The 131454-nt window shown below is 46.3% G+C and overlaps 2 protein-coding genes across 9 annotated transcripts; one reads left to right on the top strand and one right to left on the bottom strand.

Annotated features, from left to right (window-relative positions):
- Positions 1 to 21813: 21813 nt before the first annotated feature.
- LOC110258919 (USP6 N-terminal-like protein) lies at positions 21814 to 42050 on the top strand. 6 transcript variants are annotated; one of them, XM_021082200.1, is made up of 19 exons: positions 24644 to 24836; positions 25704 to 25852; positions 26791 to 26940; positions 27841 to 27989; positions 29465 to 29611; positions 30672 to 30791; positions 33288 to 33358; positions 33812 to 33888; positions 34694 to 34760; positions 34963 to 35043; positions 35256 to 35363; positions 36480 to 36589; positions 37070 to 37118; positions 37823 to 37943; positions 38628 to 38722; positions 38898 to 38963; positions 39386 to 39485; positions 39720 to 39872; positions 40157 to 42050. In XM_021082200.1, exons 7-19 carry the CDS (start codon positions 33296 to 33298, stop codon positions 40600 to 40602), a joined length of 1536 nt encoding a protein of 511 aa, XP_020937859.1. In that variant the 5' UTR covers positions 24644 to 24836; positions 25704 to 25852; positions 26791 to 26940; positions 27841 to 27989; positions 29465 to 29611; positions 30672 to 30791; positions 33288 to 33295; the 3' UTR covers positions 40603 to 42050. The 6 variants fall into 6 exon arrangements, with proteins under 6 accessions (XP_020937860.1, XP_020937859.1, XP_020937857.1 ...); XM_021082198.1 differs by having other exon boundaries at positions 30668 to 30791; XM_021082199.1 differs by lacking the exon at positions 27841 to 27989 and having other exon boundaries at positions 30668 to 30791.
- On the bottom strand, positions 28632 to 102240 carry LOC110258920 (leucine-rich repeat extensin-like protein 5). 3 transcript variants are annotated; one of them, XR_002341282.1, is made up of 4 exons: positions 101477 to 102236; positions 56037 to 56111; positions 50641 to 50716; positions 28632 to 28767 (listed from the first exon to the last, which is right to left on the bottom strand). XR_002341282.1 is itself a non-coding variant. In XM_021082205.1 (3 exons), exons 1-3 carry the CDS (start codon positions 101901 to 101903, stop codon positions 53807 to 53809), a joined length of 543 nt encoding a protein of 180 aa, XP_020937864.1. In that variant the 5' UTR covers positions 101904 to 102237; the 3' UTR covers positions 53064 to 53806. The 3 variants fall into 3 exon arrangements, 2 of the variants coding, with proteins under 2 accessions (XP_020937864.1, XP_020937865.1); XM_021082205.1 differs by lacking the exons at positions 28632 to 28767; positions 50641 to 50716 and adding an exon at positions 53064 to 53847 and having other exon boundaries at positions 101477 to 102237; XM_021082206.1 differs by lacking the exons at positions 28632 to 28767; positions 50641 to 50716 and adding an exon at positions 53854 to 54162 and having other exon boundaries at positions 101477 to 102240.
- Between the last annotated feature and the right edge of the window lie 29214 nt (positions 102241 to 131454).

Genomic DNA, 131454 nt, shown 5'->3' with positions numbered 1-131454 from the left:
TGGTGAATTTCTCTTTTCTAAGGGTCTAGATGGCCATCAGAATGGGTGAGGAAAGGTAGGTACACCAAGTAACCTAGATTGGCTAGTTTGAATAATTTGGTGTGATTTAGGCTATAAGGATGATCCCTAGTTGTCTAATATCCTTCCTTGGGGTGATTTAGGGAAGAGGGAATATTGGCTTTGTGTCTATTTTTTAAAGGAGACAGTTGGGAATGTTGTCTATGGATTTGTTGGGTTTTATATCAAAGGTACACTTGAAGGGTATTGTTTTCTATCTCTAGGAATTAGTTAGCCCCTTGTGGGGTATCTCTCCAGATCAAGGCCTTAAATGCCATAGAATCAAAAAAGAGAGAGAGAGAAATTATATAGCCAATACAGGAGTTCATATGGTGGCACAGCAGAAACAGTTCCGAGTAGGAACCATGAGGTTGCAGGTTCGATCCCTGGCCTTGCTCAGTGGGTTAAGGATCCAGCATTGCCATGAGTTGTGGTGTAGGTCACAGATGTGGCTCAGATCCTGCATTGCTGTGGCTGTGGCACGGGCCAGCGGCTACAGCTTTGATTACACCCCTAGCCTAGGAATTTCCATATGCCACAAGTGTGGCCTTAAGAAAGCGAAAAAAGAAAAAGGAAAATAAATTATAGCCAATACAGCAGAAATAACAGCTAGTGGATCCTCCTGAATAACATTTCTGTATTCTCTGTTGCCTGCATTGTCATGCCAGCTGTGCCCAAGTGATCAGATGTCTATCCTGTATGCCTATTTTGGCTGTGGCCTTGGCATTGTTGGTGACTGAACTCTCAGAGAACCCTGGCACTGGAGATTCTAGATAAATTGTTACTGGGCAGAGTGGCTCTGGGACCCTCCTGTTTTCTCATGAGAACATCACCCTTTTATTTCCAGTTCTTCCAGCCTTCTCTTGATAGCTGTATATTCCCAGGCTCAGAACCCTTGAGCTAACTTCCTATTCTTAGCCATTGAACTCTACTGAAGATGTCATCAGGAGGCAGCTGGGGGCAGAGGAGTCTAGCATCTCTAGTTAAGCCACTGCCTCTGTGCTTGTGATCTAAGGGAACTTTCATATGTGTTCATGTGAAAAGACAAGATTCATCTCTTTCCTCAAATCCTCAAATGTTCTAAAATTTACTGAGAACAATACTGATAATATTAACACCTAGCATTTATTGAATATTTAATGTATTCCAAGTGTTATCTTAAATGCTAAATATTAACTCTTTTAACCTTCACACAACCTTCTGAGGAAGAGAGACACTAGACAACTTGCTTGTGATCACACAAATCACTAGGGCTCAGCAGCTCTGGCTTTCAGGTCAAATCTGGCTGACTGATTGCCTCTTTCAAATCTTATTTATGTATCCATTTATCTATTTATTTATTTTGTTGTAAATATAACTAACATGAAACTCATTATTTTATTAATTTAATTTAAAAAAATTTTGTGGCATTCCCATCGTGGCTCAGTGGTTAACAAATCTGACTAGGAACCATGAGGTCACGGGTTTGATCCCTGGCCTTGCTCCATGGGTCAGGATCCGGCGTTGCCATGAGCTGTGGTGTAGGTCGCAGACGCAGCTCAGATCTGGTGTTGCTGTGGCTGTGGTGTAGGCCAGTGACTACAGCTCTGATTAGACCCCTAGCATGGGAACCTCCATATGCTGCGGGTGTGGCCCTAGAAAAGACAAAAAGACAAAATAAATAAATAAAAAATGAAAAACTTTTGCAACATTTTAACATTTGAGATATATTTGATTTATAATAGTATATGAGTTTCAGGTGTACAACATAGTGATTCAATTACTTTTATAGATTAGATTCCATTTAAAGTTATAAAATACTAGCTATATTCCCTGTGCTATACAATATATACTTATAGCTTATTTATTTTATATGTTGCAGTTTGTACCTTTTGATACTCTACCCCATCTAGCTCCTCCTCTCTTCCCTCTCCCCAGTGGTAACCATTAGGATGTTCTTTATAACTGTGAATATGTTTCTGTTTTGTTATATTCATGACTGTTTTATTTTTTCAACTCCATGTATCAATGATATACAGCGTTTGTCTTTTTCTGCATAACTTATTTCACCAGGCATAATATGTTCCAAGTCCACCAGTATTTTTGCAAACGTCATTCTTTTTTGTGGATGACTAGTATTCTCTTGTATATACATATCATATCTTTATCCATTCATCTGTTGGACATTTAGGTTGCTTCCATATCTTGGCTATAGTACGTAATGTTCCTATGAACATTGGGGTGCATTTATCCTTCCTAATATGTGTTTTCATTTTCTTTGGATATATACCCAGCAATGAAGTTGCTGGATTATACATTATCTCCTTTTTTAATTATTTGAGGAATCTTCATACTGCTTTCCATAGTGGCTTTACAAATTTACACTCCTACCAACAGTGTACAAAATGTTCCTTTTTCATTTTCACCAACATTTTTTTATTTGTGGTCTTTTTGGGGATAGCCATTTTGACAGATGTGAAGCGGTATATTGTGTTTTAGATTTGCATTTCTTTGGTAATTAGTGAAGTTGAGCTTCACTAGTCACAATTAGTAAGAAATTAATCACAAATTTTTAAAGAATTTGGACTTTTTCCTAATGAGCTGGCTAAAAGCTTATTCATTTTTTTAAGAAAATAGGTTTTTTTTTCCATTTTGGGGGGACTGTATTTCATTAATTTCCTCTTTATTATTATTTGTTTCTTTCTTATCTGACTTTGGGCTTGTTTGAGGTTTTTTTTGTTGTTTTTTTTTTCTAATTCCTTTATATGGTAGGTATGATTCAGATTTTTCTTGTTTCTTGGGTTAGGCCTGTATTGCTATAAACTTCCCTCTTAGAACTGCTTTTGCTGTGTCCCAAAGATTTTGGAATGTTGTGTTTTAATTTTTACTTTTCCTGAGGTATTTCAGACCCCTCTCTGTGATTTTTTCATTGGCACATTGGTTTTTTTAGCAGCATGTTGTTTACTTCTCATGTGTTTTGCCCATTTTTCTTCCTGTGATTGACCTCTATTTTCATGTTATTGGGGTCAGAAAAAAAAAAAACTTGATATAGTATTTATCTTCTTAAATTTGTTGACATTTGTTTTGTGTCTTAGGATGTGATCCATCCTGGAGAATGGTCTGTGTGCACTTGAAAAGAATGTGCTTTCTTGTTTTTAGATGGAATATCCTGTAGATATTTGTTAAGATCAACTGGTCTAAGGTGTCATTTAAGACAAGTGTTTCCTTATTGGTTTTGTCTTGATAAATGAACACATTGATGTAAGTGGGATGTTGAAATCCTCTGCTATTATTGTATTATCAGATTTTCCCTTTCTGTCTGTTAATATTTGCTTTGAATATTTAGGTGCTCCTACATTAGGTGCATATATGTTAACGAATGTTATATATTCCCCTCTTGTATTAATGCTTTCATTATTAAATAATGCCCATTCTTTGTCTTTTGTTATGGAGTTGATTTAAAAGTCTAATTTGTCTGAAATGAGTTTTGTTACTCAGCTTTATTTTCATTTCCATTTGCATGAAATATTTTTTCATACCCTTTCAGTCTGTCTTTTGCTCTGAAGTGAGTCTCTTGAAAGCAGCATATAGATGGGTCACATTTTTATTCAACCATCCACCCTATGTCTTTTTATTGGAGCATTTAGTCCATTAACATTTAAAGTAATTATTGATAGGTGTGTACTTACTGCCATTTTATTACTTGTTACCTGGTTGTTTTTGTAGTTCTTCTCTATTCTTTTCTCATACTTTTAATTTCTTTGTTCTGACAATTTTCTTTAGTGATATATTTGTGTTCCTTCCTCTCTTGTGGTTGCTATGGTATTCATATATGTTGACCCATGACTGTATCTGTTTATTTGATACAGGTGGTCCTTTAAATCCAAGCACATTCTAAAAGATCAACATTTTTCACTCTTTCCCCATACTCTGTGTTTTTTGATGTCATATTTGACAATTTCATGTTCATCCCTTTATTATTTTAATTATTATTGATTTTACAATTTTTTGACTTTTAATATTTGTAGCATCTTATTTAACTGGCTGATCCTTCAGCCTTTACTATATACTTGGCTACTAGTGGATCTTTTTCCTTCCTTATAGATAGTTGCTTCTTGTTGTATACTTTTATTTTTCATGAAGAGAAGACTCTTTAGCATTTCCTTAAATATTGGCTTAGTATTGATGAACTGGATTAGTTTTTGCTTGTCTGAGACTTTTTTTATCTCTCTTTTTACTCTAAGTATCATCTTTCTGTATAGGGTACCTTACATTGCAGGTTTTTCCCTTTCAGCTCTTTGAACATATCATGCCACTCCTGACCCACCAAATTTCTGTAGAAAAATCAGCTGACATCCTTATGGGGGTTCCCTTGTATGGGGTTGTTTTCTTATTGCTTTTACAATTCTCTCTTTATCTTTACTTGTGCCATTTTATTTTTTTATTATATTTTTTTGTGTTTTTTTGGGTCTTTTTCTAGGGCCGCACTGGCAGCATATGGAGGTTCCCAGACTAGGGGTCTAATCAGAGCTGTAGCCGCTGCTGGCCTACGCCAGAGCCACAACAACACAGGATCTGAGCCACATCTGCGACCTACACCATACTCACAGCAACACTGGATCCTTAACCCACTGGGCAAGGCCAGGGATTGAACCTGCAACCTCATGTTCCTAGTCGGATTCATTACCCACTGAGCCATGACGGGAACTGCCCACTTTAATTATGGTATGTCTTGGTATGGATTTGTTTGGGTTCATATTGTTGGGATCCTCTGTGCTTGCTGTACCTGGATATCTGTTTCCTTCTTTACATTTGGGAATTTTTCAGCTGTAATTTGATTGAATACATTTTTGACCTTGTTGTCTGTCTTCCCTTTCTGGGACCCCTATAAAGGGAATGTTGATAGGCTTGATGTTGTCATTGAGATCCATTAAAATGTTCATTTCAAATTTTTTTTCTCTTTTGATTGGGTGTTTTCTATTATTCTATCCTCCAGATCATTTATTAATTCTTCTCTATCATCTAGTCTGCTGTTAGTTTTTTCTAACATTTTTTATTTTGGTTATTGTATTCTTCAATTCTGACTGGTTCTTTTTTATATTTTCTAGTTTTACTAAAATTCTCCCCATGCTCATTTAATTTTTTCTCTAATTCAGTTAGCATTCTTACTACTAAAGCTTTAAACTCTTTGATAGGCTCCCAGGAGGATGGTGACAGATTCCCCCCCTCTGCCGAATGTGGCTCTTCACCTTGGAGACCTGCTGTGGACATGGGTATGGCCTGGTGCACCTTTTCCCCAGAAAGTGGATGCCCAAGTTGGGCAGCAAGAAACAATGGCCTGTGAAAAACAACTGTAGATTAACACTTACAGGGATTAAATGCCTTGGGACTTGACCCCCTCCCTCTCCCTGACCCTCCACTCCTCCTTCTTCTTTGTTCCCACCATAAACTCCTGACACAAATCATTTATAAGCCTAGCATCTTCCCATAGTTACTGATGGTATCATATTGAGCTCAGCCCATCTGCTTTGGATGTCTTAATAAGTCTTTCTTGCTTTATCAACTTGGCCTAACACATTCCTCCCTCAGCAAACCTAACACTCTTCATTTTGATAATTGTTTAATCTATTTAATTATTTATCTCTAATTATTTAATTAGATATTTAATGAAATCTATTTAATTAATTGATTTTCAGGGGTTTACCCTTGCTCTTTTCATTGAAAGACATTCCTCTGCCTTATCAATTTCCTTAATTTTCTGTCTCTATGAAAGTAGGTGCAAGTTACCTATTGTGAGCTTGAAGTGGTGTTCTTTGGTGGGAGTGTCCCTATACAATCTGTATGTGCCTAGTTTTTTTTTTTTTTTTTGTCTTTTTAGGGTCACACCTGCAGCATATGGAGGTTCCCAGGCTAGGAGTCTAGTCAGAGCTGTAGCCACTGGCCTATGCCATAGCCACAGCAATGCTAGATCTGAGCCACGTCTGTGACCTACACCATGGCTCAGGGCAATGCTGATCCTTAACCTACTGAGCGACGCCAGGGATTGAACCCACAACCTCATGGTTCCTAGTTGGATTTGTTAACCACTGAGCCATGACAGGAACTCCTATGCCTAGTAGTTTTGGTGGGATAGATGGATTTGTCTGTCTTGCACTTAATTCATGTCTTTCCCTAGTGAATGTAGCCAGCCATCAACTTGATAGGTAGTGTAGCTAAAAATGTAGGATCTAGGTCCAGAGCCCAAATGTGAGCCAGGGTGTTCCCTCTGCTTGGTGGCTGTCACAACCTTTTACGGGGTAGAGTTTGGGTCCTAATGTCAAGTTCAAGCTAGCTCCCTTATCTTTTAAGTGTATTCTCTCTTCCCACCTAACACTGGTACTCTCACTCCAGAGATGCGCAGTGTTGGAGCAGGAGGGGCTGGTTCAGGTGCTTGGCATGGGTCAAGGCTCTGGCTATGGTGGTCCAGCTGCACTCAGACACCAATATTATTTCTGATGTGGTACCTGTGTAAGCACTAATAATGGCTGCCCCTGCCCTACTCAGATGGTGCTGCAGTTCTGAGCCACATGTTTCCCTGACAGCTGAGCTCTCTCTTCAGCTGAGGTAGCCCTTCCCCTGGAGTGGTGATAAATTGTGAAGCAAGGGGGACAGAGTGGTTGCTGGTTCAGGTGCATGTGTGCTGGAGAGGTCATGGACAACTGGACAGTGACTGGTACAGTTTCAATCCACATTTTTTGCCTTGTTTCTGGGGTAAGCAAGCATGCGTGCATTCCTCACAACTGAGTCCAAACTTCCCACAGTCCTTCTGTTAATCCAACCAGGCAGATTTATCTTCCCGGTGTTTGATCCCCTGGATCACCCAATATGTAGCTCAAACCACTCACTCCCCAGGAAGGATCTCTGCCTGTGTAATCTCTCTTCGCTTCCTCCTCTCAGGGGCACAAGTCTCACCCTTATTACTTCCCTTCTATTCTTATCCAATTCCAAGTGGATTTTTTTTTTAATGCATTGATGGTACAGCAGTCTTTCTGATAGTTTCCAATTAGTTTTTAGTGAGAATTGTCCCATGTGTAGATATATTTTGATGTGTTCATGATGGGAGGTTAAGTTCTATGTCCTCCTACTTTATCATCTTTATCTACCTTTTCTTCATTTTATTTTCTTTCTATCCCTCAGAATAAATAATTCCAATTGTCCTATCTTCAAGTTGGCCAATTCTTTAAACTTCTGCCTGCTGAAATCTGCTAGGCTTTTAAAAAAGATATTTATCTTGATTTTTTTTGTCAGTTCAGTTACTGTACTTTTCAGAATTTCATTCTTTTAAAAAACAATTTCTATCTTTTTTGTTGATATTCTCATTTATATTGTTTTCTTGATTTCCTTTTTCTTTTTTCTTGTTGTCCTTTAGTCTTTTAAATATATGTAAAACAATGGTTTTAAAATAGTTGCCTTGGAGTTCCCATTCACGGCACAGTGGAAACAAATCCAACTAGGAACCATGAGGTTGTAGGTTTGATCCCTGGCCTCACTCAGTGGGTTAAAGATCTGGCATTGCCATGAGCTGTGGTTGCAGATGTGACTTGGATCCTGCGTTGCTGAGGCTGTGGTATAGGCTGGCAGTTATAGCTCTGATTTGACACCTAGACTGGGAACCTCCATATGCCACAGGTGTGGTGCTAAAAAAAGCAATAAATAAATAACCTAAAATATCTGACTTGTAAATCTGATGTTTGGGCTTCATCAAAGTTGGTTACTGTCAATTATTCACTTCCTCCTAAGAGATATGTTTTTCTGTTAATTTGCATGCCTCCGATTCTTTTGCTTAAAATTGGGCATTTGGCTATTATAATGTCATAGCTAAGGAAATCAGATTCACCCCATTCCCCAAAGTTTGTTTTTTTTTTTTTTTATTGTTGAAGGCTGTATTTGTCTGTTTTGAGAATTTTCAAAACTATTTTTTCAAAAGACATTACCTTTGTTTATTACTGAATTCTCTCTTCCTTTAGCTTGTGTTCAGGTAATATTGGAACAGATTTATTTGAATACTAAGGGCCTTCCTAATATTTACAGGTTGGCTCTGCTGAGCACTCCTTCATCACTTATCTAGCCTAGCTCTGAACCTAAAAATCAGCCCAAGGTGAAACCTTAAATCCTTCTTGGGTCTTTTCTGAGTACATATCTTGCCTGAGCTTGTGCATACTTTCTAAATTCTCCAGGACACACCACAAATTTTGAATGTCCTAATTTCCCAAATAGTCCCACCCTAGTTTCTCCTCCACTCCTTACATGGTATTTTGTATGTCTTCACCTTGAATCTCTTGCCATAGGCATCTTTGGGTCTGTTTGTAGTCATTGTGTAGCTTTTATAAGTAGTGCCCATCATTTTTGTACTTGAGTCCTCAGTTAACCAAGACAGAGATAAACATCTTGCATCAGCAATTGGGTATCCCCTAGATAGGTTAGAATAGATACACACAATAATTTGCAAATAAAATCTGCTTCCTTCAGTTCACAGGGAAGAATTGGGAACCATTTAGAGACAGGGACTGACACTACGCTGGAAAGCTATTGTCATGAGGGTGTGTACAAATGCCATATAATTTTCCTTCTATTTTGAAGATGATTTTTCTTGTTGGGCCTTTTGTTTTTTGCTGTAAAATCTTACCGTTTTCCAGAATTCTCACAAAGTTGTTTCAGTTTCTGATTTTAAAAAGAAGTTTCTGTGAAAAAAAATGAAAGCTTAGAGCTTTTGAGTCTGCCATTTTTCTGCCATCCTCTTTGATAATGAAGTTTTGAACAGAACTTATATTACAGGAGGGATCAGGGCAAGAATGTAGGGAAACAATGTGGAATCTGAATCTTACTAAAATGTGATTCGATACTTTTTTTTTTAGGTATTGGGGAAAATGGAGAATAAAATGGACATGTTAAGTTCTTTGTTTAAAAGACTAAAATAGAAACTGTTTGCTTTCACCTTTGAAATCGTAATTTTCTCTCAGCCATCTCACAAGTGTTTTTGAGTCATTACACTACTGAAGCCAATCAAATGTCCTTCTCTGAGAAAAGAAATTGATAAGACCCTCATCATCCTTACAGAAGCTGCTGACAGCCCTCATCAGTCTTGTTGGTATTCATCTTACAGTAATCAAAATTAAATACCTTGCTGCTGGCACAGCAAAAAAATTAAATAAGTTGACCTGACAGAGATAGGCTAGTTACATATATGCTATAAATGGTAGGTAGATATAAACAATCTAGATTTTGGAAGAAGACTAATTTAAATAAAGATGAGGTGGGAAAACACAGGTTTATTTTTCTTTTATATTTTTTGCTTTTTTTTTTTTTTAGGGCCACACCCATGGCATATGGAGGTTCCCAGGCTAGGGTTCCAATCAGAGCTGTAACTGCCTGCCCATGCCACAGCCACAGCAATACCAGATCCAAGCTGTGTCTTGGACATACACCACAGCTCATGGCGAGGCCAGATCCTTAACCCACTGAGCAAGGTCAGGGATCGAATCTGCAACCTCATGGTTTCTAGTTGGATTCATTTCCACTGCACCACAATGGGAACTTCAAGTTGTACTCTCTTTTTAGTAAACAGGAGCCTTACTGATGGGGTAGTAAGTTGTAAGAGGGAAGGGAAGTGGTCTCTAGGCTTTTGCTTAAGTTTTTTAGTGATCCTGTGACCCTGGGCAGTGGACCTTCACAAGTTGATCTTAGCTTTTTCCACCTTTAGGTGGGACAGGTAGACTAGAGGGCCTGGAGTTGGGTATTTTCCTTCTTCCAGGTGGAAGACTCAATGAAGGTGGAGTTGGCTATTTTCCGTCCCCTGTTCAATTAGTCCCCATTGGTTATGGTTTGGCAAAATATTTTCTCTGGATGGAAGACCTTATTGAGAACAGAATGCTGTATGTGCTTTTCAGAATGGCTCCTTTCCCTCTCTTTCTGGAAGCATGAGGGGAATTTTCTCAGATATTCACTCTGAGAGCCTGGTAGGACTCCCAGAGATAAAAAAGTTTTGGGGTCTCCCTTGAGACTGATCTGCCCTGCTGTTTTTAACTCTCAAACTTGTCCACAGTGAGCCTCCAGCAAATTTGACAATTACATTTTAATTTTTTATACCCTGATACTGGTGTCCACAGAGGTTTCTGTTTCCTGGGCATCTATGGTTAGTTGTGTTTCTCTTTTCTCCTCTCTATATCTCAATTTTGGGAGAAATGCTTTGTCTTGTGATGGATTTAAGAAGAGAAGTTTTTTTAAGTTTGTTCAGCTCTTTTTTTTTTTTTTTTTTTTGGTTTGAGTATGGGAATTACAGTTTCCAAATTTTGTGCTGAAATGTCATTGATTGATTTTGGTATGCTAAGTCAACCTTGCATTTTTGGGCTAAATTCTTCCCATGATATATGTTGATGGATTGTTTGCTAATACCTTGTTGAGGATTTTATCTGTAGGTTCATGAAGGATATTCCTTTCTTGTGATTTTTTTGTCTGACTTTTATATCTAGATGATATTGATCTCATTGAGTGAATTGGTAGATTTGCTCTTCCTCTATATTCTGAAAGAGTTTATGAAGAATGGGTGTTATTTGTTCTTTAAATATTTGATAGGATTCAATAAGAAAGTCATCTGGACCTGAGCTTTTCATTATGAGAAAATTTTAAATTACTAATAAAATTTATTTACCTGTCATGGGATTACTCAGATTTTTAATATCTTCTTGTGTCATTTCTGATATTTTGGGTCTTTCTCAGAATTTGTCCACTTGATATAAGATATCTAATATATTGGCCTAAGGTTACTCATAGTATTCTTTTTAATACTTTTAATTTATGTATTGTTGGTAGTGGTGTTACCTCTTTTATATCTGATGCTAATAGGTTTTATCTTTTCTCTTTCTTTTCATAGTCAGTTTAGCTAAAGATTTGGCAATTTATTAATTTATTTATTTATTTTTGTCTTTTTGCCATTTCTTGTGCCGTTCCTGCGTTATATGGAGGTTCAGAGGCTAGGGGTTTAATCAGAGACATAGCTGCCAGCCTATGCAACGCGGGATCCGAGTGGCATCTATGACCTAAACCACAGCTCACGGCAATGCCAGATCGTTAACCCACTGAGCAAGGGCAGGGATCAAACCCACAACCTCATGGTTTGTAGTCAGATTCATTAACCACTGCACCAACGACGGGAACTCCAGATTTGGACATTTAATTTATCTCTTCAAACAGCCACCTTTTGGATTGATTGACTTTTGCACTGTTTCTCTGTTTTCTCATTTACATATTTTCACTCTAATCTTCATTATTTCCTTATTTCTGCTGGCATTTGTTTTGTTTTTCTCTTCTAGGTTTGTGGGGGTATTGTTTGTTTGTTTTTTAGGGCTACATCTGCAGCATTTAGAAGTTTGCAGGCTAGAGGCCCAATTGGAGCTGTAGCTGCCAGCCTAAACCACATACACAGCAAAAACAGGTCTGAGCCACATCTGCTACATACATCACAGCTCATGGCAACACTGGACTCTTAACCCACTGAGTGAGGCCAGGGATCAAACCTGCATCCTCATGCTACTAGTCAGATTCACAACCCACTGAGCCACAACTGGAAATCCTCTCTTCTAGCGTTTTTTAAAATACAAATTTAAGTTATTCACTTGAAACTTTTCTTCCTTTTAAACATGAGCTTTAAAGATATAAATGTCTCTTCAAGCACTACTTTAGTACATCTTGTCAATTTTAATGCATTGTGACTTTATAATCTTTCATTTCAAAATATAGTCTAATATCCCTTGTGATTTGTTCTTGATGTATAGTTTTAAAGTATGGATTTTAATATTTAAATATTTGGGTATGTATATGTTTGTGTTTATTTCTAGTTTAATGATTTTGTGGTCAGATGTCATACTAATATGATTTAAACTTTTTAAATTATTTAAGATTTAGTTTATGCACTAGAACTGTTATGTTTAGCATCGGCCTAGCTGTGCTTTTAGTGATGTGTACTCTGAACGAGAAGAGTTCTATACAAGCTATTTTAAGACAGGATTGTTAATAGTGTTACTAAAACTTAAATGATTTCTAACATTTTGTCTAGTTGTTCTATTAATTACTATGATTTCGGCTGCTCCCTCCCCAATGCCTAACTCCCCAACCCAACCCCTACTCCACCAGCCCTGCTGAGTGGGGGGAAACTGAGAAAACACTGTACCTAGGGCCACAGAGGTTGGCATGGGGCCTCTGGCCCAGCCCCAGATGCAAACCGTCCCCACCCCTCTGTTCTCAACCCCTTGCCTTGTTTGTGGGGGAAGGACATTGGAAAAAAAGCTCTCGGGAATATTCATAAATGTGCCTTTCTCTGGTGGTGGCCGTTTTGGGAAAATCTGGCCCCATTCTTCAGTCAGTGCTGAGAAGCCCCAGGGCAAACAACAATCCAGGTGGGATCACAGCCCCACCCCTCAGTAAACAGGCTATGTAAAGACCCCCAGGCACACAGCCACCCCTAATCCCATCCAGAGACAAAGCCCCACCCATGAGAGGGATAAGAATCAGCTCCACCTACCAGTGGGCAGGCATCAGCCCCTCCCATCAGGAAGCCAACAGCAAGCCTCCATACCAACTTCAGCCACAAGAGGGGCAGACACCAGAAGTAAGAGAGGCTACAACTCTAATCTGTAAAAAGGTCACCACACCAAAAATCTATAAAACTGAAAAGACAGAGAACTATACCTCAGATGAGTGAGAAAGAAAAACTCCCAGAAAATCAGCTAAGTGATGAGGAGATTCTCAGCCTCCAGGAAAAAGACTTTAGACTGTTGATGATGAAGATGATGCATGACACTGGAAATAAACTAGAGGCAAAGATGGATAACTTACAGGAAACATTCACCAAAGAGATACAAGATATAAAACTTAAACAAGGAGATGCAAAATACAGTAACTAAAATAAAAAATTCATTAGAAGCAGCTAACAGCAGAATACCGGAGGCAGAAGAATGAATAAGCGAGGTGGAGGACAGATTAGTAGAAATTACAGATGCAGAACAGAAAAAAGAGATTGAAAACAAATGAAGAGAGTCTCAGAGAACTCTGGGACAATGTTAAATGCACCAATATCCACATTATAGGGGTGTCAGAGAGAGAAGGGGACAGAAAAAAAATTCCAAGAGATAATAGCCAAAAACTTCCCTGACATGGAAGAGGAACCACTCACTCAAATTCAGGAAGCACAATGAGTACCATATAAAATAAACCCAAGGAGGACTATGCCAAGACACATATTAATCAGGCTGACCAAAATTAAAGTCAAAAAAAAATCTTGAAAGCAGCTAGGGAAAAGACACAAATAACATACAAGGGAACCCTGATAAGGTTATCAGCAGATTTTTCAGCAGAAACTCTGCAGGCCAGAAGGGAGTGGCATGATATACTCAAGTGATGAAAGGAAAAAACCTCCAACCAAGATTACTCCACCCAGCAAGGCTCTCATTCAGATTTGAAGGAGAAATCAAAACCTTCACAGAGGAGTTCCCGTCGTGGCGCAGTGGTTAACGAATCCGACTAGGAACCATGAGGTTGCGGGTTCGGTCCCTGCCCGTGCTCAGTGGGTTAACGATCCAGTGTTGCCGTGAGCTGTGGTGTAGGTCGCAGACACGGCTCGGATCCCGCGTTGCTGTGGCTCTGGCATAGGCTGGCAGCTACAGCTCCGATTAGACCCCTAGCCTGGGAACCTCCATATGCCGCGGGAGCGGCCCAAGAAATAGCAAAAAGACAAAAAAAAAAAAAAAAAACCTTCACAGATAAGCAAAAGCTAAGAGAATTCAGCACCACTAAACCAGCTTTACAACAAATACTAATGGAACTTCTCTAGGCAGAAGAGAAAAGACAGCAACAGGAAACAAAAATACCGCAAATGACAAGGCTCACCAGTAAAGGTATATATACCTTTATATAAGTATATAAGAAATATACTGTATATATACAGTAAAGATAAGAAGAAATTAGAAAATACCTAGAAGCAAATGACAACATAGATATGACAATCCAGAATCTATGGGATGCAGCAAAAGCAGTTCTGAGAGGAAAGTTTATAGCAATACAAGCCCACCTCAGGAAACAAGAAAAAGCTCAAGTAAACAAGCTAACTTTACATCTGAAGATGCTCCAGAGAGAAGAAGAGACAAGACCTAAAGGTAGTAGAAGGAAAGAAATCATAAAGATCAGAGCAGAAATCAATGAAATAGAAACAAAGAAAACCATGAAAAGATCAATGAAATGAAAAGCTGGTTCTTTGAAAAGATCACCAAAATTGATAAACCCCTAGGCAGACATATCAAGCAAAAAAGAGAGAGGACTCAAGTCAATAAAATTAGAAATGAAAAAGGAGAAGTAACAATGGACATCACAGAAATACAAAGGATCATAAGAGACTACTATATGCAACTATATGCCAGGAAAATGGAAAACCTAGAAGAAATGGACAAATTCTTGGAAAAGTACAATCTTCCAAGACTAAACCAAGATGAAATAGAAAAGATGAATGGCCCCATCATAAGAACTGAAATTGAAACTGTGATTAAAAAACTTCCAACAAACAAAAGTCCAGGACCAGATGGCTTCATAGGCAAATTCTATCAAACATTTAGAGAAGAGCTGTACCTATCCTTCTGAAACTATTTCAAAAAGTTGCAGAGGAAGGGATACTCCCAAACTCATTCTATGAGGCCACCATCACCCTCATACCAAAACCAGACAGAGATACCACAAAAAAAAGAAAAGTACAGGCCAATTTCACTGATGAACATTGATGCAAAATCCTCAACAAAATACTAGCAAACCACGTCCAACAATACATTAAAAGGATTGTACATCATGATCAAGTGGGATTTATCCCAGGGATGCAAGGGTTCTTCAATATCCGCAAATCAATCAGTGTGATACACCATATTAACAAACTGAAGAATAAAAACCATATGATCCTCTCTCAGACGTAGAAAAAGCCTTTGACAAAATCCAACACCCATTTCTGATAAAAACCCTTCAGAAAGTGGGCATAACGGGAACCTACCTCAAAATAATACAGGCCATATATGACAAACCCACAGCAAACATCATTCTCAATGGTGAAAAGCTGAAAGAATTCCCAACAAGATCAGGGACAAGACAAGGATGTCCACTCTCACCACTGCTATTCAACATAGCTTTGGAAGTCCTAGCTACAGCAATCAGAGAAGGAAAAGGGATAAAAGGAATCCAAATTGGAAAGGAAGAAATAAAACTATCCCTATTTGCAGATGACATGATACTATACCTAGAGAGTCCTAAAGACTCTACCAGAAAACTGTTAGAACTCATCCATGAATTTGGCAAAGTCACAGGATACAAAATTAATCCACAGAAATTTATGGCATTTCTATACACTAACAATGAAAGAGCAGAAAGGCAAATTAGGGAAACAATCCCATTTACCATTGCATCCAAAAGAATAAAATACCTAGGAGTAAACCTACCTAAAGAGACAAAAGACCTGTACTCTGAAAACTATAAGACACTGATGAAGGACATCAAAGATGACACAAATAGATGGAAAGACATACCATGTTCTTGGATTGGAAGAGTTAATATTATCAAAATGACTATACTACCTAAGGCAACCTACAGATTCAATGCAATCCCTATCAAATTACCAAGGACATTTTTCACAGAGTTCAAACAAAATATTTTAAAGTTTGTTTGGAAGCACAAAAGACCCAGAATAGCCAAAGACATCCTTAAAAAGAAAAATGGAGCTGGAGGAATCCGGCTCCCAGACCTCAGACTATACTACAAAGCAACAATCATTAAAACCATATATGGTACTGGAACAAAGACAGAAATATAGATCAGTGGAACAGGATAGAAAGCCCAGAACTCAACCCACACACCTTCAGCCAACTAATCTATGACAAAGGAGGCAAGAATATACAATGGAGAACAGACAGCCTGTTCAATGAATGGTGCTGGGAAAACTAGACAGCCACATGGAAAAGAATGAAATTAAAACACGCCCTAACACCATACACAAAAATAAACTCAAAATGGATTAGAGACCTAGATATAAGACCAGACACTACAAAACTCTTAGAGGAAAACATAGGCCAAACCCTCTCTGACATAAACGACAGCAACATCTTCTCAGATCCACCTCTGAGTAATGACAGTAAAAACAAAAATAATCAAATGGGACCTATTCAAACTTCAACATTTCTGCACAGCAAAGAAAACCCTAAACAAAACGAAAAGACAACCCACAGAATGGGAGAAAATCTTTGCAAGTGAATCAACTGACAAGGCATTAATCTCCAAAATTTATAGACACCTTCTGCAGCTCCATACAAAAAACACCAAACCACCCCATCAAAAAATGGGCAGAAGTTCTAAACAGACATTTCTCCAAAGAAGACATACAGATGGCCAAAAAACACATGAAAAGATGTTCAACATCACTCATTATTAGAGCAATGCAAATCAAAACAACTGTGAGGTACCATCTTACACCAGCCAGAATGGCCATCATCAAAAAGTCTACAGACAATAAGTGCTGGAGAGGGTGTGGAGAAAAAGGAACACTAGTACACTGTTGGTGGGATTGTAAATTGGCGCAACCACTGTGGAAAGCAGTACGGAGATTCCTCAAAAACTAAACAGAGAACTACCATTTGATCCAGCAATCCCACTCCTGGGCATCTATCCAGAGAAAACCATGACTCGCAAAGACACATGTACTCTGATGTTCACTGCAGCACTATTTGCAACAGCCAAGACATGGAAACAACCTAAATGTCCATCAACGGAGGAGTGGATAAAGAAGACATGATACATATACATAAGGGAATATTACTCACCCATTAAAAGGAATGAAATACTGGCATTTTAGCAACATGGATGGACCTAGAAATTATCATGCTAAGTGAAGTCAGTCATACAATGAAACACCAACCTCAAATGCTTTCACTGACTATGGAATCTGAAAAAAGGAAACAATGAACTTCTTTGCAGAACAGATACTGACTCACAGACTTTGAAAAACTTATGGTTTCCAAAGGAGACACTTCGGGGCGTGGGGGGATGCACTGAGGTTGTGGGATGGAAATCCTATAAAATTGGATTGTGATGATCATTGTACAACTATAAATGTAATAAATTCACTGAGTAATAAAAATTAAAAAACATTTAAACTATATATATCTCTATCATCTATCTATCCATCTATCTATATATCATCTATTTATCTATAAAACATGTAAAGAAAACAATTAAAGGAGAAAACATCTAAATGGCCAAGAAACATAATAGGATGCTGAAATTCAGGTGTGAACAACAACAGCAAAAAAGTATGGAAGTAGCAGCCTCCTTACTACAGAATTAAAAAGTCACTCAGTTAAGTGCTATAGATGCCACATCACCTTCTGGAGTTTATCAGATTAACCAGCACTGCTTAGAGAACATATCAATTGAACCTATCATGAGATTTAGAAATATCTGCCAAAAATATCCCCCCCAAATTTAGAAATATCTGCCAAAAATAATTTTAAAAAATCCCCAAATTGTTACACTTGAAATTAGTTTCTAAGTATACCTGATGTTAGAGAAGGTAAGTTTACTCCAGATCTTTAAATATGAAAGTATTCAAAAAGAGTATTACATCATAGAGTTGATCTCCACATATCTTGGGGCCATCACAAACTAACTTGGCTGATCATGAGAGTCAGATGGAAGAACATTTAGAAAACTAACTTTTCACACCACCAATTAACTCCTGCAAAATGAAAAGCCTAGTTCAGAATCTTATGTATAAATACAGTTCCTGGGTTACCTACATAAGGAGACAGTTATCCAAGCCATATTCTGGGTGGTGATGGCTTCTCCCTTGTTCTTCATGCACGGATGTCATCTCAAAGTCACGAAAGGGCCAGATACATGCGCCCTCATTGGACCAGGAACTGTTTCCATACTCACAGAAAATTTTATTTATGTCATTCTTTCAGAAGAATATGACTTTTCAATTTTTTGAGAATTTTCCAGTTGAGTATGGATGTCCTTTTATCCGAAGAAATTTGAATCTTGATTGTGAACAGAGATTAAGAATATTCATGGCAGGCAGAATTTCTCCTACGAACAAACAAATGTTTAATCAACATTTTGATTGAAGGGAAAGTTGTAAATTTTGGATGAATTGTTTAGATTAAAAAAATGCTATTTGAGTTTTACCAATCAAATTGAAATAGTGAAACAGCCTTTGCCACGTTTTGATTCTCAACTAGTTATAATATCTGGTTTTCATTCCATATTGTTGAACTTTGGGTTTCTTGGAGGATGAAGAATAATTTGGTATACATACTCTATTGTTTTGATTAAATCATTTTAATTTGTGAAAAAGCCAGTCAAGTCATTACTGGTACAGGCAAATACTCTCTGAGGTAAGGGCAAAGGTCTGGAAACACTTTATCTACGTTTAACTGCAGCACATATTATTGAGTCATTCATTTGGGGCATCTACAAGGGTGATCATTATCTAATTAAATTCTTAGGGACCTTAGTCATAATTTTGAAGGTAGACTCTTTATCTCCAGATAATCACCTTATATAATAGGACTTACAAAAAATTATAAAAGAATAAATAGAGGTCAGATCACCAAAAGGGAAAAAGCCCAGCCTGGGTAGAAATGAAATATGTACAAATTTTCTTATTTAAATCATTATCCCCAAAATAGGCAAAACTGTTTAAAAATTGTCTTTGCAGATGACATCTGACCTCATTTCCAGAAGATTATGAACGCAAACTTCAGAACAAATCATTTAAAACTTGTTTCTAATGCAGATAAAGTCTGTCACAAAATTTGCCCCAGATTTTCAGGTGGCATGTTGATAAAATTTGTGTTCATGTAAGAGTGGAGATAGAGAAACATTTGTGGGACTAATTGTATTTATCTCAATGTGCTTCTTATGAAGGATTCACCAAAAAAACCTATATATATATATATATATATATATATACACACACATACACACATATATATGCCACAAAATGTTGCAATACATTTCAAAGGACTTAAATCATACAGACTATCTATCTATAGAGACAGATGTATAGATATGTAATAAAGAAAATGTAATTCAACTAGAAATTGCTAACAAAAATATAATATTTTCCAAATATATGCAAATTAAGCAACACAAGTCTAATTTAACCATGAACATTTTGAAAAATAAAATTTCAAGAGAAATATAATGGTATACATATATAAAAGATATATTAAAGATATTGATAAATTATATGTATAAACTACATACAATTTGTGCTACATATTATGTATGTAATATTAACTAGGTGCAGCTAAAGGAGTGGCTAGAGAGACATTTACAGCTTTAAAATCAAGTATTAGAAAACAAGAAATATTACAAGAAATGACCTAAGCTTCTATGTCAAAAAGCTAGAAAAGGAAAATAAAATAAGTATAGAAAACATTATAGCATAGAAATAGGATATAGGAGAAATAAATCATTGAAATAAATATTGATTGAGGAGTTCCTGTGGTGCCTCAGCAGCAATGAACCCACCTAGTATCCATGAGGACATGGGTTCAATCCCTGGCCTCACTCAGTGGGTTAAGGATTCAGCATTGCTGTGGGCTGTAGTGTAGGTCACAGACGTGGCTCAGATCTGGCATTGCTATAGCTGTGGCAACTACAACTTCGATTTGTTCCCTAGGCCAGGAACTTCCATATGCCACAGGCATGGCCTTAAAAAGACTCTCTCTCTATATATATATATAAAACATATGAAGATATATGTAAAACATATGAATATGTTTATATCCCTATATAAACACACACATGCACACACATATATATAATATGTTTATATCTATAAAACATATGAATCCAGGAATTGGTTCAATGAAAGTTTGATAAAATTGATAAGCTTCTAGCAAAGTGGATTTAGAAGAATACAGAAAAAATAAATTATCAATCAAGAATCAAGAAAATGTCATCACTGCAGATCATACAGAACTTAAAAAGATACTAAAGCATATGATAAATGAATTTATGATAAAATACTTCTCAACTAAGTAAATTGTCACTGCTTTGAAACACACAACCTTCTAAATAAACACACTAATAAAATGATGTAAAGCTAAAATAATCTACTACCCAATACAATCAATTATTTGGAATCCTTCCTTTCCCTAAACAGAATTCTATCCCCATAGAGCTTTACTAATGAATTCTATACAAAAATTAAACAAGAAATAGTACCAATCCTACCTAAATAATTTTAGAAATGGGAGGAAATTATTATATACCCCAACTCATCTTATGCACCCAGCATAACCTTTATACTAGAATGAAACAAGGGATCAAAACAAAAACAATCAAATTGATATCCCACATCAATATAAACACAAAATTCTAAACATAATGAGTTTTTTGGATGTTTTATTTTGGGATATTTTTTTTCTTGTAATGGTTTATGAGGCAGGTCTGGAGCAGTGCTTGGTCAGGGGCTAATTATGTACCACTACTGATCCAAAATCTTTCTAATATTCAGCCCATTGCAATGGCCCTGTGAACCACACATTTTTCTAGCTGGTGAGAATAGGCACCATTCCTGGTCCAATGTGAGCATCAGGGACCCTTCTCTCTAATCCAACTCAGTAAAACTTTCATCAGCCTCTAGCAGTTTCCTCAAATCCATGAATTGATGGGGATCCTCTCCAGATCTCCAACATCCGCTCCCTCAATCTCTCTTAATCTCTCTTTCAACCCTCCAAGTATAGCCTATGTAATATTCTATCATCAGAATTCTATCTGCCTTGGTTCATTGGTTTCCTCAGACACTCAACACCATCTCAACTCAGAAAGTCTACCAGGATCTTCTGAGGTATCTCTCACTGTATCAAAACTTAGAAACATTTTAAAGGTAATAAAGTGGAAAAATCCTAGAGCCCTACCTGTTTGTTTCCCATTGCTCAAAGTTCACTGGAAATTGCTTCTGGCATCCAGTGTTTTGAAAATAATGATTTCATATTATTTGTTTCCTTGGTTTTATAAAAACCTATACATGAATATTTATAGCAGCTTTATTCACAATCTCAAATAGCTAGAAACTATCTCTTAATAGAGAAAAGTATAAACAGTGATACAGGGGATACAGTTTAGACTACTACTCAACAATGAAATTAACTACTGGTAAATATAATAATATGTATAAATTTCAAATGCAGGATACTAGGAACAAGAAGCCAGATTTAAAAGACAAAATACTGGGCACGACCTTACATACAGAAAATGCAAAAAAAAAAAAAAAAAGAAAAAGAAAAAAAGAAAAAAAACCTCACCAAAAATTGTTAGAACTAATAACCAAATTCAACAAAGCTACAAGATACAAAAATCAACAAAAAATAATTTCATTTATATACTTCTATATGAATCATTTGAAAAGCAATTTCGTTTTAATTTTGTAAATAGCCCCATTTACGATAGAAGCAAAAAAAATAAAATGATTAGGTAATCACATGAGTTGAGGGATATATAAGTTAATTTGACTGTGGTAATCATTTCACAGTATGTGTGTGTGTGTGTGTATATATATATATATATATATATATATATATATATATATATGTAAAGTCATGACATCATACACCTTAAATACATACAATTATTTTAATGGCCACAACCATGGCATACGGAGATTCCCCAGGCAGGTATTGAATCCAAGCCCTAGCTGAGAACTATGCCACAGCTATGGCAAGGCCAGTTTCTTTAACCCACTGTGCCAGGCCTGGAATGGAACCTGTGCCTCTACAGCAACCCAAGTCACTGCAGTTGATTTGTAACCAATCACAACACAGAAGGAACTCCAAATATATGTAATTTTAATTTCTCAATTATACTTCAATAAAGCTGGAAGACAAAAAGACAAAACTGTTAGAATGGAAATGAGTCAGTGTTTTCCAAGACAAGTGTTTTCCAAGGTACAGGCAGGAGGTGACACAAAGAGGCATGGGAAGATACTTGCGGTGATAAAATATTTTGCATATTGATTAATATGGTGAGTACACTACTATATGTATTTGTCAATACTTGCAGAACTTTCACTAAAAATGATGAATGGTATTCTGTGATGATTGTGACTTAATACACATGTTACACAGCCACTGACACTGGCCCCAAGTTAATGATGGTCCCTAGCGTTGGTATAAGTGCAAAAGCTCTGCAGTGTCCTGGGGGCAGGAACAGAGCACGACTGTGATACACACCCTTCCAAGGGGTGCTGGACACCTGGGGAGGTGGGCCAAGGGACAGTGGGACAAGGCCAGGCCTCCTGGGGGAGATCAGTTTGGTCACAGGACCCTCCCCCGAAGGCAAGAGCTTCCAGGTAAGGGGCTCAGGGCTGATGCCGACCAATGAGATGGGCCCTCATGGATGGAATGGCAGTGACATCATAGTTCCGATGCTGCCTGGCACCCACTCTGCTTCGTGTCCGAAGGCAGTTGGGAGCTCTTGTGGTCTCTGACCTGCTCTGGAGCTTGCTTGTCTGTCCTGTTCTGACCCACCATCCCCCTCATCCACCTTGTCACTGTTTCTAGAGGAGAGGCGCACCTCCAACAGTGAGAGCTCAGAAAGGTAAGCAAGAGAGGCACCCTCATCCCTAATGGGCACCTTGGGCACAGAGGCCACTTGGCAGGTGACCCCCTTCCCCATGAGCTGTGGCTGAGCTGACACCAACACTGGAGCACAGAAGGTGAGCCAGAGGGATGTAGCCCCTCAGGGAACCAAGGGGTGCCAGCTGCAGCCACAGCGCCCAGGCTCATGAAGGTGGCCAAGGTCAGAGCTAAGATTTTTGGAGTGGGGAAGGGGGGTAGGTGAAAGGAAAATGAGGATGAAGAGAAATGGAAGTGGGAGGATGGGGGCAGGAGGAGGTGATGCAGGGGAGAAGGAGGAAAGATGAACAGTGAAGGAACAGGGCAAGAAGGATGAGCAGGAGGAGGACCAGCACAGAAAAGAGGAGCAGGAGGACAGGAGGCCAAGACCAGCCCAAGCCAGCTCCTTGATGGTTATGTTGGGGTCCCTGCAAATGTTTTACTTGAGTGATCCCTTGGTTTGATGCTCAGACGTGGGGAACCTCAAGGTACTGATTGAGGCCTGAGGGGAAATCACTGGCCTGATTCAAGACTAACCACAAGAGCTTCCTCTTCACATCAGTACCCTCCTGACACTGCTAACAAGCAGTGGGAGAGGAGGAGTGAGGGAAGATCAGGGTTCAGGGACAGCTGCTTGTGAGAGTCCAGGTACCCAGGTCCATCCCATCCCAGTCACCTTGCCTGCATGGAGAGATGACCCTCCCCCTAAGGAAAGTCAAATTTCAGGCCAACGGTTCAGGGCTGCTCCTGGCCAATGGGTGGGCTCCACTGTGGGTGGAATGGCAGTGACCCCAGAGTTCTGTCTGTTGCCTGGCACCCACTCTGCTTCCTGTGCCCAGGCAGTTGGAGGCCCTTGTGGTTGCTGACCTGCTCTGACGCTCGCTCGCCTGCCCGCCCTGCTCTGACACACCTGATTCCCACACCTTCCTGATTGACTTGTTATCATTTTGAGAGGAGAGGCCCACATCCAACCGCGAGAGTCAGAAAGGTGAGCATAAGCTGCACCCTTGACCCTACCAACACCTCAAGGAAGGAGAGGCGACTGGTTGGTGTGTGGACCACTCAGGTCTGGGCCTGAGGTGACAGGGACCTCCAGCACCAAGCCCCTGAGCATGTAGCCCACTCAGGGCTCTGTGGGGTATGGGCTGCTGCCAGAGATGCCTGAGTCCCTGTGAAGAGCCTGAGGTGAGAGCTCAGAACCCAGGCCCAGTAAAGGAAGAGAGGGAGAAGGAAGGAGGAGAGATGATGCAGGAAGAGGAAGAGGAGGATGTGGAGGAAGAGAGGTCTAGCCAAGGAGAGATGAAAGTAGGAGGAAGGGTGGATACAGGAGGTGAATTAGGAGGAGTTAAAAAGACAGGAGTGAGAGCAAGAAGAGTAAGGATGAAGGAATTAGAGCAGGTAGATGGAAGAGGAGTAGATGAAGGAGTGGGAGAACTAAGCAGGAGAAGATGGGTGGATGGAAGTGATGGATAGAAGAGGAAGAAGGAGAGATGGAGGAGGGGGAGGAGGAGAAATAGGGGACCCAGGCCAGCCCAGAGCAGGTGGTACTGCAATCCAGATGGGGTTGCTTCAGTGGTGTAGTGAGCCCCAGGTTTGATGCTTGGACCCTGGGTACCACAGGGAGCTGTGTGAGGCCTGGGTGGAAAGTCTCTGGCCTGATTTAAGTCCATTGGCAAGGGATTAGCGTCCACATCACTACTGTCCTGGAACCCCTAATAGGGAGGGGGAGAGGAGGAGTGAAAAAAGGTCATGGTCGGGGGACCAAGTGTTTCTGAGGGGCCCTGTGCCCGGGTTCATTGCCTGCCACTACAGCTGGCCCAGTCACCTTCCACTGCCAGCTGACTGTCCTGTCCCTGGAGGAGATGACCTCCTTGGTTATAGATTCAGTGCTAACACTGACCTCTGACCTTGGTCCTATTTTGGGTGGATTGGCAGCAACCTCCCAAGTTCAACCCTCTGCATAGCACCCTCTCTGCTTTGTGTCCCCAGGCAGTTGGAGGCCCTTGTGGTCTCTGATCTGCTCTGACACTCGCCTGCCCTCCCTGTTCTGACCCACCGACCTGAACTTGGGTCCATTTATACAGCAGAGACCAGCTCTAACAGCAAGAGGCCAGAAAGGTAAGAAAAACCTGCACTGCATACTAACTCTTGGGGACAGGGGCAAGCAGGTCGGTGACTCAGTCCTCCCTGGTCTCGGCCAAGATGATGCCAAACCCAGCCCTGACCATGAGCCAGCTGCGTGCAGTCCCTTGTGTCTCCAAGGGGTGAAGGCTGCTGCCCACAGTGCCTGATTCCATGTGAGGGGCCCAAGGTCAGAGTTCAGAAAACTGACTCCAGGTGGGGGGCACGGTGGGAAGAAGATTAGACAGAGAGGTTTCAGGAGGAGACGAAGTGGAGGAAAGAGGGAGGGGAAGGGCAGGAAGGAACAAAGGAGCAGGAGGAAAAGTGTAGCAGGAGGAGGACAAAGGAGCATGAGGAGATGGATGGATGGAGGCGCAGCAGGGGGTCCAGGCCAGCCCGAGCCAGCTCTATGGGTTCCAGGAAGGGTCCCTGCAAAAGCCATGCCTGAATGAGCCCCTGGTTTGATGGTTGGACCTCAGGAACCTCAGGGAGCTGGGTGAGGATGAGGTGGGAAATCATTGGCCTGATGCCAGTCCAACTGCAAGGGCTTAGTGTCCACATCCGTATCCACCTGGCACTGCTGACAAGCAGCAGGAGAGGAGGAGTTAAAGAAGGTCAGGGTTGGAGGACCAGCTGGTCATGAGAGTCCAGGTGCCCATTTCCAGCTCAGCCAGGCTCCACCTGCTCCTGGTCCCACTCCCCTGTGTGGAGAGAGGATCTCATACCAAAGGAAAGTCATTTCATAGGTCAAGAGTTCAGTGCTGCTCCTGGCCAAGGGGATGGCTCATTTCCACTGTGGGTGGAAAGGCAGGGGTCCCAGAGTTCTGCACCCTGCCTTATACCCACTCTGCTTCATGTCACCAGGCTACTGGAGTCCCTCAGAGTTGCTGATCTGCTCTGACACTCACTCGCCTGCCCACCCTGCTCTGACCCACCTGATCCTCACACCCGCCTGGTTACCTTTTCACCATTTTGAGAGGAGAGGCCCAAGTCCAACAGTGAGAGTCAGAAAGGTGAGCTTGAACTTCTCCCTCACCCACTACCAACACCTCAAGGACAGAGGCCACTGGTGGGTGCCTGCACCACTCAGGTCTGGGGCTGAGGTGACAAGGACTGCCGGCACCAACCACTGAGCATGCAGCACCCCTCAGGGCCAGAATGCCCAAGTCCCTTTGAGGAGCCTGAGGTGACAGCTCAGACTCCTGGCCCAGAAGGGAAGAGGGGGAGGAGGAAGGAGGGGAGAGAATCCAAGTCCTGGAGGAGGAAGAGGGGAAGGATGGGGAGGAAGGAAGGTCTAGCTGGACCAGAATTGGATGGAGAAAGGAGGAAGGACGAGATGATTGAAGAGGAGTATAAAATACAGGAGGGTGAGGTAGTAAAAGACAGATGGTTGGGGAATAGCAGGAGGAAGGAAGCGGAGGAGAAGTGGGGAGATGGAGGTGGATGGAAGAGAATGCAGGTGAGATGGAGAGGGGAGTGAAAGAGAAGCAGGGTGTCCAGACCAGCCCACGGTCTGCTGTATTGAGTTCCAAATGGTGTTTCTTAAAAGTTGTACCTGAGGGAGCACCTTGTTTGATGCTGTGACCCAGGGAACCTCAGGCAGCTGGGTGAGGCCTGGGTGGGAAATCTCTGTCCTGATTCAAATCCAAAGGCAAAAACTGAGGGTCCACATCACTATCCTCCCAGAAACCTCTAAGATGGAGGAGTGAAGGAAGGTCAGGGATAGGAGACCAAGTGTTCCTGAGGGTTGATATGCCCAAGTCCATTGCCTGCCAGGCTACAGCTGCCCCAGTCACCTTCTCCTGACAGCCTTGTCCCTGGAGAGGATGACCTCCCTGGTTATGCACTCAATGTTGACCCTGATCTCTGACATCAACTCCACTGTGGGGGAATGACAGTGAACTCACAATTCTGCCTGCTGTCTGACAGCCACTCTGCTTTGTGTCCCCAGGCAGTTGGAGGCCCTCGTGGTCACTGACCTGCTCTGACGCCTGCTCATCTGTCTGCCCAACATTCTCTGGCCCACCTGATCCCCCACCCGACTGGATACCTTGTTACAATTTTGAAAGGAGAGGCCCACATCTAACAGTAAGTGAGAAAGGTGAGCAGGAGCTGCACCCTCACCCCATACCAACACCTCAAGAACAGAGGTCAATGGGTGGGTACCCGGATGATTCAGGGCTGGGGAGGAGGTGATAAGAACCTCCAGCACCAAGCACAGAGCTTGCATCTCAGACACCTGGCCCAGAAAAGAAAGGTTCAGAGTAGGAGGGAGGGGAACAGATGCAGGAGAGGAGAAGGATGGGAGGAAAGAAAGTCCAGCTACACCAGAGTTGGATGTAGGATGAGGGAGGGAGGAGTGGTGAGTGAGGACGAGAAATGAAGACAGGAGTGAGAGAAAGAAGAAAAAAGATGGAAGGAGTGTTAGGCAACTGATGGAGGAGGAAGAGTTAAAAGAGGGGGAGGACTGAGCAGGAGGAGATGGATGGTGCAAGAAGTGGATGGAAGAGGATGTGGAGGAGAAGCAGGGGGTCCAGGCCATCCCTGAGAGTTGGTCTTGGGTTCCAGTTTGAGTTGCTAGAGAGTATACTTGATTTACATCCTAATTTAATGCTGCAAACTCGCTAACCATAGGGAGCTAGGGAAGGACTGGGTGGGAAATTGCTGGTCTAATTCTAGTCCAATGGCAATGACTTAGGGTCCACCAGGGAACCCCAAGATGGAGGGGAGAGGAGGGGGGAGGAGGAGTGAAGAAAGTGCAGGGTTAGGGACCAGGTGTTCCTGAGTTTTCATGTGCCCAAGTCTATCACCTGCCAGGCTACACCTGTCTGTTGTCATCCTCCCCTGCTAGGTTACAGCCCTGTTCCTGAAAAGGATGACCTCCTTCATTTTGGGCTCAGTACTGACCCTTACTTATGATCTTAGCCCAATATTGTGAGGAATTAGAATGAACTTGCAGTTATGCCAGCTGCCTGGAACCCACTCTGCTTCATGTCCCCAGGCAGGTGGAGGCTCTTGTGGTCACTGACCTGCTCTGAAGCCTGCACATCTTCTGGCCCTGATCGAACCCACCTGATCTCCACACCCACCTGCTTACCTTCTTACCATCTTGAGAGGAGAGGCCCACATCCAACAGGGAGTGTCAGAAAGGTGGGCTTGAGCTGCACCCTCACCCTCTACCAATATCTCAAGGGAAGAGGACTGTGGTGGGTGCCTGGAGCACATGGGTCTGAGGTCAAGGTGACAAGGACCTCTAGCACCAATCCCTGAGCATGAAGCCCCTTCTGGGTTCCATGAACTACGGGCTGCTGCCAGAGGTGCCCGACACCCTGCAAGGAGCCCAAGGTTAGAGATCAGGCTTTTGTCCAGAAAAGGAAGAGAAGGAGAAGGATGGACAGGTGAGGCTGAAGGAGGTGCAGGAGGATGCAGGAGGAGGCGGAGGATGGGAAGGTCTAGCAAGAGGAGAGATGGATTCAGGAGAAAAGGTGGATGCAGCAGGATGGAGGGAGAAGGTGAATGAGGGGGAGAAGTAGGCACAAGAGGGAGAGGAAGAGGAGAAAACATGAGTGGAGGAGAGGTGGAGGATGCAAGGAAGATGGATCAGGAAGAGCATGAAGAGCAGGAGGATGAAGAGGAATAGATAGAGGAGAGGGAGGAAAGGACAGAGGAGGAGGACATGGATGGATGGAAGAGGTTGAAGGAAAGATGGAGGAGGAGGGAGGGGAAGCAGGGGTCAAGGCCATCCCAGAGCAGGTGGTATGGCGAGCTGTGTGGGGTCTCTTAAAGGGTGTACCTGAGTGAGCTTCTGGTTTGATGCTTGGACCTGGTGAAATCCAGCAGCGTGGTGCGGCCTGGGTGGCAAATTTCCAGCCTGAGTCAAATCAAACTTCAAGGGCTTAGAGTCCACTTGAGTACTTTCTTGGAAACCCTAAGTGAGAGGGGAGAGGAGGAATGAATGAAGGTCAGAGTTGGGGTCCAAATGTTAGTGAAGACCTATTTGCCCAGGTCCCTCACCTGCCAGGTGACACCTGCTCCTGTCAACTTCTCCTGCCATGTTACAGCCCTGTCCCTGGAGAGGATAACCTCCTTGGTTATGTGCTTAATACTGACCCAGACATCTGACCTTTGTCCCAGATGGATGGATGGAGCGGGGAGCAGGGGGTCCATGCCAGCCCAGAACCAGCTCTATTGGTGGCCACCTGGATGGGGTCCCTGCAATGCTTGTACCCTACTGAGACCCTGGGTTGATGCTAAGTCCCAGGGACCTCAGGAAGCTGGGTGAGGACAAGGTGGTATGAAATAGCTGGCCTGATTCAAGTCCAATGGCAAGGGCTTAGGGTCCACATCAGAATTCTCCTGGCACTACTATCAGGCAGGGGAGAGGAGGAGTGCAAGAAGGGTTGGTGGACCAGCTGGTTGCAAGTTTCCAGAACAGCCAGTCTCCATCTCCCCCTGCTGATGCTCCCCTGTGTGGACAGAGGACCCTCCCAGAAAAGAAAGTCACTTTTCAGGTCAAGAAGTCAGTGATGCTCCCGGCCAATGGGATGGGCACCATATTGGTTGGAATGGCAGAGACCCCAGAGTTGTATCTGCTGCTCTGAACCCATTCTGCTTCGTGTCCCCAGGCAGTTGGAGGCCCTCGTGGTCACTGACCTGCTTTGACGCTCACTCACCTGCCTGCCCTGCTCTGACCCACCTGATCCCCACACCCGCCTGGTTACCTCGTTACCATCTTGAGGAGAGGCCCACATCCAAAAGTGAAAATCAGAAAGGTGAGCAAGAGCTGTACCCTCAGCCCCTACTGACACTTCAAGTAAAGAAGCCCATGGTGGGTGCCTGGACCACTCTGGTCTGAGGTTGAGGTGACAAGGACACCCAGCACCAACCACCATATGCACAGTCCCCTTAGGCCTCTGTGAAATGTGGGCTGCTGACAGAGGTGCCTCAGTCCCTGTCAGGAGCCTGAGGTCAGAGCTCAGAATCCTGGACCAGAAGTGGAAGAGGGGGAGTAGGAGGGAGGGGAGAGATTGTAGGAGGAGGGGGGGAGAGGATGCAGGCACAGGAGGAGAAAGAGGATGGGGAGGAAGGAAGGTCAAGTCAGAGGAGAGATGGATGTAGGAGAAAAGGTGGATGCAGGAGGATGGAGAAAGCAGGTGAGTGATGAGGAGCATTAAAGACAGGACTGTGAGGAAGAAAATAAAATTTTGATGGATGGGGAGGGGGATGATGGAGGAAATGTAGATGGAGGAGGGAGAGTGGGAGGACCATGCACGAGGAGATGGAGGAGTGGGAGGTGGATGGAAGAGAAGGAATGTGAGATGGAGAAGGGGCTGAAGTAGATTTTCAGGTCCAGGCCAGCCAACAGCCTGATCTACTGGGATCCACGTGGTGTCACTTAAAAATGTACCCATGTGAGCCACTGGTTTGATGCTCAGACCCAGAGAAATCTGGGAGCTGCTCTTACCTGGGTGGTCCATCGCTGGCCTGAGTCATGTCAAACCCAGGAACTTAGGAGTCCACATCATTATGTTCCCTGAACTCCTAAGAGGGATAGAGAGAGGAAGAGTGAGCAAGGTGAGGGTTGGGGGACCAAGCCTTCCTGAGTTTCCAAATGCCCGAGTCCATCACCTGACAGGTTAGAGCTTCCCCTGTCATCTTCCCCTGCCATCCTGTCCTGCTGGGTTACAGCCCTGCCCCTGGAGATAATGAGTCTCTAGATACAGGCTCAACATGAACTGTGACCTCTGCCTTCAGCCCTATTGTTGTTGGAATAACAGTGACCAACAGTTCTGTCTTCTGCCTGGCACTCACTTTTTTCTTGTCCCCAGGCAGTTGGAGGCCCTGTGGTCTCCGACCTGCTCTGACGCTCGCCCGTTTCTCCACCTCTCCCACCCCATCCCTGGGTGCATTTCCACCAAAGAGGCACAGCTCCAGCAGCGAGAGGTCACAAAAGTAAGTGTGACTTGCACTCTCACCACATACTGACACTAGGGGACAGGGGCCTCTGGTGGGAGCCTGGAGTGCTCTGGTCTGTAGCCTAAGTGACAAGGACCTTCAGCACCAACCAACTGAAGATGCAGCCCACTCAGGGATCTGTGGTGTGTGGGATGCTTTCAGAGGTGCCTGAATACCTGTGAGGAGCCTGAGGTCTGAGCTCAGACCACTGGCCCAGAAAAGGAAGGTGGGGAGGAGTAGTGAGGAGAGAGGATGCAGGAGGAGGAGGAAGAGGTCGACGTGCAAGGAAGCTGGATCAGGTGGAGAGATGGATGTAGGAGGTGGAAGGATGAATAGCTGGTGGAGGAGCCATGGATGGGGAGGAGGAACGTGGAGGACTGTTGCGGAGGTGGATGAAGGAGACACGGGCCCTGGGAAATGGGCAGAATGTAGCATTGAGACCATTGTGGATGAGTGTGGATGTTGGAGGAATGTGGAAAAGTGGTGTTGGGAGGCGGACATTAGGGAGACAGAGGAGGAGGAGGTCAAGAGGGGTGAATGGAGGGACGAGGAGCAGCACCGGGCAACTGCAGAGGAGGAGGTCTGAGTTCAGGCAACTCTCCAGGGCCCACTTGTTCCTCAAAGCCCCTTCTTTGGCCTAAATCCTAGAGGTTGCTCATCCATCTTGCCTGAGATCAGAGACCCCAGCTAGGTGAGCACATGTGGTCTGTGAGCTGGGGTGGGGACACAGAGCCTCACCCAGTTCAGCATGCTGTCCCCCATCGTTCCATGTGTCATCTGATCCACAGAACCCAGCTGTGTTCCCCATTGGCTAGACCCTCTTTGTGTTGTCCCACAACAGATGTGTCCCACCACATCAACAGGGAAAATGAGCCACTTCCCCCTGTGACTTGTTCACAAGTGTGAACCTAGGGATGGTCTCATAGCACAGTGGCCACCTGTGGTCAAATGTGTCATCCTGTCCCCAATCCTGCCCTCCTCCTGATAGGCTAGCACTCTACTCTGATTCACCAGCCAGAATCAGCTGAGAGTTAAGAAGAATGGAGCAGATGGGAGCCTCCTGTCCTAGAGACCTCTGGTCCCCACATCCCAATCTGCCTCCCCAGTGGGCACATCTGGGGTAGGGGCATGGTTAGGGAAGAGCTTAGTGGGCAGGAGCAAAGGGCTGTTCTTGGCTGGGTGAGCACCTGATATTATTTAAACCTGTGCAACTTCCACTCCCACCTTCAGAGCCTCTTGGGGCCCAGAAAGTGGGGAATCTGACTCAGAGCTTTTTTCTTAAAATTCACACATCAAATGCAATTGCTAAAGTATACGACTGAGAGGTTTTTAGTGTATTAGCAGATCCATGCCACAACCACCACTATTTCCACCTTCCACTACCTCATCACGTAAAATCTCTTAGTATCAGATACTCCCACTCAGCCCTCCTGCAGCCCTGGGGACTGCTGACCTCTTCCTGTATCTCTGGGCATGGCTCTGCTGGATCGGGCTCCTCCTTGGAAACTCAAAACAGGCAGTCTCTGTGCCTTCTTTCTTTCCTGAGCATCATCTCTGTCCATGTTGCAGCATGTGGCAGTGTTTCACTCCCTCTCTGGTTGAATGATGTTCCTCCACATTCTGGTCATCAGGCCATCTGTCCAAGGAAACTTAGATGGGGCCCACCTTTTTGTTCTTGTGAGTTGCTCTGCTATGAACATACATGTTTAGACGTCTGCATCCCTGTCTTCCTCTCTCTTGGGTTTATATCTGGGAGTAGAACTGTTGGGTCATGCAGCGGCTCTTCATTTAACTTTTGGAGAAAGGATTTGTTTTCCATAGACATTGCACCACTTTACAATCCTGTCAGCCATATAAGAAGTTTCCAGCTTCTCACATCTTCATTTAATCAGTAACATTCACTCCAGTGGGGAGACGTTCAGCCCTCTGGTGGCTTTGATTTGCATACCCCTGATGCTAATATTGAGCCACGTCTCCTGTGCCTGCTGGGCTTGTTCTCTAAAGTTGGGTTGACTTTGGAGAAATATCTATCCGGGCCCTCTGCCCATTGTCTACTTGGTCCGTTTCTATAGTGGAGTTAGGAGTTTGGCCATATTCTGTACACCGGGCCCTTATAGGTCAGGTCATTCTCATATTTTTATGAATTGTGTGGGTTGTCTGAGCCAGCAGGAGCCTCCCCACCTGGCAGCTGCCCTCCCCTTGGCATACCTGAGCCAGGAGTGCACCCCCATGTGCTGCAGGACAGCCATTTCCATGGACCTCTGGGCCCCCTTCTTGATCTCCATCATCTCATTGTGATAGGATCTCCCAGGCTGCTGGGAGGGGTCTATTAAGTGGAAGTGTTAGGATGTTTGGGTTGTCACCTACCTAGGCAGCACGGTTTTCTCCCCTCTGATCAGATAGATGGGGAGCCTCCAACAGGGAGCCCACTTTAACCTGTTGGTGCTCTGGAGCTCTTCCATGAAGTGGAATATTATGATTTTTGTCTTGCAGCATCAAACATGGTGAAGATGGAGACTCTGCTGGCCCTGGAACGAGCAGAAATAGTGGCCAAGTATGAGCAGGTGAGGCCCCAGAGGGAGTGATGTCACTAGGAGCAGGTGCAGCTGTGGCAGGGGTCAGAGACAAGAACAGACAGGGAGGCCTGGTGGGGACCAGAGCCAGGTAACAGGTGAGGCCCAAAGGGGCATCATCATCAGCAGGAGCAGGTACATCACCCAAGTGGGAATTATAGCAGCCCAGGTGCAGACCACAGCCTGAAGGGGCAGGTGAGGCCCAGGAATGGAGTCACAGCCCATGGGGGCAGGTATGTTCCTGGTAGGATCGGATCCAAGGTTGAGCAGGTGAGGCCCATGTGGGGGCCAGAGGCAGCAGGAGCAAATGTGTCCCAGGCAGGATCAGAACAGGTAGGAGCAGGTAAGGGGCAGGGTCTTATGCTGGGCCTGTTGTCAGATGTTCCTTGGCGCCCAAGGACACCCTGCATGTAACTTCATCTCATTGCACCATCTGGGTTTCAGGGGCACCAGTCAGGGTCTCCAGCGGACCCGGACCCATGGGATGATTCTGACCTCTCGTGCTACAAGGTCACCTACAGGTTAGTATTTTCACTATGAGTCATCTGGACACCCCCTCCCTCTCTCCTTGGGGAGGGTTGCATTTGGGGAATCAACTCTGGAGGCAGGACCCTTCAGCCTAGCTCAGGGCCTCTAGCCCTGGTGGCCACTGGGGACCAAGGTCCACACTAGACTTTGGACAAGAGTGCACAGGGGAGGTAGTACAGGCAGAACTGGGGGCTGGGCCAACATGGGCCTCAGCTCTGTGGCCTCCACATCCATACTGGGGAGAGCCCAGGGCATCCATCCAGCAGGGTCAGGGCCAGGCTGGTCTGCAGCGGCTCTACAGAGCGTGGCCACAGGGAGGGGGCACCTGGCCAACAAGTCTCCGAGGGCAGTGGGCCCAGACAGGGGGCCATGTGGGGACAGCACAAAGGGCAGTGAGATATTGCTTTAGAGAGATGGTCAGGGGACAGTCATGCAGAACCTGGAAGCTCATGGGTAGGTGACAGAGGCAGGTGGAGTTTCATCCCTTGTCTGGTGCCAGGAGACACAGGGTAGGAGGCATGGCCCAGCCATGATGGGTGAGGGGAGACTGGGCCAAAGTTGCTGGGTCAGCTCTGGGAGAGGCTGCTCACCTGTCAGGTCAGGAGTGGGGGTGCACAGTGCAGAGGGGGTGACCAGCCCCATTGGAAGTAGGGGCTCCACCTGGGGTGCTGCAGTCTGCTCCAGAGCTGGCATCCTCCTTGGGTCCTCCTCTGTTTCTGGGTGTCTCTGGTTAAGATGGGGGGTGGCAGGGGTTTCCAGGCACCTGGTTCCCACAGCTCTACTTCTCCTGCCTTGCAGATGGGAACAGCCTGGCCTCAGCACCCAGGGCCTCAGCATCCATGGCCTCAGCACCCACAAGGCGAGGGTGAGAAACCATCTGTGCTATGCTGGTGGGAGGTAGCCAAGGGGTGTGGCTGTGGTTCCCTGCCTGACCCCAGAGCAGCCAAAGGGTCCTTGGGCTGTGAGGGGTCTGTGCCTTCTTGCCTCCTCTAAGATCATGGCCCTGAGTCAGGGCCACTCTAGGGAAGCTAGCAGCTTGGCTGACACCACCATGTCCCCTTTTCCAGCAAAGAGCCCAGGACATTAGGCGAGCCACTAAGTGGGTGAAGATGCTGAGGAACTGGAGTAAATACCAGGGCAGTCGAAAGGTAGAAACCTGAACATCCTGACCCTGAAGAGAGCTGCCCTGGGTCCCCTGGGGCTTCCCTGGCCACTCTGGCCCAGGACACCACAGGGTGGACCAGACATGCCCACGCCACATGTAGAGACCAGCCCAGGTCCAGGCAGAGGCAACTTCTCCTGAGCATCCATTGTGCCAGGTGTCACCTGCACCTGTTTTAGGGCCCCTTCTTTCCTGCAGATGCGCCGGCGAGTCTACAAGGGGATCCCCCCACAGGTGAGAGGACAGGCGTGGTCTCTGCTCTTGGATCTGGAGAAGGTGAAGGTGGAGAACCAAGGGAAATACCAGGTATAGCCCATCCACCTGTGCCTCAGGGACCCTTCACCCATCCCCAGATTTCCTGGCCCCTCCCAGGCTCACAGGCCCAGGGCCCACTTGTCAGGAAGTCCCTGCCCACATCCTCACTGAGTCCCCCTGGCCCAGTGCAGTCACTGAGTCCACAGATGGACAGGTACCACCTGGCTTCACACTAAGGCCTCCCAGAAACCTGAGGGGGACAGAGTCACACAGAAAGGAACAGAAGCCAGGAGGAAAGAGCAAGGAGACCCTCACACAAATCTTGGAAGGAGATGGCCAGACCAGATGAACACAGGCCTGACTAACTTGGGACAAGAAACAGGTCTCAAACCATTGACCCAGAGAGGTCCCTGCCCCCAGCCAGTTCCTGACACTCAGCCCCTGTCCCCAGTGTACCCGAGGTCCCACAGCTCAGGGTGGATGCTCTATGCACCTGGTTGAGCAGCATCATCAGGGGAAGTGAAGGGGGAGCAGGTGTGATAGTGGCCACAGATGTCCGAGTTGCTCAATGATGGGCAGTCTGAGAGGCCCAGAGCATGGTGGGCATCCACTGACACTGTGGGAAAAGAGCCAGCATCACACTCGGTCCTCATGCTCTCAAAAGGTCCTGAAAACCAGGCATGGGCTCCTTTTCTGGCCCTCTGCCTCACCCAGCCTGTATGTGGTGGGACTGGGAGGGGTCAAGGGACAGAGGCCCAGCTGCCCTCCCAGCCTCCCCACTGCCCTGGGACACCCACACCTGGGAGAAGCCTCCCAGGAGATAAGCCCAGGGCCAGGGTGGCAGCACTGTCATCCTGGACTGCCTTGTGTGGGCTGGGAGAGGAGGGAGGCTGTTGGCCTGGTCATTGTGTCACTATTGGGTGGGGGGTCTGAGCCTTGGAGAAGCCACAGGCTGATCATCCACAGGCCGACGTCCCCTGCCCAGTGATGCTGGACACAGGCTGTGACCTGGGCACCCTTGTGACCCTACCTGGCTTCAGAAACAGGCAAAAGAAGGATTTCTCCAGAAAACACTTGTGTTGAACCAGCAGCACCTGCTCTGCTGTGGCAGTTGGTTAGTTTTAGGCTTTTTACCTCGCTATCCCCTACCCTTGACTCTACCCACAGAGAATGAAGGAGCAGGCCAGGCTCTACTCTCGGGACATCAAATATATTGACATGGACGTGAGCCGCACCTTCCAAAACAATATCATGTTCCAGGAGCGGTATGGCATCAAGTGAGGATGCTGAGCCACTGGTCCCTGGGCAGAGGGGCAGGGGGTGATGGTCAGGGGTCCTGGGGGAGGGGAGACTCGAGGATGAGGCTGGAGCTGAGGTGGCAAGAGTGGGGCCTGTGCAGAGCACCTGCAGAAGTAAAAATGCACAGGGCAGGCACCCTGAGGGAGATTGGCTGTGCCTTCATAGGTCAAAAGGCCCCCGTGTGGAGGGGAGGGTCCCTGGGCAGCAGAGAGCAGGCTGCACAAGGACATAAGAGGATAGAGTGAGTGTCAGATGGGTCCAGATGTCACCTCATTTAGATCTTTGTCTACTTTTTTAGACCATCTGCATCATTTCTAAAAGTAAAGTGGGATGGAACCTGCAATGCTATCACCCCATCCTACATTAGTGATCCTTGCTCCATCCAGTGTTCCACACACACCACACACTTGACCAGTGGAAGGCTATGTTTATAGCGAGCCCCATTGTCCCCTTTCCAGGCAGCAAGCCCTCTTCAATGTGCTCACAGCTTACTCTGTCTACAACACAGTGAGTACCCACCCCTGGCCAGCCATCCCACAGTGGCCCTGCTTCTTAAGTGGCCTGTTGGCACCAGTCAGCATGCCAGCTCCAACAGCCACAGAGGTGATGCAAGGGGAGCTCTGCTCTCAAACTGACATGGATGGCTGGGGTGCAGACCCCACTTTTAGGACAGAAATGGCACATTATGCCTAGGCTGTGCCAGCCCATGAGCTTGGGAATGTTTTATAGCAAGTTCACATGGGCCTAAAAAGCATTGCTATGGTGGTGACACTTGAGTTTGAATCCTGAAGATGCCATTTCATGAACCAGAATCTTAACAGGGATGAGAGTTCCCAGCAACCCAAACTCCTGTGTGGCTCCCTGGAGGTGGCTCCGCACCCCACCTGCACTTTCCAGAATATTCCCTCAAGGAGCACCAGCTGAGATGACCACACAGGATGACCAAAGTGGGGTCTGCAGCTGCTCCACCACCACCATGGCCCTCCAAGCCTCACATATGCCTGTAAGCAACCCCCACCTGCCCTCATGGCAGGACCTCCAAACCTTGCTGGTCCTCAGCACCCGGCATGCCTCGTCTGAAAAAGGGGGCCATGGGATGGTGCCCAGGCACAAATGGGAGACCATCCAGTAAGTAGCTGAGGAGCAAGTGCCAGGGAGAGGGTGGTGGAGGCCTCCAAGGGGGTCCCTGCAGCCATATCTGACTCTTGCAGGAGGTGGGCTACTGCCATGGCATGAACCAGATTGTCGCTGTCCTGCTCATGTTTCTTAATGAGGAGAATGCTTTCTGGGCACTGGCTCAACTGATGGACAACAAAAGACATGCCATGCATGGTAGGTGACTACCCTGGAGAGCTGGATGTGACTCAGCGACAGGAGTCGCCCTGCAGAGTTCCCCCCAGCTAACAGGGACTAGCTTGGTCCATCTCCCGATCAGCAAAGGGCACCAGCTCCCCCCACAGCCCTCTGTGTCCCACAGCCATGGCCCTCAGCCCTGTCCTTGTCCAGACCACACCATCCCTGCTGGTCCCTCTGCCTCTCTTTTGCCGCCCACCAGGCCACCTCCAACCCCACCCCAAGCCCCTGATCAGAGGAGGCCCAGGTGGCAGTGTCTCCCTGCTGTACCCCCTCCCCCCGCCTAACTCTCAAGCCCAGGAAATGTTCATGCACACCCCAACCCCCATCCCATGGGCCACATAACCTGCCCCTCAGTACTGGGGTCCTCATCCCCTTCCGCAGCCACAGTGGGGAGGGGCTGTGCCAGAAACAGATACCTGCCTGATGCTCAGCACTGAGCACCTGCCAAGCTGGGCCTCTGTGAGCAGGTTCTCAACCCTGGGCCACCCCAAGCCTCAAAGGCAGTCAGTCATGTCTGGGAAGATCCATGTAGCCAGGCTGGGGTGGGCCTTGCACACTGGAGTCACTACCTGGGGAGGAGGCCTTGGGCTCCCAGGACACACAAGCCCTTGCCAGGCTCACCTCTGACTTCCAGTGGGGGCGGTCCTTGGGGCTTCTCAGGCTTCTTCATTCCGGAGTTCCCAAAACTTCAGAGATTGCAGGCCCATCATGATAAGATTCTGGAGAGGACTCTTCCCAAGCTGAAGAGGCACCTGGTGAGTAGAGGCAGCCCTCAGAGAGCCTGGCCTGCCTGCACTTTCATCTTTCTTGTCCTGGTGCAGCCAGGTCTGAGCTGGGATCCACTGGTTGAAGGGGGTTCCTGCACAGGGTCCCCAGGCGGGGAGGACTCGGGCCATTCAGGCCAGCCCTAAACATTCTTTCCTCTGTCAGGACAAGGAATACATGTACACAGAAATTTATACTAAGCTGTGGTTCCAACATTGCTTTATTGACCAGGTAAGTGTACCCAGGGAGACTAGGTCCCCAAGAGGCATCCCCCCAGGCAAGCCCAGAGCCCTGGGGAGGGGGCGTCTGGGGTCCTGAGGCTGAGCCATCTTCCCCTGGGCTCCTGTAGGGAAGGCTGGGTCAGGCTGGGGGGAGGGCAAGCATGTGCCCACACTGCAGTCAACCCCAGGCTCCTCTGAATATCTCCTGCAGAGCATGGGGCTGTCTTTTGTCCCCAGGACAGTGGAGGTACAGGCCAGGCTGGCTGGGACCTCCTCAGTCCACTCAGTTAAGAGCTGTACGGCTTTTTTGGAGGCAGCCTGTGGGACTGCAGAACCCAGAGGCAGTGGGAGCTCCTAACCTGTGCTGGGACACCCCCCCACACACCTCATGCCCTGCTCAAACCGCCCCTCCTGGGCCTGCTGTCCCCACAGACACCTTTCTCACTCACACTAAGACTATGGGATGTATACATCCTGGAGGGGGAGCGAATGCTCACAGCCATGGCCTATACAATCATCAAGCTGCACAGAAGTGAGTAAGCCCGAGCCTGGGCCACTCAGGCCACAGAGGAGGGCCAGCCAGGACTCAGGCTGGGCAGGGTCCCTGGAGAGGTGGCAGGAATGGGGCTGGCTCCTGGTTGTGGCACTGCTGTGGCTCTCCTGGGCCCAGCCGATCATGCATGCTGCCCCCAGGGAGGGGCCCCAGGGTGGGGGCTGAGCCTTCCCAGTGGGGGCCCTGTTGGCTTGATGACATCCCCATCCCCAGAACACCTCCTGAAGCTGCCCCTGCAAGGCCTGTATGAGTTTCTTCAGGACAAGATCTCCGGGCCCTGGGCCCTAGAGGATGATGCAGTGATCAAAAAGCTACAGGCATCAATGGCTGAACTGCACAGGAAGAACTGGGACCTACCTCCCCCAGGTGGGCTCAGCAGGGGTCTTCTCCTGATTCCCCCTCCAGGGCCGTGACCTGTGGAGCATCCCAGGGCCTTCCTGTTCACCCTGTCCACCTCCTGGTCTGCTCTAAGGCTTGGCTGGCAGGGGTTGGGCCCCAGGGCAGCCTAAGCAGATGCTGACCCTAACCTTACCCAGCCTGAGGGATGGTCTCAGGGTGAGGCCAGGGTGGCCATTTGGGCCACCAGGAGGCCCACCCTGCACAGACAACGCAGCCTGGGGGAGATTCTGATCCAGTGTGCTCACTTCTAGCAAAACCTGAGGAGTTCCCCACGAGGACCCTGGGCGTGGAGCGATCATCCCTGGAACCCAAGCCTTGCCCAACCATTATAAGCATTAAGGAACTCTCTGGAGAAGACGGGCCTGACCTCCCTGGCCCACCTGCTAAGCACCAGCAGCCCGGACCCTCACACAGCCAGGCCTGCCTAAAGGCTGAGGAACACCAGCAAGAGCAGACCATGGCACCACAACTCCGTTGGAGGGCCCGAGAGCCACCACGTCTGGCCTGCCCGTTTCCACCCCTGGACATACCTCAGGACCGGATGTGGCCGTGGAGATGGGCTTCTCTTCCCAACATCCCCAGGAACTATGAGTGTCCCCTCAAGTGGCCAATTGATATAGGATTCGAGCCCGAGTGTTGGGACCTTTGCCCCTCAGCACGGGCCAAGGTCGCCCTCAGGGCCACATTGCAGGCCTAGCCCTGCAGTCCCACAAAGGCCTCAGCCACAGGTCCTGCCCAGGCCCACTGAACACGCAGCCATGGGGCCCAGGACACCCCTCCTGACCCATAGCAAGTGCAGCCAATGCCCCTCCCAGGGCCGTGATCAGCACGGCCAAGATAGGATACGTGGTTTCAATTTCATTACAATTTGTAACGCTACTCCATCGTTTTGCAAATGACCCTCTGACATTATCTATGACATAAAGGGCATTTGTGATGAAGTTTTTGACAAAAATCCAGTGACTTCTAGGATTTGTCTTTCAAATGACATGCATCTAGCCACTTGTAGCATGAAATTATTGAATCCCAAATCCCAGTGTCCACCACAGGGTGGCAGAATTCATCTTCTGCCTCAGTCATCAGGCTGCAAGTATTCATGGAGCAGACACTTCCAAAAACATCTAAGCATTCCTATTAAGGAGCTCTAATGGCAGTGTACCAGTAATTTCCCACTATAAATCTCCTAGAGCTAGTTTCATTTCTTTTTTGTTACTATGATGCAAAAATGGTAGTGGTGAATTTGGTAGGGTTTGCAGCATGTCTCTAATGACCTTAGACCATGTTATTTCCAGAAACTGGCCTAATCACTTCAAACCCTTTAGTTTGGCTAAACAGAAGAGTTCTATTTGGCTAAATCTATTTACCACAGCTTGCCTAGTCTCCCAAGCTTCTCCCTCTGAGACAAAAACTATTATGAAGTTGTCAGTATAATGAATTAACTTACTTTAGGTATGGTAATACATAAGTCTTTTTTAAAAAGTATGACAGTATGCTAAATCTATATCTTTGGGGGAAAATAGTAAACCTATACTGTATTCTTTTGCATAGAAAAGTAAACTATGCCTGACGGTTCTTTGTTTCTAAAAGTTAATCTGGAAGCATAAATGTATGCAAATTGCAATTAATTTTCAAAAGAGTAATGAGTCTTTCTAGAAGGCAAAACGAATTATAATGTTAGAATCATATCCTGGCTCAGAAATACATATCGAATGCAAATCATTAACAAAACATGAATTAGCCCAATTTCACAAAGATATATTTAGAATAAGGATATTTCAATATAAAATATGGAATCCCTGCTGTGGCACAATAGGACTGGCAGCACCAAGGACACAGGTTCAATCCCCGGCCTGGCACAGTAGGTTAAATAAAAGATCCTTTGTTGCCACAGCTGTGGAGTAGGTTGCAACTGCATCTCAAATATGACTCCAGGCCTGGGCACTTCATATGCCACAAAAAAATGTTTCAATTAGGATCATTTTAGTTGTAAATGAAAGGAAGATCAAATGAAATTGTTTTTAAATGTAAGGATATTTGTTGACTTGCTTATGTAAATGCAAACTCCAAAACCTGGACAGCCTCAGAATGCACTGATAAAAATGATCAATTATACTATAATAAAATCCTTTACTTTTTGTATTCTTATCCCACTTGTCAGTATTGAATTTATCTTAAATCTTACAGCCTGAGCACTAGAAGGAGTACAATCTGTAATAATTCAGAGAAGAGCCTCTTTCTATGACACTGGCAGAGGTAATTGACCCTGAATATTAGGTGGAAAAGGAGAAGCTATAACACTGGTGTTGGGAAGAATATTTTTGAAGAAGTGATTAGACCTTGTATGGTAAGGTTCTGGACTAGACCTCCAGCTAAGTTACAGAGATCAGTTGAGCTGTGGGTGAAAAGTGAAGCCAGGAAGAACTGACACTGAAGGAAGAAGATGAGAAGTAGAAAATGCAGCTCTAAGATCAACTGCAGTAGCAAAGGAAAGAGTTCACCACTCTAACCATTTCTTTTAATTTACCCTCAGAAACAGGACCCTAGAGGTGCCATAAGGGGCATAAGGGGTGGACTATGGTGAATATGGTAATGTATTGCCCAGCTCCCCTTTCAAAAAGAATAATATATTGCTCCTATTGCTGGCAGTGCTGGTAGCAGACAACCTCTTGAAGATTTGAATATGCCTCCTCATCAGAGACCTCATGTCCTTACCCAGAGCTGTCTCTCATGGCTTTTGGATCAAGAAAGTTTCAGGCATCACTAGAGATCAAATAGGAAACAGAGTCTTGTTCAAGAAGGAAGTCGCTTGTTCAACCAACAATTGCAGAATCTAGGAACATATGTGGAAATGGACCTTTTAGCTATTGGAATGGAGAAGGGAAAATATAAGCCTTCACATGGGAAATTCCATTAGCATGGGGGTTTTCCCCCATGAGTATGGCTACCATGAAGTACAAAATGGCCAAAGCTTACTTAGCACATACTGTATACTAAACATACAGGAGGGTATTCCAAACTTTCAGTCTAGGGTGTCCCACATGGTTCTACAGCTCAGCCTTCAGCAGGAAATACCAATTTTCCACTCAGTTAATGATTCTTGGTGATGGAAGCTATAATGACACAGTGAATTCTATGATGGCAAGTGATTTGGTTTAATTTACTATATATTGTGCGAACTTTTTAGAGATGATGGTGAGTGGAGTAGTCTGGCAGTGAGTGGATCATGGATTATGTTCCTTGAATAATAAAACAGAAGAACTACAACAGAGGGAATAAATATACACCCAGAGTATATTATGACACGATGCTGTCTCCCTCAGGTTGAGATGGTTTTGGTTTTTTGTTTCTGTGTGTTCATTTGTTTGCTTGTTGGCTGTGCCAATGGCAGGTGGAAGTTCCTGAGCCAGCAGTGAAACCCACACCATATCTGTGACCTGAGCCACAGCAGTGAAAACACAGGATCTTTCATCCATTTTTCCACAAGAGAACTCTCAAATTGAGGAGTTTTAATGACCTAAGATGCCACAAATTTTTTTTTTCTCTAGAGAATTGTGCCCTATGAGGGAGTTAGTGGTGGCCTTTACTAATGGAATTTTGGACACTCAGCAGGGACAGGAGCCAGACAAGAATTGGGAACAGGTAGCTTCTATTGCTCATTGTGTCTATACAGAGCTTTCTTCTCTGCCACATTGCACAGTGACCATAAAACTGAATGAAAAGAATGACCAATATCACATTCTGATTTAAAGCACCTTTCCTTTCTACCAACTTTTGCAAAAATTGATTTTTTTAAGAGGCAAGCAGCTGAATATTATTCCATAACAATCCTTCTGTTTCCCACTTCCCAGCAATACCACTGCTTTCATATACAATCTCTATTTACCTATTTTTCTATTTTCTCAGGTTTCCATCTAGTTCAATTAGTGTATCTAATACTAGAGTGTCTAAATTACTGCACTATTTCAGACACCACTGCCTTATAAAAAAAAATCACCCCCCCAAATAGTGGCTTAAAACATCAACATTTACTATTATTTCATATGTTTCCAGTGGGTTTGGAATTTGATCAGTTCATTTGGGTACTTCAGGCTCAGCATCTCTTAGGAGGTTGCAGTTAGAAATTTGCTAAGGTCTGAGTTGCCATTGTGGAGCAGCAGAAATGAGTCCAATCCATGAGGATGTGGGTTTGATCGCTGGCCTCTCTCAGCAGGTTGGGGACCAGGTGTTGCTGTGAGCTGTGGCGTAGGACTCAGATGTGGCTTAGATCCCATGTTGCTGTGCTATAGACCATCAGTTGCAGCTCTGATTGACCCCTAACCTGGGAACTTCCATATGCCACAGGTGTGGCCTTAAAAAATGAATGAGTGAATGAATGAATAAGTAAATAAAAGAAATTGGGTGAGACTGAAGTAATCTAAAATGATTTATTCTTATACTAGATGTTTAGGCTGGAAAGCTTCGAACAGGGGAGACTGAAATAGGTGTTGCTTCCTAATAGAAGGGGTACTAATAGAATAGCACTAGTGTTTGCATGTTTTCTTGGAGGAAAGGCCATGTGAGGACAGAGTGAGAAGTTGGCCATCTACAAGCAGGGAAGAAAGGACCCACTAGAAGCCAACCCTGTTGTTGTCACCTTGATCTTGGAGGTCCAGCCTCCACAACTGTGAGAACATAACCATTGTGTTAATAAACTTTCCCAGTCAGTAGTGTTTTGTTGTGGAAACCCTAGCCAATAATCTGACAATGATGATAATGGTGGTGATGATGCAATTTAACCTGAATTGGTGAATACAGAAGGATGAATGAACTGCCAGATTTGATTCAGAACAATCTTCACTCTCAACCCATCATCAAAGGTGGATATTTTCCATATCCATAGATTTTGGAATAAATAACACATCAGATATTTTGAATAAGAAATCTGAAATATCATCCAAAAATAACTGGTGTACACCTTCAACCTAACCTTCCTCTGAGGAATCTGAGAGCATTTACCAAAGGAATTGTGCTCTGTGCAAATGGAAATACTCAAATCATTCAGGAGGTTCCATGAAGTAGGTTCTAAGCTAACACTCACTCATGGGTGGCACTATACTAGCATCCTCCATTGGTTGTTGATGTGAAACAAGAAGAATGCTAGATATTTTTGCAGAAAGACGTGTTTACTGGGGGTCAGCAAGAATTTCAATTTGAGGCCTGAAATCATGACAAACCATATGCAATCCCCATCAGGGCAAGAAAAGGTGAATGCTCTACAGAGGATAAAAGAGAGTTTGGACTGAGAACTATGTCTAGATACTTACAACGCATCATGACAGTGGGAAAAAAAATTACGTATACATGTATGTGTAACTGGGTCCCCAGGCTGTACAGTGGGGGGGGGGGCGGCGGGGAAGTGTGTTGGGGTAAATAAGAATAAAAAATAAATTTAAAAAAGGAAGAACAGAGAGTTTGGGGAGTTAAGTAAATAAATAATGAGCCCATGGCTCTTCATGGGCTGAACAACTTGCAAGGGAAGAAGTCTATCTTATTCCTGCTGGGCTCTGCTATGTTACAGGCCATAAAAGTTCTTCCTTCTGGTCACCTAATTCCATTGAATTGAGTATATGTTAATTAATTTTAACAACAAAGGCAGGGAATATTGATTCAGCACTCTCATAGTGGACCAGTTCTTCATATCTAGTAGACCATGTGTCTTCTTCAGAAGGCATAAATTTCCATCACATCCATATCCACTTGGCACTTCTGACAAGCAGCGGGAGAAGAGGAGTTAAAGAAGGTCAGGGTTGGAGGACCAGCTGGTCATGAGAGTCAAGGTGCCCATTTCCAGCTCAGCCAGGCTCCACCTGCTCCTGGTCCCACTCCCCTGTGTGGAGAGAGGATCTCATACCAAAGGAAAGTCATTTTATAGGTCAAGAGTTCAATGCTGCTCCTGGCCAAGGGGATGGCCCATTTCCACTGTGGGTGGAAAGGCAGGGATCCCAGAGTTCTGCACCCTGCCTTATACCCACTCTGCTTCATGTCACCAGGCTACTGGACTCCCTCAGAGTTGCTGATCTGCTCTGACACTCACTCGCCTGCCCACCCTGCTCTGACCCACCTGATCCTCACACCCGCCTGGTTACCTTTTTACCATTTTGAGAGGAGAGGCCCAAGTCCAACAGTGAGAGTCAGAAAGGTGAGCTTGAACTTCTCCCTCACCCACTACCAACACCTCAAGGACAGAGGCCACTGGTGGGTGCCTGCACCACTCAGGTCTGGGGCTGAGGTGACAAGGACTGCCGGCACCAACCACTGAGCATGCAGCACCCCTCAGGGCCAGAATGCCCAAGTCCCTTTGAGGAGCCTGAGGTGACAGCGCAGACTCCTGGCCCAGAAGGGAAGAGGGGGAGGAGGAAGGAGGGGAGAGAATCCAGGTGCTGGAGGAGGAATAGGGGAAGGATGGGGTGGAAGGAAGGTCTAGCTGGACCAGAATTGGATGGAGAAAGGAGGAAGGACGAGATGATTGAAGAGGAGTATAAAATACCGGAGGGTGAGGTAGTAAAAGACAGATGGTGGGGGGAGGAGAATAGCAGGAGGAAGGAAGCGGAGGAGAGGTGGGGAGATGGAGGTGGATGGAAGAGAATGCAGGTGAGATGGAGAGGGGAGTGAAAGAGAAGCAGGGTGTCCAGACCAGCCCACGGTCTGCTGTATTGAGTTCCAAATGGTGTTTCTTAAAAGTTGTACCTGAGGGAGCACCTTCTTTGATGCTGTGACCCAGGGAACCTCAGGCAGCTGGGTGAGGCCTGGGTGGGAAATCTCTGTCCTGATTCAAATCCAAAGGCAAAAACTGAGGGTCCACATCACTATCCTCCCAGAAACCTCTAAGATGGAGGAGTGAAGGAAGGTCAGGGTTAGGAGACCAAGTGTTCTTGAGGGTTGACATGCCCAAGTCCATTGCCTGCCAGGCTACAGCTGCCCCAGTCACTTTCTCCTGACAGCCTTGTCCCTGGAGAGGAGGACTTCCCTGGTTATGCGCTCAACGTTGACCCTGATCTCTGACATCAACTCCACTGTGGGGGGAATGACAGTGAACTCACAATTCTGCCTGCTGTCTGACAGCCACTCTGCTTTGTGTCCCCAGGCAGTTGGAGGCCCTCGTGGTCACTGACCTGCTCTGACGCCTGCTCATCTGTCTGCCCAACCTTCTTTGGCCCACTTGATTCCCCCACCTGACTGGTTATCTTGTTACCATTTTGTGAGGAGAGGCCCATATCCAACTGTGAGAGTGAGAAAGTTGAGCAGGAGCTGCACTCTCACCCCATACCAACACCTCAAGAACAGAGGTCACTGGTGGGTACCCAGACCACTCAGGGCTGGGGGGGGAGGTGACAATGACCTCCAGTACCAACCTCTGAGCATGCAGCCCCCTCAGGAATCCCTGCAGTGCAGGCTGCTACCAGAGGTGCCTGAGTCCCTGTCAGGAGCCTGAGGTCAGAGCAAAAGACACCTGGCCCAGAAAAGGAAGGTTCAGAGTAGGAGGGAGGGAAGCAGATGCAGGAGAGGAGAAGGATGGGAGGAAGGAAGGTCCAGCTACACCAGAGTTGGATGTAGGTGAGGGAGGAGGTGGTGCGTGTGGAGAAGAAATGAAGACAGGCGTGAGAGAAAGAAGAAAAAAGATGGATGAAGTGTTAGGCAATTGATGGAGGAGGAAGAGTTAAAAGCGGGGGAGGACTGAGCAGGAGGAGATGGATGGTGCAAGAAGTGGATGGAAAAGGATGAAGCAGAGATGGAAGAAGATGTGGAGGAGAAGCAGGGGGTCCAGGCCAGCCCTGAGAGTTGTTCTTGGGTTCCAAGTTGAGTTGCTAGAGATTATACTTGATTTACATCCTGATTTAATGCTGCAAACTCGCTAACCACAGGGACCTGGGGGAGGCCTGGGTGGGAAATTTCTGGTCTAATTCTAGTCCAATGGCAATGACTTAGGGTTCACCATGGAACCCCTAGGATGGAGGGGAGAGGAAGAGTGAAGGAAGAGCAGGGTTAGGGACCGGGTGTTCCTGAGTTTTCATGTGCCCGAGTCTATCACCTGTCAGGCTACACCTGTCTGTGGTCATCCTCCCCTGCTGGGTTACAGCCCTGTCCCTGAAAAGGATGACCTCCTTCATTTTGGGCTCAGTACTGACCCTTACTTATGATCTTAGCCCAATATTGTGTGGAATTAGAATGAACTTGCAGCTGCCTGGAACCCACTCTGCATCATGTTCCCAGGCAGGTGGAGGTTCTTGAGGTCACTGACCTGCTCTGAAGCTTGCTCATCTTCTGGCCCTGATCGAACCCACCTGATCTCCACACCCACCTGCTTACCTTCTTACCATCTTGAGAGGAGAGGCCCACATCCAACAGGGAGTGTCAGAAAGGTGGGCTTGAGCTGCACCCTCACCCTCTACCAATATCTCAAGGGAAGAGGACTGTGGTGGGTGCCTGGAGCACATGGGTCTGAGGTCAAGGTGACAAGGACATCTAGCACCAATCCCTGAGCATGAAGCCCCTTCTGGGTTCCATGAACTACGGGCTGCTGCCAGAGGTGCCCGACGACCTGGAGGAGCCCAAGGTTAGAGGTCAGACTCTTGTCCAGAAAAGGAAGAGAGGGAGAAGGATGGACATGTGAGGCTGAAGGAGGTGCAGGAGGGGAGAGGATGCAGGAGGAGGAGGAGGATGGGAAGAAAGGAAGGAAGGTCTAGCAAGAGGAAAGATGGATTCAGGAGAAAAGGTGGATGCAGCAGGATGGAGGGAGGAGGTGAATGAGGATAAGAAATAGGAACAAGAGTGAGAAGAGGAGAAAACATGAACGGAGGTGAGGAGAAGGACGCAAGGAAGATGGATCAGGAAGAGCATGAAGAGCAGGAGGATGAAGAGGAATAGATAGAGGAGGGGGAGGAAAGGACTGAGCAGGAGGAGATGGATAGATGGAAGAGGTTGAAGGACAGATGGAAGAGGGGGGAGGGGAAGAAGGGGGTCCAGGCCATCCCAGAGCAGGTAGTATGGCGAGATGTGTGGGGTCTCTTAAAGGGTGTACCTGAGTGAGCTCCTGGTTTGATGCTTGGACCTGGTGAAATCCGGCAGTGTGGTGAGGCCTGGGTGGCACATTGCTGGCCTGAGTCAAGTCAAACTTCAAGGGCTTAGAGTCCACTTGAGTACTTTCTTGGAAACCCTAAGTGGGAGGGGAGAGGAGGAATGAATGAAGGTCAGAGTTGGGGTCCAAATGTTAGTGAAGACCTATTTGCCCAGGTCCCTCACCTGCCAGGTGACACCTGCTCCTGTCAACTTCTCCTGCCATGTTACAGCCCTGTCCCTGGAGAGGATAACCTCCTTGGTTATGTGCTTAATACTGACCCAGACATCTGACCTTTGTCCCAGATGGATGGATGGAGCGGGGAGCAGGGGGTCCATGCCAGCCCAGAACCAGCTCTATTGGTGGCCACCTGGATGGGGTCCCTGCAATGCTTGTACCCTACTGAGACCCTGGGTAGATGCTAAGTCCCAGGGACCTCAGGAAGCTGGGTGAGGACAAGGTGGTATGAAATAGCTGGCCTGATTCAAATCCAATGGCAAGGGCTTAGGGTCCACATCAGAATCCTCCTGGCACTGCAATCAGGCAGGGGAGAGGAGGAGTGCAAGAAGGGTTGGTGGACCAGCTGGTTGCAAGTTTCCAGAACAGCCAGTCTCCATCTCCCCCTGCTGATGCTCCCCTGTGTGGACAGAGGACCCTCCCAGAAAAGAAAGTCACTTTTCAGGTCAAGGAGTCAGTGATGCTCCTGGCCAGTGGGATGGGCACCATATTGGTTGGAATGGCAGAGACCCCAGAGTTGTATCTGCTGCTCTGAACCCATTCTGCTTCATGTCCCCAGGCAGTTGGAGGCCCTTGTGGTCACTGACCTGCTCTGACGCTCACTCACCTGCCTGCCCTGCTCTGACCCACCTGATCCCCACACCCGCCTGGTTACCTTGTTACCATCTTGAGAGGAGAGGCCCACATCTAACAGCGAGTCAGAAAGGTGAGCAAGAGCTGTACCCTCAGCCCCTACTGACACTTCAAGTAAAGAAGCCCATGGTGGGTGCCTGGACCACTCTGGTCTGAGGTTGAGGTGACAAGGACATCCAGCACCAACCACCATGTGTGTAGCCCCCTTAGGCCTCTGTGAAATGTGGGCTGCTGACAGAGGTGCCTCAGTCCCTGTCAGGAGCCTGAGGTCAGAGCTCAGAATCCTGGACCAGAAGTGGAAGAGGCGGAGTAGGAGGGAGGGGAGAGGCTGTAGGAGGAGGAGGAGGAGGGGAGAGGATGCAGGCACAGGAGGAGAAGGAAGATGGAGAGGAAGGAAGGTCAAGTCAGAGGAGAGATGGATGTAGGAGAAAAGGTGGATGCAGGAGGATGGAGAAAGCAGGTGAGTGATGAGGAGCATTAAAGACAGGACTGTGAGGAAGAAAATAAAATTTTGATGGATGGGGAGGGGGATGATGGAGGAAATGTAGATGGAGGAGGGAGAGTGGGAGGACCATGCACAAGGAGATGGAGGAGTGGGAGGTGGATGGAAGAGAATGAAGGTGAGATGGAGAAGGGGCTGAAGTACACTTTCAGGTCCAGGCCAGCCAACAGCCTCATCTACTGGGATCCAGGTGGTGTCACTTAATAGTGTACCCATGTGAGCCACTGGTTTGATGCTCAGACCCAGAGAAATCTGGGAGCTGCTTTTACCTGGGTGGTCCATCGCTGGCCTGAGTCATGTCAAAGCCAGGAGCTTAGAGTCCACATCATTATCTTCCCTGAATTCCTAAGAGGGATGGAGAGAGGAAGAGGGAGGAAGGTGAGGGTTGGGGGACCAAGCCTTCCTGAGTTTCCAAATGCCCGGGTCCATCATCTGACAGGTTAGAGCTTCCCCTGTCATCTTCCCCTGCCATCTTGTCCTGCTGGGTTACAGCCCTGCCCCTGGAGATGATGAGTCTTTAGTTATGGGCTCAGCATGAACTGTGACCTCTGCCCTCAGCCCTATTGTTGTTGGAATAACAGTGACCAAAAGTTCTGTCTTCTGCCCGGCACTCACTTTTATCTTGTCCCCAGGCAGTTGGAGGCCCTGTGGTCTCTGACCTGCTCTGACGCTCGTCCATTTCTCCACCTCTCCCACCCCGTCCCTGGGTGCATTTCCACCAAAGAGGCACAGAATCAGCAACGAGAGGACACAAAGGTAAGTGTGACTTGCTCCCTCACCACATACTGACACTAGGGGACAGGGGCCTCTGGTGGGAGCCTGGACCACTCTGGTCTGTAGCTAATGTGACAAGGATCTACAGCACCAACCACTGAGGATGCAGCCCGCTCAGGGATCTGTGGTGTGTGGGATGCTTCCAGAGGTACCTGAATACCTGTGAGGAACCTGAGGTCTGAGCTCAGACCCCTGGCCCAGAAAAGGAAGGTGGGGAGGAGTAGTGAGGAGAGAGGATGCAGGAGGAGGAGGAAGAGGTGGACTTACAAAGAAGCTGGATCAGGTGGAGAGATGGATGTAGGAGGTAGAAGGATGAATGGCTGGTGGAGGAGCCATGGATGGGGAGGAGGAACATGGAGAACTGTTGCGGAGGTGGATGAAGGAGACACGGGCCCTGGGGAATGGGCAGAATGTAGCATTGAGACCACTGTGGATGAGTGTGGATGTTGGAGGAATGTGGAAAAGTGGTGGTGGGAGGCGGACATTAGGGAGACAGAAGAGGAAGAGGTTGAGAGGCATGAATGGAAGGACGAGGAGCAACATGGGGCAACTGCAGAGGAGGAGGTCTGAGTTCAGGCAACTCTCCAGGTCCCAATGGTCCCTCCAAGCCTCTTCTTTGGCCTGGATCCTGGAGGTTTCCCATCCAACCCACTGAGATCAGGGACACCAGCTGGGTGAGCATGTGTGGCCTGTGGGCTGGGGACATAAGAGCCTCACCCAGTTCAGCATCCTGTCCCCCATTGCTCCATGTGTCATCTGACCCACAGACTCCAGCTCTGTTCCTCATTGGCTAGACCCTCTTTGTGTTGTCCCAGAACAGATGTGTCCCACCATGTGAACAGGGAAAATGAGGCCCTTCCCCCTGTGACTTGTTCAGAACTGTGAACCTAGGGATGATCTCATAGCACAGAGGCTGCCTATGGTCAAATATATTATCCTTTTACCAATTCCACCCCCCCCCCAATGGGCTGGTGCTCTTCCCTGATTCACCAGGAAGAATCAGCTGAGAGTTAAGAGGAATGGAGCAGGAGTTTCTGTCATGGCTCACAGGTTAAGGAATCCAACTAGAAACCATGAGGTTGAGGGTTTGATCTCTGACCTTGCTCAGTGGGTTAAGGATCCAGCATTGCAGGGAGCTGTGTTGTAGGTCACAGACTTGTCTCAGATCTGGCATTGCTGTGGCTGTGGCATTGGCTGTAGCTACAGCTCCAATTGGACCCCTGGCCTGGGAACCTCCGTATGCCACAGGTGTGGCCCCAAAGACAAAATGACAAAAAAAAAAAAAAAAAAAGGAATGGAACCGATGGGAGCCTCTTGTCCTAGAGATCTCTGGTGCCCACATCCCACCCTGCCTCCCTAGTGGACACATCCAGAGTGGGCACATGGTCAGGGAAGAGCTTAGTGGGCTAGAGCAAAGGACTCTCCTTGGATGGGAGAATACTGGGCCTTATATTCACCTGTGCACCTTCCACTTCCAACTTCAGTGCCTCCTGGGGCCCAGAAGGCAGGGAATCTGGCTCAGAGCTTTTTTCTTAAAATTTACACATCAAATGTAGGTGCTAAATCATACCACTCAGTGGCATTTAGTGTATTAGCAGAGCCATGCCACCATCACCACTATTTCCACCTTCCTCTACCTCATGAAAAAAATCTATCAGTTCATACCCCCACTGGACCCTGCCCCCAGCACTGGGGGCCACTGACCTCTTTCTGTCGGGGCTTGGCTCTGCTGGACACAGCACCTCCATGGAACTTCACAGCATGTGGTCTCCGTGTCTGCTTTCTTTCCTGAGCATCATATCCATCCATGTTGCAGCACGTGGCAGTGTTTCCCTCTTTTTCTGGTTGAATGATGTACCACCACATCCTGGTCCTCCAGCCACCTGTCCAGGGCTACTTAGATGGGGCCCTCTTTTTACTCTTGGGAGTAGCTCTGCTATGAATGTGCATGTACATCTATCTGTGTCCCTGTCTTCCTCTCTCTTGGGTGTATACCTGGGAAAGGACCTGTTGTATCATGTGGCAACTCTTCATTTAACTTTTGGAGAAAGGCCTGGTTTTCCAAAGAAATTGCCCCATTTTACAATCCTGCCAGCCAAACAGGAAAGTGCCAGCTTTTCCACATCCTCATTTGATCAGTAACAGCCACTCCAGTGGGTGAAAAGTTTGGTCCTCTGCTGGCTTTGATTTGCATCCCCCTGATGCTAATGTTGAGATTGGTCTCCTGTGCCCTTTGGCCTTGATTTTGCAGGAAAGTCTATTCAGGCCCTCTGCCCAATGTCTACTTGGGCCATTTCTATAGTGGAATAAGGAGTTTGGCCATATTCTGTATACTGGTTGAATGATGTATACTGTATACTGCTCTCATCTGTCAGGTCAGTCTCACATTTTTATTCATTGTGTGGGTTGTCATTTTCTTGACAGTGTCACTTGTCACTTGAGGCACAGCTGTTTTAAATTTAATCAAGTCCACTTTATCAATGTTTATCTTTTGTTCCCTGGGCTTTTGATGCCTAAGCAAAATATGAGTCCTATGAGCCTGTGGGGCCCTCCACAGCTGGCAGCTTCCCTTCCCTCAGCTCCCCTGGCCCAGGGAGCTCACACCCCGGTGCTGCAGGACAGCTGCTGGCCTTGGCCTCCTGGCCGCCTTCTTTTTCCTCCTCATCTCATTGTGACAGGATCTCCAGGCTGCTGGTAAGGGTCTGCAAGTGGAAGTGTTAGGATGTTTGGGATGTCACCCACCCAGGCAGCACAGTTTTCTCCTGTCTATCAGATAGAAGGGGAGCTGCCAACAGGGGGCCCACTTCAACCTGTTGGTTCTCTGAAGCTCTTTCATGCACTGGAATATTTGGATTTTTTCTTTCAGCATCAGACATGGTAAAGCTGGAGACCCTGCTGGCCCTGGAATGAGCAGATATCATTGCCAGCTATGAACAGGTGAGGCACCAGAGGGAGCTTAGCCATTAGGAGCAGCTGCAGCCCTGGAAGGGGTCAGAGCCAAGGGCAGGCAGGGAGGCCTGGTGGGGACAAGACCCAAGTAGAACAAGTGAGGCCCAAAGGTCATTGTCATCAGCAGGAGCAGGTACATCCCCCAATGGGAATCAAAATATTCCAGGTGTGAACCACTCCCTGAGGGGGAAGGTGAGGCCCAAGGTGGGGAATCACAGCCCAAGGGGGCAAGTGTGTCCCTGGGGGATCAGAGCAAAGGCTGACCATGTGAAGCTCAGAGGCAGCAGGAGCAGGTGTGTCCCATGCAGGATCAGAGAAGGTAGGAGCAGATGAGGTGCAGGTGGCTCTCCTTGGGGCAGGTTCTCATGCTGGGCCACCATCAGAGGTTCCTGGGCTCCTGAGGACACTCTGCTTGTAACCCCTCACCTTGGTGCCCCATCTGGGTTTCAGGGGCGCCGGTCAGGGCCTCCAGCGGACCCATGGGATGATGCTGACCTGTTGCTCTACAAGGCCACAGACAGGCTAGGCTTTTTGCCGTGAGTCATCTTGACACCCCCTCCCCCCTCCCCAGGGAGGGTTAACATTTGCAGAAACACCTCTAGAGGCAGAACCCTTCTGTATAGCTCAGGGCCTCAAATCCTGGTGGCCACTGGGGACCAGGGTCCACACTAGGCTTGGGGTGAGAGAGCTTAAAGAATATACAGGAAAAACTGGAGGCTGAGCCAGCCTGGGCCTTAGCCCTGTGGCCTCTACACCCACACTGGGGACAGCCCAGGGCAGCCATCCAGCAGGGTCAGGGTCAGGGCTCAGCCTGATCTGCAGTGGCTCTACAGAGCCTGGCCACAGGGGGAGGGGCACCTGGCCCACAGGTCTCCAAGGGCAGTGGGCCCAGCCAGGGGGCCATGTGGGGACACTGTGAAGGGCAGTGAGATGTTGCTTCAGATACTGGACAGATGGTTAGGAGATGGTAATGTAGGACCTAAAAGCTCACAGGAAGGTGACAGAGGCAGGGGGAGTTTGACTCCTTGTGTGGTGCCAGGAGGAGATTCAGGGTAGGATGGCTGGCCTGGCCATGATGGGGGAGGGGAGACTGGGATGAAGTTTCTGGGTCTGCTCTGGGAGGGGCCACACACCTGTCAGGTCAGGAGTGGGGGTGCACAGTGCAGAGGGGGTGGCCAGCCTCAGTGGAAGTAGGGGCACTGCCTGGGGTGCTGCAGTCTGCTCCAGAGCTGGCACCCACCTTGGGTCCTCCTCCGTCAGGGTATCCCTGGTTAAGATGGGGGGTGGCAGGGGCTGGGGGCCTCCAGACACCTGGTCCTCACAGCTCTACTTCTCTTGCCTTGTAGTCAGGAGCAGCCTAGCCTCAGCACCCAGGGCCTCAGCATCCACAGCCTCAGCACCCACGAGGCAAGGGTGAGAGCCAGTCCATGCTATGCTGGTGGGAGGTGGGAGGTGGCCACGCAGTGGCTGTGGTTCCTTGCTGCCTGACCCCAGAGTTGTTGGGGGTCCTTGGGCTGTGAGGGGTCTGTGCCTTCATGCCTCCTCTAAGATCAGAGCCCTGAATCAGGGCTACTTTAGGGAAGCAGGAAGCTTGGCTAACACCACCATGTCCCCTTTTCCAGCAAAGAGCCAAGGACATCAGGCGAGCCCCTAAGTGGGTGAAGATGCTGAGGAACTGGGGCAAATACGGGGACAGTCAAAAGGTAGAAACCTGAGCATTCTGACCCTGAAGGAGGCTGGTCTGGGTCTCCTGGGGCTTTCCTGGCCACCCTAGCCCAGGACCCCACAGAGTGGACCAGCCATGCCCACACCACAGCCTATCCTTAGCTGGGGGAGACTGGGCCAGGCCCAGGCAGAGCCAGCCTCTCCTGAGCAACTTCTGCATGAGTCTTGCTTCATGTCACTGGATGTAACTTGCACCAGTCTTAGGACCCCTTCTTACCTGCAGATGCGCCGGCGGGTCTACAAGGGGATCCCCCCACAGGTGAGAGGACAGGCATGGTCTCTGCTGTTGGACCTGGAGAAGGTGAAGGCAGAGAACCAAGGGAAATACCAGGTATGGCCCCTCCACCTGTGCCTCAGGGACCCTCGCCTGTCCCCAGATTTCCTGGCACCTCCCAGGCTTATAGGCCCAGGGCCCACCTGCCAGGAAAGCCATGCCAACCATGCAGACACTGAGTCCAGGGTTGCACAGGTGCCACCTAGCATCACACTAAGGCCTCCCATACCCCTGAGGGGGACAGAGTCACAGGGCAAGGGACAGAAGCCAAGAGGAAAGAGCAAGGTGACCCCACAGAAACCATGGATAGAGACCACCCGGCCAGATGAACACAGCCCTGACTGACCTGGGTCAAGAAACAGGTCTCAATCCATTAACCAAGAGAGGTCCCTACCCATGGCCAGTTCCTGCCACTCAGCCCCCATCTGCACCGTGGGCACCCTAAGTCCCACAGCCCAGGGTGGGTGCTCTATGCACCCGGCTGAGCGCATCATCAGGAGAAGTGCAAGGGAGCGGGTGTGATAGTGGCCACAGGTGTCCAAGTTGCTCAATGATGGGTGATCTGAGAGGCCCCCGAGCATGGTGAACACCCACTGACACTGTGGGAAAAGAGCCAGCATCACACTTAGTCCTCAGGCTCTCAAAAGGCCCTGAAAACAAGGCATGGGCTCCCCTTCTGGCCCTCTGCCTCACCCAGCCTGTCTGTGGTGGGACTCAGAGGGGTCAAGGGACAGAGGCCCAGCTGCCCTCTCAGCATCCCACTGCCCTGGGACACACACACCTGGGAGCAGCCTCCCAGGGGACAAGCCCATCACCAGGGCAGAGGCACTGTCATCCTGGACTCCCTTGTGTGGGGTGGGGGAGGAGGGGATCTGGCAGCCTGGCCAGTGTGTCACCATTGGGTGGGGGTCTGGGACTGGAGAAGCCACAGGCTGATTATCCACAGGGCTTCTGGGCACAGGCTGTGACCTGGGCACCCTTGTGATCCTGCCTGGCTTCCGAAACAAGCATGTTGAGCTGGCAGTGCCTGCTCTGCTGGTTAGGGTTCCAGGCCTCTGACTTTGCCACCCCCCCACCCCCGGCTCTACCCACAGAGAATGAAAGAGCAGGCCAGGCTCTACTCTCTGGACATCAAATTTATCGACATGGATGTGAGCTACACCTTCCAAAACAATATTATGTTCAGGGAGCGTTACGGCATCAAGTGAGGATGTTGGGCCACTGGTCCTGGGGCAGGAGAGCAGGGGAGCAGGGGTGTGGTGGCCCGGGGATCCTGGGGGAGAGGAGGCATGATGGTGAGGGCTGGACCTGAGGTGGTGAGAGTGGGGCCCGTGCAGAGCACCTGCAGGAGTGGGAGCACACAGGGCTGGGGTGGCCCTGAGGGAGGATGGCTGTGCCCTCAGAAGTCAACAGGCCCCTGCAGGGATGGGAGGGGCACTGGGCAGCAGAGAGCAGGCTGGACCAGGACACAGAAGGATGGAGTGAGAGTCAGATGAGTCAAAATGACACCTCATTTTGATGTTTGTCTACTTTTTTAAACAATTCATATCATTTATAAAAGAAAAGTGGGATGGAACCCGCAATTTTATCGCTCTGTCCTACATTAGCAATCCTTGCTCCATCCAGTGTCCCACACGCACCACACACTTGACCAGTGGAAGGTGTTTATAGTGAGCCTCATTGTCCCCTTTCCAGGCAGCAAGCCCTCTTCAACGTGCTTGCAGCTTACTCTGTCTACAACACGGTGAGTACCCGCCCCTGGTCAGCCATCCCACAGTGGCCCTGCTTCTTTAGTGGCCTATTGACACCAGTCAGGATGTCAGCTCCCATGGCCACAGAGATGATGCAGGGGGACCTCTGCTCTGAAACTGACATGGATGGCTGGGGTGCAGACCCCAGTTTTAAGGACAGAAATGGCACATGATTCCTGGGCTGCATCAGCCCACGAGCTGATAGCAAGTTCACATGGCCCTAAAAAGCATTGCTGTGGTCACAACGCTTAAGTTCGAATCCTGAAATGCCATTTTATGAATCAGAATCCTAGCAGGGATGAGAGGTCCCAGCAAACCAACTCCTGTGTGGCCCATGGGAGGCAGCTCCCGGCCCCATCTGCTCTTTCTGAAACAATCCCTCAAAGAACACAACCTGAGAGGACCCCATAGGCTGCCCACAATAGGGCCTGGGGCCACCCACACACCACCGCCACACAAAAGCCAGGCCCACACAGGCCACAGTCAGCAACCCTCCACCTCCCCTCATAGCAGGACATCCAGACCTTGCTGGTTCCCAGCACCCAGCATGCCTCATCTGGGAAAGGGGGTCTGGGATGGTGCCCAGGCATGAGTGGGAGACCGCCCAGAAGCTGAGGTGAAAGTGCCAGGGAGGGGATGGTGGAGGCCTCTGAAGTGGTCCCAGCAGCCATGTCTGACTCTTGCAGGAGGTGGGCTACTGCCATGGCATGAACCAGATTGTCGCCATCCTGCTTATGTTTCTTAATGAGGAGGATGCTTTCTGGGCACTGGCCCAACTGATGGAAAACAAAAGACATGCCATGCATGGTAGGTGACTGCCACAGAGCACTGGATGTTACTCAGAGTCAGGAGTCTCCCTGCAGAGTTCTCCCAGTTGTGGGGCTGCCAGGGACTGACCTGGTTCATCTCCCCATCAGCAAAGGTCACCAGCTCCCCCCTAGCAGTCTGCGTCCTGTAACCACAGCCCTCAGCGCTGGCCTCATCCAGACCACTCCATCCCTGCTGGTCCCTCTGCCTCTCTTCTGCTGCTACCAGGCCACCTCCAACCCCACCCCAAGCCCCTGATCAGAGGAGGCCCAGGTGGCAGCATCTCCCTGCTGTGCCCCCCACCTGACTCCCAGGCCCAGGAAATGTTCATGCACACCCCACCCCCATCCCGTGGGCCACTCCCAGCCACTCAGTACTGGGACCCTTGTCCCCTGCTGTAGCCACAGTTGAGAGAGCCTGTGCCAGAGACAGATGCCTGCCTGATGCTCAGCACTGGGCACCTGCCAAGCTGGGCCTCAGTGAGCAGGTTCTCAACCCTGGGCCACCCCAAGCCTCAAAAGCAACCAGTCCTATCTGGGAAGAGCCATCCAGCCAGGCTGGAGTGGGCCCTGCACACCGGGGACACTGTGCAGGGAGGAGGCCCTGGGTTCCAAGGGCACATAAGCCCCTGCCAGGTACACCTTTGACTTTTTTGGGGTGATTCTTGCGGATTCTCAGGCTTCTTCACTCCGGGGTTCCCGAAACTGCAGAGACTGCAGGCCCATCATGGTAAGATTCTGGAAAGGACGCTCCCCAAGCTGAAGCAGCACCTGGTGAGTAGAAGCAGCCCTCACATGGCCTAGCCTGCCTGCACTTTCATGTTCTTGGCCTTGGTGAGGCCAGGCCTGAGCTGGGGTCCACTGGCCAGGGGGGTGGCTGCATGGGGCCTCTGGGGGGGAGGTTTGAGGCCAAGCAGGCCAGCCCCAATCACTTGTGCCTCTGTCAGGACAAGGAATACATGTCCACAGCAATTTACACTACGCCATGGTTTCAGCGCTGCTTTATTGACCATGTAAGTGTGCCCAGGGAGACCAGTTCCCTGAGGGGCATCCCAGGGGAAGCCCAGAACCCTGGGGAGGGGGGAACTGGGGTCCTTGGGCAAACCGTCTTTCCCTGGGCTCCTGGAGGGAAGGCTGGGTCAGCCCAGGAGGAGGGCAAGCCCGTGCCCACCCTGCAGTCAGCCCCAGGCTTCTTGGAGGTGCTCCTGTGGAGCCTGGGGCAGTCTTTTATCTCTAGGTCAGCAGATGTGCAGGCCAGGCCCTTAGGACCCCAGGTGGCCTGGTGGGGACCTCTTCAGTCCACTCAGCTAAGAGCTGTAGGGCCTGTTTGGAGGCAGCCTGTGGGACCACAGGACGCAGAGGCAGTGGGGGGCTCCTACCCTGTTCTAGGACACTCCCTCAACACACACCTTGTGCCCTGCTCAATCTGCCCCTCCTGGGCCTGCTGTCCCCACAGACACCATTCTCACTCACACTGAGACTACTGGACGCATACATCCTGGAGGGTGAGCGAATGCTCACAGCCATGGCCTATACAATCATCAAGATTCACCAAAGTGAGTAAGCCTGAGCCTGGGATGCTCAGGCCACAGAGGTGGGCCAGCTGACACACAGGCTGGGTAGGGGCCCTGGGAGAGGTGGCAAGAATGGGGCCAGCTGCTGGATGTGACACTGCCTTGGTTCTCCTGGGGCCAGCAGAGCGTGTCTGCTGCCCCCAGGGAAAGGCCCCAGGGTGGGGGCTGAACCTTCCCAGTGGGGCCCCTGTTGGCCTGATGGCATCCTTATCCTCAGAACGCCTCCTGAAGCTGCCCCTGGAGGGATTGCATGAGTTTTTCCAGTACTCGATCTCCAAGCCATGGACCCTGGATGATGACACAGTGATCAAAAGGTTACAAGCCACAATGACTGAGCTGCAAAAGAAGAAATATGGCCTACTCCCTCCAGGTGGGCTCAGCAGGGGTCCCCTCCTGATACCCCTTCCAGGGCAGTGACCCATGGATCATCCAGGGCCTTCCTGCTCCCCCCGTCCACCTGCTCATCTGCTCTAAGGCTCAGCCTGCATGGGTTGGGCCCCAGGGCAGCCTCCACAGATACTGACCATAACCTTCCCAGGCACAAAGGATGTTCTCAGGGTGGGGCCAGGGTGGCCATTTGGGCCACCAGGAGCCCCACCCTGCACAGATCACAGAGCCTGGGGGAGACACTGACCTGGTGTGCTCACTTCCAGCAGAACCTGAGGAGTTCCCCACGAGGCCCCTGGGTCTGGAGCGACCATCCCTGGAACCCAGGCCTTGCCCTATCACTACAAGCATCAAGGAACTCCCTGGAGAGGACGGGCCAGCTCTCCATGGCCCACCTGCCCAGCACCAGCAGCAAAGACCCTCACCCAGCCAGGCCTGCTTACAGGCTGAAGAGCACCATCAAGAGGGGGCCGTGGCATCAGGATGCCCCCTGAGGGCCCAAGAGTCTCTGAGTCTGTCCTGCCTATTCCCATCCCTCTGCATACCTCAGGACCGAATGTGGCCCTGGAGATGGACCTCCCTTCCCAACATCCCCAAGAACTATGAGTGTCCAGTGAAGTGGCAGGTTGACATTGGGTTTGAGCCCGAGTGTTGGGACCTTTGCCCCTCAGCACGGGCCAAGGTCGCCCTCAGGGCAACACTGCAGGCCTAGCCCTGCAGCCCCGCCAAGGCCCCAGACACAAGTCCTTCCTGGGCCCATTGAACATGCAGCCACAGGGCCCAGGACAACCCTCCTGACCCATGACAAGTGCAGCCAATGGTCCTGGGGCAGTGACCACCATGGCCAAAACAGGATATGCTATTTCAACTTCATTAAGATTTGTAATGCTACTCCATCATTTTGCAAATGACCCTTTGACATTATCCATGACACAACAGGCATTTGTGATGAAGTTAAATTTTCCTCAAAAATCCAGTGATTTCTAAGATTTGTCTTTCAAATGAGATGCATCTTGCCACTTGCAGCACTAAAGCATTGAATCCCAAATCCCGGTGTTCACCACAGGGTGGCAGAATTCATCTTCTGCCTCAGTCATCCAGCTGCAAGTATTCATAGAGCAGACACTTTGAAAAACATGTAAGCTTTTGTATTAAGGAGCTCCAATGGCAAAGCGTGAATAATTTCCCACTATAAATCTCCTAGAGCTCCTTTCATTTCTTTCTTGTTACTATGAGGCAAGAATGGTAGTGGTGAATTTGGTAGGGTTTGTAACATGTCTCTAATGATCTTGGACCATGGTATTCCCAGAAACTTGCCTGACTGCTCTAAGCCCTTTTGTTTGGCTAAACTGAACAGTTCTACTTGGCTAATTCTATTTCCCATAGCTTGCATAGTCTCTCAAGCTTCTCCCTTTGAGACAGAAACTATTATGAAGTTGTCAATATAATAAAATAACTTACTTTAGGTATGGTCATATATACATTTCTAGTCTAAAAACATGGCAGTACATTAAATCTATATCTTTGGGGGAAAATGGTACAACTATACTGTATTCCTTTCCATACAAAATGAACTATGCCTGATAGTTCTTTGTTTCTAAAAGTTCACCTAAAAGCATAAATGTATGCAAATTGCATTTAACTTTTAAAAGAGTAATGAGTCATTCCAGAAGACAACACAAATTATAATGTTACAATTAAAATCATATAGTGGCTCAGAAATAGATATAGAATGCAAAGGCTTAACAAGATGTAAATTAGCCCAATTTCACATATATATTATATAAGGCTATTTCAATACAAAATATGGAATCTCTACTGTTGAACAATAGGATTGGAAGAACCAAAGACACAGGTTTGATACCTGGCATGGCACAGTAGATTAAAGGTATTGTTGCAGCTGTGGAGTAGGTTACAACTACATCTCAGATATAATCCCAGGCCTGGACACTCCATATGCCACAAAAAAAATATGTTTCAATTAGGATAATTTTAGTTGTAAATGAAAAAAAATCAAATGAAATTGTTTTTAAATGTAAGGATATTTGTTGGTTGGCTTACCTAACTGCAAACTCCAAAATCCTGGAAAGCCTCAGAATGAGTTGACAAAAATGATCAATTATACTATAATAAAATCCTTTACTTTCTTCTTCTTGTCCCATTTGTCAGTGTTGAATTTAGCTTAAATCTTACACCCTGAGCACTAGAAGGAGTGCAATCTGTAGTAATTCAGAGAAGAGGCTCTTCGTACGACACTAGCAGAGCTAACTGCCCTGAATATTAGGTGGAAAAGGAGATGCTCTAACACAGTGGTGTCAGGAAGAGTATTTTTGAAGAAGTGACTAGACCTCCAGCTAAAGTATGGTGGAGATCAGTTGAGCTGTGGGTGAAAAGTGAAGCCAGAATAGAATTGACAGTGAAGGAAGAAGATGAGAAGTAGAAGGTGCTGCTCTAAGATCAACTGCAGTTCATTCCCCTAACGATCTCTGATAAGTTACCCTCAGAAACAGGACTCTAGGGGTGCTATGCTCACAGTGCATAAAGGAAATGGATTCAAGGGGCATAAGAGGTGGACTATGGTGACTATGGTAATGTATTATGAATCTCCCCTTTAGAAAAGAATCATTTATTGCTCTTATTTCTGGGAAAGCTGTGAGCAGACCACCTCTTAAAGATTTGCATATGGAAATCTTTAAGGTGGAAGTTCCTGAGCCAGCAATCAAACCCACACCATATCTGTGACCTGAGCCGCAGCAGTGAAAACACAGGATCCTTCGCCCAATTTTCCACAAGAGTACTCCCAGGTTGAGGAGTTTTAGTGACCTAAGATGCCACAAATTTCCGGTTGTTTTCTCTAGAGAATTGTGCCCTATGAGGGAGTTAGTGATAGAATTTACTGATGGAATTTTGGACACTCAGCAGTGACAGAGCCAGACAACAGTTGGTAACAGGTAGATCCTGCTGCTCATTGAGTCTATACAGAGCATTTTCTCTGACATAGTGCACAGTGACCATAAAAGTGGATGAAAAAAAATGACCGATATCACATTCTGATCCAAAGCAGCTCTCCTTTCTACAACTTTTGCAAGAATTGATTTTTTTAAGAGGCAAGCAGCTGAATATTATTCCATAACAATGATCTGTGCCACATGACCCAGCAATACAACTGATTGCATATACAAAGTATCTATTTCTCTATTTTTTTCCACTGTCCATCCAGTTCAATTAGTTTATCTAATAATAGAGTGTCTAAATTACTGCAGTATTTCAGACACCATTGCCTTATAAAAGAAATCACCCCCAAACTTAGTGGTTTAAAACATCAACATTTATTACTATTTCAGATGGTTCCAGTGGGTTTGGAATTTGATCAGTTCATTTGGGTACTTCAGGCTCAGCATGTCTGATGAGGCTGAAGTTAGAAATTTGTTAAGGTCTGAGTTCTCATCATGGAACAGTGGAAATGAGTCCAATTCATAAGGATGTGGGTTAGATCCTTGGCCTTGCTCAGGTGTTTCTGTAAGCTGTGGTGTAGGTCTCAGATGTGGCTCAAATCCCAAGTTGCTGTGGCTGTAGCATGGATCATCAGCTGCAGCTCCAATTGACCCCTAGTGTGGGAACTTCCGTAGGCTGCAGGTGTGGCCCAAATAAATAAATAAATAAATTGGGTGAGGCTGAAGTAATCTAAAAAATTATTTATTCATACACCAGATGTATAGGCTGGAAAGCTTTGAATAGTGGAGACTGAAAAAGCTGTTGCTTCTTAATATAAGGGTGGGGGCACTAATAGAATAGAGCTACCATTTCCATGTTTGCTTAGAGGAAAGGCCATGTGAGGGCAAAGTGAGAAGGCAGCCATCTACAAGCAGGGAAGACAGGACCCACTAGAGCCAACCCTGTTATCGCCACCTTGATCTTGGAGGTCCAGCCTCCAGAAATGTGAGAAAATAAATGTCTGTTGCTTAAGTTTCCCAGTCAGTAGTAGTTTGCTGTGGAAACCCTAGTTAATAATCTGACAATGATGATGACAATGATGATGGTGATGATGAAATGTAATCTGAGTTGGTGACAACAGAAGGATGAATGACTCACCAGATGTGATTCAGAACAATCATGGCTCTCCATCCAGTCATCAAAGGTGGATCATTTCCATATCCATAGATTTTGAAATAACAGATATTTTTGAATAAGAAATCTGGAATATCATCCAAAATAAGTGATGTAGTATTTCAACCTACCCTTCCTCTGAGAAATCTCAGAGCATTTACCAAAGGAACTGTGCTCTGTGCAAATGCAAATACTCAAATCATTCAGGAGATTCCATGAAGTATGTTCTAAGTTAACACTCACTCATAGGTGGCAGAATCCTCACTGGTTGTTGACCTGAAACAAAAAGAATGCTAGATATTTTTTTTTTTTTTTTTGCACAAAGATGAGTGTATTTGGGATCAGCAAGAATTTCAATTTGAGGCCTGAAACCATGACCAACTATATGCAATCTCCATCAAGGCAAGAAAAGGAGAATGGTTTACAAAGGATAAAAGAGAGTTTGGAGAGTTAAGTAAATAAATAAAGAGCCCATGGCTCTTCACTGGCTGAACAACTTGCAAGGAAAGAAGTGTTTCTTATTCCTACTGGGCTCTGGTATGTTACAGGGCATAAAAGTTCTTCCTTCTGGTCTCCCAATTCCACTTAACTGAGTTTATGTTAATTAATTTTTTAAGAAAGGGAGAGAACATTGATACAGCACTCTCATAGTGGACCAGTTCTTCACATCTAGTAGACTATGTGTTTTCTTCAGAGGGCATCAATTTCCATCTTGGGTCCCAGATGCTTGAGTAAATTTATTGTTGTAAAGGACTGAGTAGAAATATTTGGAACAAACCTCCTTTTCCAAAATAGGAAAAAGCAGCACCATATACTTGTGCTACCAAAGAGTAAGTCCTGTCATATCCCCGCACAATTTACTCTTATGATTTAGGAATAAAATGGAGAGACAGGCTAAATCCATGTGGAAACTGGAAGCTTAAAATCCTGTATCATTCATCTTTTCTTTGTGTGATTTTTCTTTATATGAGAAAAAGCTGGAACACAGAGTCAAAAGATGTGTTTGATTACCATCTTTTAACATCTTTTCCCTATGGGGCAGGTCTCACTTGGAAAATGAGACTCACAAAAGTAATTATATAGATCAATTGGGTGAAGAAAACAATGCCTTTTGCCTGAATTACTCTGTAACAAGTGAGTACACCAGCAATTCCAGGTAGGGGAAAATAAAAGAGGTTGGGATTTAGGAAATAGTTAACTTTATTCTGTCAGCATCAGAATGTGCAGTTATGGAAATGTTCCTTTCCTTTCCTGTGTCTCAGTTTCTTTTGACGCAAAATAAAGGGAATGAAATCCTCTCATAACCCACTCAATTCCCAATGCCAAAAATTTTATTGCTATTTGTAGATCATATACTGAGCTCCATGTAGGTGAATTCTCAGAAAGTTCATTTATAATATGTTATAAAATAAAGGATTGATATCCTTCTTGTGGTGAATTGTGGCCAGCACTTTGCAGAGATTTCTGATTTTGAAGAACTTTTAAATTAGGAGGCTAAGAGCTTGGAACTGAAACAGCCTTTACTTCCACAACTTACTGGTTACAGCATCCTGGACAAGTGAAATAAATTATTCTAAGCCTCAGCTTTCATCTCTATGTATTGGAAATAATGTATTCATGTCATAAAATTATGTTGAGATGAAATTTGAAAAGGATTGCAAATAATAAGAGATCAGTGCATGATATTTCTTTGTACTAGCAAATTTAGGGCAGATTAGAAATGGACAGGGTGAGTAATAAGTAATTAACTGAACTAACAAAGTAAAGAAAATAACCATCTTATTCCAAATTCTCCTGAGAGAAGGGATAGGGAATTCTCAGAAGGAAAAGTTCACATCTTTCAAATTCCCAAGTGTTTGTGTTTGTGTGTGTGTGGTTTTTTTTTTTTTTTTTTTTTAGGGCTGCACTAGTGGCATATGGAAATTCCCAGGCTTAGGTTCCAATTGGAGATATAGATGCCAGCCTACACCACAACCACAGCAACACAGGATCCAAGCTTCATCTGGGACCTACACCACAGCTCATGGGAACACCATATCCTTGACCCACTGATCAAGGCCAGGGATTGAAACTGCATCTTCATGTTACTAGTCAGATTCCTTTCTGCTCTGTCACAATGGGAACTCCCCCAAGTGTTGGAAGATAGGGGAGAGAGAGATCTCGGTAATCCAGGAGGCCCATCCAGAAAAATGTAGCCTCAGTTAAAGGCACTCACAGACAAACCACAACAGAGAACCAGGACAATAAACACCATGGCGATCCTTTTTCTTTCCTCCTCACCTTCCCTCTGATATTCAGCTAGTATATTCGGCCAGAAAGTAAGAGACCTTGTTGAAGAAGATCAACAAAGACAGCTGCTCAGTGTCTTGTGCAAAAAGTGAGAGATCTCAGTGGGTGAGAGGAGTATGTCTAATTAACATTCCAATGATGTATTCAATTTTCTGAAGTAAGAGAGTAAATGTACTTTTTGAAGATAGCAAGAAAAACAGAAAATGCAGGGGAAATGAGAGTCTTCCAATTGATTTGTTCGTTAAATTTCATTGAACACCCACATGCATCAGACACTGAAACAAATGCTGGCTATAAAGTAGTGAAGAAGATACAGACCTATGTCTCTTAGACGTATTAAAGTGGGTTTTAGATGGAGGAGGGGGGAGAATTCTTCTGTGTATCAACAGTGTGCTGAAGCAGAGCCAAAAGTTGTATGATTTTTTTTTAAATATTTGTGGAGGAGTTTTCAATATTTCTTATTGTCTAAGTAGCACCCAGGTTTATTACATGATGAGTTCCCATGCCTGGTTTCCCTCCCCAAAGGCACCAGAAGGTGCTGAAGAAGGATTTGAGCATTTCTTGTAAGCGGCAAAACCAGACAGCTTCAAAATTCACTCTTTTTATGAAATAGAAAAAAAAAGTTGCCTACTTCTTCTCTTCTTGTACACAGTGGATGAAAATAGCTTCTATGATTAACATGCTTTAGATTTAACCATAAAACTTAAATATGTACTACACATCACCTTGCTTTTGAAAACACTGTCTTTACAGGTTAATTCCCCACTTCTGAAGTCATCATAGGCATTGAAATGAAAGAAGACAGGATGAATGTGACTGAATTCATTCTAATAGGACTCAGGGCTCTCAGTTGCAGAAAACTCTAATTAGTTATATTGTCACTGTTATGGGCAACCTGCTTACTGGGGTTACTGTCATCGGCACCCAGACTTTGGACTTTGTGGTGTATTTCCTCTTGGCCTTTTGTCTGTGATAGATGCCTGTGATTCCTCTTCCATGATCCAAAAGAAGCTAGTTGATTGGTTCTATTATTCAAAAGCTGTCTCCTTCAGTGAAACTTTTCTTTTTACCTAGCTGTATACTATGCCTGAGTATAAAATCACTTTGTTCTCAGAAAGCTTTATCACCTACTAGTTCTAGGATAATGTGGAATATGATATAGAAAGAATATACTTGCCAGCATGCTATTGGCACATAACTGATATACTTATCCAAATGTTATGAGAATTCTTATTTTGTAGGAACAAGTTCTCAGAGTTTATAAAAATTAATTATAGGCATTCCCATGATGGCTCAGTAGTAATGAACCCAACTAGTATCCTGGCCCAGAATTTAGTGACCTGGCTTCTTTTTTCCCTTTGGCAAATTTGCAGTCCCTGTCTTATATTCCTTTGTTATAAATTATGAATGTAATTACCCATTTTTCTCTTCTATTTGGATATTGTATGATTAAAATTAAATGACTGAAATTAATGCATTTTATAATCTCTAAGCATAATTGAAGAATAGAACTATTTTCATCATTATCATGTTAAGAACACAATTGGCACAATGAAGAACTACTTTAGACAAGTACTATAGAGGGGCAGAGCAAGATGGTGGAGGAGTGAAAGGTGCACTCACCTTCTCCCACAAACACATCAAAAAAAAAAAAAAAAACACATCTGCTTGCACAGACTTCAGCTGAATGCTGGCAGAAGAGCTTAAACCTCCAAAAAGAGCAAGAAACTCTTGACATAACTGGGAGAAGAAAAGAAAAAAAAAAGAAAGAAGGAATCAGGATGGCATTAGCATTTCAGAGAGGCAGCCTTGAAGGAGAAAAGGAAACCACACCCTGGGAAGCTACCTCACTGATGGAAAGATCGGCCAAGCCAGAGGGACCTCAAAGTCACCAAGAAAAGTTCAGCAGCAGGACTGAGAATAGCAACACAGAGCAAAAGCCACACAGATCATCTGAACCACCAGCCCAGACACTACAGTCTGATATGCTCATGGTGGGGGCTGGATGTTAAGCCTTAGACTCCAGAGGTCAGTCCCCAGGAGAGGACTGGGGTTGGTGGTGTGGGGACAGCCTGAGGGGCTAAGGAGCAGTGCACCAAGGGCAGGAGAGCAGTTCACCACAGGCTTGGGAGTGGAAAGCCACAGCAGAGGGAACTGGGGAAAAGGTCAGGACATGTAGGAGAGGCAAGGCACCATTGTTGGGGAGGCAGAGAGGAAGAGGACCAGACCCCCATAGGAAATTCCTTGAGCCAGAGCCTGTGTGTGTGCCTGTGGGCTCACAGAGGGTGGGGCAGTTCTGGCACAGGCTGCAGGGGTCGAGGAGCTGCTTGCTAGTCTGCAGCAGACCAGACAGCTCTGGTTCAGGCCACCCATGGCACAAAGCCACTTGCTACTTGTGGCAGACCAGATGGCTCTGGTGTAGGAAGCCTGCATGTTGGGGCCACTTGCTAGTCTGTGGCCTACTGGGCACCTCTGGCACAGGCAGCCTTCAGCGTGAAGCCCTTCACTAGTCTTCAGGAGACCAGACAGCTCTGGCTCAGACTGTGCATGGCAAGAAGCCTCTTGCTCCTATATGAGGGATTGGGCATTTGTTCAAGCTACTGGTGGCCAGGCACCTCTACTGTGGGTTAAGGGCATCAGGGGGCAAAGTGTGACACAGTGCCCACCAAGCACCCTACACTGTTCCTCTCACTCCCCTGGGAATACATCTGCCCTGCAGCTGCCACTGTCAATCACTCTGAGTGGAACCCAGACACTTGGTCACTGTCCCTTCCCTAGACCATACAACTAGGAGCAGTGGGTGCAGCACCTCCTGTGTGGTCTAAGTGGAACAGGGGGCTCCTTGCATGGCCTGCAGGAGGTGGGGGCAAACCACCACAGTTATCCCTGACTCTAGAGGTGGGTGTGGCCCACTGCCATTGAGGATACCTGAATAAAAATCACTTGCAGCCCCAACCACCTCAGAGGGCACCACAGAGAAGGACATTACGATGGAACACCACTTGTTATTGCTCTCGCTCCCCTGGAAGCAAACCCGCCTTGGTGCTGCCACTGCCAAAGGCTCTTGGCAGTGCCCAGATGCTTGATCACTCTACCTTCCCAGCAATATGCAACTAATAGCAGATTGTGCAGCACCTCCTGTGGGGGCTAAACAGGATGAGGTGCTCCTTGCATGGTCTATAGGAGGTAGGGGCAAACCACCACAGTTATCTCTGGCTCCAGAGGTGGGAGTGGCCTGGCACCACTAGGGGTCTGAGAACAGGCACCACTTGCAGCCCCAATCACATCAAAGGCACCCAGAGGAGGGCACTGTGACCAAACACCATCTGTTGGTGCTCTCACACCCCTGGGAACACACTGGCCCTGCTGCTGCCACTGTTGAATGCTCCAAGAAGTACCCATATGCCTGATCTCTGTCACTTCCCAGGATCCTGCAACTAGGAACCAGTCTGTGCAGCACCTCCTATGTGGGCTGAGTTGGGTTGCTTCTTGCATGGTCTACAGGTGGTGGGGGCAAACCACCACAGTTATCACTGATTCTAGAGATTTTCATGGCCCACTCCAACTAGGAGTCCCTAAATAAGCACCACCTGTGGTTCCAATCACCTCAGAGGAGGGCACTGCAATTCAACACTAGCTGTTGTGGCTCTCACTCCCCTGGGAACTCATGCACCTGCTGCTGCGACTGCCAAATGCTCTGGTCACCTTGTAGATCAGCCTAGAGCTCATTATCACTTCCCAGGGCCCTGCAACTAGGAGTAGCCAGTGCCACCTTCCTGCAGGTCCTTGCTGCTGATGAGAGACCAGCAAGCAGGCACAGACTACTGGCCCTACCCATTGCCTCCTCCTCCCTGAAAACACACTGAGCATCCTGGGGAGAGCAGCCTGCTCACACTGAAGAGAGAGACAGCAAATAATCAAACTCCTACACCAAAAATAAATAGTAACCCCCCCAAATACAAAGGGGTGCACTTGCAGAAAAGTAGCCTTATGAGACTACAGTTTGGCATCCCCAAACTCACAGAAAAAGAAAAACACAAGGAAGATGAAGAAGCTCAGTAACCACTGCCCTTAGAGAGGAACTAAAAAATATAAGGATCCAAGAATAGCTAGAAAATTCATTTGCAGAGATGGAAACTGAGCTAAAGGCAATAAAAAGAAGACTGAATAATGCAGAGGAATGAATTGGAAACTTGGAAGATAGAATAATGGAAACCACCCAATCAGGACAGCACACAGAAAACCAAATGATTAAATATGAGAGCCATATAAGAGATCTGTCAGATATATAAAGCAGGACAATCTATGTATAATAGGAATTCCAGAAGGAGAAGAAAAAGAAAAGGGGATTGAAAATATATTTGAAGAAATTATGTCTGAAAACTTTCCAAATCTAAAGGAAAATGATATCAAGATACAGCAAGCACAGAGGGCCCCAAACAAGTTGAACCCAAACAGGCCCACACCAAGACATACTATAATAAAAATGTCAACAGTTAAAGAGAGGATTCTAAAGGCAGCAAGAGAAAAGCAAAGCATTAATTATAAGGGAACCCCCATAAGGCTATCAGCTGATTTCTCTAGAGAATCACTACAACCCAGAAGGGAGTGGCAAGATATATTTAAAGTGCTGAAAGGGAAAAATTTGCAACCTAGAACACTCTACCCAACAAGAATATCATTTAAAATAGAAGGGGAAATAAAGAATTTCTCCAACAAACAAAAGCCAAAAGAGTACAGCAATACTAAACCTTTCTAAAAGAAATTCTGATAGGGCTTCTCTAAATAAAAACAAAAAAAGTAAGAAATAGAATGGAGGAAACCACAAGTGGAATGCAATCACTTAAATAAGCCAGCATACAGATCTAAATATGAAGATGGTCAATAAATAGGTAAATAAATAAAAAAGACATGAAAATTTTACAATGGGGGAGGGAAAATAAGAAAATAAAATTCTTTTTTATTTTTATTAAAAAAATTTTTTTTGTCTTTTTGCCTTTTCTAGGGCCACTCCCATGTCATATGGAGGTTTCCAGGCTAGGGTTCTAATCGGAGCTGTACCCACCAGCCTACACCAGAGCCACAGCAATGCCAGATGCAAGCCATGTCTGCAACCTACACCACAGCCAGATCCTTAACCCACTGAGTGAGTCCAGGGATCAAACCTGCAACCTCATTGTTCCTATTTGGATTCATTTCCACTGAGCCATGATGGGAACTCCTCTTTTTTTTTTAATTAAAAAAATTATGTGTTTGAGACCATATAGCTATCAGGCAAAAGCAAACATATACAGGAAGGGGTAAACATACCTAAGAAACAGGGCAACCACAAATCAAAACTGAACATCATATTCAAAAAAACTGAAAAGAGAAGTACTCAATCATAAAATAAATGGAAACCATCCAACCAAAAAAAGAAAGGAAGGAAAGAGAAACACAGAGTCAACTGGAAGACATGGTCTAAAATGGCAATAAATACATATCTATCAATAATCACCTTAAATGTCAATGGATTGAATACTCCAATCAAAAGAAACAGAGTGGCAAATTGGATAAAAAAGCAAAAACCTTCAATCTGCTGCCTTCAAGAGACTCATCTTAGGGCAAAGGACACATATAGATTGAAAGTGAGTGGATGGGAAAAGATAGTTCATGCCAATGGACATGACAGGAAAGCAAGAATTATAATACTCATATCAGACAAAATGGACTTTAAAATGAAGGTCATAAAGAAAGACAAAGAAGGACACTCTTTAATGGTCAAGGGATCCATTCAAGAAGAGGATATTACAATCATCAATAGATATGCCCCTTATGTAGAAGCACCCAGATACCTACAACAAATACTAACAGACATAAAATGAGAAATAGATGAGAATACAATCATAGTAGGAGACTTCAACACCCGACTCACATCAATGGATAGATCTTCTGGACAGAAAATCTTAATAAGGCAACAGAGATTCTAAATAATGCAATAGAAAAGTTAGACCTAATCAAAATTTTCAGGACACTACATCCACCAGAACTATACATTCTTTTCAAGTGCACAGGGAACATTCTCAAGGATAGATCACATACTGGGACACGAAGCTAACCTCAACAAATTTAAGTGTATGGAAATTATTTCAAGTATCTTCTATGACCACAATGGCATGAAACTAGAAAGCAACCACAGGAAAAGAAATGGAAAAAAAAAAAACCAAACACAGGTCATGGAGACTAAAAAACATGCTACTAAAAAAAAATGGGTCAATGAGGAAGTCAAGAAGGAAATTAAAAAATACTTCAAGACAAATGATAATGATGATGCAACCATTCAAAATCTGTTGGGTGCCACAAAAGCAGTGCTCAGAGGGAAATTCATAGCGATACAGGCCTTCCTCAGAAAAGAAGAAAGATCTCAAATTGACAGCTTAACCCATGTCTATGTCTAATCACTTCTGATGAATCTATACATGTATGTGCAACCAGGTCAACACACTGTACAGTAGAAAATTGACAGAACACCATAAACCAGCTATAAATAAATATATACACACATATTAAAAAATAGAGAAGTACTATAAACTTTACCTGATGTGAAGTGCCAATATTTCAATAGGGTTTATAATTATCACTTAATTTATATTTGAAAACAATATTTAAAATATTTGATGCATGCATGTTTGACCAAATAAAAATTAATTATTATAATAACATTTAAAAATCAGGGCATTTCCCTCCTAAATGTTTAATTTCGACAACACTAGATATTCAGACTCCATAATAAGCTCATGTGTATCAAAAACCTAAATTCATAAGTGGTTAACTGGTTTTTTTTCCTTGTCATATTGTTTTTGTATTTATGAAAACTCAAGGAGACATTCAAAATTACATTTGAATGTTATAAAAGTTCTCATGTACTGTTCATTTCTCTTATATGGAATGATTGTGTTGTTGGCAAGGTCTGCTAATGCTGAAAAAATACCCCTGAGGTCCAATTAGCCTCAGTTAAGAAACTATAGCATTTTCCCTGCAAGCAGGGTATGTGGTAGAAAATTTTTTTGTCTTTTGTCTTTTTAGGGCTGCATCCACAGCATATGGAGGTTCCTACGCCAGGGGTCTAATCTGGGCAGTTGCTGCCAGCCTACACCAGAGCCACAGCAATGCCAGATTCGAGCCACCTCTGCAACCTACACCACAGCTCATGGCAATGCTGGATCCTTAACTTTTGTGTGTGTGTGTGGTAGCACTTTTAAGACTTATCCAGTGATACCACTTATAAATCAACAAAGAAACATGGAAGCTGAGTTGTAGTTGGAATTTGTAATCTTACAACCTCTTTCTTGGGGAACTAGCAGCTGCCTGGGGTCCTGGCCAAGGAGTTATGTCAGACAAGTTTGTAGGTGAGATTTTTTTTCCAGAACTTGTATAATTATAGACTCTCATCTTTAAATAAATCTTACACATCAGGAAATCACCCTTCATCCTCACCCATCTCACAGTTAAATCCCTTCTTCAGTACACAAAGTATCACAAGCTATAGACGCACGTACCATACTATCAACTTAGAGGCAAAAATAATTTTGGGATATTTTTCCTTATTGACATAAATTTAAAATAGACTATAATAAAATTATGTATAATTAAATTAGTCAGAATAATGCTATAAAATTTGCATCCAAAATTTTCCTCATTTAAGAATACTACATAAGAATGTTCTTACATTGCACAACTTTTAAAACATCTGTTAAAAACTGTACATTAATCAAAGAGAAACACTGTTTTAATTATCCATTTCTCTATTCTTGAAGAGTCAATGTTTCTAAATTTTCACCAGCTCTTAATGATTGTGTTGACATATATGTGAGTAGTAATTTTTCTCTTTTAATAATTATTTCTTTAGGGTTTATTCCTAGATGTTATATTATAGATACAAAGAAAAACAAAAAGGTAACTTATATTTCTTAGTGGTTACTTCTAAAACACTTTTCTTAATTATGTCTAACACTTACTTAAAGTTAAGTGGTAGTAAAATTACTTACTTTATGTACACAATACTCTTTTCTCATCTGTTAGGCAAGCCCACCTCAGAATAAGGGAATGCAACAGAGCCACAGCACTTCATTCCCATACATGTAGAATTTTCATTTTGGATAATTAAAAAACAAAGCTCTTGGCCATCATGGCACAGCAGAAATGAATCCAAATAGGAACCATGTGGTTGCAGGTTTGATCCCTGGCCTCGCTCAGTGGGTTAGGGATCTGGTGTTGCTGTGAGCTGTGGTGTAGGTCACAGGAATGGCTTGGATCTGGTGTTGCTATGGCTCTGGCATAGGCCAGAAGCAACAGCTCTGAGTAGACCCCTATCCTGGGAACCTCCATTTGCTGCAGGTGGGGCCCTAAAAAGACAAAGAAAAAAAATTAAAATAAAAAATAATAATAAATAAAAAATAAAGCTCTTTACCCATATATCTTTGATGGTAAATACATATTTTTGTAGAATGCATTTTATTTTATTTATGTCTCCTTTTCTCCTTTTTAGAAAATTAACATCCACAAATTTCTCATTCTATTAATAATGCATTAGCCTGTAAGCAGAAATGATGGAGGATGGATGTTATGGGAAGATGAGAGGAGAAGGCATGAGATGCATGTAGCAGAACTATAAAAGAGTTGGACTATCATTCATATGGGTGGATGTCTTGCTGATGTTTAGTAATGAAATTTCAGACATTCAGGGCATTTAATAGGCAGACTCTTCAGGACTTTGTATGAACATACACATAGTAAGCTTCCAATAATTATTTGTAGAATGAGTGAATTTTAATAGATATTTAGAGTAGGTAATACATTTTATACATGTTTGTGTTAGTCTGTGTATATATGTATAGTAACTTATCTCTCTATCTTACATAGAAGACTAAATCTATCTCCAAATTAATTTATATTTCTAAAACTTTGAAAATAGGAGTTCCCATTGTGGTGCAGCATAAATGAATCCAAGTAGGAACCATGAGGTTGCAGGTTCAATCCCTGGCCTTCCTCAGTTGGTTGCCATCAGCTCTGGTGTAGGTCGCAGATGTGGCTTGGATCTGGCATGGCTGTGGCATGGGGCAGCAGCTGTAGCTCTGATTAGACCCCTAGCCTTGGAACCTCCACATGCCATGGGTACAGTGCTAAAAAGCAAAAAATAAATACATACATACATACATATATACATACATAAGTAAACTCTGAAAATGAAGATTTATTTTGCTTGATCTTTCAGTAGTGAACGCCTATGTAAGAAGTTCTTTCTTTTTTCTTTTCTTTAATTTGTATGGCTGTGCCCGCAGCATGTGCAAGTTCCTAGGCCAGGGACTGAATCTGAGAAACAGCTATGATGCACACCACAACTGCAACAAAGTTTGATTTTTAACTCACTTCCCTAAGCCAGGGATGAACCCACACCTCCAGAGCAATCTTAGCTGCTGCAGTAAGATCTTAACCTAGTTTGACACAGCTGGAACTACAAAAAGAGTTTTTTAAAAGTTTATTTATTTATTTTTTTAACAAGTCCACAGGAGTTCCTGCTGTGGCACAGTGGAAAGCATCCAACTAGTACCCATGAGGATGCATATTTGATCCCTGACCTCTCTCAGTGGGTAGGGGATCTAGCATGGCCATGAGCTGTAGTGTGGGTCACAGATGAGGCTCTGGTCCTGCATTGCTGTGGCTGTAGCATAGGCCAGCAGCTACAGCTCCAATTTGACCCCTACCCTGGGAACTTCCATGTGCCACAGGTCCGGCCCTAAAAAGCAAACAACAACAACAAAACAAACAAAAAAGCAATCTACAGAATCTATATATTTACTGACTAGGACTATTCTGAATTGTATGTGGAACATAGTTTTGAAGAATAAAAATATCAATTAACAAAACACTAATTATCTAGAGTAAATGAGCAAGTACTTAGGTTTTCCATGTGGCAATTAAATATTTTCATAAAGAATGTCAGAAAGTATTAAAGGGTGGAGAGTTTCCTCTCAGTGTTCATTTATGCTTCTCATAATGTGGAGAGAAATGATAAACAGAACAGAAGAACTAGGGCATTTGAATTTCCCCCCAGGTTTATGGTCTGGAGAAGCAGTCTTATTCTTACCCATGGAGAATGGCAGTCCACTAAGCTTTTACTCATCACCTAATTAGGTTCAGACACTGCAGACATCATGCAGGCACTAGAGTAAGTGAGGAAAGATATCTGAATAGTTTTGTGTTCTGGTGGGTACCATGGAGCGTGTGTCGCCAATGACTTATATAGATTTCTGGAAACTCTCTGCTTGTAATAGGTAGAAATAATAATTTCTTTCCACATTTAGAGTTGAGAGCTCAAAGGTCAATTCTCATGGAAGAGAGAATAATTCTTAAGTCTGTGGGGCAACTCCTCAGTTTATAAAATATATTTGAGGATTACAATGTGTAAGCCCACAGACACAGGGGAGGTTCAGAAACACGGGACACTGAGATGGCTTGGCAAAGTCACTTGGACTTAGAAGAAGGAGGATAAACCTCATCTCCTGTAGTTAGCACAGTGTTTTCTCATTAAATCACACATAAAATAATTCCCCATAGAAATTTCTCTGGTGACAGGTACTAGGTACTCACACAAATCACATTGTGGCTTGGCTTTCACATGGATTGCTCTCATCGGACACCTCAGATGCAGACAGACATGCCCTCTCACAACCTCATCAATAGGAATGCCCAGGGCACAAGGGTCTGTGCCCCCTATGCCTGACTGGGTACCTAACAGCTGTAAAAACACTGACACCAGCCCTCCCCAACCATAAAGAAAAGCAATTATGAAAAATGCTCTGATTCTTAAATCCTATCAGTTGCCATGAAAGTTAATTTCTGAAAAAGTTACACAGCATAGATGGCATCTGCAAACAAAGCACAAACACTTTTCAAAGACATAGCAGCACTGCTAAGAACCAGAGTGACACTATTTAGTCACATTCCCATGTCCCTTCTGTGAGACCCACCAGTCACCCAGGCAGACAAACAAGAAGTGAAATCCACTTTTGACAATAACTTCTAATTCTTATCAAATTAAAACTCTATTCAACTGCAGAGCCATCAACAAGAGCTGGGTCACGGTAGAAGCATTCAGAAACTTTGAGATCTCTCTGGCTCTGAGGCCGAAATCAATTCTCTGCAGGGGGATTCTTCTTGCCCAAGGATGCCAAAGGCTCTACTCTCTTGCTGAGCCTCCACCTTGGGTGGGTGAGCTCCTCCTTGCTGGGTAAGATGATCCAGCTATTCCAAGCAATGAGCTTAGTTCAGCAGGCATCCTGGATCCCACTGCTGGGAAAGCTGACCCCAAGTGCCTGAATCTGAGTCTGTTCCTCTCCAATGGCAAAGGCTGAATTCTCGAGGAAGACTGAGAACACCTCTCAGGACATGGGGTGGGATTGGGGGCTGTCCGTGCGCTTCAGTGACTGCCAGCCACACCCCCACCCACCCTTGACTGAGTGAGAAGACCATCTGGAAACTCCAACACTGCAAACAAGCTCCGTATGTGTGACCAAGTGGGACAGTGAGTAGCTCACCAATTCATGCTCAGGGAATCACTGCCGACCTCTGGTTCCAATGACATGGACACCCAAAGTCAAGGTCCCTTACATATCAGCATCCAAAGAGGGCCGGAGGCTCCCCCTATCCCCCACCATGGCAACAGAAAGAATCCTGCCAGCAGGTGAGTCCTGAGAAGAGCACAGTCTGGGAATCACCTCCCAGGGGATCTGTGTGGCATTTGTGGATAAGCCAGAAACCAGTATTCAATGTCACATAGTGGACAGGGCTGTGGATGCTGAGTCTCTGTGGTGTATATGCCAGCCATGCACAAAGAAATATCCTGCTCCAAAAAATGCCAAGAGGCCCCTACTGAGAAACTTCTAGAAGGAGCAGAAGCTTGGAGGTCAGAAAGGCTTGGGTTTATAACCCAAATGCATGACTCCAGCCTTGTTATCCTGGGCAAACGTCCCAACCCAGCAGTCCTGTTAATGTGACAGAAACTATGGCAACTACGTAACTTGTAGAGACATTTTATAAATAAGGTAGAACATAGATAATAATACGGTTATGGATTGAACTGGGTTCCTCCAGAAGAAAAGAATTCTTGCCCCTTAAGGAGCTCTGATCTTAGTGGACTGGGATGGTCATTAAGGATCAGGAATTGCTATGAGCTGTGCTGTAAGTTGCAGATGTGGCTTGGATCCCTTGTTGCTATGGCTGTGGCCTAGGCCTGCCACTGTAACTCCCTTTCAACCCCTAACCTGGGAACTTCCATATGTCAATAAATAAATAAATAAATAAATAAATAAATAAATAAATAAATAAATAAAAAGAATTAAGGAACCCCTCTTGACATCTCAAATCCCTGTACCCTAGCCCACCTTGAGACTTGCAGACTGCTTGACCTCCTCCATCTCTCACAGGTCCAACTCCCTCTCACCTTGCCCATCACAAGAGTCTGGTCTAGGACTGCCTGCACCACCTCCTGCCATCCTGCCCACTTCCACAAAGTCACCAACAAAGGTCTGACAACTCAATCTTTCAACTCCACAGGTAAATACACTGACAACTAAGGTCCAGGTCCTTTGTTCTGTATTCCCAGTAGATGCATTTCTCCCCATTTGAGTAGTGGGTGCCAGTAACTGTCAACACCAGTCACATGGGTCCTCTTTGATGCAGACAAGAACTGGTGGGGCAGGTACTACTGTGCCATCTTGTAGACTCCAATGGAAGGAAAGGCATAGCAAGACCAAATTGCTTCCAAGGGCACACAGCTGTTGGCCACTGAGGACAGGAATCAAACCCACACTGGCTGACTTCAGAGATGATGAAGTTACATGGCAACCCTACAGCAGCCTCTCACTTACCAGGTTGTATTAAACAGACATTAGGCTTGATATAGTATAGTGGACTCACAGTGGCCACAAACTCTGCAAAGTCACTCCATCAAGACATGGAGCCTTATTTCCATCTACTTGAATCTTGGCTGGGTGAGCAGCTAGTTTTGTCCAATAGGATGTGGCAGAAATGAAGCCAGGCAACTTCTGAGGCTGAGCCTTTGGAGAGCTGTGGTTCCCATCCCCCTCTCAGAACAGCCCACTTCTTGGAAGCCAGGTCCCACATAAGGGGTCTTTCACTCCAGGCCCTAGAGGGCCATGCACAGAATCAGCAGGGACAGCCAGGACTTCTAGAGGGGGCTGAATACCACCAGTTCAGCCCACAGAGTCCCAAGACAATAAAACTTTTTTTTTTTTTACTTTTTTTCCTCCTTAAAAGGTACTTTATTTATTTATATTTATTGAACTATAGTTGATTTACAATGTTTTGTTAGTTTCTGGTGTATGGCAGCTATTCTTTTTCAGATTTTTTCCCATTATAGGTTATCAAAAGACAATGAATATAGTTCCCTGTGCTATACAGTAGGACCTTGTTTATCTATTTTAAACATGGTAATTTGCATCTGCTAATCCCAAACTCTTTAAGTTATGCCCTCCTTCCCCTTTGGTAACTATAAGTTTGTTTCTTATGTGTGCGAGTCTGTTCTTTTCTGTAAATAAGTTCATCTCTATCATTCTTTTCTACATTCCACATATAAGTGGTATCATACTTGTCTTTTTCTGTCTAACTTCACTTAGTATGTCGCTTCAAATAAAACAGTTATTGTTTTAAGTCCCTAAATTTTAGGGTTGTTTTTCTCAAGCAGGGGTTGATGACAGGAGAGCATCACAGCTCTGCTTCTCAGCTAGACTGAGGTTTGCTCCAAGGATGGGGGTGGGGTGGGGTGGGTCTGCCCCTGCTAATTGATGGGCAGCCCTGGCCACTGAGCACAGTCTTCAACTACTTTGCCCTGGGAGAACAAACAAGAATTTGATGGATGTCCCACCACCTCTGAAGCTGCAACAGGACCAATGATACACAGGTGGGGAGTTCCTCAAAGTGTCTTCAGAACAGGAGGAGAGCACCCCCACCACCACCTGTGCTTGGACCCTTCACCCCTCCCCTACCCTGAATCAGCAAAATGACCCAGAAAAGCACCCCCAGCTCTCCACTCCCCAGAACACATGATTCCACCTCAGGCTAAGGGTTTCCAACCATGACCCATGAGGGTCCTTCCAAAAACAGATTCTTTCCCTCTGGGGAGGGGGAAGTCTGTACAAGGGACAGGAAAACAGTTCATGATCAGAGGTGACATAGGAGGAAGCACAGGGATGTGAATCATTGGAAGATGGAAATAACTTCAGCCAGGTGAATCGCCTTGACAACCAGGTAGAGCAGCAGAGACAATGTGTGAAAGTCAAATGGACTGGGTGTGGGCATGGGACACACAATGCTGGTGCCCAGTGTCCTGTCTGATCCTATATCCTTGAGCAGTGCCCACTCTCACTGGCTGACCACCTGTGTGCTCTGACAGTGGGCTCACTAACGTGAACAGGACAGTGTCCAGATGGTGCTCAGGTCTACTCTGACCTTTTCTCCAGTGGGAGGGGGTCACTGCCTCAGTCCATCAGGTGATAAGAGTTAAGGCAGGTGCTGCCAACCCTGGAGTTCTTGGAGCACAGCTTCCACCTGGATGAAGCTTCCACCTGAGCATGACAGCCCATGCCAGAACCCAGTGACTCAGAGGGAAGAGGATAACAGAGTCCTCCCAGCCCCTAGACCAGATGCTTTGGTTGGGCCTGAAGCCATCAACCATACAGCTTTCCCAACATCCCTATTCCAGGTCTCTGTTTCCAAGCCTCCTCTTGGACTTGCTTTACTCAGGTGAGAACACACATCTTAGAGTTTGGAAACTGAGACCTCTTTTAGTAAAGGAAGAAATTTTAGAGAAAAAGGAAAAGTGGGATGATGAATGAGGAGATAAATCAACAAGCAAAAAGCCTGCAGGAAAAGCAATGATCTGGAAGATGAGGGCTCAGGTACAACCCACACAGCAGAACCAGCATTTGCACAGCACTGCTGAGAATCTATACACAACTTAATTGTATGCAAACAATTTGCACTTTGAGACACTCTGTTAAGTTTTATTATTCATTTCTCACATTTCATTATGTCTTTGTTAACGTCCCACTTTTATCTTTCATATTTTATCTTTTGTGGCAAAATTCCTTACAGCCAATTGGTTATGCAGAGAAAGTACAGCAAAGATGCTTACAGGGAACATATCTGGAACCACCAGTGTGAGCTCTCACCCAGACTGCTGGCTGGCCAGTCCGCCTGAATGGAACAGGACACTGCTCTGACCTCCCAAGTTGTCCCTGGACCTCCAACCTTCATGACAGTACCATAAATGAAAAGAATCTCGAGGCTTGGGTTAATGGAATAGCTCACACCAGCCTCAATTGGAAAGTCTTGCCTTGATCAGGAAAATTATTCAATCCATTTTTATACTTTCTGCTTTCAGTCCTTACTAGAATGTTTACTTAACCAATGCAAATTGCAAGAAAATCTATACTTAAGAAAATTGGAAAGAGAATTGCAAGGAAATCTTAAACTTAAGACTTTTTCTTTCCTAGGGTTTTGTTATCCAGCCATTAGGAGGTATCACTCATAAAGGTAACAGGAAAAAGCAAGCCCCAGAGAACACAATCAAGCCTGTTTAAGTAAGTGCTGTGCAGGGCATCCAGGAAATGGCTTCTCTAAAGTACTACAGCTTCACTGGGAAACAGTCTTTGTCAAAGGTTAGCATCTAGTGCAAACAAAACATAGCCACTTATTCTTCCTTAATATCTTAAAAAATCTGGAGAACTGAACCTGGCTATCTGCTAGGAACTAGGACAAGAAAAAGGGACTAAAGAAATCCTTCTAAAAGTCACCTTGTCAGGTGTACAGAGGGACTGATGTCCTCTGGGTGATGCCAAGAGGTAACCCTGGAGCCAAGGCTGTGCCTAAGCCAGGTGCCTCCATCATGTTTACTCAAGCCTCAAAAGCTGCTGGCATCGGAAATGATGGTGACCATCACAGGAGCCAGCTAGGAGGGCTTCCCATCCACAGACTCTGGGCCATCACATCCACAGCCTTGCAATAATTTCAAGTCAAAGGGAACTTTAATATTTTACCAGAAGGAGATACCCACTTCATGGTTTGCCTACTGTCTGAAGGGCTAGTCCATATCCCAAAGCAGGAGCTAGAGTGAGACTCTTCCTGATGCCAGGCAGAGGAAGCGCCAGAACCACCACCACAGCAGGGGAGAACTGAGCCTTGGTAATACCTGCCACTTCTCCAGGGTAAAAGGGCACTGCCTGGCTGCCAGGACCAGAGTCCCTATCCAGCTGGCCATCAGCATGCCCCTGCCTCCTGCCTGCCTGTGGTGAACTCTCTGCCTGGAGGTCTCTGTCCCTTTTGGGTCCTTGGTGCCTATATTAGTTAGTTTGGGCTGCTGGAACAAAGTGCCACAGGTGGGGTGACAACAGACCTTTACTGTTTCTCAGCTTGGGGCTGCAACTCCATGGTCAAAGTGTGGGGAGGGTGGTTTCTGTGGGTGATCTGCCTGCCAGGGAAGGACCCACTCAGGCGCCTCCCATGGCTGGTGGATGGCCAACTTCATGTTCACATGGCCTTCGCCCCCTGTGCAAATTCCCCTTCTGAAAGAACACAGGTCACTTTGGATCAGGGCCCACCCTAATGACCTTGTTTTACCTTAATTTACCTCTTTAAAGGCCTTCCTTCCAAATACAGCCACAGTCTTTGTGTCTGTATGTGTTTTCCCATTTTTTTCACATTTTGATGTTAAAGTACTTGAGGTTCTCTTCCTTAAAACTTTATTGGACTATAGTTTCAGGTGTACAGTGAAGTGAATCAGTTATACAGATACATATACCCATTCTGCTTTCCCATACAGGTTATTACAGCCTACTGAGTAGATTCCATGTGCTATACAGTAGGTTCTTGTGAATCATCTAACCTATGCAGTAGTGTATATATGTTAGTCCCATCCTCCCAATCCCCTCTCTCTCCTCCACAGATTCCCCTATGGTAACCAGAAGATTGGTTTTGAAATCCAAATACAATCACATTCTGAGGTACTGATGGTTAGGATACTAGCACTTGAATTTGGGGGGACATGGCTCAGCCCACAACATCACTGCTAAGAGCATCATCATTTTATTACAGGGAAATCACAGCACAAAGAGAAGCCCAAAGTCTTAAAAAAGCAAAGGGATCTGCACCAACTCCAGGGTGGGGGAACCAGAAGTGTGGTGTCCAGAGAACTGAAGGGAAAAGCTTTCTTCAGGTGGCCATCAAGGTTGCAGGTCTGTGTGCAGGTGGCTGGGCCTCAGATGTAACTAAGAGGAAGGCAGGCAGGCACCTGTTGGAGTCAGGGCCCAGTGCTGGGGTCAGTACTGAGACCTGACTCAGCCCCTTGCGGGAGTGCAGGAAAGGGGCAGCCAAGTCTGCTGCTGCCCCCACCTCTACCTTCAACTATCCCACAGTCACCTTAGCCCACATCATCTCTAACCCCAACATTACTCCCTCATTGGCCTCTGAATCTCTTCCTTTTTTAAACTCAAATTTTATTTCAAAAGAATAACCAGAATCAAGCCAGTAAACATGACTTAATTGCTGAATCCAAAGGGTGGACCTGGAGGGGCGGGAGGCAGATTTCAAGGTGAGGACCAGTGAGAGAGATACAGGACTCCTGGGCCCATAAAATTATAAGAAGTTGCAGGAAGGGGTGGAGGATCTGATGAAATGGGCATAATGTGTCCTCAGAGCCAAGCTGGAAGTAACTAAAAAGTCTAAGGAGAGCCAAAGAAATTCAAAATAGCACCAAGCAATTAAGGAAATTCACTGTAAAACTAAAATTGCAGATTTGAAGCCTTAAGAATCCCCCAGGTTTCTGTAAGGAAGCAGTGCCTTGGGCTGCTGGGCTGCAGGACCCAGCCTTGTAAATAAGGAAGGACTGGCCAGAGAAAGCACCAGGTACAGGCTAAAACACAAGTCATGGTCCCAGCCCCCTGGTGGATGGTCAACCCCAGCCTGAGACTCTGGGTCACACTGCTGTGCTGGTCTGATTCCTTCACTCCAAGAAGCCTTGACGTGACAAAGAAACCAAGGAATTCCCACTGTGGCACAGCGGGTTAACAACCAGTTGGATCTGTGTCCGATTTGATCCCAGTCTGGTGTGAATCGGGCATTGCCACAGCTAGAGCACAGGTCACAGATGCCAAAGCTGTAGCACAGGTTACTGAGGAAAGGGAGGAGCAGGATACTTAGGGGGTTTTGCAACAAGACCAGGTAGCTGGAACATGAAAAGATTACTGTTAATTAAAAAAAAAAAAACAGACATTACAAGTTATTGAACTCAGCACTTTTCTCTATATGGGAAGAGGCGAGAGTCTGGGCTGACTGAAATCACTCCCTTGATGGGCACCTCTGCTCTCTGGGGCCAGTGCCCTGCTTTTCTCCATCCTGAGTCCCCTCAGGGTGCACAGTCAGGGTGGCTGCAGTGGCTGAGGGTATGGTGGTGAGCAGCCCCTTCATTGCCATCCTGGCTTCCCTCAGGGCTCACCCTCAGGGCTGCTATAATATGATGGCTTGATGGCCACGGCATCCTTTGTTTACTGATGTGGCAGGAGATATTTTTCACTCACAGTTTCCTGAGTCTATGTTCTCCAGGACAGTGTGACATGACCCTCTGAGTCATTGCATCCTTTGGAGCAAAGAGCTGGACAAGTCCAGATCCAAAACTAAGGGCTGTGCTGCAGGCCATGACCCTCCCTTATCAGGCTGCTGGAGGCCCACATGGGAAGTGCCATGTTCATGGACCACCTTGTCCCTCCATCTGGGAAAACCCCACCTGCTCAACTGGGCAGGAAATCCGAGGCCAGGACCCTTGTCCACTTTAGACTTGGTCTCCATCCCCCAAAAGCATTTTTTTTTTGGTCTTTTTAGGGCCACACCTACAGCAGATGGAAGTTACCAGGATATGGGTGGAATCCTAGCTGCAGCTGCCATATAATTGGAATGATACCCAGGGAGTTCTGGCCAACCAGACACCAGCCCCAGCAGCAGCCATATCAGCATCACCCTGAAGCCTCCATGAGGGAGATGTGAGTGTGCATTCTGGCTTTTCTGTGCTATGAATTCTGCAGATAAGATTTGTGGAGAGGACCCTGGGGCTGCCTACACAATACCCAGGATCCTGTTAGGGTCTCACCAAGCAGAGGGAGCCAGCAACTAGCAGACACCTGCTAAGGAGTCAGAGGAGTCACAGGTCTCATTAGGAGAAGCCTCTGAGAAAGAGCACGGGAAATGGGTTCCGTCTTACTTAGGACCTTGTCTGGAACTCTCCACCCTCTCCCTATCAGCTTTTAACCCTTGCTAGCCCTGGACTGCATCCCAACCCCATCCTGATCCCATCCACAGCTTACTTTTTGTGATTCAGAAAGCTAGGACCAAGCTCTCAGTCCAGCTATCAACCATAAAAAAAAAAAAAGCTCAATCTATGGAGATCCCATTGTTGCTTAATGGGTTAAGACCAAACTAGTATTAATGAAGATGAAGATTCAATCCCTGGCCTCACTCAGTGTATTAACGGTCCAATGTTTCTGCAAGCTTAAGTGTAGGTTTCAGATGTGGTTTAGATTTCATGTTGCTGTGGCTGTGGCATAGGCCAGGAGCTGTAGCTCCAATTTAACCCATAGCCTGGGAATTTCCATATACTGAGGTGTGGCCCTAAAAAAAAAAGCACAATATAAAAGCTGAGATGTATGTTTAATTCGGGGGACTTGGGAGGCCTTAAGGCTGAGAGGCAGCCTCTCAGGCCACCCTGAGGGTGGTTATGAAGAAGTCAGGGAGGAGTCTTTGCAACAAAGACCCAGGAGCTGGAACATCACAAGATTACTGTCAATTAAATGACCTAACCAAAGGAAACCATAAACAAAGGAAAAAACAATCTATGGACTTGGATACAATATTTCTGAATGATGCAACTGACACGGGTCAATTTCTGAAATATACAAACACCTCATACAACTCAAGAACAAAACAAACAACCCAACCAAAAATGTGCAGAAGTCCAAAACAGAAACCAAAAATGTGCACAAGACCTAAAAAGACATTCCTCCAAAGACAGATGACCAAAAGGCCTCTGAAAAATTTCAACATTGCTAATTATTAGAGCAATGCAAATCAAAACTACAATGAGGTACCACCTCACAGGGGTCATTAACAAGTCTACAAATCACAAATGCTGGGGAGAGTGGGGAAAAAAATGAACCCTCCCACACTGTGGGTTGGGATGTAAGTTAGTTACTATGGAGAACAGTATGTAGGCTCCTCAAAAACCTAAAAACAGAGCTATGATTCAGCAATCCCACTCTGGCCATATATCTGGACAAAACTCTGATTCAAAAAGATGCATGCACCTCGATGGTCACTGCTGCACTATTCACAAGAGCTAAGATGTGGAAAAAACCTAAATGTCCATAGACAGAGGAATGGATAAAGAAGAGGTGGAACATACATACAGTGGAATACTACTCAGGCATGAAAAAGAATGAGTTAATGCCATTTGCAGCAACATGCATGGAACTAGAGATTATCACCCCAGGTGAAATAAATCAGAAAGAGAAAGACAAATAACGTATGATATCACTTACATGTGGAATTTAAAATATGACACAAATGAACTTACTTTCAAAACAGAAAGACTCACAGACACAGAAAACGGACTTGAGGGTGCCAAAGGAGGGATGGATGGGGAGTTTGGAATTAACAGAGGCAAACTAGTATATATAGACTGGATAACCAGCAAGGTCCTACGCCATAGCACAGAGAAGTATATTCAACATCCTATGATAAACTGTAATGGAAAAGAACATAGGAGTTCCCGTCGTGGCGCAGTGGTTAACGAATCCGACTAGGAACCATGAGGTTGCGGGTTCGATCCCTGGCCTTGCTCAGTGGGTTAACGATCCGGCGTTGCCATGAGCTGTGGTGTAGGTTGCAGATGCGGCTCGGATCCCGAGTTGCTGTGGCTCTGGCGTAGGCCGGTGGCTACAGCTCCTATTCGACCCCTAGCCTGGGAACCTCCATATGCCGTGGGAGCGGCCCAAGAAATAGCTAAAAGACAAAAAAAAAAAAAAAAAAAAAAAAAAACATAAAAAAGAATGTATACATATATATGTATATGCATTTAGTATATGTGTAACTGAATCACTTTGCTGCACAGCTGATTGTGAATCAATTATTGTTCAGTAAAACAAACTTTTAGAAAGATTATGGTTTATTACAGAAAACCAGGCATCTCAAGTCAGTATTATGCTGTTCTTGAGTGGGAAGATGCAAGAGTCTGGGCTCACAGGGATCATTCTGTTGAGAGGCACCACAGCTTTCTGGGGCCAGTATCCTGCTTTTCTCCATCCTGACTGACACCTGTCACCTCCTGGGGCACAGTTCAAAACATCCATGTGTGAAATTTGAAATTCCTCAGAGGAGACAGAGTCCTCTGGGGAAGAAGTAGTTCTGGACCTCTGATATGGCTGTGGCTTCCATGGATGAAAGCCCTATAGCAAGCTCACCCTGCTGGGCTCAGCACTGATAATTCCACACATAACCATTATTCCAAAATCCATACCACTGTTATACCCTGGCCACAGCCAGCAGGGACAGAGCTAGAATCATGTCTCCCAATTCCATGTCCAGCACAGCCCCCAGGCCAGGCTGCCCTTTCAGGTGCCTCCCTCCTGCCCCATGGAAGTGGCTTCAGGCCTGTGTGCGGGCCCTGGGGCCCTGGACATGAGAGGACAAATCTGGCCAGACCTCAGTGATGGGGAATGTCCTGCACACTAAGGTGTGAGCTCATGGGGGGGTTTACTCTTAATCCCTTTGCTGTTTAATGAGCAAGGTCACCTCTGATATTCTGCTCTGTGTCCCTATCAAGTTCACCCTGTTCTTGCCAACTGCCTCCTGGCCCTCGCAGACAGTCATCCCAGAAGTCACAGGCCCAGGTGCACTGGTCACTCCTAGTTCCAGAGCCCTCTATCTGGCAGGACAGTAGGGGCTGCAGTGTGGTGGTGGCAGCATTTCATTGCAGAAAGCAGGTCAGGAAGAGGATGAGACAGTAGGACCCTCCCCAACAAGGAGCCCAGCCCTCAGATAAGTGGCCAAAGGAAGGACATATGGCTGTGTCCCTAGTCCAGAACAACCAGACCCCACACTCATGCCCATGAACCTCTTCCTGGGGGTGGCCGGCCCCCAGGGCTCTCAGGGGAATGAATCAGTTTTATTGTGCAGCATTTTCTCCATGGTTTTTCAAAGCTGGTCCTTGTCACCTGTAGGGCTCCAGTGGGGCCCTTCTGTCTCTCTGAGTTTCTCAGGAGGAACTCAGGAACAAATGGAATGAGGACAGAGGCAACAGGACTGCCACAGGGGCACAGCGATTCCTCTTCCCACATGGCTGACACAACACAAGGAGGGAGAGGGGACACAACACATGGCAGGGTTGGGAAGGATACTCCAGCTGCTTGGGAGAGCTGACCTTCACCAAGGCCTTGGGCTGGGCCTTAGTTAATGGCTCACTCAGCTGGGCCCCTCCCAAGATCAGCCCTACTTTACCAGTAAGAAACAGAGACAAAAAGAGAGAGACAGAAACCACCTAAATCAGAGCACTGATTCATAGCAGAACCAAGAGTTGATCTTGGAGCCAGAGCCCATGCTCTGAATGTGCTGTACAGAGACAGGTGACTGCAACAGGCCTGGTTGTCCACACACTTGCCTGGTCCTAGGAGGTCAGCTCTGAGCCTTTGGAATGACCTCCCCAGGGGGGTGTTTCTATTTACCTGAGGTCTTGAGTGACACCAGACTGTATGCGTAACATCATGATTTACGGTGGGGGGGCCTGGGGCTGGGCCCCCAGTGAGGCTAGAGGCTAAGGTCAGCCATGCAGGTGGGCAGCCAGGCTTATATGACAGAATCCTGGTAAAACCCCTGGGGAGCATCCTGAACTGGCTGTAGCTCAGCTGTGCTGTCATACAGGCTTCTGGGGAACAAGGTGATGTTTGCAGGTCTCGCCTTGGACAGGGGGAGTTGGTGCCTGGTTCCTCCTAGACCCTGGCCCATTAGATTCCAGATCAGCTGATTTTCATTGGGATCCTTAACTGTAAGGAAGTGTAACCCACAGCAGCTTCTCAGACTTCTGTGAGCTCTTTGAGAGAATCCCTGAACACAAGGGTGGGTTGGGGGCCCTCAAACATCCAGTCCCATAAGTGGCTATAGTTCTAAGGTGCTGAGTTACAGGCCAGGGTGGGGAAACTGACATCTGGATTAATCTACCAGAACATGAGTTTCCTTTATAACAGTAAAAAATGTCAATCCATAAACAATAGTCAAAAACCACACAAAGGAAGTCTGGATTCCATTGCACCCACAGTAACCAAGGAACAGGGCAAGTGCCTTGGCTGTGAGCACGTGTCCTGTCCCCAGGTGGCTTTACTGCAGGGACAACCCCCAGGCAGGCAACAGGATCCCATATACTTCCCATCTGTGCTGCAGAGAACAGCTGCCAACCCCCTGGGTCAAGAGAGACAGTGATGGGCAGGGTCCTGTGTTCCCCGTGGATAAGCTCTCAAGGGACTTGTTCTGTGAGTGAGAAGCCAAGTGAGGAGCTGCCTGTGACTCCTGAGGTAGGTGTTCTTCACTCACACACACCGGGCACCTGGTTCCCACCAGCCACCCCCTACGGGGGTCTGGGCCACAGGCTCCTTCTGAGATGCCTCCAGCCCCGGCCTGATCTGAGTCACAGAAGAAAGGCCAGGGTGTCACACCAATTACTTCTCTCTCCCATTTTGCTGCTGATGGTGGCCACCAGGAAACCACACAGAGCCAGTCCTGCAGAAGGGGTGCCAGATACAGATGCCACAGAAACACCATCTCGGGCCATGGAAAGCAGACTTGACTTGTGGTTGCTTGGGTGGGGGCAGGGGGGAATGAATGGGATGGACAGGGAGTTTGGGGTTGGCAGATGAAAACTGTTACATTTAGAATGGATAAGCAGTGAGGTCCTATAGTATAGCACAATCTTGTGGGATAGAACAAGATGGAAAATAGTAAGAAAAAAAAAGAATGGGTCACTTGGCCGTACAACTGAAATTGAAGGAACACTGCAAATCAACCATACTTCAATGCAAAATTAAAAATAAAAAAGAAACACCATATCCCCATTGGCCTGTCCAGGGTGCTGACAGGGATGCCAGGATGGCTGGGCTGCCTCTCAGGTCAGAGCTAGGGGCAGGCAGGGGACAGTGGCCTGAGTGATACTGGCCTGAAGTCTGCATCACACCTGGGCTGTATCACACTTGTCTATGGGGATTCAACTTAAGGAAGCCCAAGTCACTTACCCAAAGGGTCTTGAAAGGGGGTTGGGGGGAGCCTCAGGATTATCTCTAAATTCCACAAGGAAGAAAGATCCAGAAAGGGGAGAGTCTGCCAATGCCCCCCCACCCCAACTAGACCTACCAAGCCACCACAAGGCATTTCAGATTAGCGCTGTGTGTTGTGCATTACTGTGCTGGGTGGTAGGGAGCAGCCAAATCTTCAGGGTCTCTCAGGGCAGTGGGGGTGTCCACAGGACCACATCCAGAGTCATTTCCCATGGCTGCTGCAGATATGAGGGCTGAGGGAGCTGCCACCAGGGAAGAAGGGCCCCGACAGCATGAGGGTCCAGCAAGCCTCTTGCCCCCAACCTAGGGGACCCATGTCCAACTTCTGCCCATGTCCCCCCAAGCCTGTGTGGGGACCTCAGTGTCTCCCAAAGTGATCACTCCATGAATGCATGAAGGAAACATAACAAATGACTGCAAAACAGCTGGCAGGCCACGTGCACTGTGGGGTGTCTTTGCCAGCACAGTGGGGGAAGGGCATCAATGCCAAGCTTTCTGCCTTTTCTTTCCTTAACATGCTGCTGAGTAGCTTTGCAGAACCTCCTCCCCACTGCTGGTCTCCACTTTGGAAGATGTCCCTGCAGACAACCATGCTCATGAGAAAGATCCCTCTGGCTTCAACTTCATTCCAGCCTCACAGTGGCTGGCTGTTGCCTCTGTGTTTGTTTAATTATTACTTTGGATCCATTTTGTGACTGTGATAGAGCTCCTATTAGCTGACCCTCTTCCTCTAAAAACATCCAGGGGCGAAAAAGAATGTACAGGTGTGTATAACTGAATCACTCCTCTGAACAGCAGAAACCAATACAACACTGTCAATCAAACAGACTGCAATCAAATTAAAAAAAAAATCACCCAGGGAGAATAGCCCTTAGAAGGCAAATATACAACTGCCATTCAAGTGAAAGGAATAAATATAAAATAGAAAAGAAGTGTAAATATTTAGAAAAAGTGGCATCAAGCTGCCCTGCCCCACATCCCAACCTGTGTGCCTTTGATGGGTAAACTGCATTATTTTCACACCCATGGCTATGGAACCACAGCAAAATTACGTAGCTTGGCTCCTGTGCTTCCCAAATACCAGCTTGCTACCTAGGCAAACAGGTGATAATTGGTAATCTAATAAAAACATCAACAGTAAAAAAGGGGAAAGAAAGAAAATAAAGGGATGATTTGTATTCAAACACTCAATTTTATTTCCAACAGTTTGAGACAGGAAAAATCTCACACACCAGCAGGGTGATAGGTTTATTCTGGTGAATTCCATTCTCTCTGACTTCTCCCTTGTTCTGTCCAAGGAGAGGTGAAGGCAGCAAGGTCATGACTGCCTGCAGAGCTATGAAGCCACACAACAGAATGCCTTTGAGCAAAATGACCACTGGACCACAGGACAACAGGCCAGCATCAGTGAGACCCTCTCCGTCAGATGTGTCCATGGATTTTAAACCAGCAGTGAGCTCTGGTCACCAGGCTCTTAACTGGGTTGCCTCAACACAGCCCCTTGTCTTCTGCCAGGGGACATACACAGGGACACACACCCTCTGGGATTATAGCTCTTGGGTCTGCCCAGCCCACCATGTTGGGGGAAGGGGGAAGATGCTGACAAAATTGCAGGCAGGGCTGTGGGCCCATGTTCAGATGTGCATTCTTCACAAAAGACTCATCAGATCCTCTGATGGGACGGAGACCTCCAAAAGTGAGGAACAGCTGGTATCCATAGCTTCTGAGGGAACTTTCAGAAGCAAGCCTTGGTCCTATGTGTCCCCAGAGGCTTTGGTTGTTAAAACCATCCCCTGGGAATGTGTGGTTAATGCCCAGCATCACCACCCTAGAAAATTCCTGGTTTGGCCCCATGATTATTTTCCGTTTGAAACAGACACACATACACATACATTCACATTACTATAACTTTACTTATATTCACTCTCACCTAAATGCTTTAATTACCAGGTAGCTGCACCTACAAGCCTCAGTAAACCTGCCCACACACTGAGACTGGGTCCTAAATGACTCTGCCCTGGACCTGGACCAAACCCACAAAAGGGAGATCCAGGGTCTCCAGCAGAAGTGCCTTTCCTCCCTGGAGGATGGGGGTCACTGGACATGGGACGAGTTGTGTCTCCAACATATGGGGTCACCCCTGCTTAGTGGAGAGATTCAAGAGACAGGTGGGCCTCTTTCCATAACAAAGCAGCCTGAGTGGGCAGGACAATCTCGGCTTTGGGATCCCAGGACCAGATGGGCCTTGGGCTGGTCACTGCTTTAAAACATGCTTTCTGGAATACCACTCAGCCATAAAAAGAACAAAACAATGCCATTTGAAGCAATATGGATGCAACTAATAATTCTCATACAAAGCGAAGCACGTCAGAAAGAGAAAGACAAATACCATGTGATACCACTTCTACGTGGAATCTAAAATATGGCACAAATGAACCAATATGCAAAACAGAAAGACTCTCAGACATAGAGAACAGACTTGTGGTTGCCAAGGAGGAGGGGGCTGGAGAAGGAATGGATGGGAAATTTGAGGTTAAGAGATGCAAACTATTACATTTACAATGAGTAGATAATAAGTTCCTACTACACAGCACAGGCAAATATAGCCAATTTCCTGGGATAGACTCTGATGGAAAAGAGTATAGAAAAGAATATATATATATATATAACTGAGTCATTTTGCTGTATAGCAAAAATTGGCCCATTATAAATCAACTAAATTTTAATATTTACTTTAATATAAATAAATCAATCTATCTTTCTCAAACTTACATCAAACATGCCCCCCAAAATGCTTTCTGACAGGAGGCAACTGAATACCCACATTCATGGCAGCATTAGTCACAACAGCCAAAAGTCAGAAGCAACAGAACAACAAATATGGTCCATCCATATACAATGGAAGATTATTTAGCCTTAAAAAGAAGAAAATTCTGTCTCTCTTTTTTCTTTGTCTTTGTCTTTTTTTAAAGCCACGCCTGACTTAAAAAAGAAAAAACAAGTTCCCTGGCTAGGGGTTAGGAGTCTATTGGGAGATGCAGCTGCAGGCCTACACCACAGCCACAGAAATACTGCATCTGAGCTGCATCTGTAACCTACACTGCAGCTTGCAACAATGCCAAATCCTCAACCCAGTGCGTGAGGCCAGGGATTGAACCTGAATCCTCGTGGATACTATGTCAGGTTCTTAACCTGATGAGCCACAACAGGAACTCCAAGAAGGAAATTATGACACTGGTTACAACATGGATGAACCTCAAGGACATTAGCTCAGTGAAATAATCCAGACACAAAAACACAAATCCTATAAGTTCCCACTCACATGAGGTCCATAGAGGAGTCATATTCATTGAAACAGGAAGCAGATGGTAGGGCCCAGGGGCTGGGAAGGGGGTGGGGCAGTGAGTGTTGAATGGGGACAGACCATAAGTTTGGGAAGATGAAAAAGTTCTGGAAGTGGATGGAGGTGATGGCTTCCCAACAAGGTGAAGGAAATTAAGCTGACTGAGCTGCGCACTTAAAATGATTAATGCAATAAACTGTATGGTACATACACCTGAGCACAACTTTTAAAATGGTAAGTGCAAAAACTGTTGTCACATCAACTTCCATTACATACTTCACTTATCATTTATGACTTCCCTCCCCTCCTTCATGTCTTTACTCAAGTTCCACCTTCTCAGGGGGTCCACCCTGACCACCTATGTAAAACCATACCCACCCCTCATTCCCAGACCACTAACCCAGCTCTCCTTTCTTCCTGGACCACACAGATGCCTCTTCATTATTGCTCTTATTGTGTCTCCTCTGGCTAGAATCAAAACCGAGGAAGGAACTAATGAAACTGAGGGTGAAAATTCATTAAAAAGAATATAAAAAAATAAAGAAAAATCAATGAGACCCAAAATTTGTTCTTTGAAGGTCAATTAAAAAAAAAAACCTCTTAACTAGAAGGATTGGAGGTGGGGGGGAAATACTAAAATCATCAAACCCAGAAATGGAGAGAGGGTGCTGCTACCAGCCTCACAGGAATACAAAGGAATGCTATGAACAATTGTGTGACAATTAATTAGAAGGTTTAGGAAAATGGACAGATTTCAGTGAGATGAAAACCAACTTGTGTGACTCAAGAAGAAACAGAAGATCAGACATGTTCATAGCAAGGAGACAAGTGAGTTAACAAATTCAGAACTTCACGGAGTTCCCATCATGGCACAGCAGAAACAAATCCTACTAGGAACCATGAGGTTATGGGTTTGATCCCTGGCTTTGCTCAGTGGGTTAAGGATCTGGCATTGCCATGAGCTGTGGTGTAGGTCGCAGACATAGCTTGGATTCTGTGTCGCTGTGACTGTGGCATAGACTGGCAGCTGCAGCTCCAATTAGACCCCTAGCCTGGGAACCTCCATATGCTGTGAGTGAGGCCTTCAAAAGACAAAAGACAAAAAAAAAAAAAAAAAGAACTTCACACAAAAAGAAGCTCAGGCCCAGATAGTCACACTAGTAAAGTCTACCAAACACTGAAAGAAGACTTAATGTCTCGAAAAGATACATGCACCCCAATATTCACAGCAACACTATTCACAAAAGCCAAGACATGCAAACAAACTAAACAGCCATTAGTAGAAGAATGAATAAAGAAGATATGGTCCATATATACTGTGGAACATTACTCAGCCATGAAAAGAATGAAGTACTGCCATTTGAAGCCACATGGATGGACCGAGAGATGATCATACTAAGTGATGTCAGAATGAGAAAGACAAATGCTATATAATATCACTTCTACACTACTGGAATCTAAAATATGACACAAGTGAACCTGCCTGAAACTGAAGTGGTCTCAGACATAGAGAACAGATTTGTGGTTGCCAAGGGGGAGGGGGGAGGACATGTGATAAAGTGGGATTTCAGTGTTAGGAGATGCAAACTATTGTATACAGGATGGATAAACAACAAAGTCCTACTGTATAGCACAGGGAACTATCAATATCCTATGATAGACCATAATGGAAAATAATATGAAAAAGAATGTGTGCGTGTGTGTGTGTGTGTGTGTGTAGAGAATCATGTTGTGGTACACCTGAATCTAACATAGCACTATAAATCAACAATACTTCAACCTAAAAAAGAATTTATATTAATTCATCACAAACTTTCCCCCAAAAATAGAGAATACTTCCTAATATTTTCATGAGGCTTGCATTACTGCAATACCATCCCAAAAAAACTACAGACCCCTAACTCTTATGCACATACACACAAAGAGCTCAGCAAAATATCAGAAAACAGAATCCAGAAGCATATAAAAAGGGTTATAAACCATGACTAAATGGGACTTATCACAAGAATGCAAAATTGGGTTAACATGGAAAAATCAATTAATGTAAGATATCTTCTTAACAGAATAAAGGACAAAAAAGCAGCAGATTATCTCAGTGGAAGCTGAAAAATCATTTGACAATATCCAAAGGCGCTTCATGATAAAAACCTCTTAATAAGAGTTCTCCAGCTGCTCAGGAGGTTAAGGACCTGACATTATCACTGCTGTGGCTCGGGTTGCAGATGTGGCATGGTTTCAATCCCTGGCCTAGGAAATCTGCATGCTGTGGGCGTGGCCCCAAAACCAAAACCAAATCAAATCAAAAAACAAACAAGCACAGTCAACAAAGACTAGGCTTGAATATCATCAACCTAATAAAGGGCATCCATAAGAAACCCACAGCTAACATCCTCCCTAAGGGTGAAAGGCTGGAGGCTTCCCCAGATACTAGGAACCAGATATGGATGCATTTTCTCACCATTTCTATTCAACATTGTACACAGACTTCCTGCTGTGCTGTGGTGCAGTGGGTTAAGAACCTGACTGCAGCAGCTCAGGTCACTGTGGATGCGAGGGTTCAATCACAAGCCCAGCATACTAGGTTAAAAGGTCCAGCATTGCTGCAGCTTCAGCTTAGGTCACAGTTGAGGCTTGGATTCAGTCCTTGGCCTGGGAACTTCCATATGTCATAGATGCAGCTATTAAACAGAAACAAAAATAAACAAAAAACACTTTACAAAGGATTCTAGCCAGAGCAATTAGACAATGAAGTGCAGGCACCCAGATTAGAAAGGAGAAGTGTGGAAACTTCTCTCCTGGGTAATAAACACCTTCCCAGTGGCTGCCCTGGCCCCCCATCCTGCCTCTGTCCCCCAGTCCTTTTGGAGGTAGACAGCCCCCTCCTATCAGAAACCAGCCTCTCTGCCTTATAATATTGCCAAAGGAACTTCCTGGCTCCACAGTTGTCACTCCCCACCCCATCCATTTAGCTTTTGGTGACAGGAAAGCAGGGAAGCCTCTGAACTCTTGGAAACCAAGAACATTCACCCCATGTTTGGGAAATCATTAACCCCACACATCAGGCTCACTGCAACCAGCTTCAGGAACTCCATCTCCAGCTTCATCTGGGCTCCATGTTCACAAAATAATCTGTTTCTTTGCCCCACCCCCACTCCCCAAGTGCCAGCTTTGCAAACATCCCACAGTCATCTTCGTGGATGTAAATTCACATGCCACCTGCCAGGAACTGAATCCCAGGGGCCAGCGGCAGGGAGATGCCAGGCCTGAGTGAAAACACTCGCTGGCCTGGCTCTGAAGCCTCATGGTGAGGCAAAGAAAGTATAGGTCAGCGCCTGACTGGTTTTGCAACTTCTAAGAGCTGAATACACAAGCTGAGGGGAAATCTGGAACCACTGATGCCTTCCAGCCACCCTCCAGAACTCATGGGATGTAGAGAAGCAAGGTCCCTTCCTGGGGACCTTTGCGGTTGGAGACAAGGGCCCCATATGCAACACCAGAAAATGCCTACCCCAGCTTGCCAGACCCCTGCCAATGATGGTGTAGACAAAGAACAGTACATCAGAATTGGAAAGGAGGCAGAACAGGGAGAGGGCAGAAAAAATCCCAGACAGGAGTTGCCATGCCATGTGCTTTTAGGGGGCCAGCCAGCAGGCAGAAGTGCCTCTTCTGCTCCTCACACAGTCCTCCTCATCCCCAGGGTAAGGGGTCCCAGGTTGAATTTTCTTTTTTCTTTTCTTTTGTTTTTTCTTTTTAGGGCTGCACCCACTGCGTAGGGAAGTTCTCAGGCTAGGGGTAGAATCAGACCTGCAGCTGCTGGCTTAGGCCACAGATACAGTAATGCAGAATCCAAGCCACATCTGTAACCTACACCACAGCTCATGGCAATGCCTGGATACTTAACCCTCTAAGAGAGGCCAGGGTTTGAAACCATGTCTTCAGGGATACTAGTCAGATTCATTACTGCTGAGCCACATGGGAACTCCTCAGGCTGAATTTTCTTTTCCCTCCTCCAGGGCTGCCTTCAGCTCTTCTCAGGCTGTGTGACTGTCCCCCTGGGCCCTAGGCCTCCTGGGACCCAATCTGGCAGGCCACAGTCCCCCCTGCCCCATCCTGCACTTCCTCTGGCTCAAGCCACACCATGGGTCATCAGAGCCCCCAAGAAAGGGTCCTGGCTGTCCCAGGCCACTCCCCACCTGGGCTGGGATTATGGCTCTGTTTCTCATTTTTCCACACAGCCCTGGGAGGAACCCTGAGTGAGGACACTTTGGAGCAGGAGGCCCATCCACAGGGTCCTGGCCATGCAAAGCAGACAGGTTGCATCCAGTGTCACTGTACCTAGGTGTCACCACTGTCCCCAGGAGAGAATCACCTTCCAGAACCTTGGGGGTGGGGCTGAATCTCACCCACATCTCTCTCCTCCCCTGCAGGGGGCTTCAAACAGGGGTGCAGGGACCCTTTCAAAGGGGCACAGGCTAAAGGGGATGAGTCTTTCCTGAAATCCCTGAAAGCCTGGGATCCCCCATTTCCCATCAGCTCCTCACCAACCCTAGGATCTTTTACCTACTGAAGGACTTCCAGCCCCTCTGCATCCTAGGGGAAGGGACTCCTGGACACCAAAGGGGGAACTTCAAATAAGGCTTTAATCCAAATACTGAAATCACCCACCACCCCATCACTAGGAGATGGATTTCCAGGAACAGTTTCCTTTTTCCATTTCTAAAAATCCATAATGTATTCATAGTGTTTGACCACAGGACTTTCTCAATCCAGACATGATTTTTTAAAAAACACTTAGTGACTTGAGGTCACAGAAAATTTTTTAAATCAATTTATGTATATTTTCCCTGCACAGAAATATGCTTGACTTATTCATAAAAGACCCACAAGCATAAAAAATGTACCACATCAGGATAAAACCCCTCAGGGAAGTATCAAACCAAAAGAAAACAATGAGCAGCCCCTAAGGCCCTCCAGGGACCTGCCAAGGAAAGGTGGGAGTCCAGTTGCAATTTAAAGTTAGGGAACAGTTACTTTCCAAATGTCAATAATACCTCACAGACCAGGTTCTACATCTTTGACAAATCTTTAAACCCTGACAGAGCACATTTTTAGAGGTTGGCTTGAAAATGTATGCAAAGTCTAGGAAAATGGTTAATGGAGGGAGCTGAGGTGGGAATAAAGAAGTCAAGGGTGCAATTCAGTGCTCTTGTGGGTATGTGTACTTCTCATATGAAAATGTTGCAGAAAATGTGCAAGAGGACAGACAGGTTTTTAAAAAACATTTAGGGAGTTGACAGAAAAAAAACTGGGAAGGGGGGGAGATACCTGCTCCAGCAAGGCAGGGCCACTGTGGTGTGCAGTGATTATCCACCTGAGGGTGCCCCCAGGTAAGGCTTCCAAATCAGGCCTTTTATTCTGATTTTTCAGCTGTGCCTGCAGCATGCAGAAGTTCTGGAGCCAGGGGTCAAGCCCACACCAAAACAGCAGTGACACTGCCAGATCCTTAACCCAAGGAGCCACCCACCAGCCAGGAACCACCAAACCCCACAGCAAGGTCCATGCTGGCAGCAAGGTCCACCCTAGCACCCGCACCCTCTTATCACTCAAGGCAAGATCCATGACGTCCCCAGAGGCCTATGAACCGCAGCGGGGACCTCCATCCATTTCCCAGCACCCTCTGAACCAGAGCAGGGAGGCCCTCTCCGGGGGGGCGGGGGGGGGACCTGCTCCAAAGTTCTGGCAGCCCCAGCTCAGACTGCCAGTGTGTAGGGGGTGTCTCCAGGCACACCGCACCAGGGACATCCTACCAAGGCCCTTGGTTCTCAGGCTGCTTGGGGGGGGGGGGGCGCTGCACAGAAGGGAGGACAGATGGCACGGTGAAAGTTGCCAGGGAAACTTTAGCAACTGGAGCTGGCCAATGCCAGCCTCCTGCCTAATTCACAGGAAGCGGCGGCAGGCGAGGGGCGTGGCTCACCAGCAACAGCAGCCCCCCCCCCTCCCCCCGCCGCCCCAGTCTGGCAGAGGCTGGCACCCGGTGTGGGTTCTACTGGACCCCAGGACAAGGGGGTCCACCGGAGACCCCAGGGCCTGGGCCATGTGCACTGGCGCCTGGCCTCAGGAAGCCTGCTGCTTCTTCCCCATACACCTGGAATGCAGGCTCTGAATGCTGGTAGCAACGCTGTCTCCCAGGACCTTGTGGCCGCTGCAAGGGTCTCCCTCCCCGCACGCCCCCTGGTGGTCACTTCTGAGTCCACCCGCAGACTTCAGAGCCCACATACCCAGGCCAAGAGGCGGATCTAGGGCTAGGAGACCCCAGGCAGAAGGTGGATATAGGTCCATCTTCATTGCCCCAAGGAAGGCGCTAGAGGTGAGGGGGGTTCAAACCCGAGGGGGACGAAGGGATGCTCCTGTGCTCTGCCCCCACACTGACTCCAAAGCATTTTAAAGGGGTCCATACTCCAAAAAGAAATGGGGGGCGGGAGCGGGGAGGGTATCTGTCTCTAAAAAGAAGTGACCCGCCCCCAACCAGGCCGCCAAGAACCCTTCCCCCCCACACCCCGTTCCCCCCCGTCCCTCCCCTCCCTCCCCGTCCTCAGCCTTTGGGCCCCTGGGGGGCGCGCTACTGTCCTTCCCAGCAGCGCGGGGTGCCCTCGCCACCCCCGCCCCGCACCCTCAGCGCTCCACACCCCCAGCCACTGCCCTACCTGGCTCAGGTGTAGCTCGAAGCCTGTGGAGTCTGGGCGCTTCGGGACCCCCAGGAGAGGGCCAGCATCTGCTCGCACCCGTCTTGGCCTCTGGAGCCTGAGAGGCCCAGCGCCTAGCCTGGCGGGAGGTCTGGAGCCGCTGCTGCAGCTCAGCTGTCTGGGTGGGGGGTGGGGGGTGGGGACGCCACGCCCCTCCCCTCGCCGCAGCGGGTCTGGGAGCTCCCAGCAGGGGTGCCTTGGCTGTCCCTCCCCTCAGCAGGGCACTGGCAGTTGGGAATGGAGAGGGAGGGGGAGAGGTCCTCTTCCGGCCAAAGTGCCCGCATGCGCAGCAGGCCAGGATCGCCGCCCTTGCCGGCATCCACGGACACCTTTCCACCTGGCCCCAGGCCAGCTCCCACCTGCAGAAGAGAGGTTGGAACTGGATCATCTTATATTGTTTTGATCCTATCAATGAATAATGCACTAACTTCTTTCTTTGGGGAGATTAAAAAGAGAACAACAGATGTTTGTGAATATATTTATACTAAAGGACTATATTAGATCAATTTGACCAGAAATGGAAGTTGTAATGATGACAGAAAAATGGCAGGAGCCTTAATACCATCAAGATGGACTAATTTAACTGTCTTTCTGGTCTGTGTTTTGGTTTTAAGACATATTTCATAAAAACGTATGTCTAAATTTTTCAGTCACAGAGAAATCATGTCCTTTACATAAGGGGAAAATCAAAATGACAGACAATATTTAACATTGGTTAGGATGTGGAAGAGTCAGACCACTCACTCACTGAAAATGTGAAAGATGAAGTATGGATTTGCATACTTCTCTGGAAAGCAGTACAATGATATTTAGTAAATTTATATTTTATAAAGTGTACATATACATTTTCAAAGCCCAGTCTTTACACAAGGTAAATGAGTGTGTACCTCTAACAAAAGACATGTAAAATTACTAGCATTACTAGTTAGCATTATTGGTAGTACAAAAGAGGAAAAAAAATACTGCACTGTCTATTAACATTAAAGTGGATTAATAAATAATGACCTAATCCCACAAAGAATTACTGCACCACACTGAGAATGAATGTACTGCAACTTCCTGTGACAACAGAGGATTGAATAAGTATGTGGTTGAGTGAAGTGGTATATGCTGTAGGCATCCATTTTTGCATGGGCTTGTCTCTTGCCTCCTTGCTGGCAGGTGGGCAGCCTCAAGACACAGTGACAGAGGCCCGGACAGAGCTGAGGCCTGGCAGCAGCACGAGCACCCGGTGAGGGCCCAGCTCTTGTCTTTGTAACAAAGCAACCATCCAGCCTCGGATGGGCCCCGGGGTTCAGACACAGGAGTTTCTGCTCTCCTGTGACATAACTACAGCCCCGAAAAGCCTCCTGTTGTGTGAAATCTCACACTGAAAACCAAACCAAACCACACTTGAAAACAAACCAGGGTGATGGCTTAAAAAGGTTTGGGCCAGATCACTCAAAACCTGTGGAACTCTGTAACCAAGGTGCTCACAGAAAAGCAACAGCTGCAGTAAAAATACTCACCCCATTCAAGCTGGGATCACGGTCTGAGAATCCTTCAGCCTTATAGCTTCCACCCGCCTGGGCCTCTTTCTATGACATGTAGGCCCTGGAGAGGATTCAGGGGAATAGAGATGATGTGAAATGTGAACATGAGAAACAAAGGCAGGGTGTGCCTTTATACCTGAATCCACTGTTTTACATGAGAAATGGCTGCCACCCCAGCGTGTGAATGTGGGAATTCTCCCGGGAGATCTGCTGGCAGAGAGTGGAGTGGCTCCTGAAGCAACTAAAGCAGCCACTGCTTCACTAAAGGAAGCCATTTCTAGAGTTTTAAACATTTTTTTTTTAATTGATGAGGCTCACTTTTCAAGTGGGAGAAAGCTGGCCCAGACCACCTCAGACCATCATGTGTGAGGAAGCCATGTGAGTGGACCAGAGGCTGGCCGCACACCCCACACTCTTCCCACAATCCTTGTGAGTCAGTTCCCACCAAGTTACCTGCCTGGTTGCAGAATCCACCTGCTACTTAACCTCTGTAGTGAACCAGGGCAGCCCCTCTGTGTGTGTGCTCAGAGGGGCCTGGCTTGAGACTATCAGAGCCTTTCGGACAAGGGCCCACATTTTCACCTTGTGCCAGCATGGCCAGGTCTGACACTGCCTCTGACCTGTCCTGCTGCCCCTTGCTGGAGGGGGGTGAGAGGTTCACTCGGCACCTTTGGTGCAAAGTTGACAATACCTGTTAAGTGTGGGGCATTGTGAAGATTGTCCATCTTCAGGGACAACAGAGAAAGAGGGGAGCCGGGCTGAGACTGGCTCCCCCTGCCTGTCTCCCCATCAGCCCAAACCAGTCCACTGCCAAGCTGGGCTGATTCTCCCACTCAGAACACCACTCTTGGCCTCCTCCACCCTTGCCTGGACCAACTCATTCCCTCAACTACCCCTCCTATCAGCCCAAGGGGCCCTTCATGGTGCAAAGATAATCGCAAACTCCTGGCCTAAAAATCCTAGTGGCTTTACATTTTCTATTTTCTCTAAGAGAAATGACAAGATGTTCGAGGCAGTGGGTAAAGGCCCATCAGCTGTGCTCCCGTCTAGGCTCATGCCTTTCCCTAACTCCCCAGGCTCAGGTAAGACGGCCCCTCTAGATTCTTCAGATTCAGTTCCTTCTTTCATATTCTTCCTGTTCTCATACAGGGGTCCCTCTGATAGGTGGGCCTATATCCCTGAAGACTCTCATCCCAGCTCAGGCTCTGCCTGGAACCACACCCCTCCCAGAAGCCTCCCTGGTCCCAAGGGCTGCATTAGCCCCATACATGTGGCCACAGGCCCTTGCTTCTTTCACTTCAGGAGTTGCAGGTTCCTGACATCGGCCCTCCCACTGGGCTCTTGGGGGGGAAGCACAATGGCTGACACCTTCAGCACTGCTTCCTCAGTGCCTAGACCATAATAGGAAATCATGTCATCAATTACCTACACCTTCATTGCGAAATGAGGGCTTGGATGTCAGTGAGGCAGAGGACCCTCTGTGTCTCAGAAATATTCAATTCTTAGATAAAAGGCACATCAAATATATACTGTGGTGATCATGTGAAAACAGGCAAGACACATGGTACCCTGACTCACCAGAGATCCCGAGACAGGAGATCGCCTCTCTGGGCTGTTACCATCAGCAGGGAGTGTGACTCCTTGGTGTCCAGGATGGTCATTGCATGCATTCTGGAACATTCTGGAGCCAAGACTCACTCTGTGGAGAATCTGCATGAGGAGAAACAGATAAGGGTCTTCGGTGTTTATTTAATGCTGGCATCACAGAGTTACTTAGGCCAAATACCTCAAGACAAATTATGCACCCTGGGATTTAAACTGCCTTTTCCTTTTTATTTTTTTCAGTATAAAAGTAATACAGCCTCATTAGGTTTCTGCAGCATTTGAATGTTTATGTTCTGTAAAGTGACATCCCCTCCATTTACTCTCCCAATCCTCCAGCATCCTTTTTCTCTGTTGGTATGCAGTAGTGAGTACTTTATCGTGATTTTACAAAATCGAGAGCAAAAACCAGTGTCCTACAGCTTGCTTCTTTCACTTCATGAGCTGCAGGTACCTTTCTAGGGATGTTAATGTCAAGTTCATTCTTTTCAACTTTATTGTTTGGAAAAATGAAACAATCATCATTTATTTAATTAGTTCTGTGTTGATGGAGATACAGGTGTTCCCAATTTTTCATAATTACAAACCATGTTGCAAAGTCCATTAAAAAATGTGTCTTTCCACACCTGGGTGACAGTTTCTTTAGGATAAATTCCTGCCCAGAAATAGAATTCATGGGCCAAATGGCACGAACATTTTTAATATTAATTGACATTGCCAAATTGCCTTCCATAAACAGGTTGTGAAAAATGTACACTCTTGACAAGCTATGGGAACTCATACAGGGAAGTTGCTCTTGGGTAGAAGTGACAGAAATCCCAATTCAAAATGCTTTATACAAATGAAAACGTGTTGGCTTATGTAAAGGGAAGTTTGCTGTAAGGGCTTAACATGTATTATCAGAGCCAGGTTGTTTTGGGGTCCTAGCTCAGCTCTGTGGTCTGCTGTGTGTTTGCCTAAATGTCAGAGAGGTCACTCCTCACGGTCACAGGAAGGCTGCCAGCAGCGACTGGGCCACATGGTCCTAGGTCCATATCAGAGGAACAGAACTTCCAGGAAACACTCTGGTCAGGCTGTTACTGTGATGGGCTCACAGGCTCACCCTTGAACCACTCGGTGCCATCACAGCAATGTGACTCAGGGGCTGATTTAGCTCAGGGTCACATGTTGTAGCCCTAGGGCTGGGTGTGGCTGGGTGTGTTGCTCATACCAGAAGAGAAGAATGAGTGTGTCTGGCCCACCCTCAGAAGTGCCCTGGGCTTGCTTTGCTGCTCTGCTGTCATCATTTTGAAGTTCTTATAATTGTTAAACATTTTGCATGGGGACCTACAAATCATGTAGCCAATCACAGATGAAAATTCAGGCTGCTTTTAGAAAACAGAGGCAATATAGCTGGGGTGACACAACACAAATGTCCACTGCAATGGTTATGTGCTAAGTAATATGATTTAAACAATTCCTCCTTGAACAGTTTTATCACTCACTGTCTCTAATCCTTTGCTCCATACCAAAAACTATGTTCTAGGGGCTATGTTCTAGCTCTGCTTTTCTCCAACCAGTGTCTGCCTCCCTTGGGCTGTGAAAATTAATCTGTGCCTGCAGCAAGTTTATGGACAGGGTGATGTTCTTGAAGATAAGCTGCTTTGACTGTACTGGTATTAAAAAGTGGCCATCAATTAAAAGGGGGAGAGAATAAACCATGTTACAGGAATGAGAAAATTAAATTGATGAATCCCAGCTTTACTCAGCTCCTAGCAACCACCAGTGTTATGGAAAATTTCCAGTATGAAAATCCCAAGGTTTAGGGCAATGCTTTTTGAAGATTCTTGTAAATAGGTAACAGCTTGGTGTGGTGGATTAGACATATTTTTTCAGTCTGCTTTCTTTTCACATGTAACCCAATTATTTTCTTCTAATTGAGGAGCAAAGCAGACACTTAAATGGCATCTAAGTATTTCTGATGTGCTTCTTTCATCTTCATTAATGGTCCCATCCATATATTTCAGTGAAAATTATATTGTATGGCCATTCTTCAAAAAAGTGATTTATTTTTACTTCAGCTATCAATATGTGACTATATTCTCTTGTAAAAAGAAAAAAAAAAAAAAGGAAGAAAATGGAGCATTCCATGAAAGGTTAAAGTCCTTTCTGACCACCTCTCCCCACCTCACTCTCTCTATTACTCATCCTCCATCCTTGACCCTTCTCAGAGGTAATTGCTGCAATCAGGTCTTAGCTTTTTCTAGAATGTTCTAAGCTTTTAGATACCTATATATCTCCCCAGAAAATGGCTACAATTGTTTTGTTCTGTTTTGACATAAAAGGCACCATCATGTAGGTCTCTTCTTTAAAAAAAAACAAAAAACAAAAAAACAAACCTCAACATAGCTTGGTGAGCTTTCCACATACTATGCAGATATTTTTAACTGCAGGAGAGTTTGTGCTGTATATTCCACATTTGATAAAGCCTCGTTGGGCCTTTATGGTGAGTTGTTTCCACTCTTTCGCACAAGAATGCTGCAGTGACCATCTTCATGAGGGCCTTTGAGACCAGCGTGTCTGCTCAGCATGGACTCTGCAATGGCTGATGGGCTAGCCCTGGAACCCACATCTCTGGGGAAGCAGAGGCAGTGAGCCTGGGCAGAAGGGGCCTGGGCTGTGATGAAGCTGCACCAAGGCCTTAGTCACCTCCATGGTTGGAGGTGTGCTCTGGAGCAGGGTTATTCAGAATTATTCCAAGCTGGAGCCACAGGACAGGTGTCTGCAACACACATCAACTGGTCACTGGTTGTGGACTGCCTTGGGGAAGGGACATGACCTTGAAGGTCTTCAGCAATCCTTTGGGATGGGGAAGACAGAGGTGTGGTGCTGGGGCCTTGGTTGTGGCCGTCAGCCAGGAACAGAAGGGACAGCGTGAGAAGCAGGAGGTTGGGTCCTGAGGATGGGGTGGGGGCAGGGCCCCACAGGCTCATGGCATTCCCACATTTAAAGACAAGGTGTGATTGCCTTTAGTGGGCCATGGACTTGTCGGGTGGGTGTGGTCTGGAGCAGATGCTTGATTTCAAAGGGAAAAGACACAATCAGATAACCTGAGATGAAATCTGAGGTCTCCAGGACACGTGCCACCAACCTGCAGCTTTGCAGCCCTTTCCAAAACCAGCCTGATCTGCAGATGCTTAGCTTGTGTCATTCTACAACTCACCAAGGTAACTTAGCCTTAGCACTTCCCCTTCAAGCCAAGTGGTCTTGAAGGTCATGTCCAGGCTCTGACTCCTTGTCAAATGTTTCCAGTCAGTGCTCTACTTCAGAGCTGGCAGGACTGAATGCAATGCGTCTCAATGTGGGTTGCTCTTCAGTGGCCACATCAGTTGGAGGAACTTGAATAAACTGGGGCTTGATAACTTGTTTCTATACAATAAATTTTATTAAATATAAATGGGAATCATTAGCTGAAACACTTAATTAAAACCATGGCCAAATTAGATATGTGCTAAGGAGAGGTCTCTAAATTTATTGCCCAATGACCTATAGGTTCACTCAGTAATATACTCCTGGAAACCTCCTTAATGAAGCTATTAAGCACATAAATATCATATGTGCCAAATGTTGAAATTTAGTGATGATATATCCCAATTTACTTGCTAAGTAAATACACCCCCTTGAAAGAAGCCATGAATTTATGCTGCTGAGGACTAGAGCATGGAATTCCTCACCTGCCTGAAAACAGACCTTTTGAAATAGGCAATTCTTGGCACCCCAAGTCAGGAAGTAAGGAGCTGCTCCCCACCAGTAAGCCAGGGGCGTTTGGACTGGTGCTCTACTCCTTAAACTTTCCTTCTCACAAATGCAGAGCAGGTACCACTGGCCACAGACGGATCCAGACTTATTCCTCTGTGCTAACTGACTTGGAGTCTGGGGGAAGCTCCTCGACCCACGGGGGGGGGGGGTGAGTTCTTGGCTCATCTGGCACCTGGGAGGCCCAGGAGGGCTGCAGGTATGTGTGGTCTGGAGGTGTGGCCTCACAACCACCCAGACTCCTCAGCCCTCTCACCCTTAGTATGTTGCTTATCTGAGCTGTCAAACCTCCCTTGCTAACAGGAACACTGTCTCCTGTGCCTCGCTCAGGTAGTCTGCTTTGATGGTGATCTTGGCCAGAGCAGGCACTTTGGGAATGGCCTGCCTTCCCTGTTCTCTTAACTGACTTTGCCTATTGCTCTTTTCCTACCCTGCTTCCTGCTGGAGCTGCATCAGCACCTTGACCCCTGCCTTCCCCCCACCTGGAGTGCCCTACACTCCCCCAAAGCTCCCCAATAACCACACAGCTGCTCCCCCGACCCCACCCTGATGCCCAGGCTGCCAGAAACCTCTCCTCATCCCATCTGAACAGGACGTGTTTTTCTGTTGTCCCTCACCCTGCCTTTTGCTTGTCGCCACCTGACATATTTCATATTTATCCATTTATAGTTTGTATTCCCTCCCATGAATGTAAACACCAGTGGAGCTGGGGGAGGAAATAGTCACTTTTTGTTCACGGTGAATCCCTAGCACCTAATTCAGGGCCTGGCACACAGTTGATGCTCACCAAGTTTTCAAAAATGAATGAATGAATGAATGAATGAATGAAAAGCTAATAAGCAGCAGCCACTGGGAGTGACCCTGTGCCAGAACAAGAGCTACACCTGCTCCCAGAACAGTTCCCAGCTAACAGGGATCTGAGATGAAGTAAAGAGGAGATGACAAAAAAGCAGGCAGAGTTCTCCCATTCAGGGGGGGAGCGTGGGGACCAGAAAGCCTCCCCAGAGAAATGAAGGGGAAGACAAGTCTGTGAGGGGGCACCAGGTGAATGGGGCTCAATGATGCTGGAGCCATGAGCACCAGGGTTGGAGGCTTGGTCCTGGAGGGTGGCAGTGTTGGGGTGATGCGATCACACCGAGAGTGTGCATGGTGAGTATAGAGGCCAAGGACAGACCAACGGCATGCAGGGGCCCTGAATGAGACAAGCAGCAGCTCCCAGAGGCTGGGCCAAGCCAGAGCCATGGGTCCCAGCAGCTAGGAGAGAGCCAGCCAAGGGTGCCTTCAAACCATCAGCTGTTCCCCTGCAGCCAGAAGGCTCAGGTCAGGAGAAGCATATGCGGGTCTGAGCAAGGGGCTCCAAGGTGGGTCCAGACTAACCAGCAGTGGAGAGAGGCGAGCACAAAAGGGTGTGTGGGGACAAATGGGACAAACTCTTTCCAGAGGTTGGACTGTGGGATCTGTAACAGTAAATCCCAGTTACTGTGGAGAAAGCTAAGCTCAAGTGTCTCAAGTGGGTGCATGTCCACCTGCTTTCACAGTGTGCTGGAGGTCATTCTGAGAGTGGGTCCCACATGCAGGTATGTTTGGGAGATGCTTTCAGCTGGCCCAGGGACATGGCACCAAGTGACCAGGCACCTGCAGATCAGTCCTGGCCTTTCCCTCTCTGTCGGCTCTGGGAACCCAAGCAGAAAGCCTCCTTCCTGGTGGTGCTGGCCAGTCTCCCACCTGCCCATCTGCCTCTCACCAGGACAGGAGCCTCTGCGGATGTAGCATCTGACTGCATACCATGGACTTTCTTTGAATTGATTTCTAAAATCATCTTATACTGCAGGCAAGTGGGTTTTGTTTTCATTCAAGTTGGTAATATCAAGTTTCTTGCAAAAATGCATTCAGTAAGAAAGTGAGTCAGGGTAAAATAAATTAAAAGTTGAGTAAATCAGGTAATGTTAACTAATAGGTAGTATGAAGAGATGCCAAGCCAGGGGAGGGGGGCACTGGTTGGGACCTCCTGGGCCCCATCATGCCATGAAGATGGTCTGATGTCACTGTGCTCCAGTGACAATGGGTAGGGTAATCTAGTTACTGCTGTACTGGGTTGAACAGTATCCCATAGAAATGCATGTCCATGGGGAACTTCAGAATGTGACCAATTTGGAAATAGGGGCTTTGCAGATGTAATTAGTTAAGATGAGCTTATACTGGACCAGGGTGGATCCTAAGACAATGACTTTTGTCCTTATTAGAGGAAAATTTGGATACAGAGACAGAGATACAGGAAAGAAGGCCCTGTGATGACAGAGGCAGAGACTGGAGTGACACAGCCACTTGCCCAGAAATGCCACAAGTCACCAGCAGCTGCCAGACACTGGAGAGGCATGGGGGGACTCTTCAGATACTCTGGAGGAAGCACAGTATGACTGCCAACACATTGACCTCAGACTTCCAGCCTCAGGGTTCTCTTGTGGCACAACAGGTTAAGGATCTGGAATTGTCACTGCAGCAGCTTGGGTCACTGCTCTGACATGGGTTCAATCCCCAGCCCGGGGAACTTTCACAAGGCCCAGGCAAGGCCAGAAAGAAAACAAACAAACAAAACTAAATAGACTTCCAGCCTCCAGAACTGTGAGAGGATATACTTCTGCTGTTTTAAGCCACCTGGTTTATGGTCATTTGTGACAGCAGCCCAGGAGACCTTGTACAACCAATTTCTGAAAATTAATCATTAGATGATCAATTAATAATTAAGAGAAAATGGCCTTATTTGGTATATTGATGAACACTCTGACATTCATAAAATTTCTTTCTTGTAGTTATCCTGGGTGAATCCTTCTGGAGCCATAAGGCAGAAACATATTCTGACCCAAACCATACGGTCTTCACAATATTAAGTGTATTTTATCTTAAAAAAAAAAAAAAAACCGAGAAAACTACCAACCTTTGCATGAAAAATTGGTTTTTGTTGATCCATATTTTTATTTCCAACAAATCTGATGAAATCAAATGGTGAGACAGGTGGCCTGGCTTGGAATAATGATGCTTTTGGATATATCCTTGTCTTGTTCTCATTTACAGCCTTAGAAGCATAAAAGCATATTTTCATAAAACCAACCCTTCCATGTGAAGGCAGATTTATCATTCAGATCCATCATTAATTTCCCAAAGACATTCTCACTGGCCATAAAAAAGACTTAGAGGAGTTCCCGTCGTGGCGCAGTGGTTAACGAATCCGACTAGGAACCATGAGGTTGCGGGTTCGGTCCCTGCTCCTTGCTCAGTGGGTTAACGATCCGGCGTTGCAGTGAGCTGTGGTGTAGGTTGCAGACGCGGCTCGGATCCCATGTTGCTGTGGCTCTGGCGTAGGCCGGTGGCTACAGCTCCGATTCGACCCCTAGCCTGGGAACCTCCATATGCCGCGGAAGCGGCCCAAGAAATAGCAACAACAACAACAACAACAAAAGACAAAAGACAAAAAAAAAAAAAAAAAAGACTTAGAGATCTTTACGAAAATTTTATTCCAGAGAAAATGGTCTCGAAACAGGGTTTGCACAGGTCTTTTAACCACTGGTTCCCTGTGTTATTATCATAAAGTAATAACGTTGCTTCCCGCCAACATCATTCTTTCTGCTTTGTACTTCGGAGACCGAGTGACGCCTTTTGGAGTGGAGGACAAGGCAGCACTTAGTCATCACCTTGTGCTCCTGGCTGGTCCCTGTGTTAGATGGCAGTCTTACATCATCTTTTACGAGACCATCAACTTATCTGCAATTAAGTTTAGATTGTCTAATACAATCTGGTGACATTTTAGCTTACAGTTTATGTCCCAGTAAAAGGCTCCAAATGTTATTGCCATAAGAATCCCTGTGACAACCCAACATAAACCTTTTATTTCAGGCTGGACAGCTGACTGTGCATTTAGAAATGGTAGGGCAGGGAGATGGAGGGACCAGGGGTTGTGATGTTGATGATGCCTGAGGGCTTCATTTCCTTCTGGAACTCAAAATGGTTCAGCCTTTCTTTCTTATTGCTTTGGTAAGAATACCTAACATGAGATCTACCCTCTGCATCTTTCTGGTGTACCAGTCCATGGTATTAACTACAGGCACACCACAGAACTCTAGAACTTACTCATCTTGCACAGTGGAGCTTCAGACCCCCTGAACATCAGCCCTCGATTTCCCCCTCCCCCCAGTCCCTGGCAACCACCAATCTACTCTCTGCTTCTATGAGTCTGACTGTTTTTAGGTTTCTCACCTAAGTGGGTCATGCAGGACAGGGCCTATTTCAGTGAGCATGATGTCCTCCATGTTCATCCCTGTGGTTGCATTTGGCAGGAGATTCTTTTCAAAGGCTGAAAAATAGGCCATTGTGTGGCTGCACCACATTTCCTTGGTCTGTGCCTCTGTCCTTGGCCTGTCCGCTTGTTTCCATGGCTTGGCTATTGTGAACAGTGCCACAATGGACATGGGGTACAGATGCCTCTGCAGAGCCTGAGTTCAATTCTTTTGGATACCTACCCAGAAGTGGGGTTCTAGGTAGAAATGGGTTGAGACGCATCTGGTTGCAGCCTTTAGGTTTGGGCAATAGATATGTGAGCTAAGGAAATCACAGAGGAAGTCAGGCTTGCTGGTAGGACTGCTTCTGGTCCTCAGAATATTAAGCCTCCAAACTCAGCTTAGAAAAGTACTTTCATTACCACTGTATAGGAGCTAAATAGACGTGGAGCTCAGAGATTCTCAACCAGGGATGATTTTCCCTCCAGGGACATGGGTCTGGAGACATTTTGGTTGTCATGCCTGGGGTGGGGTGGTACAGGCATCTAGTGGGCAGGGCCAGGGATGTTGCTAAACTTCCCACAATACACACAACAGCCCTCCACAAAGAATGATCCAGTCCAACAGTTGTTACATGGTTGAAAAACCCTCATCTAACCGAACTCTCTTTTTTTTCTTTCTTTTTTAAGGGCTGTACTCATGGCATATAGAAGTTCCCAGGCTAGGGATCAAATCAGAGCTACAGCTGCCAGCCTATACCACAGCCACAGCCACACAAGATCTGAGACAAGTTTGCAACCTACACCACAGCTCATGGCAACACAGGATCCTTAACCCACTGACTGAGGCCAGGGATCAAACCTGTGTTCTCATGGATCCTAGTCAAGCTTGTTAGCACTGAGCCATGATGGGAACTCCCTGAACCCTCTTACAACACACAGCCTTGACTTTCCAAGGTGGCTGTCTGAGGTCCTTGCCTTTTGTCTTAGAAACATATTTTGCTCTGAATGAAATCATGGGTGAAGCCAGGGGATGGCTGGCCAATCTCAGCCCCTGCCTGGTTCAGGAACACAGTGAATGGTGGTACAGAGAAGGTGCAGGGTTTTCAGGAGAGAGGAGACACAGGACAGAAAGTGCAGCCAAGCTCTGGCGAGGAGGAGAAAAGCCGTGAGCTGCTTCAGTTTCCTAGTGAAGGTAATGCAACCTAGAAGCAATGACTTCATTTTCAAACAGAAAGTGCATCCTATGAGGAAGAAAAAAAGCCTCCCAGTGCCTGTGGAAGTAGCCTTCCAGAAGTTCTCAGCATCTATGACCCCAAACTATGCTAACGGGTGCTCTGGAGGAAGCTCTAGGTGTAACGTGGATAAAGTGTGGAATATTCCATGACTCTTACATCTTAAAAGCTTACAGATTCCAGAAATGAAACCAGTTCATGCATAAAATATCTGCTCTCAGAGCATGGTCATTTTCAGGTTTGCCCTTGGGTGGGAATCTGGGTTATAAAGCACTGTGGTTAGACCAGAACATCCTCCACCATGTGGACAGAGGCGCCTCTATTTATAGCTCTCCTCATGGTGACTTACAGCATGTGCATCAGTCTCTGTGTGAATTCTGAGCTCCCAAATGCCTAAGGAGATATTCTAAACCCTTTTCCCCGTGGCATTCTTCCAGACAGAATTTAAGAGACATCAGAGGATGGCACATTTATACTGAGTTTGCAGTTTCCTAAATGTGAAGAAGATGAATAGCTCTCAGTTGAGGAACACAGGTCAGATAGGAGCTTGAAATTGAGTATTTGAGCTGACACAGGAGTGAAACACTGAGAGTGGCTTTGTGAAGTTTGCTGCACCTCTAAGCTTCCTAAGACCCTGTGATTAGAAATAGATTGAGGTCACAGAGTATGGTCCTATTTGAATTAATGAAAAAACAAAATTGTGCAGAATGCTGGTTTCTGTACTGTGTGTCCGGCTGCTGGGTTCTGTGTAGGGGAGGGTACTCCTTCCCAGGCCTCCTTCTCTCTGGTAATTTGAGATCCCAAATAAGATTTTTTTTGGTGGAGAAAAAGACAAAATGATACTGCTATTACTTCAAAGTGTGTGTGTGGGGGACTGTCAATGAGAATACTGAAGTGAACAATTTAAAAAGAAAATCTCAATTTGTTTACTCCTGAATGCTGGAGAGGCTTGGAGAGTGGGGACTGGGTGGACCTTGCTTCAGAGAGAACTTAGTCAAAACCTAAGCACCCATTCACTAGTCCTGAGACCTTAACCCGGCTGAGCCTCTTCCCTCACCTTCAGTGGAGAGAGAAATTCATACCTTCCAGGGGCCTGTGAGGACCACAGGCAATTACACCCAGAGCTCCCCTGGCTGTGGCTGTGGATGGTCCGGACAAGGGGCCTACCTCAATGCACAAAGGAAGCAAGTGAGGGGAGGTCTTGGTTCCCTACCTTGGGTTCCTTTTGATGGTTTAAGACCCGGATCATTTAGAGTTCTTTGATAACAAGTAACAGAAACCAGCTCTGCTATTTTAAGCAGCAAAGGGATTTCCTAGAAAGCCGCTGGGTGGCTGGTACACAGAAGGGACAGGAATGCTGGGGACTGAGGCTCAGCCACAGGAAAGAAAGCAGAGAAGCCCTCAGAACACAGCTGAGCTGAGAGTTGCTGGGCACTGGCGTGTGTTTTACTTTCTTGATCCCAGGCCCTCCAGCTTCATCTGGGTCACCAGCCTCCTCCTTGTAGGAAGGCAGGGCACCTTCACTGAGATGCCCTAAACCTGAGCACAGGGAGGGTGGTGATGTCCCCCAGGAAATCCACATGTCAGGAGCCAAAATGCTAAATGTCTGTTGCAGGCCTCCTGTGATGTGAGCCTCTTGCCCACCCTGCGTGCCCAATGCCACCCTCCTCCCTCAGGTTTTCCTACTGAAGCCTCCATCCTCTGTCATCTGGGTAAGAAATTATTGTCAGTTCCCAGTCAGTTGCTTCAGCTTGTTTATCTGAAGTCAGCATTTTGCAGAAGCTTCGGCTGCCACTGCAAATCTTCCTGTTATCAAGCAGGCAGGCAGGCAGCAAGTGGCATCTGCTACCATCTTAGGGAGTTTGAACCTTTCTAACGATGCACTCCAAAACTTGGTCTTAGATCTCAAAAGTTTCCAAGTTAACTGATAGCCAGTGTCCCCAGAACAACATGAGCAAACATTCAATTCTAGTGCCTTCCCGAGGCAGAGCCTGGATGTGTAGGTTTGAGTAAAGGCTGAATAAATCATCAGCATGTGTTATCTCGTGCCAATGCTCCAACTCCCGACTTGTTCCCCTGTGTGATGGCTTCTTTAGTATTCTTTGGGGAAATTCCTGTTTCAAAAGTATCTTATTCTGAAAGATGATATAAGAAATCTAGGGGGGAAAAAAGAATACAAGCATATGGGCTAATTTTAAAACCTGGTGAAACTAAGAGAAAAAGCCAGCTTTGAGAGTTTCAGGCTTATGAAGTATTTATCCAGTGGCAAAGAAGACACTGAAGTCAGAAATGAACTTTGCAAAGTAATTCCTTTTGATCCCAGAAAAATGCATTCAAAGCCCTTCAGGTAAACATCATCTTTGATAGGTGGGAGGTGAATTACAAAGTGACATTATGCTTTTAAAGGCAACAAGGAATGAATCAAAGTCAGCAACTTGTCCAAGCCCTGTCAACCATGTTCCTGTGTGAAAGTTCTAGATGATGCTCCTTGAGTGCAGGGCAGAGCTGTGAATAGGGGAAGATGAGATATGGACAAATGGCAGATGAGAAAAGCCACAGGCAGCAAAACCAGAGTGGATTTTCCTCCTCCTGAAGGTGACTTTAAATAATGCACATGTATTTAAAAATAGAGTATGTGCAGCTAATTTTGATAGAGATCTTTAAATGAAATTAAAATGGAAATACACTCAAACTAGGCATCTCCTGGGAAAATGTCACTAGTTATGTTACATTGGTTTTCCATTTTGTTCCAGTGCTGTTGTGAAAATATCTTTATCTTCAGTACTCCCAGAGTGGAAGGAAGAAATTTCAGGGAGAAGAGGAGTGATTTTTTGGTTTTCCAATGAATTCTCCAGGGAGAGTTTACTCCGTGCCACATACACAAGCTGTCCCAAGGACTGCGTTTATCCAGCGCTGCCTCCAGGGGTGTGTGTTTGCACACATTCTTTTACTTTTAGATTTTAAGTCTCTGTCACTACAGGCCAGGACCCACTCCCAGGCTAATTAAGTATTAAGAAAGTAACACCACTGACCAAAGAATCCTGTAAAGATGATCTCAGTTCCCGGGTAATACAGGCTCATCCCTCCTAAGACTTGGTTTTCCTGAGTCCACACTGACTCAGCTGTAGATGATGTGATGACTGCAGACGATGGGAAGCTCGTCGTGGGGCCAATCTCAGGTTGGTGCAAGCAACCAGCCTTTCTGGGAAGGATGATGCACTGGCACCATTTCATTCCCCTGAATGTCAACTTCGGTGCTAGTGGGAACAGGCTCCCTTCTTTGAGAGCTGTTATGAGAAGAGGATATTTTTATAAACTCCTCATATAAAAAAATAGACAAATGTGAATCTGTCCCTTTGCTTTCATAAAAATCCTGAAACAACTTATAACCCCAATGTCATTTCTGAAACACTATTTCTGGAAGCTTCCTATTGAAATCTTGGGATACTATTTGAAAAAATAAATTTAAAAAATTCCTTCTTGTCCTTAGCTCATAAGTAAAATTTTACCATCCTTGCTCAAAGAAAAGCCTGGAATTGGTCTTTTTCCCCTGTTGGATTATGAGCAGCAAGGAAGGTGAGCAAAGAGTCATTACAGTAATAAAGGTCAGGTCATCCCCCAGAAAGGCCACAGCTTATCTCAGACTCTGTGACTGGAAAAGGGTGGATGTTGAGGGCACGCTTTGGAAGAGCTGGAAACAAAGCAGAAGGTGTTATCTTTGGGATTATCTGATGGGGATGAGCCTCACTGCCCATTGAAGTGGGTGGGACGGTAGGGAAGATTCAAACCTGCAACACAAGCTACCCAAAGCCAGAGACAACCATGCTGGGAGCAGATGAGCTCCTAGAAACCCTCCCAGGAGCTTCCAGTGGAGGAGTGGGACAGCAGGACTAGAACGGCAGAGAGGTCAGGCAAGGGCCCATTGAGGAGGTGACTCCCCAGGGAACTAGGAAGGTTTCTCAGGTTGAGTCTCAAACACCCCACAGTGGTCTGGTTTTGGCTAGGGCTGCCCTGGTGGCTATGAACTCCTGGCACCTGTGATCTCAGCAAGTACATACAAGCAAAAGCCAAAAGGAAGTAGGGGCTTTGCTCAGAAACAGTGAAAGGGATAATCAGGGATGGGGGGGGGCATCCACAGTGCCCCCCGACCTGCACCATAGGCTGAGAAGCCCCCAGCATAAGACCATGCCCTTGAGCTCAGCATTCTCTCAGAAAAGCTCCAGTTGCTGAGCACCTTCTGGCTGAGCTCACCTCTCACAGGGGGACATGCTGAGGCTGGGTGGTCAAGCCGTTTACCCAAAGGCACTAAACACCAGAGGGGCTTACTCCAAAGCCACTTCCTGGCATCCCATCCCCCTGCCTTTCAACTTCAGCTGAAAGTCCTTAAAGGCCATTTGTTGGAACCCATTTTCTCTCTGAGATTAAAGAGACTCCCTTGCTCGGCCTGCTACTTTGCATGCTTTGTGGAATCCTGGCTTATTTGTCTGACTACACTCTTCTCTTCCACAAGACAGGCCATGCCCCCGCCCCCGGCAGATGTGATGGTATTGCTAAGTGACAGAGAAGAGTAATTAGCACCCCAGTCCCACTGACTGCAAACTGTGTGCAGTGGTTCCCACGTTCCCTGTCAAATGGGCTCCGAGGCGCATTGATAATTCATGGTTACAGCCTGCACACCTGCAGAGAGATTCTGCTTGAGCTGCCGCTGGAGAAAGAAGCTCAACTTACAGGGAAGGTGGTTTGTCTTTTGAGAGAAGGCCTCCATACACAGAGCTAACTGGCTGATGAGCAGCTTCAGGGGGCTCTTTGGAACACTCAGGGATGCCCCTTCAACTGCCCAAAGCAGAAGCCTGAGGAGGGCTGAATTGGTTTGGGGTTCCCCCTTGAAGGCCCTGCTTGTAGGTTTATTCATTCACTCAGCGAGTCTTTATAGAGCACCACTGAATGAATGAATGAATGAATAAGCCCAGGGCTCTGTCCCTGGTCCTCTGCAAGGACAAGCAGATTGCTGGTGGCTTCCCTTGTCACTGTGATGCACGGGGCAGCCCATGAAGTCAGCTGCACACAGGCTTTCCCTTCATTTCAAATTCAGGATGGAACTATTTCCTAGTATCAGGGGCTGACTTACTAACACACTTTCCAAAATAGGGTCTCAGAAAAGTGGCCAAGCTCTTCCCATGTGTGTGTGTTTCTATGTGCATGCGTGTGTGTGCACATGAGTATATGCATGCTTGTGTATGTGTGTCCATATGTGTGTGCATGAACAAGTGTGTATGTGTGTGTATATGTGATCTTCTGTCCATGTGTGTGTTCACACGAGCATGAAAATATGTAGGCTCATGTGTAAACATCTATGCATGCATTCAAGTGTATGCATGAACATGGGAATTATGCACAGGGGTGCACATGGCATGTATGTGTGTGTGTGAGAGAGAGAGAGAAAGAGAGACAGGAGTGTGTGTGTATGCATGCACAGAGGGCCGAAAATGTCCTTTCTGCTCACCAGTGTCCACACCTGAACTAGAGTCCCAACATGCTCCTGGAGTAACTCATTTTTCTAAATGCACTTCCTTCCTGCCTTCCCAGAAACATGGTGCCTTTGAGACTTTCCTACTCCCACATCTGGTCCAGCCACTTCTGCCAGGCTTCCTGGAAGCCTCAGTATCCCCTCTGACTCCCCTCCTCTCTCAGACTCAAGTAATAGATGCTGAGCAACGGGGCCCTGCCTTCAAGGTCATTCTCCTCTCCTTCACAGTGCTGCTGCTTCTAGCCTAGGTTAGCCCTTCACTCTTTTTTTTTTAACCTTTTAATGAACTTACTTTGTATTTTAACTAAAATATACATACAAAAAATAAAGAAATCATAAATGAACTGCTTGATGTTTTCAAAAGTAAACATGCATTCAATCACATCCAGGTCAGGAAGTAGACATGGCCACTCCCCTGATACCCCTCTCCCCAGGCACCAGACTCCTTCTCCCCAAAGATAACCCCAGCTAGCACTGAACACCCTGATCCACTTTGTTTTTGAACTCTGTATAAAGGAAATCATACAGTAGGTTTGCTTTTGTGTGTGGCTTCTTTTGTTCCACATTCTGTTTGGGAGATCCATCCTTATTGCTTATAGCAGCATTTCCTTCCTTTTAATTGCTCTATAGTATGACACTGTGTACATATATACCAAAGTTATTTATCCATTTTACTACTGATGGGCATTTGGACTGTCTCCAGATTTTGACTATTTTGAATAATACTTCTATGCATGAGTATCCTTACAGATTTCTTTTGGTAAACACACATACACATTTCTGCAGGGTATAAACCCAGGAGTGGAACTCTGGGCTCCCTCATTATGCTTTTCATGGATGCCTGTAGCAGTTGGGACCATGTTTGCCTTGTTCTGCCCCAGCCTGGAGTCCTCCTGCCACAGGCACATCTGCAAGAGACCCAGCTCAGTTCCAGTCAGCAGCTCTCAAAGGTGCTTTGCAGGGCATGTTTCATGCAGCCAACTGAAACACAGGACCACAGGCTCCTCCCATGTGGATTCACACCTCTTGCATTGTGATACTATAGCCCATCCCCCTTTCTCAACCCTTTGCATCTGGGCTGGCCTCCTGATCGGTTTTGACCAACAAAATGTGATGGAACTGACTATAGACTGAGGGCTCAGGATGCTGCTGCCACTTCCCTTCTCTTCCTGGAGCCCTGAAAACAACCAACCTGCCATGGAGAAGTCAAGGAAGACAGGCCACATGGCAGGAAGAAGTCAAGGTGTCCCAGCTAAACCCAGCCATGACCAAGCCACCAGTGGGCTCACAGAATCATGAAAGAGAGGTGGATGTGATGAGCTGTAAGTGCTCCCGGGTTGGTGATGCAGCAGGAGGTTGGTTGGGGAGCCTGTGCCCCTGCCCTTCTCCTTGTGCTCATTTTACTTGATAGCCCTCACCCTCTCCCTGCCTTTCCGGTCCCTCTCCTGCCCTCCAGTCTCTATTCTGGTCCTTCCAGCCTTGGCCTTCCTCCTGCTGCTCCATCTGAGGACATCTCCTCCTCACTGGGACACTTTGCATTGCTCTTTGCTTCTCTTGGGACACCTCTTCGGTGGTACCTTGTGTCTTAATTACTATTTCTTCCCAAGAGCTGTCCTCTCCAGAACAGGACCATTGACACCATTCATGCCCTGCCATATCTGACCACAAAGATGCTCATCTTCTCTTGGCAGGGCCCCTCAGGGCACCTCACAGACATCATCTCATTCACTGTGGTCCTCCCTTTGAGGAAGTCCCATCACCCTCCTGAGTGGTTTAGAAGACTGAGGCCACACCTGGTAATGTGAAGATGAGATGTGGACTTGGACCCAGGTGTAATTCCTACAGCTGTGGCCTTTCCACCTGCTTCACTGCCTTTCTCTGCATGGCATCCTGCCAGGTACAGAGGGCACACTCAAATCTCTCCTGAGTATAAACAAATCTGAGTTATTGAGCCTCTAAAGGCGAATGTGTTACTCTTTTCAGGTAGAGCGAGATTCAAGCCAACAAAGGAAAACAAGAGTAGAAAATGAAGTGGTTTCCCAGTAAAAACAGCCTGACAGGAAACACACACTGCACTGTTTTCCAGCTAAACTGGGGGCTCAGGCCACTTCCCTGTCACCAAGCACTGAGCTGGTGCTCCGTAATGCACTCTCTACATTCTTTAGTTGGCTAACCCACAAGGTTATGCTGGTGTCATCACTTTACATACAAGGAAACCGAGGCTCAGGGTACTGAAGCTGCCCTGGGTCCCATAATCAGGAAAGGCAGAACTGATGTTCCTTCCAGGCCTCCCTTGGGCTCTTCATTTATTAACAAACCTATATTGAGCTGATCCTATGTGCTAACTTCAGAGACAATGGGATCAATGCAGTATGAATGCCTCCATTCTTTCCGAGGTGATAACATTTCCTGCTAGGCTGGGTTTTCTAGTTCTAAAATCAGCTTCATCTGCAGTCAGGCCTTCACTGTGTAATGTGAGTAAGAGATGATGAGCTGAAGGTGTTAGGGATTATTTCTTAGACTTATAGCCTGTTAATGAGTTGGTATAATTTGGAGACTTACTTGCAAGCTTATTGTAAAGTTTACAAGATAAAAACTGATTGTTGTAACATATTTCCAACTCTTTCCTTTCTGTCTTATCACCCCCACATAAATCTGATGCCTGAATTTCCAGAGGTTGTGAGAAAATGCCTCTTTTCTTTTTCAGCATTGTTTCAAGATTATTTAACCACAAAGAGGTATCAAGTAAACATCACCTAACAGAAAAGAAGATGTGGTGTGTACACACACACACAATGGGATATTAGTTATGAAAAAGAATGAAATTATACCATCTGCAGCAACACAGATGGACCTAGAGATTATCATACTAAGTAAAGTAAGTCAAACAGAGAAAGACAAATATATGATATAACTTATATGTGGAATCATAAAAATGATAAATATAAACTCATTTATAAAACAGAAATAGGTGCACAGACATAGAAAATGAATGTATGGTTACCAAGAGGAAGAGGGAGAAGGGATAAATTAAATTTGGGATTAACAGATACACACTACTATATACATAGTAGATAAATGACAATGTCCTATTGTACAGCCCAGGGAACTATATTCAATATCTTGTAATAATCCACAATGGAAAAGAATATGAAAAAGAACACACATACTTACAAATGTATATATAGATGTTTATATATACATATATATATATAAGTGAATCACCTTGCTGTACAGCTGAAACTAACACAACACTGTAAATCAACTACACTTCAAAAAGGTTATAAGGTAAATTTTGGTGGAGTGATAATTCATAGCACAGTTATTTTATCATTGGCTTTATCTTTGTATTCTTTTTGAGATAGGCATTGATAAGGAAAAAAAGGCAGTAAAACATTTCTCCTTAAGATTTTGCTTGGTTGTGTAACATGGGTCACATTCTCAATGAGTCTAAATAAAATTTCCTCCACTTAATGTTCCTCCTCATTGGTTGTTATTTGGAAGAATAATGATAAGAATTTGAGAAGTCTTTCAGGTGGAACTTAAGAAATCACATTTAATTTTTATGAAGTAGAAAGGCTTGAATTGGAATTTCCAAAGTCAGAGTGTAGGGGAATGTAGAAACTGGTTCTGGGCACTGCTCAACCTGATATAAATCAAACTGGATGCTCTGCTTTAATTGCACATTCCATCAGGATGCACACTGAACGCAGAATACTGTGAATGCTTTGCCCCACTTGCTGACATGAACAATGCCTTTCATTTATTTTAAAGATTCCAAAATTCACTGCATGGAATTGGTACTTATTTGTGTTGCCCACTACATCACTTATTATGCATTTTCTAGCTCGATGTAAAAAGGCTGAGCCCTTAAGTCATGGGTTCAAATTCTGGTTCAGTTCTTTAAAAGCCCTGTGGGTTACGGACCTTGGAGTGCCTCATTTTCATCATCTGTCAAGTGGGGGTTATAAGGAAAAAGATAATTTTTGGAACACCCCTGCATCATGCCCAGCCCTAAGCAGGACCTGAATCAAATTGCTATTATTATTTCTACTGTCAGGATTATTTGCAATTTTACTCCTACATAAGACTAGATTTACATAGGGCAAAGAAAAAGTGGGCCGTAAAATGCTGGACGTGAGGGGGACTGATCAGTGGATGGACATGAACATTTGGAAAATTATCCCTCAGAGAAGTTGCTGTTTGCAGAGGAACTCCTTGAGGAGTGGGTGGCATTCCTCAGACAAGCAGAGGAGGTGGGACTAAAGTCACCTCATTCTGTGGGTCCCCAGACAAAGCAGGGGAGATGTTAGCAGATTTGTATATGCTCTCATCTGCATTTCTCTATTGTGCAGGATGGCTGATTTGTCTAAATGGGTGTTTGTATTGTTTCTGGAGTCACCCTGCATTTTGGTATGTCTTTCCAGTTGTTTGTGTTCAGGATACAGGGACCTAGTTCCAGGAGGAAATACTATATACTGGCTACTGGTTCAGGACACGCCAGTGCCTGCCACACACTGGAGAATGGACAGTCAGGGCCACTTGGGGTGACCTGAGATGAAGGAGAAAGAGCACAGGTTGTGGGTGCAGATAAGGGTTGTGGTGCTCGGGTCCTGTTCTGGGGGTTGGGGTGGTGCTACCTTCAGAGTCTGTTTGTTATTCACAGAGGAAAGCAAATTTTGCAGAAACAAGATAAATGTTCCATGCAACTGCACAAGTTTTCTTGTTAAATAAAAAACATGAAGAGTGTAGCAGCAGCTTAAATATTTTCTGCTTCCTTGTGCCACCTCCAGCAAAAAAGAAGGGAAAAAAGCCAGTGGAGAAGATGAAAAGTGGGGCGGGGATTGAAAATCCTGACTCAGGTGAAGCTAGGTTCGTTGGCTTCACAAATCAGCAGACTCTGTACATACACAACTTGGACGGCTGCCAGGAGAGGCATGATGGTGGTAAAACCACTTTTGAGTGTTGTCTGTCACAGCATCTAAGAGCATCTTGGTGCCTCTGCCTTTGTTGTGCTGTTAAAAGGTGAGAAAACCATGGTGAAACTGACTAGCGCCCAGCACTGTGCACATTAGGACTTGTGCAGCCTGGACCTGTCCTCAGGCAATTCAGACAGTAAACAAACGCAAGCATCCCCCCAACCCACAGGTGAGGTCTTCCTCGGGAACATCCTGGAGGTGTCCCGTGCCCTCCACCTTGCACAGGAATATGTGTCAGTCAAGGCAGTTCAAGCAGAGAGGGAACTAGGTGCTTATGGAATTTCTAGCAGGGCTGAGATGTGTGCAAGATCTAGGGAGGAGCTGCTGCCCAGAAACCAGGAAACTGGAGGAACCCACTGGAATCTGCTGCCTGCTGCCTGGAGCAGGAGAAAGGCTGGGCGATGCTTATTTTTTGCCTCCCTCATCTCATTAAGCACCTCTCATAGGTGGAGTTAAGCCAGATTCCTGCTTGAAAGGGATTCTGGAAAATGCCATTCCCAGGCTTCACCAGCACAGATGAATGCGGTGGTGCTGAATGCCAACAGTCCATAGCTGGCAGTCACGTGTATGGTCACTCAGCATCCAAACTCAACATCCCACTGAATTTAACTTCCAAGTAGCAACTGTAAAAATGTCATCATGCTGCCTCACCTTCACCCCAAAAGAAAATGACCCACAGTCCCATAATTACCATATGCTTCTCTGGCTGATGGTCATTTTCTTTGTTCTGTAAGATTCACCCTTAGACTATGGCCTAAAGTCTGAATTACTGGCTTAACCACAGTTAAGACACTTCTATAACTAGCAGGGGGTGGGGAGAACAGGGTAAGAGACACTGGTTAATGTACATAAACACACATTCAGTAAAACAAACAGGAACATGTGTCTAGGCACCAGAGTCCTCATTTCAGCACCTGGTCACAAAGCCCTGTTTGGTATTTAGAAATGCCCGCTTCACCACACCCTGCCTGTTCTTGATGTTCTCAGCCATCTCTGAGCCTGTGGAGTTCCACCCAAAATGTCATTCCCGAGGGACTGAGCTCAAGGGCTCTTGCCCATTTGAGTTTGCCATGGTTTTCCACGTGCACATCCATGGGTCTCAGGCCTCCTGCTCCCTGCATCACTCTGCAGTGTGGCCATGGTCCTCTTAAAGCAGCACGTCCTGTAACCCTTGCCAGCACAGCAAGCCCTTTCTCTGCCTTGGGAAGAATGAAGCATTCGGATTGTCACACCAAAATATCAACTTCTGGCATTTCTCCCCTGGAAGCCAAGCCCTCCACATCTGCAGGTTTGAAAGTTGTGCAGACGGGAAGAGAAATTCTGTGTGGAGGTTGTTAGGTGTATCAGTGAGGGGAGCCACATGCATTTCTGCCCCTTAGCTCTCAGACTGTGTTATCATGGCTGGGGGAGAAATAGTACCATATATTGGTCACTGGTCCAGAACATAAACTGCATCCTGTAGGTGCAGACTTTAACTGGCAAGATTCTGTCTCCCTGGGCACCAAAACCAAGTCTTCAGAAAGCCATTCTTGATAGTAAGACTTCCCATATACAGGAATCCAGTCAGTGTAGCACTGGCAGAGAGAGAGAAAGAGAGGGAGGGAGAGAGAGAGAAAGAGAGAGAGAGAGAGAGATCAATGGAAAAGAACAGAGAACTCAGTATGCCCAAATGATTTTTTTGACAAAGGTAAAAAGAAATTCAATAGGGGAAGGAAAACCTTTCAACAAACAGTCCTGAAGCAATTTTGACATTTGCAGGCAATTCCCCCTAAAAATAACACAAGAAAATGAACCTCAACCTATACTTCACACCTAGTACCAAAATTAACTCAAGATGGATCATGGACTTAATGTAAAACTAAAACCATATAACTTCTAGAAACAAACCACAGAATCAAATCTTTGGGATCTGGGGCTAAGTGAATAGGTCTTAGAATTGACACCAAGAGCACAAGAGCCAAAAGAAAAAAATTGTTATGTGGGGCCTCATCAAAATTAAACTTTTGCTTTGTGAAAACCTAGGAAAAGACAAGGTTCAGACTGGGAGAAAATATTTACAAACTATTTCTGATAAAGGATTAGTACTTTGAATGAAGAATGCCCAAAACTCATCAGTTAAAAAAAAAAAAAAAAAAAAAAAAAAAAAAAAAAAAAAAACCTCAAACAATCCAACTGGAAAATAGGCAAAAGACATGACAGAGGTATTTTACAGGAAAGACATACAGATGGAAAATAAGCAAATGAAATTGTACTCAATACCACTAACCACAATGAAAATGTGAATGAAGATCACAGTGAGATATCACTATACACCTATCAGAATTGCCAAAATCAAAACAAAATAGTGGTAACACCAAATGCTGGTGAGGCTGCAGAGAAACCAGATCACTCTTGTGTTGCTGGTGGGAACGGAAAATGGGACAACTGTACTGAAAAGCTGCTTGGCCGTGTCCCATAAAACTAAATCTGCAATTACCATACAGCCTACCAATTGCTCTCCTGGGCATTTATCTCAGAGAAATGAAAACTTACGTTCATAATAAACCTGCACATGAATGTTTATGGCAGCTTTAGTCATAATAACCCCAAACTGGAAGCAGCCCGTATGTCCTTTACCAGATTAAGGGTTAGACACACTGTAGTACATCAAACCACAAGGCACTGCTCAGCAATTAGAAGGAACAAACCATGGAGATACAAAAACTCATATGTAAGTGAAAAAAGCCAATCCCCAGAGGTTATAGACTTTTGTACACAGGGTTCCATTCATATGTTATTTTTGAAATGACAAAGTTGTAGAAATGAAGGACAGATTAGCAGTACCCAGGTATCAGGGAAGGGGCTGGAAGTGAGGTGGGTTTCGCTGTAAGAGAGGCACTAGAGATCCTTGAGACGGATCTGTTTTCTGTCTTGACAGTGGTGGTGGATGCATGAACCTGCACATGTGCTGATGGTAGTGCACAGAATCCCAACACACACACACACACACTCAGGAGTGCAAGGAGACGGAGGAAACCTGAATGATAAGGGTGGATTACATCAGTGTCAATTTCCTGGCTGTGATACTGTACTCTAGTTCGGCAAGATTTACCACTGGAGGAAATGAATAAAGCCTACACGGGCTCTCTCTGCATTGTTTCTTACAACTGCATGTAAATTTCCAAATAAAAAGCTTGATAAATAAAGAAAGGATGGTGAGGAAGCAGTAAAAACAGTAAACCCCCAGAGAGGCCCCAGTGACTCATTTCTCCTGCTGCAAAAAATTTCCTCGGGCAGAATCAAGGTTTTGGTAGGTATGTGTTTGATGGGTGAATGAGTGATCACAGTATGCCTTCAGCTATCTTGCCCAGTGTCTGAGTCAATCCGATAACCCTGCCTGCAGAAAGATCTTGGCTGCTCTGCTTGAGTTTTAAATTTAAAATAATTTAAGTTTATTTTGACGAAATAAAAACATTTATAAAAACAAACAATTGTATGTATGAAGTTACCTTAATGAATTATCTTATGGTTTGCATTTTAAGAAATGGATTTTTTTGTTTTTCATCCTTTTAGCCCCACACCCACGGTATATGGAGGTTCTCAGGCTAGGGGTCTAATCGGAGCTGTTGCTGCCAGCCTACACCACAGCCACAGAAATGCCAGATCCTAGCCATGTCTGCGACCTACACCACAGCTCATGGCAATGCCAGATCCTTAACCCATTGAGCAAGGCCAGGGATGGAACCCACAACCTCTTTGTTCCTAGTCAGATTAGTTTCCACTGCACCATGATGGGAACTCCAGAAATGGATTTTTTGATACAAAAAAAAGTTTGTATGAAAATAATAATGTGGCTAGTGGGAATATGAACATATATAGTTTCCTGGGAGCTGACATACCAACATAAATCAAAAAAAGACCTAAAAGAGGAGTTCCTGTCATGGTGCAGCACAAATGACTCTGACTAGGAACCATTAAGTTTTGGGTTTGATCCTTGGCCTCGCTCATTGGGTTAAGGATTTGGCATTGCTATGAGCTGTGGTGTAGGTCACAGACATGGCTTAGATCTAGTGTTGGTGTGGCTGTGGTGTAGGCTGGCATCTGTAGCTCTGATTCAACCCCTAGCCTAGGAACCTCCATATGCTGCAGGTGTGGCCCTAAAAAAAAAAAAATTGAATAAGGCCCTTAGTCCAGTTTCTATAAGCTCACCCTAAGAAAATAATTGGACAAGTGTGCAAAGATGTGCAAAATATTAACCAAAGTATCATTTATAATAGCGAACAAACATAAACAAGCAAAATATCAAAAACACAGTTAAAATAGGAGTTCCCATCATGGCTCAGTGAAAATGAATCTGACTAGTATCCATGAGGACATGGGTTCAATCTCTGGCCCAGTGGGTTAAGGATCCAGCATTGCCATGAGCTGTGGTTAGGTTGTAGACATGGCTCAGATCTGGCATTGCTGTGGTGTAGGCCGGCAGCTGTAGCTCTGATTTGACCCCTAGCCTGGGAACCTCCATACGCCACAGATGCGGACCTAAAAAGACAAAAGAAACAAAAACAAAGAAAAGAAACTAACATGAGGTATTGCTGTCAATCCAACTCAGGTGTTAGATTTCATGGCTTTTGCACTGTTGTCTTTTTCCTGGTCTGAGATCCCACCCAGGACACCCCAGAGTGTTTAGTCCTCATGTTTCTCGAGCCTCCTCTGGGCTGTGATGGTGTCTCAGACTTCCCTCATTTTTGATGACCTTGAGTCTCTCAGAGCAGTGGCCAGGCATTCTGTAATTCTGTTTGGATTTGTCTGGTGGTGTTCTCGTGGTTGCACTGAGGTTCTAAGTCTGAGGGCAGAAACCCGCAGAGATGAAGAGCCTTCTCATAACAGGGCACATGCTGTCAACGTGACTTGGTCACTCATGATGGGAAACTTCATTGCCTGGACAAATACTGGAGGTGTTTAGTAGGGGAGTGGACCTGATCCATCACATCATTTCCAAAGGTCAAAGGGGTCATGTGGGTAGGGAACACTAGGACGAGAGCCAAGGTGTGTGGGGGATGGGGTGAACAGGATCCCTGAGGCAGATTCATGGGGGGCGGGGGTTAGTAGTAAGGCTGTGAGGGGTGCTGAATGCCAGGGGAGGGGGGTTGAGTTTTATCCCAGTAGTTTTCAGATGCTGCCCCCTGAATTCTGTCTTCAAAGAGAACTTTCCAAAAAGGAGTGAAAAACGATATAAAACTTAACAATGAATTCCCTGTGATGAAGGGAAGACTTTGAATTCAGAGTCACTAGAGGCTCCCAGGACCCCTGAATGGAGCCCCTTAGAAGCTGAGGGCAAACCGTCAGCCAAGCCCAGCTTTGGGCAAGGTGGGCAAGTGGAGGCCGGCTTGTGGGTCATCACACCCTACATGGGCGAGGCACCTTCCCATGTCCAGGTGGGAAGCACCTGTAGCTGAACCAGGTGGGCAGAAAAGAGAGTAATGCCAGCATTCGGGGGTGTAAGAAGGGAGGGGGGCAGAGAGCCCACATGCCCTTGATCAAATGAAGGGCCAGTCACGCTGATACTGAGGGAGGAGAGGCCAGCCCACCCTCCTGGGGAGGAAGAGGTCTGTTCAGAGGCAAAGGTGGGAAACTACACCTTGTGGTCCACAGGCTTCATCTCCCCTGGTCCTGGTCTCACGGAGACATTCAGGCAGGACAGCAGGACTGCAGAAGCTGCCTTCCATGTCCTTTGGGGTTTGGCTGCTGGTGAGCAAAGGTGTCCTTGAGCTTAACCTGAGCAGTTGTCTCCCAGACCCGGTTTCTCGCTTGCTTGAGGTTTTGTGATGTGGTGGACAGAGCAGGGTAACGACCACAGAGGACTGCCCAGGAGGAAATCTTGTTTAACCTTTAATGCACACTAATGACTGCAGCCATGGAGCTCCTTCTCCTCAGTGGCCGAGGGATTTATTGGTTGCGAAGTTCCAATCTGGTAGTGAGGTCATTATAGTCCTGGCTTCCTCTGAAGGATCCCTCAAACAGAGAAGACTTCTCTGAGTCCTCCCCAGCTCCTTCCAGTAGCAAGGCCCACCCTGTGCTCTCCTCATTCCTCACACTCACCCCACTCCTCCTCCTGAAGTGGCTCCATCCTTCCAGGCTTCCTCCGATGCCTTTATCCCACCCCCAAATCCAATGTTGAGCACCTGCTACACACACACACACACACACACACACACACCACACACTCACTCACTGCTTTGCAGGTGACAGAGGTGGCTCAGGTGGCTTCAGCCCATTAGGATCTCACAGTCCTGCCCTAGTCCTTGTATCCCCAGAGTCTGAAAGAACAGCTGAGCTGCTGGTGAACGTGTACTGTGTTCCAGACCCTGCCTTACACATGCTGGGTCAGAAATTTGGGGGCGGAAACAGGCACTCTTCCTGAATGTGGGGTGGGACCAGTGGCATGGCTCAGGGCTCTCTGCAGCCCTGCACTCTTGGTGTGTTTGGTTATCTCATCCCTCCATAAAGGATCTAGAACTGAGACAATCTGTAAGTGCCTTTCTCTCTCACTGGATTGCCGTGCCTCCCAAGCAGGAGACACTGATCTATATCTGCTAGATGGAGGGTGGGTGAGGGGTTAGTGTGTGGGCTATGAGTCTCCATGGACAAATTTAATGGGACCCCCTGTCTAGCACATGGAGTGGACTGTGTGTCCAAAACAGCAGGTAGGCCTGGCTCTCCCTAAAGTGATGAAAACAACAACGACCACAATACTGGGTGTGTGCATGTGTTGGGGAGTGGAGGGGTGGTCTGCTGCTGCTGGACATGGTGTAGGGCTCTTGGTGTGTCTGAGCTCCAGCTGCTTCCCAACCTGGCAGGACAGATTCTGTAGCCCCGCTGCACAGATGAAGAATGGAGGCCTCAGGAGACAGCAGCTGGAGCTGTGTCAGGAGAATCATTAGAGGCCCGAGCCAGAGGTTTTGAGAGCCATGCAGTTGCCTGGAGAGGGCCTGGGAGGTGGGCCATCCAGGTGCTCACGGT

The sequence above is a fragment of the Sus scrofa genome, unplaced genomic scaffold, assembly GCF_000003025.6.
Source record: "Sus scrofa isolate TJ Tabasco breed Duroc unplaced genomic scaffold, Sscrofa11.1 Contig56, whole genome shotgun sequence".
In the NCBI taxonomy this organism is placed as follows: domain Eukaryota; kingdom Metazoa; phylum Chordata; class Mammalia; order Artiodactyla; family Suidae; genus Sus; species Sus scrofa.
This window is presented reverse-complemented; position numbering and strand designations above follow the sequence as displayed.

Bases quoted from the DNA above. Each gene is read 5' to 3' on its own strand.
- LOC110258919 (XM_021082201.1), top strand. From the start codon at position 33,296: ATGGTGAAGATGGAGACTCTGCTGGCCCTGGAACGAGCAGAAATAGTG. The intron at 34,761-34,962 runs GTGAGAAACCAT...CCCCTTTTCCAG, and splicing joins TCAGCACCCACAAGGCGAGG to CAAAGAGCCCAGGACATTAG. The intron at 39,873-40,156 runs GTGGGCTCAGCA...GCTCACTTCTAG, and splicing joins CTGGGACCTACCTCCCCCAG to CAAAACCTGAGGAGTTCCCC.
- LOC110258920 (XM_021082205.1), bottom strand. From the start codon at position 101,903: ATGATCCAGTTCCAACCTCTCTTCTGCAGGTGGGAGCTGGCCTGGGGC. The intron at 56,112-101,476 runs GTAGGGCAGTGG...CACCTTCTCCAG, and splicing joins TCGAGCTACACCTGAGCCAG to GTCCAACAGCAGAGACCATG. The intron at 53,848-56,036 runs GTAAGAAGGGGT...TTCCACTTGCAG, and splicing joins ACCCGCCGGCGCATCTGCAG to ACCCTTACCAGCAGCCTGGA.